At 40.3% G+C, this 144,179-nt stretch overlaps 2 protein-coding genes across 3 annotated transcripts; both read right to left on the reverse strand.

The window, feature by feature from the left end:
* Positions 1-44,826: 44,826 nt before the first annotated feature.
* ISCA1 (iron-sulfur cluster assembly 1) lies at positions 44,827-58,381 on the reverse strand. Of its 2 annotated transcripts, XM_052644723.1 has the most exons (5): positions 58,187-58,310; positions 54,679-54,783; positions 51,856-51,909; positions 47,752-47,857; positions 44,827-46,642 (listed from the first exon to the last, which is right to left on the reverse strand). In XM_052644723.1, exons 2-5 carry the CDS (start codon positions 54,697-54,699, stop codon positions 46,494-46,496), a joined length of 330 nt encoding a protein of 109 aa, XP_052500683.1. In that variant the 5' UTR covers positions 54,700-54,783; positions 58,187-58,310; the 3' UTR covers positions 44,827-46,493. The 2 variants fall into 2 exon arrangements, with proteins under 2 accessions (XP_052500683.1, XP_052500682.1); XM_052644722.1 differs by lacking the exon at positions 54,679-54,783 and having other exon boundaries at positions 58,187-58,381.
* A 6,174-nt stretch (positions 58,382-64,555) lies between these two features.
* On the reverse strand, positions 64,556-120,790 carry TUT7 (terminal uridylyl transferase 7). Its single transcript, XM_052644945.1, has 28 exons — positions 120,261-120,790; positions 115,880-116,061; positions 115,424-115,540; positions 114,755-114,932; positions 112,957-113,045; positions 110,832-110,883; positions 109,798-109,867; positions 108,893-109,019; positions 107,415-107,534; positions 100,391-100,543; positions 97,456-97,636; positions 94,948-96,044; positions 94,449-94,599; positions 93,280-93,366; positions 92,636-92,736; positions 90,783-90,840; positions 86,594-86,697; positions 85,886-85,975; positions 84,974-85,087; positions 84,722-84,799; positions 83,928-84,105; positions 81,338-81,385; positions 81,160-81,251; positions 79,835-79,950; positions 78,070-78,395; positions 75,311-75,387; positions 74,907-74,970; positions 64,556-64,967 (listed from the first exon to the last, which is right to left on the reverse strand). Exons 1-28 carry the CDS (start codon positions 120,778-120,780, stop codon positions 64,900-64,902), a joined length of 4,638 nt encoding a protein of 1,545 aa, XP_052500905.1. The 5' UTR covers positions 120,781-120,790; the 3' UTR covers positions 64,556-64,899.
* Between the last annotated feature and the right edge of the window lie 23,389 nt (positions 120,791-144,179).

Genomic DNA, 144,179 nt, shown 5'->3' on the forward strand with positions numbered 1-144,179 from the left:
GATGATGGGTATATACTTGAATATACATATATTTGAATATACACTCATTTTGGGATATTTATTATTTGAAGATATCTATATATATCTAAGATATAGATATACACTTTAATATATTATTGTCACTAATCCACTATATCAATATTTATAACTATATCTATACCTAAAGATATATATATATATATATATGTAAAACATACGAAACACCAGGGAATCCTATGGCAGTCCAGTGGTCGGATTCCTTACCTTCACTGCTCACGCCCCAGGCTCAATCCCTGGTCAGGAAACTGAGATCTTGCAAGCTGTACAGCATGGCCAGATAGAATGCCTCCCCACCCCCAAACAAAAAACAAGGCCAATGTAACATAACATGCCTACCCACTTTCCTACATTTGGGCAGAGGCTTCACATACTTGTCAAACCCCAACCTGCTGAAATAAGACTTGATTGTGCTTTCCTTTCGATAGGGAAAGCAAAGAAAACTATTTCTCAAACTTGCTTCGCCTGAAACCTCTGGAGTTTTGTGGTCAGCCATGACTTGCTTTTCAGGGCAGTCGTCCACCATGGGAGGGCTGCCTTCTCCCATTACCAATAGACAAAACATTCTCTCTCTCTTTTTTAAATTTTATTTTTAATTGGAAGATAGCTACTTCACAATATTATGATGGCTTCTGCCATATATCAACATAAATCAGCCATAGATATACATATGCCCCCTCCCTTTAAAACCTCCCTCCCATCTCGTCCTTCATCCCATCCCTCTGGGTTATCACAGAGTACCAGCTTTGGATTCCCTGCATCACACAGCAAATTCCCACTGGCTATCTATTTTATATATGGTAATGTATATGTTTTAATACTACTCTCTCAAGTCATTCCCACCTCAGCCTCCCCCACTGTGACTGTAAGTCTGTTCTTTACATCTGTGTCTCTTTTGCTGCTCTGCAAATAGGATCATCAGTACCATCATTCTAAACTTCATATATACATGTTGCTGCTGCTGCTGCTGCTGCTGCTGCTAAGTTGCTTCCGTCGTGTCCGACTCTGTGCGACCCCGTAGATGGCAGCCCACCAGGCTCTGCTGTCCCTGGGATTCTCCAGGCAAGAACACTGGAGTGGGTTGCCATTTCCTTCTTCAATACATGAAAGTGAAAAGTGAAAGTGAAGTTGCTCAATCATATCTGACTCTTAGCGACCCCATGGACTGCAGCCTACCAGGCTCCTCTGTCCATGGGATTTTCCAGGCAGGAGTGGGGTGCCATTGCCTTCTCCGATATACATGTTAATATTCGACATTGGTCTTTCTCTTTCTGACTTACTTCACTCTGTATGATAGGCTCTAGGTTCATCTGCCTCATTAGAACTGACTCACATGCATTCTTGTTTTTAATAGCTGAGTAATATTTCACTGTGTATATGTACCACAGCTTCTTTATCCATTCATCTGTAGATGGATATCTAGATTACTTCCATGTCCTTGTTGTTGTTCAGTCGTCAGTTGTGTCCAGCTCTTTGTGACCCCATGGACTGCAGCACACCAGGCTTTCCCGTCCTTCACTATCTCCTGGAATTTATTCAGACTCATGTCCATTGGGTCAGTGATGCCATCCAACCATCTCATCCTCTGTCGTCCCCTTCTCCTCCTGCCTTCAATCTTTCCCAGCATGGGGGTCTTTTCCAGTGAGTTGGCTTGTCACATCAGGTGGCCAAACTATTGGTGCTTCGGCTTCAGCATCAGTCCTTCCAATGAATATTCAAGGTTGATTTCTTTTAGGATTGACTGGTTTGACCTCCTTGCTGTCCCAGGGACTCTCAAGAGTCTTCTCCACACTACAGCTCAAAAGCATCAATTTTGTGGCACTCAACCTTTTTTATGGCCCAACTCTCACATCCATATGTAACTACTGGAAAAACCAAAGCTTTAACTATATGGACCTTTATCAACAAAGTAATGTCTCTGTTTTTTAATATGTTAAGTTCATCATAGTTTTTCTTCTTCTTTTTTCTTTTATTTCATGGCTGCAGTCACCATCCACAGTGATTTTGGTGTCCCACCAAAATAAAATCTGTCATTGTTTCCATTGTTTCCCCATCTATTTGCCATGAAGTGATGGGACCATGATCTTAGTTTTCTGAATGTTGAGTTTCAAGCCAGCTTTTTCACTCTCCTCTTTTACCTTCATCAAGAGGCTCTTTAGTTGTTCTTTGCTTTCTGCCATTAGGGTGATGTCACCTACATATCTGAGGCTATTGATATTTCCTCCGGCAATCTTGATTCCAGCCTGAAATTCATCCAGCCCAGCATTTAGCATGCTGTACTCTGCGTGTAAGTTAAATAAGCAGGGTGACAATATACAGCCTTGATGCATTCCTTTCATGATTTTGAGCCATTTTGTTGTTTCGTGTATGGTTCTAACTATTGCTTCTTGATCTGCATACAGATTTCTCAGGAGACAGGTAAGGTAGCCTGGTATTTCCATCTCTTTAAGGATTTTCCACAGTTTGTTGTGATCCACACAGTCAGAGGCTTTAGCGTAGTCAATGAAGAAGTAGATGTTTTTCTGGAACTCTCTTGCCTTTTCTATGATCCAACGGATGCTGGTAATTTGATCTCTGGCTTCTCTGCCTTTTCTAAATCTGGCTTGTACTTCTGGAAGTTCTTGGTTCACATACTGTTGAAGCCTAGCTTGGAGAATTTTGAGGATTACTTTGCTAGCATGTGAAATGATTGAAATTGTGCAGCAATTTGAACATTCTCTGAAAGAGATGGGAATACCAGACCATGTAACCTGCCTCTTGAGAAATCTGTATGCAGGTCAGGAAGCAACAGTTAGAACTGGTCATGGAACAACAGACTGGTTTCAAATAGGAAAAGGAGTACGTCAAGGCTGTATATTGTCACCCTGCTTATTTAACTTATATGCAGAGTACATCATGAGAAACGCTGGACTGGAAGAAACACAAGCTGGAATCAAGATTGCTGAGAGAAATATCAATAACCTCAGATATGCAGATGACACCACCCTTATGGCAGAAAGTGAAGAGGAGCTAAAAAGCCTCTTGATAAAAGTGAAAGAGGAAAGCGAAAAAGTTGGCTTAAAGCTCAACATTCAGAAAACGAAGATCATGGCATCTGGTCCCATCACTTCATGGCAAATAGATGGGGAAACAGTGGAAACAGTGTCAGACCTTATTTATTTGGGGGGGGCTCCAAAATCACTGCAGATGGTGACTGAAGACATGAAATTAAAAGATGCTTACTCCTTGGAAGAAAAGTTATGACAAACCTAGATAATATATTCAAAAGCAGAGACATTACTTTGCCGACTAAGGTCCGTCTAGTCAAGGCTATGGTTTTTCCTGTGGTCATGTATGGATGTGAGAGTTGGACTGTGAAGAAGGCTGAGCACTGAAGAATTGATGCTTTTGAACCGTGGTGTTGGAGAAGACTCTTGAGAGTTCCTTGGACTGCAAGGAGATCCAATCAGCCCATTCTGAAGGAGATCAGCCCTGGGATTTCTTTGAAAGGAATGAAGCTAAAGCTGAAACTCCAGTACTTTGGCCACCTCATGTGAAGAGTTGACTCATTGGAAAAGACTGTGATGCTGGGAGGGATTGGGGTCAGGAGGAGAAGGGGATGACCGAGGATGAGATGGCTGGATGGCATCACGGACTCGATGGACGTGAGTCTGAGTGAACTCCGGGAGTTGGTGATGGACAGGGAGGCCTGGCATGCTGCGATTCATGGGGTCACAAAGAGTCGGACACGACTGAGGGACTGAACTGAACTGAACTTGGCATTGCCCTTCTTTGGGATTGGAATGAAAACTGACCTTTTCCAGTCCTGTGGCCACTGCTGAGTTTTCCAAATTTGCTGTCATATTGAGTGCAGCACTTTCACAGCATCATCTTTCAGGATTTGAAATAGCTTGGCTAGAATTTCATTCATCACCTCCACTAGTTTTGTTCATAGTGATGCTTCCTAAGGCCCACTTGACTTCACACTCCAGGATGTCTGGCTCTAGGTGAGTGATCACAGAATAGCGGTTATCTGGGTCATTAAGATTTTTTTGTATAGTTCTTCTGTGTATTCTTGCCACCTCTTCTTAATATCTTCTGCTTCTGCTAGGTCTATACCATTTGTCCTTTACGAGCCCATCTTTGCATGAAATGTTCCCTTGGTATCTCTAATTTTCTTGAAAAGGTATCTAGTCTTTCCCATTCTGTTGTCTTCCTCTATTTCTTTGCACTGATCACTGAGGAAGGCTTTCTTATCTCTCCTTGCTTTTCTCTGGAAGTCTGCATTCAGATGGGTATGTCTTTCCTTTTCTCCTTTGCCTTTCACTTCTCATCTTTTCTCAGTTATTTGTAAGGCTTCCTCTGACAACCATTTTGCTATTTTGTATTTCTTTTTCTTGGATGATTTTGAACACCACCTCCTGTACAATGTTACAAACCTCCATCCATAGTTCTTCAGGCACTCTATAAGAACTAATCCCTTGAATCTATTTGTCACTTCCACTGTATAATCATTAGGGATTTGATTTAGGTCATACTTGAATGGCCTAGTGGTTTTCCCTATGTTCTTTGATTTAAGTCCAAATTTTGCAATAAGGAGTTCATGATCTGAGCTAGTCAGCTCTCGTTCTTATTTTTTTCAGACTATATAGATCTTCTCCAAGAGCAGAGACATTACTTTGTCAACAAAGGTCCATCTAGTCAAGGCTATGGTTTTTCCAGTAGTCATGTATGGATGTGAGAGTTGGACTGTGAAGGAAGCTGAGCACCGAAGAACTGATGCTTTTGAACTGTGGTGTTGGAGAAGACTCTTGAAAGTCCCTTGGACTGCAAGGAGATCCAACCAGTCCATTCTAAAGGAGATCAGTCCTGGGTGTTCTTTGGAAGGAATGATGCTAAAGCTGAAGCTCCAGTACTTTGGCCACCTCATATGAAAAGCTGACTCATTGGAAAAGACTCTGATGCTGGGAGGGATTGGGGTCAGGAGGAGAAGGGGACGACAGAGGATGAGATGGCTGGATGGCATCACAGACTCGATGGATGTGAGTTTGTGTGAACTCCGGAAGTTGGTGATGGACAGGGAGGCCTGATGTGCTGCAATTCATGGGGTTGCAAAGAGTCGAACACGGCTGAGCGACTGAACTGAACTGATCTTCTCCATCTTCAGCTACAAAGAATATAATCAGTCTGATTTTGGTATTGACCATCTGGTGATGTCCATGTGCAGAGTTGTCTCTTGTGTTGTTGGTAGAGGATGTTTGCTATGACCAATGCGATGTTCTAGCTATTGTAAATAGCTAGCCATGTCCTAGCTATTTTAAATAGTTCTGTGATGAACACTGGGGTACATGTGTCTTTTTCAATTATGGTTTCCTCAGGGCATATGCCCAGTAGTGGGATTTCTGGATCATATGGTAGTTTTATTCCCAGGTTTTCGAGAAATCTCCATAATGGTCTCTCCATAGTGGCTGTATCAATTTTCATTCCCATCAACAGTGCAAAAGAATTCCCTTTTAATAATACCCTCTCTAGCATGTATTGCTTGTAGACTTTTTGATGATGGCCATTCTGATGGATGTGAGATGATACTTCATTGTGATTTTTTAAAATTAATTTATTTTTTATTGAAGGATAATTGCTTTACAGAATTTTGCTGTTTTCTGTCAAACCTCAACATGAATCAGCCATAGGTATACATATATCCCCTCCCCTCACTGTGAGTTTGATTTGCATTTCTCTGATGATGAGCAATATTGAGCATCTGTGCCTGTGTTTATTAGCCATCTGTATGTCTTCTTTGGAGAAATGTCTGTTTAGGTCTTCTGCCCACTTTTTGATTGGGTTGCTTTTCTGGTATTGAGCTGCATGAACTGTTTGTGTATTTTGTAGATTAATCCTTTGTCTGTTGTTTCATTTGCTATTATTTTCTCCCATTCACCTTGCTTATAATTTCCTTCATTATGCAAAAGTTTTTAAGTTTAATTAGGTTTCATTTGTTTATTTTTATTTTTTTTTCTATTACTCTAGGAGGTGGGTCATAGAGGATCTTGCTGTGGTTTATGTCAAAGAGTGTACTGCCTATGTTTTCCTCTAAGAGTTTTATAGTTTCTGGTCTTACACTTAGGCCTTTAATCCATTTTGAGTTTTTTTTGTGTATGTTGTTAAGAAGTGTTCTAATATCATTCCTTTACACATAGTTGCCCAATTTTCCCAGCACCACTTACTGAAGATTGTCTTTTCTCCATTGTATATTTTTGCCTCCTTTGTCAAAGATAAGGTGCCCATAATAGGTCCATGCATTTATCTCCAGGCTTCTTGGATTGGAAGAATCAATACTGTGAAAATGACTATTCTACCCAAAGCAATCTATAGGTTCAGTACAATTCCTATTAAACTATGAGTGGTATTTTTCATGGAATTAGAACAAACAGTTTGACAGTTTGTACAAAAGACCCTAAATAGCTAAAGCAATTTTAAGAAGAATGGAGGAGGAACCAACCATCCTGACTTCAGGATATACCACAAAGCTACAGTCACCAAGACAGTATGATACTGGCACAAAAACAGAAACATAGACCAATGGAACAAGAAATTCTCTTACTGAATCTACTGCTGAGGATCTTGCCCTCTCAGTGTAGGCTCAGGACTCGGAACGCTAAAACAGAATATTAGCCAATGATGCTTTTATCTAGTTTAATGCTGACTTCACGAACATACTCAGATTATGAGCCAAGTCAGTGTGTACACTTGGGTTAGCCCTGTATTGCAACCCCCTTGGACAGAATTCCTAGAAAAGCCAGGAAAATATAACCAATGCCCTGTTACAGATTCATGCAACTGGAGGGAGCCCTTGTAAGGGTTCTCTAGCACTTCTGTTTGGAGAAGGCAATGGCACCCCACTCCAGTGCTTTTGCCTGGAAAATCCCACAGATGGAGCAGCCTGGTAGGGTGCAGTCCATGGGATCATGAAGAGTCGGGCACGACTGAAGTGACTTAGCAGCAGCAGCATTTCTATTTATCATCTGTTATTCCCAGAAATTCCTACAGTTGATTCTGATTTTACCAAGATCAAGGGCCTCTCACAGGAATTCCTCTCCATCTGCCATCATACCCAACTTCTCTCTGTTCATCTAATTGTAACTTTATCCATTCCACATTGGTATATATTATCCTCTTCATAACTCTTGAGCTCTTTCCCCTTCCTCCCTTCTCTTCAAAGGGGAAATACCTTCTCTTTCTCCTTCTTGTTCCTTTACTGTTCTATCTTCAATCTCATGATCCCCAATGGCTCCTGTCTTTTTTTTACAGACATGTAAAATCTCTTCCATTTGGGGAAAAATACAATTTCTCTTGACTCTGATCCTACCTCTAACCTTCAAATTTTCTCTCTCCTTTACCTCTCTGTAGTTGCTATTTATAAGATTCTCATTATTTAATCTTCAGAATTTAGCTTCCACTGACTAATGAAACCAAATTGAATTCTTGAAGGCAGTAGTGACTTCTTCATCATCTGTGTTAACGTTGTTTTTAAAGTCCTCATTTCATCCATCTCAACTCTTAACTACCTCTTTGGTTTGAAATTGATTTTTAAAACTCTCCTGGTGGTCCAGCGGCAAAGACTCTATGCTCCCAATGCAGGGAACCCGGGTTTAATCGCTGATCAGGGAAGTAGATCTCACATGCCACAACTAAATCCTGCATGTTGCAACTAAGAGCCGTCACAGCCAAATAAATAAATTAATTAAAATCTTCCTTACTCTTCCCAGACTCATTTTAATGATCTCAGTGTAAAATTTCTGATAAGAAATCTCATTGATTTCAGATTTGGACTATTGCAATCATATTCTGGTTTCCTTGCCCTTATTTTAAATTTTTACTTTTTTATAACCTATTCTAATCAATAACCTCAGATATGCAGATGACACAACCCTTATGGCAGAAAGTGAAGAGGAGCTAAAAAGCCTCTTGATGAAAGTGAAAGAGGAGAGTGAAAAAGTTGGCTTAAAGCTCAACATTCAGAAAACGAAGATCATGGCATCTGGTCCCATCACTTCATGGCAAATAGATGGGGAAACAGTGTCAGAGTTTATTTTGGGGGTCTCCAAGATCACTGCAGATGGTGACTGCAGCTGTGAAATTAAAAGACGCTTACTCCTTGGAAGAAAAGTTATGACCAACCTAGATAGCATATTCAAAAGCAGAGACATTACTTTGCCAACAAAGGTCTGTCTAGTCAAGGCTATGGTTTTTCCTGTGGTCATGTATGGATGTGAGAGTTGGACTGTGAAGAAAGCTGAGTGCAGAGGAATTGATGCTTTTGAACTGTGGTGTTGGAGAAGGCTCTTGAGAGTCCCTTGGATTGCAAAGAGATCCAACCAGTTCATTCTAAAGGAGATTAGCCCTGGGATTTCTTTGGAAGGAATGATGCTAAAGTTGAAACTCCAGTACTTTGGCCACCTCATGCGAAGAGTTGACTCATTGGAAAAGACTCTGATGCTGGGAGGGATTGGGGACAGGAGGAGAAGGGGACGACAGAGGATGAGATGGCTGGATGGCATCACGGACTCGATGGACGTGAGTCTGAGTTGGTGATGGACAGGAAGGCCTGGCGTGCTGCGATTCATGGGGTCGCAAAGAGTCGGACACGACAGAGACTGAACTGAACTGAACTGAACTGACATCCCCTCTGCCCCCATAAACTGTTTTTTAAAACGATTTGCATGCAATCTCTTTATAATGACCATGTTAATGTGTGTCTTTAACAACAGTGAAGTGAAGTGAGGTCGCTCAGTCGTGTCCAACTCTTTGCGACCCGTGGACTGTAGCCCACCAAGCTCCTCCGTCCATGGGATTCTCCAGGCAAGAATACTGGAGTGGGTTGCCATTTCCTTCTCCAGGGGATCTTCCCGACCCAGGGATCAAACCCAGGTCTCCCACATTGCAGGCAGACGCTTTAACCTCTGCACCGACTTCACCATATTCACACATTCTTTTTTGTCCAGGGATCCTGATTGTACTGCTGCGCCACCAGGTGGCCGGTATTGGAAGTTCGCCTCTAATACTCCTTACAACTTTTTATTTCAATCTCTCTCTCCTCCCTTCTTTCCTTCCTTCCCTCCTCTCTTAACTGATTTTTTTTTTGGCTTTAATTTATGGTATGCCTTAATTCAGCACTTTACAATGTGTCAGGTACTGCACTAGGTCTTAGGCAAGACAAATGAAGGATTGTGTGTGCAAATAATAAGGAAAGATTTCTAAGACATTTACAAATATTTATTAATCACTTGTTACGCCCCAGGCACTGTTTAAGTCCTTGATATACACTGGCAAACAAACAAACAAACAAACAAAAAGTTTCTGCTTTTGTGAGGTTTACATACAGGGGAGACACACAGAAAATTGTATATATGCTAAATGAATTAATAAATGGGAAACCCATAAATGCTATAAAGGAAACAAAATAGATCAGGGTCAAGGGAACTGGGAGTGCCATGGGCTGGGTGTAATTTTAACAGGGTTATCAAGGGAGATAACTGAGGTACCATTTGAGCAAAGACTTGTAGGGGGTGTGAACCCTTCAGGTAACTGTGGGGAGAACCTTCCAGACAGAGCAGCCAGCACAGAAGCCATATGCTTCTGCCTGGAGAAAAAGCAGGTTGCAAGACAAACAGGAGGGCGAGGAAGTGAGGGGAAGAAGACAGAGAGGAGGGGGAGGAAGACTGTGTCCTCATGGTCTTGGAAGCTGGCTTTCCTCAGAGGGAAGCCAGGAGCCATTGCAGGTTCTGGGGCAGCTTCTGACTTATATTTTTTAACGAACACCCTGGCAGTCATGTGGAGAGACAAACTGTTAAAATGTTTTATCCATATAACGCTAATCGTCCAATGTGATTCCACACATTTACAAAAGCTGTGCGTGTGTTTTATGTAGGAGAGGAAATATATTTGTATACTAAGTGAATATATCAATACACACATAGATGTCAGTTCATAGCACATCATCTGAAGGACAAGATTTCAACAGAAGGGAGTGAGTAGGAAGGGGATGAAAGGCGGGCTTTTGCTCTTATTATCATCTTGCATTTTGCTTGGATTTCTTTTTTTAATTGTAAGCATGCGTCTCTCTTGTAATGTCAAAACAATACCATTAGAGATGTGGCTGACTTCCTGTTTGAGGAGAAAGTGGTATATAATGGGAAAGATCACCCCATGACTGCCTTCTTGCATATAGTTACTTATGTACGCAGTCATGTGACAGGCCATTGAGAGGATACTGAAGCAATATCTGAAACAATTCCTACTCTAAGAATATTTTTTGAGGAACTTTCCTGGTGGTCCAGTGGGTAAGAATTGCCTTGCAGTACTGAGGACATAGGTTCAATCCTTGGTCGGGGAACCAAGATCCCATATGCCACAGGACAATTAAGTTTGCCTGTGGCAACTACGGAGCCTGCACAATGAAGATCTTGCCAACACAGCTAAGACCTCACACAACTAAGACCAGAGGCAAATAAGACCTTATGCAATTCAGATGCAACAGGGCCCAGCAGCTGTCAAGACTAGCTTCATGGCCTGTGTTTGCAGGAAAATAGACAGGGCTGTTGGCCTTGCCATCTATTCTCCTAAGTACACGTATTATGAGTAGTACTGGTGACTTTAGTTGCTTATGAAGTATTTTCTAACTCTGCACCTCTCCAATAGAGTAGCTGACAGCTCTGAGTGGCTATTGAGTGCTTAAAATGTAACTAGTCCAAACTGAGATATTCTCTTGTATGAACAAAAGACAAAAAAAATCTCACTCATGAGTTGTATGTTGGTCACATGCTGAAAGTACACTATTTTAGATGTATTGGGTTGAACAAAATATGCTAAAATTAATTTTGGTTGTATCTTAAAAAAAAAAAAAAATTCCCTGGCTACGCCACATAGCATGTGGGCTCTTAGTTCCCGACCAGGAATTGAACCCATGCACCATGCACTGGAAGCCTGAAGTGTTAACCACTGGATCACCAGGGATTTCCAATTTTGGCTGCTTCTTTTACTTTTTCTAGTGTGGCTACTAGAAAATTAAGCTCACAAAAGTGACTGTCATTCTTATTCTACTAGCACTGATCTAAAACATGATGCTAATTTGGCAATGAGCACAGGCAGGTGCTGTTAGGGAAATTAAAATGGAGGTAGTCTGGTTCAGGCTTCAGAAGTAGGAGAGCTGGCCTCTGACTGACTTCTGACCTTGCTGGAATCCTGCCTGGACTACATGCCTGACTGCAAGCACACCAATTGTTACCAGCAAGTCAAGTGGCACTGAAGATAAGAAAGGGAGTGGGTCTTGGAATTTTTTAGCCACTGGGTACCTGGCCAGTTCCCCAGGGTCTAAGGATTCTTATGATTCACAAGGTGAAACAAACAGCATTGTAAATTTAAAGAAAAAACCAGAGCGGCATTTTTGCACACAAATTGATGATATCAGTTTGCAGTCTGGGATTATAAATCAATCCAGTTCAGTCGCTCAGTCTGTCCAACTCTTTGTGACCCCATGAATCGCAGCATGCCAGGCCTCCCTGTCCATCACCAACTTCCGGAGTTCACTCAGACTCACGTCCATCGAGTCCGTAATGCCATCCAGCCATCTCATCCTCGGTCGTCCCCTTCTTCTCCTGCCCCCAATCCCTCCCAGCATCAAAGTCTTTTCCAGTGAGTCAACTCTTTGTGTGACGTGGCCAAAATACTGGAGTTTCAGCTTTAGCATCATTCCTTCCAAAGAAATCCCAGGGCTGATCTCCTTCAGAATGGACTGGTTGGATCTCCTTGCAGTCCAAGGGACTCTCAAGAGTCTTCTCCAACACCACAGTTCAAAAGCATCAATTCTTCTGCATTCAGCCTTCTTCACAGTCCAACTCTCACATCCATACATGACCACAGGAAAAACCATAGCCTTGACTAGACAGACCTTTGTTGGCAAAGTAATGTCTCTGCTTTTGAATATGCTATCTAGGTTGGTCATAACTTTCCTTCCAAGGAGTAAGTGTCTTTTAATTTCATGGCTGCAATCACCATCTGCAGTGATTTTGGAGCCCCCAAAAATAAAGCCTGCCACTGTTTCCACTGTTTCCACTGTTTCCCCATCTATTTCCCATAAAGTGATGGCACCAGATGCCATGATCTTCGTTTTCTGAATGTTGGGTTGTAAGCCAACTTTTTCACTCTCCACTTTCACTTTCATCAAGAGGCTCTTTAGTTCCTCTTCACTTTCTGCCATAAGGGTGGTGTCATCTGCATATCTGAGGTTATTGATATTTCTCTCGGCAATCTTGATTCCAGCTTGTGTTTCTTCCAGTTCAGCGTTTCTCATGATGTACTCTGCATAAAAGTTAAATAAGCAGGGTGACAATATACAGCCTTGACGTACTCCTTTTCCTATTTGGAACCAGTCTGTTCTTCCATGTCCAGTTCTAACTGTTGTTTCCTGACCTGCATACAGATTTCTCAAGAGGCAGGTCAGGTGGTCTGGTATTCCCATCTCTTTCAGAATTGTCCACAATTTATTGTGATCCACACAGTCAAAGGATTTGGCATAGTCAATAAAGCAGAAGTAGATGTTTTTCTGGAACTCTCTTGCTTTTTGCATGATCCAGCAGATGTTGGCAATTTGATCTCTGATTCCTCTGCCTTTTCTAAATCCAGCTTGAACATCTGGAAGTTCATGGTTCACGTATTGCTGAAGCCTGGCTTGGAGACTTTTGAGCATTACTTTACTAGCGTGTGAGATGAGTGCAATTGTGTGGTAGTTTGAGCATTCTTTGGCATTGCTTGTCTTTGGGATTGGAATGAAAACTGACCTTTTCCAGTCCTGTGGCCACTGCTGAGTTTTCCAAATTTGCTGGCATATTGAGTGCAGCACTTTCACAGCATCATCTTTCAGGATTTGAAATAGCTCTACTGGAATTCCATCACCTCCACTAGCTTTGTTGGTAGTGATGCTTCCTAAAGCCCACTTGACTTCACATTCCAGGATGTCTGGCTCTAGATGAGTGATCACACCATCATGATTATTTGGGTCGTGAAGATCTTTTTTGTACAGTTCTTCTGTGTATTCTTGCCATCTCTTCTTAATATCTTCTGCTTCTCTTAGGTCCATACCATTTCTGTCCTTTATCGAGCCCATCTTCGCATGAAATGTTCCCTTGGTATCTCTAATTTTCTTGAAGAGATCTCTAGTCTTTCCCATTCTGTTATTTTCCTCTATTTCTTTGCATTGGTCGCTGAAGAAGGCTTTCTTATCTCTTCTTGCTATTCTCTGGAACTCTGCATTCAGATGCTTATATCTTTTCTTTTCTCCTTTGCTTTTCACCTCTCTTCTTTTCACAGCTATTTGTAAGGCCTCCCCAGACAGCCATTTTGCTTTTTTGCATTTCTTTTCCATGGGGATGGTCTTGATCCCTGTCTCCTGTACAATGTCACGAACCTCATTCCATAGTTCATCAGGCACTCTATCTATCAGATCGAGGCCCTTAAATTTATTTCTCACTTTCACTGTATAATCATAAGGGATTTGATTTGGGTCATACCTGAATGGTCTAGCGGTTTTACCTACTTTCTTCCATTTCAGTCTGAATTTGGTAATAAGGAGTTCATGATCTGAGCCACAGTCAGCTCCTGGTCTTGTTTTTGTTGACTGTATAGAGCTTCTCCATCTTTGGCTGCAAAGAATATAATCAATCTGATTTTGGCGTTGGCCATCTGGTGATGTCCATGTGTAGAGTCTTCTCCTGTGTTGTTGGAAGAGGGTGTTTGCTATGACTAGTGCATTTTCTTGGCAAAACTCTATTAGTCTTTGCCCTGCTTCGTTCCACATTCCAAGGCCAAATTTGCCTGTTACTCCAGGTGTTTCTTGATCTCCTACTTTTGCATTCCAGTCCCCTATAATGAAAAGGACATCTTTTTTGGGTGTTAGTTCTAAAAGGTCTTGTAGATCTTCATAAAACCATTCAACTTCAGCTTCTTCAGCATTACTGCTTGGGACATAGACATGGATTACTGTGATATTGAATGGTTTGCCTTGGAAACGAACAGAGATCATTCTGTCATTTTTGAGATTGCATCCAAGTACTGCATTTTGGACTCTTTTTTTGCCCATGATGGCTACTCCATTTCTTCTGAGGGATTCCTTCCCGCAGTAGTAGATATAATGGTCATCTGAGTTAAATTCACCCATTCCAGTCCATTTTAGTTCGCTGATTCCTAGAATGTCGACATTCACTCTTGCCATCTCTTGTTTGACCACTTCCAATTTGCCTTGATTCATGGACCTGACATTCCAGGTTCCTATGCAATATTGCTCTTTACAGCATCGGATCTTGCTTCTATCACCAGTCACATCCACAGCTGGGTATTGTTTTTGCTTTGGCTCCATCCCTTCATTCTTTCTGGAGTTATTTCTCCACTGATCTCCAGTAGCATATTGGGCACCTAATGACCTGGGGAGTTCCTCTTTCAGTATCCTATCATTTTGCCTTTTCATATACTATTCATGGGGTTCTCAAGGCAAGAATACTGAAGTGGTTTGCCATTCCCTTCTCCAGTGGACCGCATTCTGTCAGACCTCTCCACAATGACCCGCCAGTCTTGGGTTGCCCCACGTGCATGGCTTAGTTTCATTGAGTTAGAAAACGTTGTGGTCCTAGGGTGATTAGATTGAGTAGTTTTCTGTGAGTTGGTTTCAATGTGTCTGCCCTCTGATGCCCTCTTGCAACACCTACCATCTTACTTGGGTTTCTCTTACCTTGGGTGTGGGGTATCTCTCCACGGCTGCTCCAGCAAAGCGCAGCCTCTGCTCCTTACCTTGGAGGAGGGGTATCTCCTCACCTCCGCCCTTCCTGACTTTCAACGTGGGATAGCTCCTCTAGGCCCTCCTGCGCCCGCGCAGCCACCGTTCCTTGGATGTGGGGTGGCTCCTCCCTGCCGCCGCCCCTGGCCTCGGGTGCGGGGTGGCTTCTCTCGGCCGTTCCTGTGCCGTTGCAGCCTGGCACTCTCAGCCGCTGCCCCTGACCTTGGACGTAGGGTAACTCCTCTTGGCTGCTGCCCTTCAGGCATGGGGTCCTCCCGGCTTCTGCCCCTGACCTCGGACATAGGGTAGCTCCTCTCGGCTGCGCTTAGTGCGCCGGTCGCAGCCGCCCGCGCTTAGTGCGCTATGGGAGCCCCCAAAACTGCAATCTGAAGTCTTACCCATGGGGTTGACACACTGCCTGGGACCCTTTCCCAATTGGGACTCCAGATTGCTGTCCTTCAGGACTTTCCAGCGCTGTGAAATGTGAACATCTGGGTGTCTATTTCAGTCAACAGCCCACTCCCTGAAATGGCTTTTTACTGAGTTTTCAGTGACAAAAGAACAAAGAATTGCTGTAGCCTTATTCTTGATGTATACATACAACATATATATCAACAGTTCACAGTTGCAACTGGAAATGCTTTGTCACATGGCATAGTATTAATATTTGTATAATAAGATCTTGGATAAAACTTTTGTCCATAGTTCATTTTGTTTCTCTCTGAGCATAACATGGGATTAACTTGTAAATTTATAGATTCTTAACAGAAATTTAAGAATGTACTCTGTGTTTACCAATGAAATTGATCAATTTTGTCCTGAAAGCATTTTTTTGTACTTGTTCTGGGAAAAACTCCATTAGTTGATTAGAATGTCATTGTGTTTGCTTGTTGAATGACTCACAAACTTCAGTGGTATCCTCCAAGTGGGAATTATAACTGCATGGAGGGCTTGTCAGTGAATTTTGATCTAATCAAATTCAGTTTTCATGTATTTATTGTGGCACCTCTTATTCAGTTTCAGTTTCAACCACTTTGGTAAAATCATCACATCTGCAGATTTGCTTGACTCAGTAAATCCCGACTGACACTCTACATTACCTGTGTGTTTGTAAGATTATTCTGATGTATAGGACAGATGCTACTGTTTCCATCACTATTTTATGCTTCAGTGAACACTTTTGAGGCACTGCTCCTTTTAAGATTTGGGAGAATGGCATTCTATCACGTATACTATCATGTAAGAATTGAATCGCCAGTCTATGTCTGACGCAGGATACAGCATGCTTGGGGCTGGTGCGTGGGGATGACCCACAGAGATGTTATGGGGAGGGAGGTGGGAGGGGGGTTCATGTTTGGGAACACATGTAAGAATTAAAGATTTTAAAGTTAAAAAAATAAAAAACTATAAAAAGAAAAAAAAAAAGAGTGAATTGGAGTAGAATATAACCCAATAGCAATAACAAAGGATGCAAATTTGCTAAAGATACACAAGCCAGTGGTGGACCCGGATGAATACTGTTAACTGAATGTTATGTGACAAGCTGGTTAATGGAGTCCTTGTGAGAAATGCTTCACATTGAAAGAAGCAATGATTACTGAGAACAAAATGGATTTCTGTGAAATCATGACAATCTTACTTCTCCAGTTCCTGAGGTGTGATGACGACTGTTTCACTGCTTTTTCCTCTGAAGCCCTCAAAGGTCCTGTGGTCTGCAGAGAGATCTCTGTGTTCCCTGCTGTGGGGACACTTCAAGCATGGGAGCCTCCCTGGAGGCAGGCAAGAGCCCACAGGGACCTGAGGATTCCATAGACATATCGGCTCCGACCTGATCTCTCACCAAAATGCCTAACAGACCTTCCTGTGTGCTTTCCTTGGAATCCTCAGCCCTGGAGTCTATCTGTCCCCACGAACGACTTTCCTGGCGTAGTGACTGGCCCAGGGTCAGTGCTCAAAAATTATAGGTCTTCTGCTCAGATTATCTGGAGACTTGATTGATGAGGTAATCAACACACTTGCTTGATGATGGAACACACTTTGCTACTGTGGGTTATGTAACACAATCAGAATAGGAAGTGTGGAGCAATCAGATTCAGCACCTCTGAGAAGGAAATGAGCCTGTGGCATCAGCCAAGGGCAGAGCATGGGGTGAGGACGGTGACCTCATGGAAGGCATCTTGCAGCCCTGGCTGGTGCTGATGCTCAGAGACAGCGCATCAGTCTTGAGAAGATATTAGATGCTTTCTGATGGGTAGATTTTATGACTGTAAAATGACCTTATTATTGAAATTCTTGGGCTTCCCTCATAGCTCAGTCAGTAAAGAATCTGTCTGCAATGCAGGAGATCTGGGTTCAATTCCTGGGTCAGGAAGACCCCCTGGAGAAATAAATGGCAATCCACTCCAGTATTCTTGCCTGAAGAATCCCACAGTCAGAGGAGCCTGGGAGGCTACAATCCATGGGGTCGCAAGAGTCGGACAGGACTTAGCAGCTAAACCATCACTACCACTGAAATTCTTGTAGGCAAAAGCAACATTATAGTAGAGAATGAAACTCAATTCCCCCATTGGATTAACAATTAATTAATTTTTAAAAATTAAATGAAAGATTATTTAAATTCTATAATGCTTTACAATTTTCAAAAGTTTCACATAAATGATTTCATGTATTTCCATAATAACCCTTTCATTTTCCTTCTTACCCCTACCTTGCTTGTCCCCTCTTGTTTCTCCCCATTGGTAACTACTAGTTCATTCTCTGAATCTATGAGTCTGTTTCTTGTTTTATTTACTGTTTTTTGTTTTTGTTTTTGTTTTTTTTTTAGCCACTCGGCATGCGAGGTCTTAGTTTCCAGACCAGGGATTGAACCTGTGCCTGCTGCAGTGAAAAAAGCACAGAATCTTAACCACTGGATCACCAGGGAATTCTCTGACTGGTTCGTTGTATTTTTTTTTTTTTAGTGAAATAATTGCTTTTTGAAAACTTGAATTTTTCTTAGGAATGCAATTATATTGCTAATTTAATACATAGCTTCCTTTTTTCTTTAAGATTTTTTATATGGGTCATTTTAAAGCCTCTATTGAATTTTTACAATATTAATTCTTTTTACTGTTTTGGTTTCTGGCTGTGAGACATGTGGGGTCTTAGCTTCCCAGAGACCAGGGATTGAACCCACACCCCCTGCATTGAAAAGTGAAATCTCAACCACTGGGCCGCCACAGAAGTCCCAAGGCTTCTTTATCTTTTTTAGAATCAATAAGCCTGGTGTTTTATGAGCAGTTTTAGTTTACAATTGATTGGCAAGTACAGAGTATTTACACATGCTTCTCTCCATCATACACAGTTTCTCCTATCATTGACACCTTGCGTTAGTGGGATGCATTCATTGAAACTGATGAACCAATAGTATTATTATTACTTAAGTTCATAATTTCCATCAGGGTTCATTCTGTGCTAACTGTATCCTACGGGTGTATGACAAATGTATGAAGACACGTACCCACTATTGTGTATCATACAGAACAGTTTCTCTGCCCTAAAAACCCCATGCTCCAACTTTTTAACCTTCTAAAAGCCTCGCTGGGTTAGCCTTCCTGAAAGAGAATTGTGATGCAGACTTGCTCTTGCTGAAATTAAAGCTGTCAGTGGCTTCCTTGTGACCTGCAAAGTACAAGCTTGGAGCACGTGGACGTCTCACCACCCAGCCTCACTTGTATCTGCCACTGGTCCTCTTTCAGGGGCTTTACTCCTGCCACTGCTCTTTGACAATCCCCACACGTGCTGCTCACCTCCCCACCCCCTGCCTGTTTATGTCGCTCTTCTCTCCATGCGAAGGCCGAGCCTTTCCCACAGAGCTGCCTTCTCTGAAAGTCCATCATAGGAGCCCTTCCGCGATATACTCTGTTCCCTTGTGGGAGTCATCTCCCACTTCTCAGAGCCTCCCTGATGCTGTCCCTCTGTCTCCTCAATGGCATTGACAGGTTGACCTCACATTATTGCAACTTGCCAGATAGCTGCATTTTTTACAAATTGAAGGTTTGTGGCAACCTTGGGTTGTCAGATGATGGTTAGTATTAATATTTTAGCAATAAGTTAGTTTTTAATTAAGTTATGTGCATTTGTTTATATATAATGCTATGGCACACTCTATTGACTACAGTATATTTTAAGCACAACTTTCATAGGCACTGCAAAACCAAAAAATTCATGTGTCTCTCTTTATTGCGATATTCGATTTCTTGCTGGAATCGGGAACCCAACCCGCCATATCTCTGAGGTCTGCCTGTATCATTTTCCATCTCATTTGGTTGTACTTGTCTTATTTTCCCCAGTGCAGCATGGTGGGTAAGAGAATGTGCTCTGGAACTGAGGCCTTTCTTGCTGGCCTCTGACCTCAGTATTGGGTATACACATACATAATGTGGGGACAGTTTGCATGGTGTGAACCATCTGGAGTTATGTGAGGATAAAATGAGTTAATCCATGTGGTGTTGACAAGACAGCTTTGCCCCCAGGAAGAGCTCTCAGATCATTAGGTGTTTGTTACTGCTCCGTCTTCTTCCCACCACCCTCCTCCTGGAGGGCAAGCTCCTGGGGAGTCCAGGGCCTGTCACATTCATCTCTGTCCTCCACATGTCAGGACTCAATAAAGCCTGACAGCAAAAGCTCAATAGATGCTTAACGGTTACACAGCTGGCGCCCTGCAGTCCCACACCAAAAGCAAGTGTAAAAAACAAACCGATAAGACAGATCTCTAATCCTTAGAGCAATCTCCAGATGAACCAGCCCTGCCCTGCCCGAGCCCATTAGAGAGAACATGGCCTTGAACATCTTTGCTGTGATGCTTGCAGTTGAGTTTGCTGTGGCCCTAGGTCTCAGGAGACGGGGCAGGAGGCAGCTTCAGTGCTTTGGAAAGGGTGATGGACGATGCCAGTGTTTTCAGAAACAGGAAAGAATCAGTACCTGGTGTAGGCTCCACGGGAAACCTCTGTGTGCTTCTGGTCCCCTTGGTGGAGGCGGCAGCACTTGACCAAAGGCTGGAATCCCAAAGGCAGGAGCTGGGCTCCTAAAGATGGAAACGCAAAGAGGAGAGACACCGTTCTACTGAGCAACCTAAAAGAGGAGGGACAGCTTCTTTGGTGTATCTTGTAATTCCACCCACCTCTGCACCTACAAATGTTTCTATTCTGCTTCCTCTGATACTAAAGAAGAGCCATGCAGCAATAGTGGGGCTTCCTGCCCCACCTCTTCTTCAGGGAACTGGCAAAGATACTAACTGGGCTTCAGGGCCAGTCTGGAAAAACTGCCCCGGGGTCAGCACCCTTAACCTGTGTGCTATTCACAATGGCACGGTGCACTTGCGGGTGTTCCGACACCTGAAACATTAAAGCAGCACATACGAAGGAAGGAAGGATGCTGGGTGGCGAGCAGTGGGCGTAGGAGAGAGTAGGGTGGATCAGAGGGAACAATTCCATCCAAGGAAATGGCTTGTGGAGAGCTGCCTGTGCTGACTGTTCCGAACTCTGCGGACGGTCCCCAGGGAACTGGGCCTGCTCAGGACCTTCACTGGTTGGATGAACAGTGGCCTTGAGGACTGACCGGCCTGTTGGGACAGGGGGAGGAGGTGACATCTGGCAGCTTTGGATGGGAGCCCGCATGACTGGTTCATTTATTCCCATCATTCAGTTTGGGCCCAAGAGAGAGCTTGTCCCTGTGAGCTGATACTGGAAAAGGGGAGAGAAAGTTCCCTGCCTTTTTCTTTTTTCTTTTTGATCTCTTCATTGTTCAGATTTTCATCCTACTGAGGCTGTAACGCTCAAGGCTGCATTTGGGGAGAGGGAGGAGAAGGGAGGCCAAGCATGGTGAGGGCAGAGCAGTACGAGGGCATGGGTGGGGAAGGCAGGCTGTGCAGAGATGAAGAGAGGGCTCCCAGGGAGGAGGGGGACTGTACGGGCTCACGCCTCGGCCCTGGGGCCAGCTTCCCACGACCTCCTGGAGGCCTGAAAGTCCTGACCCGACTCGCAGCCCTGGACGCAGCTGCCATCTGTCCCCAGTCCTGCTCTTTTCCATCCCTTTCTCCCCCTCCTGCTTCACCCACCCCTTCCTTGCCAAGCCCAGACGAGTTTCATTTTCCTTCCTCTGTGTTCTCACTTACCACTTGCTTTACAGTTCTCTCTTTAAGGTGCCAACTCTATCATGAATCTGTGTGCCTGGGGCCAGGGCAGGGCTTCATTCACCCTGTAACCCCATGCCCAGCCCTGCGCCTGGCACATGCCAGAGCTGAGGAAGTGCTGAGTAGATGAGTGTGGCTGCCCATTGTGACATGTGCACAGCCTCAAGGTCACAGAAACAGCTGTGTGACACTGTCAGGGGATTATCTTCTTGCTTGAGGGTAATGAGTGGAGGATGGAAAGTTTGTTTTTTTCTTTAGTTCAGTTCAGTTCAGTCCCTCAGTCCTGTCTGACTCTTTGCGACCCCATGAATTGCAGCACGCCAGGCCTCCCTGTCCATCACCAACTCCCGGAGTTCACTCAGACTCATGTCCATCGAGTCGGTGATGCCATCCAGCCATCTCATCCTCTGTCGTCCCCTTCTCCTCCTGCCCCCAATCCCTCCCAGCATCACAGTCTTTTCCAATGAGTCTTTTCCTCTTTGCATGAGGTGGCTAAAGTACTGAGTTTCAGCTTTAGCATCATTCCTTCCAAAGAAATCCCAGGGCTGATCTCCTTCAGAATGGACTGGTTGGATCTCCTTGCAGTCCAAGGGACTCTCAAGAGTCTTCTCCAACACCACAGTTCAAAAGCATCAATTCTTCGGCGCTCAGCTTTCTTCACAGTTCAATTCTCACATCCATACACGACCACTGGAAAAACGATAGCCTTGACTAGATGAACTTTTGTTGGCAAAGTAATGTCTCTGCTTTTCAACATGCTATCTAGGTTGGTCACAACTTTTCTTCCAAAGAGTAAGCATCTTTTAATTTCATGGCTGCAGTCACCATCTGCAGTGATTTTGGAGCCCCCCAAAATAAAGTCTGACACTGTTTCCAGTTTCCCCATTTATTTCCCACGAAGTGATGGGACCAGATGCCATGATCTTCGTTTTCTGAATATTGAGCACTAAGCCAACTTTTTCGCTCTCCTCTTTCATTTTCATCAAGAGGCTTTTTAGTTCCTCTTCACTTTCTGACATAAGGGTGGTGTCATCTGCGTATCTGAGGTTATTGATATTTTTCCCAACAATCTTGATTCCAGCTTATGCTTCTTCCAGCCCAGTATTTCCCATGAGGTACTCTGTATATAAGTTAAATAAGCAGGGGGACAATATACAGCCTTGACATACTCCTTTTCCTATTTGAAATCAGTCTGTTGTTCCATGTCCAGTTCTAACTGTTGCTTCCTGACCTGCATATAGGTTTCTCAAGAGGCAGGTCAGGTGGTCTGGTATTCCCATCTCTTGAAGAATTTTCCACAGTTTCTTGTGATCCACACAGTCAAAGGCTTTGGCATAGTCAGTAAAGCAGAAGTAGATGTTTTTCTGGAGCTCTCTTGCTTTTTCGATGATCCAGCAGATGTTCACAATTTGATCTCTGGTTGGACTTCCCTGGTGGCTCAGAGGTTAAAGCGTCTGCCTATAATGCGGGAGACCTGGGTTCGATCCCTGGGTCGGGAAGATCCCCTGGAGAAGGAAATGGCAACCCACTCCAGTATTCTTGCCTGGAGAATCCCATGGACGGAGGAGCCTGGAGGTCTACACTCCATGGGGTTGCCAAGAGTTGGACACGACTGAGTGACTTCACTTTCACTTTCCCCCGCCTTTTCTAAAACCAACTTGAACATCTGGAAGTTCACAGTTCACATATTGTTGAAGCCTGGCTTGGAGAATATTGAGCATTACTTTACTAGTGTGTGAGATGAGTGCAATTGTGCAGTAGTTTGAGCATTCTTTGGCATTGCCTTCCTTTGGGATTGGAATGAAAACTGACCTTTTCCAGTACTGTGACCACTGCTGAGTTTTCCAAATTTGCTGTCATATTGAGTGCAGCACTTTCACAGCATCATCTTTCAGGATTTGAAATAGCTCAACTGAATTCCATCACCTCCACTAGCTTGGTTTGTAGTGATGCTTTCTCTGGCCCACTTGACTTCATATTCCAGGATGTCTGGCCCTAGGTGAGTGATCACACCATCGTGATTATCTGGGTCATGAAGATCTGTTTTGTACAGTTCTTCTGTGTATTCTTGCCACTTCTTCTTAATCTCTTCTGCTTCTGTTTAGGTCCATACCATTTCTGTTCTTTATCAAGCCCATCTTTGCATGAAATGTTCCCTTGGTATCTCTAATTTTCTTGAAGAGATCTCTGATCTTTCCCATTCTGTTCTTTTCCTCTATTTGCTTTAATAACTGAAGAAGGCTTTCTTATCTCTCCTTGCTATTCTTTGGAACTCTGCATTCAGATGCTTATATCTTTTCTCTTCTCCTTTGCTTTTCACTTCTCTTCTTTTCACAGCTATTTGTAAGGCCTCCTCAGACAGCCATTTTGCTTTTTTGCAGAGTTTTGCCAAGAAAATGCCCTGGTCATAGCAAACACCTTCCTCCGACAACACAAGAGAAGACTCTACACATGAACATCACCAGATGGCCAACACCAAAATCAGATTGATTATATTCTTTGCAGCCAAAAATGGAGAAGTCCTATACAGTCAACAAAAACAAGACCAGGAGCTGACTGTGGCTCAGATCATGAACGCCTTATTACCAAATTCAGACTTAAATTGAAGAAAGTAGGGAAAACCACGAGACCATTCAGGTATGACCTAAATCAAATCCCTTATGATTATACAGTGGAAGTGAGAAATAGATTTAAGGGACTAAATCTGATAGCTAGAGTGCCTGATGAATCATGGATGGAGGTTCGTGACATTGTATAGGAGACAGGGATCAAGACCATACCCATGGAAAAGAAATGCAAAAAGCAAAATAGCTGTCTGAGGAGTCTTTTTTTTAATTGAGCTTTAAATAACTGAATTGTGAATATAATTTCTAGTCGGTCAAGTTTTTCCTTCTGTAGACATAGGCAAAGTGCAAAGGAGGTGTCAAAGCAGTCAAATAATAGGAGACAGACCCTTGCTCCCTGCATCTCCTTAGAAGGCTGGGTTGGTTGTACTAACTTAAGATGTGAGCCAAGATGCTGTGCTCTGAACTCTGCTCTCACCCTGACGTGGCTCCTTGCTCAGGAGATGGTTACCGTCATCACTGAAAACTCCCCAAAGACCATTTCCCCAGAAATGAACCTAATGGAGTATTATCAGTCTTTTCTAGACACACAGAATCAGTAGAATAAGGACATCCCTTGTGGTCCCTTAGTCAAGCATCTGCCTTGCAATGCAGGGGACTCAGGTTCGATTCCTGGTCCGGGAACTAATGTTCCACATGTCACAGGGTAACTAAGCCTACATGCCACAACTAAAGAAGACTGCACACTGCAACAAAATGCTCATGTGCTACAATGAAAGATCCTGTGTGCTGCAACTAAGAACTGATACAGCCAAAAAACAAAAAAAGAACCACACACATGCAGGGTTGGCTCTTATTATGCTTGGGCTTTGCATCCACAGATTCAACCAACAGTGGATCAAAAATATTGGAAAAAAATTCCAGAAAGTTTCAAAAAGTAAAACTTGAATATGATCTGTGCTGACATCTATTTACAGTTTCTACATTGTATTTACAACTATTCACATAACATTTATACTGTGTCAGATATTACAAGTAATCTCTGGATGATTTAAAATATATGGGAGGGTGCTAGTAGCTTTTCTATATGGAACTGGAACATCTGAGGATTTTTGTATATGTGAAGGGTCCTGGAATCAACTCCCCGCAGATACAGAGAGAGGTGTATATAAAAGATGATTTATTATGCAGAATTGGCTCACACGGTCATGGAGGCCAAGAATCTTTGATCTGCAAGCTGGAGATTCAGGAAACCCAATGGTGTGATTCAGTCTGAGGCCAAGGGCCTGAGAACTGGAGGAGCTGATGGTGTAAATCCCCGTTCCAGAACAGGAGATGAAGTGAGATATCACAGCTTAACAGTGAGGCAGGAAAAAAGGCGGACAAAATGTTCCTTCTGGTGTCTTTTATTTTATTCAGGCCCTCACTGGATTGGGTGATTTCCACCCACATTGCGGAGGCAGATCTCCTGATCCTGAAACACCCTCCCAGACACACCCAGAAAATATGTTTAATCTTGGCACCTCCTGGCCAGTCAATTTGACACAAAGAACTGTCCATCTATTGGGTAATTAAGTAGTCTGGCTAATTGGGAGTCATCAGCTTTTAAAAATTGTGGTGAAATAAATATAACATAAAATTTACTATTTTAACTAGTTTTTAAGTCTAGTGGCATTAAGTACATTCATATTGTGCAGCCATCATGACTATCCACCTCCAGAAATTTTTCATCTTCCCAAACTGAAACAGACCCCATTAAACAGTAATTCCCTGTTCTTCTCTCACCTAGCCTCTACTTTCTGCTTGTATGAGTTTGATTCACAGCCTTGACATACTCTTTTTCCTATTTGGAACCAGTCTGTTGTTCCATGTCCAGTTCTAACTGTTGTTTCCTGACCTGCATACAGGTTTCTCAAGAGGCAGGTCAGGTGGTCTGGTACTCTCATCTCTTTCAGAATTTTCCACAGTTTATTGTGATCCACACAGTCAAAGGCTTTGACATAGCCAATAGGAAGAAATAGATGTTTTTCTGGAACTCTCTTGCTTTTTCCATGATCCAGAGGATGTTGGCAATTGATGTCTGATTGCCCTGCCTTTCTAAAACCAGCTTGAACATCTGGAAGTTCACAGTTCACGTATTGCTGAAGCCTGGCTTGGAGAATATTGAGCATTACTTTACTAGCATGTGAGATGAGTGCAATTGTGTGGTAGTTTGAGCATTCTTTGGCATTGCCTTTCTTAGTGATTGGAATGAACGCTGACCTTTTCCAGTCCTGTGGCCACTGCTGAGTTTTCCAAATTTGCTGTCATATTGAGTGCAGAACGTTCACAGCATCATCTTTCAGGATTTGAAATAGATCAACTGGAATTCCATCACCTCCACTAGCTTTGTTGGTAGTGATGCTTCCTAAGGCCCACTTGACTTCACATTCCAGGATGTCTGGCTCTACGTGAGTGTGAGTGATCACACCATCATAATTATCTGGGTCGTGAAGATCTTTTTTGTACAGTTCTTCTGTGTATTCTTGCCACCTCTTCTTAATCTCTTCTGCTTCTGTTAGGACCATACCATTTCTGTCCTTTATCAAGCCCATCTTTGCATGAAATGTTCCCTTGATATCTTTAATTTTCTTGAAGAGATCTCTAGTCTTTCTCATTCTATTATTTTCCTCTATTTCTTTGCATTGATTGCTGAGGAAGGCTTTCTTATCTCTCCTTGCTATTCTTTGGAACTCTGCATTCAGGTGCTTATATCTTTCCTTTTCTCCTTTGCTTTTCGCTTCCCGTCTTTTCACAGCTATTTGTAAGGCCTCCTCAGACAACCATTTTGCCTTTTGCATTTCTTTTTCTTGGAGATGGTCTTAATCCCTGTCTCCTGTACAATGTCACGAACCTCCATCCATAGCTCATCAGGCACTCTATCAGATCTAGTCCTTTAAATCTATTTCTTACTTTCTCACTTGTATAATCATAAGGGATTTGATTCAGGTCATACCTGAATGATCTAGTGGTTTTCCCTACTTTCTTCACAAGTCTGAATTTGGCAATAAGGAGTTCATGATCTGAGCCACAGTCAGCTCCCAGTCTTGTTTTTACTGACTGTATAGAGCTTCTGCTTCTTTGGCTGCAAAGAATATAATCAATCTGATTTTGGTGTTGGCCATCTGGTGATGTCCATGTGTAGAGTCTTCTCTTGTGTTGTTGCAAGAGGGTGTTTGCTATGACCAGTGCGTTTTCTTGGCAGAACTCTATTATCCTTGCCCCGCTTCATTCTGTGCTCCAAGGCCAAATTTGCCTGTTACTCCAGGTGTTTCTTGACTCCCTACTTTTGCATTCCAGTCCCCTATAATGAAAAGGACATCTTTTGGGGAGTGTTAGTTCTAAATGGTTTTGTATTCCTTCATAGAACTGTTCAACTTCAGCTTCTTCAGCGTTACTGGTTAGGGCATAAGCTTGGATTACTGTGATATTGAATGGTTTGCTTTGGAAACGAACAGAGATCATTCTGTCATTTTTGAGACTGCATCCAAGTACTGCATTTCGGACTCTTGTTGACCATAATGGCTACTCCATTTCTTCTAAGGGATTCCTTCCCGCAGTAGTAGATATAATGGTCATCTGAGTTAAATTCACGCATTCCAGTCCATTTTAGTTCGCTGACTCCTAGAATGTCGATGTTCACTCTTGCCATCTCCTGTTTGACCACTTCCCATTTGCCTTGATTCATGGACTTAACATTCCAGGTTAAGTCCATGAATCAAGGCAATATTACTCTTTACAGCTTTGGACCTTGCTTTTATCACCAGTCACATCCACAACTGTTTTTGCTTTGGTTCTGTCCCTTCGTTTGTCCTTTTGTGACAGGTTTATTTTGCTTAGCATGGGGTCTTCAAGGTTCATCCTTGTTGTAGCATTGAGTCAGAATTTCCTTACTTTTTAAGGCTGAATAATATTCCATTGTTAATGATTTCGGGTTTGGCTGATTCCAAGTACCAGTCAGGGCAAATCAGGCTTCAGGCTCATTTTTTTTTAATTAAAAGATAAATTTTAATGGAGACAATGTGTACAAGATAAATGTCAACATATTATTACAAATTACCCAAGGGAAAACTAGGTAAATCTATAATCACTCAGTTCACATCATCAGAAATCAAATGCCAGAAAAAAAAAGCAGTTCAAAGTTGAAAAAAAAACTAAGTACAATTTTTTAAAGGAGATCACTTTTAATTTTTTTTTAAAAAAGGAGGCTAATTACTTTACAATATTGTATTGGTTTTGCCATACATCAACATGAATCCACCACGGTTGTACACGTGTTCCCCATCCTGAACCCTCCTCCCACCTCCCTCCCTATACCATCCCTCTGGGTCATCCCAGTGCACCAGCCCCAAGCACCCTGTATCATGCATCAAACCTAGACTGACGATTCATTTCTTATATGATATTATACATGTTTCAGTGATATTCTCCCAAATCATCCCACCTTCTCCCTCTCCCACAGAGTCCAAAAGACTGTTCTATACATCTGTGTCTCTTTTGTTGTCTCGCATCCAGGGTTATCGTTACCATCTTTCTAAATTCCATATATATGTGTTAGTATACTGCATTGGTGGTTTTTTTTCTGGCTTATTTCACTCTGTATAATAGGCTCCAGTTTCATCCACCTCAAAAGAACTGATTCAAACATATCCTTTTTAATGGTTGAGTAATACTCCATTGTGTATATGTACCACTGCTTTCTTATACATTCATCTGCTGATGGACATCTAGGTTGCTTCCATGTCCTGGCTATTATAAAGAGTGCTGCAGCAATTCCACTACTAGGCATACACACTGAGGAAACCAGAATTGAAAGAGACATGTGTACCCCGATGTTCAGGCTCATTTTTGTCTGTAGGTATGCAGGGGTAGCATTGGTGGTGGTGTTAATGGTGACCATGAATAACAGCAGACAAGGTACAGTGAGATAGGCATGGTCTCTACAGTGATTCCAGTGGATTTTATGTGCTACCAAGGGAACATTTCATGCAAAGATGGGTTCGATAAAAGACAGAAATGGTATGGACCTAACAGAAGCAGAAGATATTAAGAAGAGATGGCAAGAATACACAGAAGAACTGTACAAAAAAGATCTTCACGACCTGGATAATCACGATGGTGTGATCACTCATCTAGAGCCAGACATTCTGGAATGTGAAGTCAAGTGGGCCTTAGAAAGCATCACTACCAACAAAGCCAGTGAAGGTGATGGAATTCCAGTAGAGCTATTTCAAATCCTGAAAGATGATGCTGTGAAAGTGCTGCACTCAATATGACAACAAATTTGGAAAACTCAGCAGTGGCCACAGGACTGGAAAAGGTCAGTGTTCATTCCAATCACTAAGAAAGGCAATGCCAAAGAATGCTCAGACTACCGCACAACTGCACTCATCTCACACGCTAGTAAAGTAATGCTCAAAAGTCTCCAAGCCAGGCTTCAGCAATACGTGAACCATGAACTTCCTAATGTTCAAGCTGGTTTTTGAAAAGGCAGAGGAACCAGAGATCAAATTGCCAACATCCTCTTGATCATGGAAAAAGCAAGAGAGTTCCAGAAAAACATCTATTTCTGCTTTATTGACTATGCCAAAGCCTTTGACTGTGTGGATCACAATCAACTGTGGAAAATTCTGAAAGAGATGGGAATACCAGACCACCTGACCTGCCTCTTGAGAAATCTGTATGCAGGCCAGGAAGCAACAGTTAGAACTGGACATGGAACAACAGATTGGTTCCAAATAGGAAAAGGAGTACGTCAAGGCTGTATATTGTCACCCTGCTTATTTAACTTATATACAGAATACATCATGGGAAACGCTGGACTGGAAGAAACACAGGTAGAATCAAGATTGCTGGGAGAAATGTCAATAACCTCAGATATGCAGATGACACCACCCTTATGTCAGAAAGTGAAGAGGAACTAAAAAGCCTCTTGATGAAAGTGAAAGTGGAGAGTGAAAAAGTTGGCTTAAAGCTCAACATTCAGAAAACGAAGATCATGGCATCCGGTCCCATCACTTCATAGGAAATAGATGGGGAAACAGTGGAAACAGTGTCAGGCTTTACTTTTTTGGGCTCCAAAATCACTGCAGATGGTGACTGCAGCCATGAAATTAAAAGACACTTACTCCTTGGAAGAAATGTTATGACCAACCTAGATAGCATGTTCAAAAGCAGAGACACTACTTTGCTGACTAAGGTCCGTCTAGTCAAGGCTATGGTTTTTCCAGTAGTCATGTATGGATGTGAGAGTTGGGCTGTGAAGAAGGCTGAGCACCGAAGAATTGATGCTTTTGAACTGTGGTGTTGGAGAAGACTCTTGAGAGTCCCTTGGACTGCAAGGATATCCAGCCAGTCCATTCTGAAGGAGATCAGCCCTGGGATTTCTTTGGAAGGAATGATGCTAAAGCTGAAACTCCAGTACTTTGGCTACCTCATGTGAAGAGTTGACTCATTGGAAAAGACTGTGATGCTGGGAGGGATTGGGGGCAGGAGCAGAAGGGGACGCATGCTGGGAGCATGAGATGGCTGAATGGCATCACTGACTCAATGGACATGAGTTTGAGTAAACTCTGGGAGTTGGTGATGGACAGGGAGGCCTGGCATGCTGTGATTCATGGGGTCGCAAATGGTCGGACATGACTGAGCGACTGAACTGAAGCTTATTGAATTTTTCTAATACAGATTTGATGTTGTGGTGGCTGTCTTCCTCTAAGAGGAAAAATATTTGAATTTTTTGTAGTATTTTTAAGATATAGTGAAGTTTGCTATATTAAGAGTAAAGCAAAGCTCCCTAAAATAATCTAGGTTTTATCTCCTATAAATTGGCTTAATGCCAAGTTGTTGTTGTTGTTCCGTTGCCCAGTCGAGTCTGACTCTTTGTGACCCCATGGGCTGAAGCACACCAGGCTACCCTGTCCCTCACCATCTCCTGGAGTTTGCCCATGTTCATGTCCACTGAGTCAATGAGTTGTCTTCCTCTCTTCCCCAGTAGCATATTGGACACTTTCCGACCTGGGAGGCTCATTTTCGGTGTCATATCTTTTTGCCTTTTTATACATTTCATGGCGTTCTCACGGCTAGTATATTGGAGCGGCGTACCATTCCTTCCTCCAGTCGATCACGTTTTGTCAGAACCCTCCGCTGTGACCTGTCTGTCTTGGGTGGCCCCACATGGTATGGCTCATAGCTTCTTTGAGTTACACAAGCCCTTTCACCATGAAAAGGCACTGATACATAAAGGGGATTGTCAAGTTGCTTCAAATAAATGCCTGGATAAGGGGTATCTCCTCTCAGCCTCTCGCCACTCCACCGCTGCGCAACCGGCTGTCGCTGCTGGAGTGATCAACAGCAGCCCCTCGCTGCTCTCGTGGTAATCCAAGTCTATGCCCCAACCAGTGCTGAAGAAGCTGAAGTTGAGCAGTTATATGAAGACCTACAAGACCTTTTAGAACTAACACCCAAAAAAGATGTCCCTTTCATTATAGGGGACTGGAATGCAAAGGAGGAAGTCAAGAAACACCTGCAGTAACAGGCAAATTTGGCCTTGGAGTACAGAATGAAGCGGGGCAAGGATAATAGAGTTCTGCCAAGAAAATGCACTGGTCACAGCAAACACCCTCTTCCAACAACACAAGAAAGACTCTAAACATGGACAGCACCAGATGGCCAACACCAAAATCAGATTGATTATATTCTTTGCAGCCAAAGAAGGAGAAGCTCTATACAGTCAGTAAAAACAAGACCGGGAGCTGACTGTGGCTCAGATCATGAACTCCTTATTGCCAAATTCAGACTTAAATTGAAGAAAGTAGGGAAAACCACTAGACCATTCAGGTATGACCTGAATCAAATCCCTTATGATTATACAAGTGAGAAAGTAAGAAATAGATTTAAAGGACTAGATCTGATAGAGTGCCTGATGAGCTATGGATGGAGGTTCGTGACATTGTACAGGAGACAGGGATTAAGACCATCTCCAAGAAAAAGAAATGCAAAAGGCAAAATGGTTGTCTGAGGAGGCCTTACAAATAGCTGTGAAAAGATGGGAAGCGAAAAGCAAAGGAGAAAAGGAAAGATATAAGCACCTGAATGCAGAGTTCCAAAGAATAGCAAGGAGAGATAAGAAAGCCTTCCTCAGCAATCAATGCAAAGAAATAGAGGAAAATAATAGAATGAGAAAGACTAGAGATCTCTTCAAGAAAATTAGAGATACCAAGGGAACATTTCATGCAAAGATGGGCTTGATAAAGGACAGAAATGGTATGGTCCTAACAGAAGCAGAAGAGATAAAGAAAAGGTGGCAAGAATACACAGAAGAACTATACAAAAAAGTTTTTCATGACACAGAAAATCACGATGGTGTGATCACTCATCTAGAGCCAGACATTCTGGAATGTGAAGTCAAGTGGGCCTTAGAAAGCATCACTACCAACAAAGCCAGTGAAGGTGATGGAATTCCAGTTGATCTATTTCAAATCCTGAAAGATGATGCTGTGAAAGTGCTGCACTCAATATGACAACAAATTTGGAAAACTCAGCAGTGGCCACAGGACTGGAAAAGGTCAGTGTTCATTCCAATCACTAAGAAAGGCAATGCCAAAGAATGCTCAAACTACCACACAATTGCACTCATCTCACACACTAGCAAAATGATGCTCAAAATTCTCCAAGCTAGGATTCAGGAATACTTGAACCATGAACTTCCAGATGTTCAAGCTGCATTTAGAAAAGTCAGAGGAACCAGAAATCAAATTCCCAACATCTGTTGGATCATCAAAAAAGCAAGAGAGTTCCAGAAAAGCATCTATATTTGCTTTATTGACGATACCAAAGTCTTTGACTGTGTGGATCACAATAAAGTGTGGAAAATTCTGAAAGAGATGGGAATACCAGACCACCTGACCTGCCTCTTGAGAAATCTTTATACAGGTCAGGAAGCAACAGTTAGAACTGGACATGGAACAACAGACCTGTTCCAAATTGTGAAAGGAGTACGTCAAGGCTGTATATTGTCCCCCTGCTCATTTAACTTATATGCAGAGTACATCATGAGAAACGCTGGACTGGAAGAAGCTCAAGCTGGAATCAGGATTGCTGGGAGAAATATCAATAACCTCAGATATGCAGATGACACCACCCTTATGGCAGAAAGTGAAGAACTAAAGAGCTTCTTGATGAAAGTGAAAGAGGAGAGTGAAAAAGTTGGCTTACAGCTCAACATTCAGAAAACTAAGATCATCACATTTGGTCCCATCACTTTATGGGAAATAGATGGGGAAACAGTGGAAGCAGTGGCTGACTATTTTTTGGGCTCCAAAATCACTGCAGTTGGTGACTGCAGCCATGAAATTAAAAGACGTTTACTCTTTGGAAGGAAAGTTATGACCAACCTAGACAGCATATTCAAAAGCAGAGACATTACTTTGCCAACAAAGGTCCATCTAGTCAAGGCTATGGTTTTTCCAGTAGTCTTATATGGATGGGAGAGTTGGACTATAAAGAAAGCTGAGCACTGAAGAATTGATGCTTATGAACTGTGATGTTGAAGAGGACTCTTGAGAGTCCCTCAGACAGCAAGGAGATCCAACCAGTCCATCCTAAAGGAGATCAGTCCAGGGTATTCACTGGAAGGACTGATGTTGAAGCTAAAACTCCAATACTTTGGCCACCTGATGCAAAGAGCTGACTCATTGGAAAAGACCCTGATGCTGGGAAAGATTGAGGGCAGGAGGAGAAGGGGACGACAGAGGATGAGATGGTTGGATGGCATCACCGACTCAATGGACATGAGTTTGGGTAAACTCCAGGAGTTGGTGATGGACAGGGAGGCCTGACATGCTGCACTCCATGGGGTCGCAAAGAGTTGGACACACCTGAGCAACTGAACTCAACTGAAATAAATGCTATCTTTCTGCACCCTGAAAAGTTCGCCTTTTAACATGAAATTTTGAAATTACAGACTCTCAAGTTGGCAGGCAGGGAGAAACCTATCTCATCTTACTTTTTCATCCCGTATAAGGGCAAGTCACTCAGTTGTGTCTGACACTTTGCAACCCTATGGACTATACAGTCCATGGAATTCTCCAGGCCAGAATATTGGAGTGGGTAGCCTTTCCCTGTTTCAGGGGATCTTCCCAACCCAGGGATCAAATCCAGGTCTCCCACATTGCAGGCAGATTCTTTACCAGCTGAGCCACATGGGAAGCCCCATCATGTACAGACCTCTTCTGAAATGTTGGAGGAGACATACTTTCCACTTGAGTACCTGGGGCAGCCCCTCCTTCCACGGCAGCCTCCACAACTGTTACAACTTTTTCTGCCTGCTTTTAGAGGACACATACCATGTTTAACTCATTTTTCCACAACATGTTTTACTTGCTTTTAGCAAATTACATGTGTAGGATCTGGGGACCACATAGGTTTTGTCAACTCTGGAATTTCTAGGGCCTCAAAAAGTCCTAGCATCGTATAGGCCCAGAATAAGTTTTTGTTTATTGATGGAATGAATGAATAAAGAGATTGAATACTGGAGAATAAGGAACAAGAAAACATTTGTTGGAGCACCAAATTAGTCTACTGACAATTTCTGCATGAGTGAGGGAAGTCTCACATATTTAAATTGTTATATTTGATCAGGTTTCTGCTCATGAAGAATTTCACCTCGGTCAGTGGATTATATCATCTTTTGATGCTTCTCTTAAAGTGACCCTAATTATTCATAAATAACCATCAACAGGCATACCATCAAAGGACCATTTCATAGGTAGAGAACTAAGAATTGATCATCATGGCTTAAACAGCAATAGGAATAACTGGTCAATACGTTTAGGCCATCTAATCTTGACAAAGGAGATTAAAAAACATCACCAGACACAAGGACAAATGGATTCCATTTATATGAGGTGCTCGCATGGGTGCTAAGTTGCATTCATGAGTCCTATCCAACTGCTTTGCAGCCCCACAGTCTGCAGCTCACCAGGCTCCTCTGTCCATGGCATTCTCCAGCCAAGAATACTGGGGCGGGTTGCTGTGCCCTCTTCCAGGAGCTCTTCCCAGCCCAGAAATGGAACCTGCATCTGTTATGTCTACTTGTATGGGCAGATGGGTTCTTTACCACTAGTGCCATCTGTGAAGCCCTAATTTCACAGCACTTTACATTGAAAAATGGTTAAAATGGTAAATTTTATGTTATATATATTTTACCACAAAACCTACCTCCTGTACCATCTTATGTGGCCATTCAAAGGACCACACAAGACTTTCCCAGGTTCTAGGTCAAGTGCATCAGGATAAGAATAACTTGGGGACCCTCCATGTTGCCTGGTTCTGCTGGTTAGGCAGGGGTGGCCAAGTCAGGGACCCCAGCTACCAAGGAAGCTACTAAGAAGAAATGAGGCTGGGTCCCCAAGATAGTGTTAGTATCTCAGAATACCTTAACGAAATCATAGTCAGCAGTTACAGAGTTAAAACTGTCAGGTGACTGTCCTGGCCTTTGAGTTCTGTCACTTCATGGGTATTTCATGCTAATCAGAAACCTTGAGCACATTGGTGAGTGTTTAATAAAGACAAACATGGGCACAAATGATCATTTAAAACAGTCAGGTTCTTCCAGAGACACTGAAGTTTAAAACTTGGCACTCAAAGGTGGTCTGGGAGCAACAGCATGGCCTCGTCTTGGCAGGACTTCAGACCTTTGGAATTAGGGCTGTGTTCTGACAGATTCCCAGGTGACTTACAACCCTAAAGCTTGACAGGAATTGCTTCAAGACACAAACTCCATGGAGAACAACAAAACAGGTACTTCCAGTGAACAGTTTGGGGATTACTTGTTTATGGAAGTAAAACCATGAAGTAAACCTCTAAGCTATCAAAAACATAGCTTGAAGTTGGGGGAACGACTGCTGGACAGGTCCCTTGCCTTGGGGAAAGCTGAGTCCCACTCTATCAGCTAAGATTCTGTGGGAGTGAGGGAGGAAGTGGATATCACACATCCTGCAGTATCTTAATCCCCCACATGGGCTGTGTGTCTCCAAAGAGGCTGAGGGTAGGGTGGACCTCCAGCCCTACTCTCCCTCTGAATCCACTGTGGCCCACAAGGCCCAGGGGCTTCAGCTGCTCCTCGATTAAAGCAGATTTCTGTCTACCTAGGAAGTCTCTTTAGAGCTAAATCAGCTACTTCCCAACTCAGGGATCGAACCCTGGTCTCCTGCATTGCAGGCAGAGTCTTTACCATCTGTACCACCAGGCAAGTGCAATCAGCTAATAAGAGAATACAATTTTTCTGTATTATTATATTTTTTGCTCTTTCCAAACAAGTTACTATGGTCCTTTGAGAGAAACCCAGCAAATTTCCCCCAGATTTTAATGTGGGACCATAACCCCTTTCCTGATAGGAGAGACTGACTGGGGGGAAACTAGGTCTTGTTCTGATGGGTGGGGACGTGCTTAATAAATCTTTAATCCAATTTTCTGTTGAGGGGCTGGGCTGTGTTCCCTTCCTGTTGTTTGACTTGAGGCCAAACTATGATGGAGATAATGAAGATAATGGCAACTTCCTTCAAAAGTCCCATGCAGGCACTGCTGTACTCAGTGCCTCTGACCCTGTAGCAGGCCACTGCCGACCCACACCTCCACCAGAGACTCCTGGACACTCAGGAGCAAGTCTGAGTCAGTCTCTTGTGGGGTCACTGCTCCTTTCTCCTGGGTCCTGGTGTGCACAAAATTTTGTTTGTGCCCTCCAAGAGCCTGTTTCCCTAGTTCTGTGTAAGTTCTGGCAGCTCTATGGAAGGATTAATGGTGACCTCCTCCAAGAGGGTTTATGCCATACCCAGTTCTACTGCACCCAGAGCCCCGTCCCTGCAGCAGTCCACCGTTGACCCATTCTTCCACAGGAGACACTCAAACACAGTTCTGTCTCAGCCTCTGTGGAGCCTCTGGGTCCTGGTGTGCACAAGGTTCCTTTGAGCCTCTGAGCATCTCTGGTGGGTATGGGGGTTTGATTTTAAACATGATTTTGCCCCTCCTACAGTCATGCTGGGGCTTCTCCTTCACCCTTGGATGTGGGGTATCTCCTCAAAGTCGCTTTGGTCTCTTTTGTTTGTTAGGGTGCTTTCCTCCAAGGAGTTGAGGATGTTCTATAGTAACGCTAGCAACAAGGTCAACTAGGATTTAGGCGGGAGGATTATTTGTTATTGTTCAGTCGCTCAGTCATGTCCAACTCTTTGCAGTCCCATGGACTGCAGCACACCAGGCTTCTCCATCAGAGGGCAGGCAGAATGAAAACCACAATCACAGGAAACTAACCAATCTGATCACATGGACCACAGCCTTGTCTAACTCAATGAAACTATGAGCCATGCCATATAGGGCCACCCAAGACAGACAGGTCATGGTGGACAGTTCTGACAAAATGTGGTCCACTGGAGAAGGGAATGGCAAACCACCTCAGTGTTCTTGCCTTGAGAATCCCAAGCATGAAAAGGCAAAAAGATAGGGTACTGAAAGATGAACTCCCCAGGTCGTAGGTACGCAATATGCTACTGGAGATAAGTGGATAAATAACTTCAGAAAGAATGAAGAGACAGAGCCAAGCAAAAACAACACCCAGCTGTGGATGTGACTGGTGATGGAAGTTAAGTCCGATGTTGTAAAGAGCAATATTGCATACGAACCTGGAATGTTAGGTCCATGAATCAAGGCAAATTCGAAGTGGTCAAACAGGAGATGGCAAGAGTGAGTGTCGACATTCTAGGAATCAGCGAACTAAAATGGCCTGGAATGGGTGAATTTAACTCAGATGACCATTATATCTACTACTGTGGGCAAGAATCCCTTAGAAGAAATGGAGTAGCCATCATGGTCAACAAAAGAGTCCGAAATGCAGTATTTGGATGCAACCTCAGAAACGACAGAATGATCTCTGTTTATTTCCAAGGAAAGCCATTTAATATCACAGTAACCCAAGTCTATGCCCCGACTAGTAATGCTGAAGAAGCTGAATGGTTCTATGAAGACCTGCAAGACCTTCTAGAACTAATGCCTGAAAAAGATGTCCTTTTCATTATAGGGGACTGGAATGCAAAAGTAGGAGATCAAGAGATCACTGGATTAACAGGCAACTTTTACCTTGGAGTACAGAATGAAGCAGGGAAAAGGCTAATAGAGTTTTGCCAAGAGAACGCACTGGTCATAGCAACACACCCTCTTCCAACAACACAGGAGAAGACTCTACACATGGACATCACCAGATGGCCAACACCAAAATCAGATTGATTATATTCTTTGCAGCCAAAGATGGAGAAGCTCTATACAGTCAGCAAAAACAAGACTGGGAGCTGATTGTGGCTCAGATCATGAACTCCTTATTGCCAAATTCAGACTTAAATTGAAGAAAGTAAGGAAAACCACTATATCATTCAGGTATGACCTGAATCAAATCCCTTATGATTATACAGTGGAAGTGAGAAATAGATTAAGGGACTAGATCTGATAGACAGATGCCTGATGAACTATGGATGAAGGTTCATGACATTGTACAGTAGGCAGGGATCAAGACCATCCCCATGGAAAAGAAATGCAAAAAGCCAAAATGGTTGTCTGAGGAGGCCTTACAAATAGCTGTGAAAAGAAGAGAAGTGAAAAGCAAAGGAGAAAAGGAAAGATATACCCATCTGAATGCAGAGTTCCAAAGAACACCAAGAAGAGATAAGAAAGCCATCCTCAGTGATCAGTGCAAAGAAATAGCGGAAAACAATAGAAAGGGAAAGACTGGTTATCTTTTCAAGAAAATTAGAGATACCAAGGGAACACTTCATGCAAAGATGGGCTTGATAAAGGACAGAAATGGTATGGACCTAACAGAAGCAGAAGAGATTAAGAAGAGATGGCAAGAATACACAGAAGAACTATACAAAAAAGATCTTCATGACACAGAAAATCACGATGGTGTGATCACTCACCTAGAGCCAGACATCCTGGAATGTGAAGTCAAGTGGGCCTTAGGAATCATCACTACGAACAAAGCTAGTGTAGGTGATGGAATTTCAGTTGAGCTTTTTCAAATGGTGAAAGATGATGCTGTGAAAGTGCTGCACTCAACATACCAGCAAATTTTCACTCAGCAGTGGCCACAGGACTGGAAAAGGTCAGTTTTCATTCCAATCCCTAAGAAAGGCAATGCCAAAGAATGCTCAAACTACCGCACAATTGCACTCATCTCACACACTAGTAAACTAATGCTCAAAATTCCCCAAGCTAGGCTTCAACAATACATGAACTGTGAACTTCCAGATGTTCAAGCTGAATTTAGAAAAGGCAGAGGAACCAGAAGTCAAAGTGCCAACATCTGTTGGATCATCGAAAAAGCGAGAGAGTTCCAGAAAAACATCTACTTCTGCTTTATTGACTATGCTAAAGCCTTTGACTGTGTGGATCACAATAAACTGTAGAAAATTCTGAAAGAGATGGGAATACCAGACCATCTCACCTGCCTCCTGAGAAATCTGTATGCGGGTCAAGAAGCAACAGTTAGAACTGGACATGGAACAACAGACTGGTTCCAGATTGCAAAAGGAGTACGTCAAGGCTGTATGTTGTCACTCTGCTTATTTAACTTATATGCAGAGTACATCATGGGAAACGCTGGACTGGAAGAAACACAAGCTGGAATCAAGATTGCCGAGAGAAATATCAATAACCTCAGATATGCAGATGATATCACAGTTAAGACAGAAAGTGAAGAACTAAAGAGCCTTGATGAAAGTGAAAGAAGAGAGTGAAAAAGTTGGCTTAAAGCTCAACATTCAGAAAACTAAGATCAAGACATCTGGTCCCATCACTTCATGGCAAATATATGGGGTAACAGTGGAAACAGTGACAAAATTTGTTTGGGCTCCAAAATCACTGCAGATGGTGATTGCAGCCATGAAATTAAAAGATGATTACTCCTTAGAAGAAAAGCTATGACTAACCTAGACAGCATATTAAAAAGCAGAGATATTACTTTGCCAACAAATATCTGTCTAGTCAAGGCTATGGTTTTTCCAGTAGTCATGTATGGATGTGAGATTTGGACTATAAAAAAGCTGAGCGCCAAAGAAGTGATGAACTGTGGTGTTGGAAAAGATTCTTGAAAGTCTCTTGGACCGCAAGGAGATCAAACCATTCCATTCTAAAGGAGCTCAGTCCTGGGTGTTCATTGGAAGGACTAATGCTGAAGCTGAAACTCCAATACTTTGGCCACCTGATGCAAAAAACTGAGTCATTGGAAAAGACCCTGATGCTGGGAATGACTAAAGGCAGAGGAGAAGGGGATGAGAGAGGATGAGATGGTTGGATGGCATCACTGACTCAATGGACATGAGTTTGAGTAAGCTTCGGGTTTGGTGATGGACAGGGAGACTTGGCATGATGCAGTCCATAGGGTCACAGAGTTGGATAAGACTGAGTGATTGAAGTGAACTGATAACCACCTAATTGGGGGTTATATTTCCTTAAACTCTTTCTTTGAATGATAATCCATGGGCTTATCTTCTGGCTCCATTGCTAAAGAATCTGCCTGCACAAAGATATACAATGGAAAAAGACAATTTCTTAACAAGTGGTGCTGAGAAAACTGGTCAACCACTTGCAAAAGAATGAAACTAGAAAACTTTCTAACACCATACACAAAAATAAACTCAAAATGGATTAAACATCTAAATTAAGATCAGAAACTATAAACTCCTATAGGAAAACATAGGCAAAATATTATGACATAAATCACAGCAAGATCCTCTATGATCCACCTCCCAGAGTAAAGGAAATAAAAGCAAAAATAAACAAATGGGGCTTAATTAAACTTAAAAGTTTTTGCCCAATGAAGGAAACTATAAGCAAGGTGAAAAGACAGCTTTCAGAATGGGAGAAAATAATAGCAAATGAAGCAACTGACAAAGAATTAATCTAAAAAATATACAAGCAGCTCATACAGCTCAATACCAGAAAAATTAAGGACCCAATCAAAAAATGGGCCAAAGAACTAAACAGACATTTCTCCAAAGAAGACATACAGATGAAACACATGAAAAGATGCTCAACATCACTCGTTATCAGAGAAATGCTAATCAAAACCACAACCAGGTACCATCTTCTGCCAGTCAGAATGGCTGCTATCAAAAAGTCTGCAAGCAATAAATGCTGGAGAGGGTGTGGAGAAAAGGGCACCCTCTTACACTGTTGGTGGGAATGCAAACTAGTACAGCCACTATGGAGAACAGTATGGAGATTCCTTAAAAAACTGGAAATAGAGCTGCCATATGACCCAGCAATCTCACTGCTGGGGATACACACTGAGGAAACTAGAATTAAAAGAGACATGTGTACCCCAGTGTTCCTTGCAGCACTGTATACAATAGCCAGGACATGGAAGCAACCTAGATGTCCATCAGCAGACGAATGGATAAGAAAGCTGTGGTACATATACACAATGGAATATTACTCAGCCATTAAAAAGAATGCATTTGAATCAGTTCTAATGAGGTGGATGAAACTGGAGCCCATTATACAAAGTGAACTAAGTCAGAAAGAAAAATGCCAATACAGTATATTAATGCATATATATGGAATTTAGAAAGATGGTAATGAAGACTCTACATGTGATGGTAGAGACACAGATAAAAAGAACAGAATTTTGAACTCTGTGGGAGAAGGCAAGGATAGGATGATTTGAGAGAATAGCATTGAAACATGTATATTACCATATGTGAAATAGATGGCTCGATGCATGTTCAGTGTATCCATTGAACAGTCCAAGTTTGATGCATGAAACAGGGCACTCAAAGCTGGTACACTGGGACAATCCAGAGGGATGGGATGGGAAAGGAAGCGGGAGGGGTGTTTGGGATGGGGGACGCATGTACACCCATGGCTGATTCATGTCAATGTATGGCAAAAACCACCACAATATTGTAATTAGCCTCCAATTAAAATAAATAAATAAATGAAAAAAGAAAGAATCCACCTGTAACGCAGAAGACCTGGGTCTGATCCCTGGGTTGGGAAGATCTCTTGGAGAAGGGAAAGGCTACCCACTCCAGTATTCTGGCCTGGAGAATTCCATGAACTGTGTAGAACATAGGGTCACAAAGAGTTGGACATGACTGAACCAATTTCACTTTTTCACTTTTCCATGGGTGAGAGGGGCTAGGACTGTAATGCACTGAGCATGCAATCTAAGCTGATGCTGCTGGCCTGCAGTTAGCTCAGCTGCTGCTGCGTCACTTCAGTCATGTCCAACTCTGTGCAACCCCATAGAAGGCAGCCCACCAGGCTCCGCTGTCCCTGGGATTCTCCAGGCAAGAACACTGGAGTGGGTTGTCATTTCCTTCTCCAGTGCATGAAAGTGAAAGGTGAAAGTGAAGTTGCTCAGTCGTGTCTGACTCCTCGCAACCCCATGGACTGTAGCCTACCAGGCTCCTCCGTCCATGGGATTTTCCAGGCAAGAGTACTGGAGTGGGCTGCCACTGCCTCCTCCGTTAGCTCAGCAACTCACCCCAATTCTGAGCTTGTTCTAGAGAAGGGAAACAGGATGAGAGAAGTTACTTAACCTGTGCTAGATCTCAAGACTACAAAATGACAAAACTCATGATTCAATCCAGGTGTATCTCACTCCTGACATATGTGCACACCAGCCTCCCACAAATAGCACCAAACTAAGCATCAGTATCGCGTTTGTGTTTATTCCACCCTGAAGCTGTCTCTCTGGCCCGAGGCGTGTCTGTCTGAGGCACAAATCTGATGCTGGTAGTTCAAGACGGTAGTTAAAGAGCTTTGCAGGCAGTGAGTGTCCTTACAGCTGTTAGATGGCAGGGAAATTATCAGGCGCTTAACATCACAGGCTTCTGCATTTCTTGATCTCAGCCTCCAAAACAAGAAAGGCTTTTTCAAAATATGTCTTGCTAGTGAAATCTAGGAAGTTCTGGAAACCTAAGGGACATCTGATCTTGCAGGGATTTTTCCAACCCTATTTTACCCTTTCCTCTTTCGGGGGCGGGGGGGACCATTCTTGTGGGTCCAGAGACAGAAGGAATTCCTCAAGGGGTATTTTAGACACAGTGGCCTGAGCCCTACAGTTAACGTCCTGTTATGGAAGACTGACTGGGCTTCTAAACTTGATCTTCTATCCATGATCAACCATCAGCTCTGCCTCCCAGTGAAGCTCCCCCCATAGCAGCTGACGGCCTATGTGTCACACAGGGTCCTACCAAGTGACCACACAGGACACCCAGGGGCTGAAGCAGCGCTGGGATGAATAGGATGCAGGAGAGACAGGACATGATATGGCTGTAGGAGTTATTCTGCCAAATAACCATGTGCTTGGTGCTAAGTGAATATCGAAGAAAATGGCAGTGCTCCTGTCTTCCAGAACCTTTCATTACAGTGCAAGCAACAAACCAAAACCCAGACACCAGCACAAACACTGCTAATGTGATTGGCCAAGTCACCAAATGATAGCCTGCTGGGCTTGGTGTGTTAGTGGAGTCCCTCCCACTGCACCTAAAGCCTTCCTCACGCTGGCCCCACCCTCAGGTCTCGTTTGGGGTTTTGCAGTAGCTTCCTCCTGCCAGCCTTCCTCATGTAGCCTTCTCCAGCTCCACAGTGCAGCCACGGCAACACGTCACAATGTAGTTGTTTCCATGAACCCCTTGGGAAAGCCTTAGCAGCTCCCAACACCCAGAGAACCTAGAGTCAGTCCCAGGTTCTGGGCCCCCCTGCCCATCTCCTGCACCTTGTGCCTCACAGTCTACCAAGTGCTGTTTCCTAGCGTGCTTTTAACCTTTTACTTTTGTTCATTCTCTTCCCTCTTCCTCCTCTAAGACTCAGCTCAGGTGTCATAACCTCTTAGATACCTTTTTACAAGTGTACCCGCAATCTCGGTTCTTATCACGTGTGAAAAAGTGGAAGTGTTAGCTACTCAGTCATGTCTTTGCGACCCCATGGACTACAGCCCACCAGGCTCCTCTGTCCACAGAATTCTACAGGCAAGAATACTGGAGTGAAAAAAAAAGATACTGGAGTGGGTAGCTATTCCCTTCTCTAGGGATCTTTCTGACCTCGAACCCAGGTCACCTACATGGCAGACAGATTCTTTACTGTCTGAAGTAAAGTGAAGTGAAGTCACTCAGTCGTGTCCGACTCTGCGACCCCGTGAACTGCAGCCTACCAGGCTTCTCCGTCCATGGTATTCTCCAGGCAAGAATACTGGAGTGGGTTACCATTTCCTTCTGCAGGGGATCTTCCCGACCCAGGGATCGAACCCGGGTCTCCCACATTGGAGGCAGATGCTTTAACCTCTGAGCCCCTTAAATACCTTTCTAGAAGTGCATTTGCAATCTCAGTTATCATGTGTAGCATGACCTAACTGTGGGGGTCATGGGATTGGAGTCAGACTGCTGTGGCTTGTCCTGACTCAACTACTTACCATGTGACCTTAGGTCAACTATCAATATTTTATCCATGCTATACTTCAGTTTCTCATTTATAAAAAGACAATCAGAGTTACTTTACTGGGCTGTTGTGAAGAATATGCTAATCAGAACAGTTTCTGGCACGAAGCAAGTATGGAATAAATACTATCAGCCTTTATCTACTATTTTACTTACCCTGTTCATTGGTGTCTGTCTAATTTGTCAATGTTGAGATCTTAGAGATCAGAGCCTGTCTCTGGTTATCTGTGAAGTTTCAGGGATGGGAGAGACCAGGGGCTTACAAATATGCCTGAAGGTAACTCCTAAGCAGCTTTGTGTAGATGAACATAAAGCTCAAATGACAGAGTTGGAAAAAGCATTCCATATCAGGAGTCATACCCCATGAGAAAGTAAAGAACAAATCTGTGTGGGAGGGTGTAGGCAGCAGTTTGGATGAAGCGAATGACCCTTATAATGAAAAGGGGAGAAAGACAATGCAGAAGAGAAAGGATGAGGATGAGGACGAGGACTCTGGAGCCCAGAGCAGTCTGAAATGGTCTGTCAACAGCCTTGCACAAGAAACCCAGCTACTGAAACAGTGGATGGAACACAACTGGGCAGGGAAAATCCTGGAGGCAGGGAGATGGTCAGAAAAATCCAGCATTACTTACTAGTAGCAACAATGGCTCTCCTTCCCAATCCTGCTGTCTTAAAAGAAAAGGCAACTTTATGATCACAAAGAGGCTACTTTTCTTTTTTTTTTTATTGGCAATTCAATCTCTACATATATACAGTATTGCATAAATTATAAGTGGGTTGACAATTATAGTAACAATATAAATTCATAAGCATTTACATAAAGCTGCTGCTCTAGGTTTTGGTGCATTTTGTGCCAGGTACCTTAGTAAATATGACAAACATAAAGGAACTCAGCTACTTCAATTCATAAGAACAGGCTTTCAAAAGCGGCAAATATGTCATCTCATGGAACACTTAATAAGTCAAATCCAGGAAAATCGATAACTAAAGGACAAAAGGAACACTGTTTAAGAAAGGGTGGTGATAAAAATGTTAGGTTAAAATATTAGGCTTAAACTTTTAGCAACTGGACTTAGGGTCCAGAAAGTGTACACATACTGGGAATTACAAGAAAAGATCCCCGTGTTCTGCTTCAAAATCACTACCACATTCCAAAAGAACAATTCTGGGTTGCTACGGTGGTCTCTTCCCTGCTAGTGTGAACTGCTGTTCCAAGTCCTAGCGAAATAAGATGGTAATTCACACAAATGGGTTTTAAAATAAGACTCTTCTCACCCCAAATAAAATAAAGCTAAATATGCTCTCCAAATTACAAGGAAATCTAATCAAAATGCTGACCAGATAAAGAAGCTAGATCACCCATTTACCTCCACTGACTGCCTCAGAGCACAGAGCTGGTGTGGCACCTCCAAGAGAGATGTGGGTGGTCCCCGCTCTGCCCCAGTCCGGCCTGCAGTGTCGGGGGACAAAGCCCATCAGCATCCCTGGGGTTTTATTCCCCAGGTAAACAATTGAGTGAGTGGGTTAGATGGCTTTTCAGAGAACTTCCTGCTATTTTTTTTTGGCCTTGCCACGCAGCATTTTGGGATCTTGTTTCCCTGATCAGGGATGGAACCCGTGACCCTTGCAGTGAAGTGGGGAATCTTAACCACTGGACCACCAGGGAAGTCCCTTAAAGAGACTTCAAGAGAAAGGACCTAAGTCAGCTTGAGGTCTCACCTCTGGGCAGACACTTAAGAGTGGCAAAAGAAATGGACTTAAAAACAGGTGGGTGAAGTATTCACCTTCTGATCTTATCACTGGGAACTGTTCGGCACTATAGTTCAAGAAAAGTTTTGTCCAGTAATTTTAATCTAATGGCTGGGGATGCTACAGGGTGATAAGCAAATGAGGCATCTGACACTGAAATTGTGGATAAAAAATGTAGGGACACGATACCAAGTCTGGGTAGGAAAACAGTGCACCATCACAGGACGCCAGCAGGTTAGACTTCTTGCCTCTGAATTTCCAGTCATCAGTCTTGGTGGGAAGTGAAAGATCTACCAAAGCACAGCTGTTATGAATACGTTTTTTTGAAATCCTCCCAGGAAGGCCACTTCCATGGGACCAGTTCTAACAGAAAGGATGCAGGAAGGAGAATTTAACTTTTTCTTTACAGATCAGAAAGATGACCCAAAGAGAGCAATGGATTCTCATTTTCTGTCCCGTATAAAGAACAAAAGTATCAATTCTTCTGGAATCTAACACACTGGCTTTATTTTCAAATGCATCACTTTATTTTCCTTGGAAGGCAGCCATGCATTACACACCTTAAGCACGTGACAGTCACATGGTTTCTTCAATAAGCCCCAGAGCTTCCACAGCTCTCCTGGGGCCCGAGCAGTCCTGAGGAGTCAAATGTTAAAGCTTTCTCCACAGCCACATGTTCCTTTGATGTTTGGGTTATTGAACACAAACTCACTGGATAATTTGTCTTCAACAAAGTCCATTTCTGTTCCTAACAGTGTTAGCTGCGCTTTCTTCTCGATGAACACTCTAACTCCTGAGGGAGAAGAAAACGTTGAGTCATAGAACATGAGTCATGCCCACCCTGGAACCTGCTGATTCAAAGCACAACTGAACTTTAAACAGTAACCATGAACAGAAGTCAAACAAGACGCTTTTGAATCTGTCTCATTTCCTTAAAGGAATGCAGTGCTCAGTTTCCTGTCTGTCCCCTTTCCTACACAGTAATTTATGTCAAAAACAATTGTATTAGGCTGGACAACTGTACACAAGCAAATTCCAGGACAATTCTATGTAAAAGTGGAATTTGCCACATGATGAAAATCTGTATATTCTCAGTAAGAGTGCTGTAAAGATGCAGTCAATAAAATTAGTGAAAATCCTGAAATGACATCTGTGCACACAAAAAACTGCCAAGCCTGGAGAAACACAAAGGACTATGATACAATGGGCTGATTTAATAAGACGAAATCAGAGTGATCAGGGCAAGTAGTTCTGTTTTTCTCCTTATGGATTGGAAAACTGATAATAACATAACTTCCTAGTTACTATGTAGGTGGAGGTGGGTATCCTCGTAAATACAAATGGATTAAGAAAGCTGTCTTCCTTACAAGAAACTGAGTCAGATAAAAGATTACAGGATTAAGATACTTTTATGCATTGATTTTAAAAATAATATTTACTTATTTGACATAGATACTTCACACCAAAGTAGTTGGTTCATTCAAGTGGTTGAAGTTCTATCATCTTAAAATCTTTAGGCACACAATGATAACCTTTCATAACTGAAACATGTAAGTTTATCTAATAATCAATCAACTGATTACTAAGAGCACAGCTCTGGGGTAAACTTGATTGGGTTCAAATGTTCACAAGGACATTTCCTAGCTGTGTGACCTTACGCAAACATATTTAACCTCTCAGTGCCTCAGTTTCTTCATCTGCCAAATGGGGGCAATTTAGAACTATTCTCATTTAGTTGCTGTGTATAAAACAGTTAACATATGAAAACTTGTCAAACCACGTCTCCCTCACAGTGAGCATCAGACACCATTGTTACTATTATCATCATTACTCTTCAGGCTTCAGAAGGCTAAACATTTTAGGTAGAACAAAGTGCCCAGAAAAAGTTTGTATAAAGCTCACCATCTTGAATAACTTCTTCATCAGAGTCTCCTTTTGTCTTTGTATATTCTAAAGTGTAGGAAAGGCCATTACACCCCCTGGTTCGGACACCGACTTTCACACCAACCTGAAAAGGCATTGTAAAAATAAACTTGGTTTTAAAGTAGCACAGATTAAACAATTATATTAATGAAAGCCCTATCTGACATTCATTTCTTCAAAAGTGAAAGATAAATATTAGATTTCTGTTATAAAATGTCCCGTTAGGAAGCAGAATGAGAAGCTAACATATAAAAATCTCAATTATCTACACATATCACTACAATGCTGGCAGGGATTTGAAAAAGAATAAAAACCAATTATATACAAAGAAAAAATACAAAGGGAAAACTGCCCCCTCAAATTACAGTCATCACTACCATAAAAATGAGCTATGTGTTTCTTCCCGTTTTCTTTCAGCCTACTACTACTAAGTCACTTCAGTCGTGTCCGACTCTGTGCGACCCCAGAGACGGCAGCCCACCAGGCTCCCCCATCCCTGGAATTCTCCAGGCAAGAACACTGGAGTGGGTTGCCATTTCCTTCTCCAATGTATGAAAGTGAAGTCGCTCAGTCGAGTCCAACCCTCAGCGACCCCATGGACTCCTCCGTCCATTGGATTTTCCAGGCAAGAGTACTGGAGTGGGGTGCCATGGCCTTCTCCTCCTTTCAGCCTATGTCATATAAAATCTAAGCTGTTTTTTTTTTTTTTTTTTGCTACACCATACAGCTTGTAGGATCTTACTTCCTTGATCAGGGACCGAACCTGCACCCTCGGCAGTGAAAGCCCAAGGTCCCAATCAGTGGAGTTCAGGGAATTCCCTAAGCATAGCTTTTATTAGAAGTAAAAACAAAAAAGTTTTTTCTCTGTTTTTTTTTCCATTTAAAACATTTCCCCATGTAATTAACTTGTATAATTACCATTTGCAATTAATGCCTTTATAATATTCCACTATACCTAAACCCAAGTTTACTACTTAACGATTACTATTAGCCATTTAGTCTGAGAATGACCATTTTTAAGGGAAGAATTTTAATTCCAAAAAGGAATAATCACCTTTGCTTTTTTAAGGAAAAAAATATCCAATGGCAGAGATGACTAAGAAAATTGGACTTTCTCAAAAATGTTTTTGCTCCACCTCATCATGTGAGCTGCTCCCAGAAGTTTCCCTGTGGTTAGGTTCACCAGTGTTCAGAGGCCATCACCTGGCAATCTCACTTTGCCTCTACGTGACATGGGGCCGTCATTCTGTAAACATTCTCGACTACCAGAAAGCAAAAGATTGCAGTCAACACAGACAAAAGAAATTTAAAAAGTGATCAAAGAGCACTTTTAAAATACTAATGTCTGCTTCTATGTAATTTTCTAACATTTCCCCAATTTCTAAGGGCACTTTCAAAATACTAATGTCTGCTTCTATGTAACTTTCTAACATTTCCCCAATTTCTATTTTGGGGTGTCATCTTCTTTTTCATGTGTGTATATAGCATTATTATAAGAAGTATCATTTCAGTAAGCTGATCTTGTTTCCCTGAAAAGCAGTAACATGTGCTTGCTCCAGGAAAGTAACTATAACGTGGGAAGACATCTGGTGAAGAGTGTGAGTTAGATGCTAAGCCATCTGGGGGTTCTGATGAATCAAAGCATTCAGAGCACTTTCTTCTGTCTTCAAACAAGGAGACAGTAGTCTTATCCATACCTTCAGAGTGACAGCTTTGAGAATCTGTGAGGAAATTTCACATACTCAACATGATAAATAATAAACTGCCTGACTGAAATTCTGGAGCACATGTCATAAATATTTAACTTAGCTTTTATCTTTACAACAGGAAGACTCAACGTAGCAGGGAGTTCAACCATCAGGAATAGACTCAGGCACTTTAGGTAACTGGAGTTTGGAAAAGGAACTGCTTATGCCACAAATAAAAGGGCTGAGCAGACACTTTTCACGTCTGCTCACCCTTTCACGTCATGAACAAACATTCCTCAACACTAAACAAAATTGTGTCAACTGGCCAATTTATGCTCTGGTCTTTAGTCTACCCAAACTGAGCTGGAACACTGATACACTTTAGATTTAATAATTCTTAGGAGGAACGAACATGCTAGAATTCCCATTACACTGTAACACAGATTGTGCAAAAGAACCCAGAAATTACTCTGTGGTCTGATCACCAAATTTTAATTGTCTTGGAAGTCATTTACATATCCCTTAGATAATTAATGATGCACTAAGATGATGTGCACACCTCTTGCTGAACAATTCTACATCTAAGACTATAGTCTACATCGATGAACTAAGCTACACCTACAGGTCTAGAGCAATGGGCATGCTACGGACAGTAAATATATGCTGAATAATATCTGTGGCAGCACTGAAAGAGAACAACCCCAAAGACCTTTTATATGAGAGCCTGGCTAAATACACTTGTTCAGTGGAAAATTCCGGTCTATGCAGCCATGGAAAAGAATGAGGACCTTTACGTAAGGACAGGGAAGGATCTTCAAGCTGTACCATCAGGGGCAAAGCAAAGTGTCACCACAGCCTGCCTGGCATGTTTTCACCTAGGCTGGAAAAGAGACTCATGCAAACGCACCAAGCAAAGCCCAGGCTGGTGGCTCCCCTCAGGGAATTACTCTGGCAGAGGCCGCTAAACATCCTGCAATCCACTCTCAACAAAGAAACTGCCCAGTCCAAAGCGTCACCGGTGCTGAGGCTGAGAAACCCTGGTCGAGGTATAAATAAACTACAGATGTCTCTGAAAGGACACAAGGAGGCTGCCTCTTAGAAGGGAGAGTGAACAAAGAATGTGGGGTGAGACAGTGACTTCCTTTTCAAAACGACCTGTTATTTGGATTTAACAATCATGAGCATATTTCACTTTTTAAATAAAAACCCCTAATTAATGAAAGTATACTGTTCATCACTTTCATCAAGAGGCTTTTTAGTTCCTCTTCACTTTGTGCCATAAGAGTGGTGTCATCTGTATATCTGAGGTTATTGATATTTCTCCCGGCAATCCTGATTCCAGCTTCTGCTTCTTCAGCCCAGCGTTTCTCATGATGTATTCTGCATATAAATTAAATAAGCAGGGTGCCAATATACAGCCTTGACATACTCCTTTTCCTATTTGGAACCAGTCTGTTGTTCCATGTCCAGTTCTAACTGTTGCTTCCTGACCTGCATACACGTTTCTCAAGAGGCAGGTCAGGTGGTCTGGTATTCCCATCTCTTTCAGAATTTTCCACAGTTTATTGTGATCCACACAGTCAAAGGCTTTGGCATAGTCAATAAAGCAGAAACAGACTTAAAGCTCAACATTCAGAAAACAAAGATCATGGCATCTGGTCCCATCACTTCATGGGAAATAGATGGGGAAACGGTGAAAGACTTTATTTTTGGGGGCTCCAAAATCGCTGCAGATGGTGACTGCAGCCATGAAATTAAAAGACGCTTACTCCTTGGAAGAAAAGTTATGACCAACCTAGATAGTATATTCAAAAGCAGAGACATTACTTTGCCAACAAAGGTCCATCTAGTCAAGGCTAGGGTTTTTCCTGTGGTCATGTATGGATGTGAGAGTTGGACTGTGAAGAAGGCTGAGTGCCAAAGAATTGATGCTTTTGAACTGTGGTGTTGGAGAAGACTCTTGAGAGTCCCTTGGACTGCAAGGAGATCCAACCAGTCCATTCTGAAGGAGATCAGCCCTGGGATTTCTTTGGAAGGAATGATGTTAAAGCTGAAACTCCAGTACTTTGGCTATCTCATGTGAAGAGTTGACTCATTGGAAAAAGACTCTGATGCTGGGAGGGACTGGGGGCAGGAGGAAAAGGGGACGACAGAAGATGAGAGTGCTGGATGGCATCACTGACTCGATGGACCTGAGTATGAGTGAACTCTGGGAGTTGGTGATGGACAGGGAGGCCTGGCATGCTGGTGTCCTGGATTCATGGGGTTGCAAAGAGTGGGACACGACTGAGCGACTGGACTGAACTGAACTGATACTGTATATCTCAAGATAAACTTATTGTGGAAACACAGCTTCAATTTGTTAGTAAATATTAGTCTGATTGGTTTTACTTACATGTTCAGGCTTATCTTTAAGAAGTTGTTTTATCTTGTTTACTGCTGAAGGTGTCTGAAAAAAAAAAAAAGGTTATTAAGTTGTTAGTTACAAATTTTATGTTCTTCAAAGCATTGTATTTCCTAGGCTTTAAGAATTCAGGACTAATCTTTAACAAATTCATGTGATGAATTTATGTTCCATTCTTGCCAAAGTACCTTTTGCATTTTATAGAGGCATATGAACTCTACTCAATTAAAAGCACTTTAAAATTTAAAAAAAATATCTACTAGCAACATCCTCTTCATCCCTCCTTCCTCTACTCTGGTCAAGGAGGGCTCCTTGTCATAATCTCTATGGTATTATCTACTTAGATCACAAACTTAATTTTTCTGGTCAGCATATACTTTGTATTCCTACATTATGCTTGGCAAAAGGCACTCTGCCTAACACACAGAAGGCACTCAACACTCAATGAACGACATCAAGCACTGCACTGGGAGAGACAACTTTCAGGCATTTTCCCTGTTGATCATTATTAACTCTGTTGTTCATTCTGCTTACCCTAAAGCTATTCAGAGCCAACAAATGCACACTTAAGAGAAAAAGTAACACAGAATAATAACACATCAAATAACATAGAGTGTGCCTCTCATGCCAGTCCCACCAAATGTTCAGAGATTCCTAAATCAGCATCTCGGTTATCTAAACGACCAGAATCATGCTAGTCAAAGATACAAAGAAGGACACACACGTTTTCAGGAGAAATGCTGTTTAACTGAGCCTAGTTTTCTCAAAATAAGAAAATGTCTCGATGTACTTACTACATGGGTATAGATAAACTTCCTTGAGGAAAAAGCTTTTCCCGGGAGAAAGCCTGTCCCAGGGCATTCTTGGTCTATTTCTTAGCTGTGTCTTAGCTCAGTACTTAGCTTAAAAAGGGATAAAAGTCCCTCTTCCTCAGGATTCTTGTGAAGAGTAAATGAGCAAATTAATGAAGAGCATCTAGAACAGTGCCAGGAACAAAGAGCTCAACATAAGCCAGCTGTTACCACAATGATGAGACTATGTCGTCACGAAGAGACATCTTTCCTGCTTTTTCTTCTACTAGCTCCTCCAGCTGGCCATGCTGTGCTGGTTCTCTCATTTTCTATACATGCATTTCCCTGGTTTATGAAACTGAGTGGACATTATGACCATCACCGTGGCCATAACTCAGGCCTGTGCTGGGGGAGCGGACTCGATGGATGGCCCAGGTGCGCTCTTTCACTCCGTCTTGTGGGGGCTTGACCAAAAATGAAGATGCTGAAGCAGAGTCTGGACCCAAGAAAACTCATGAAACCAATTTAGAAGGTTGAGACTAGCATTAAAAAAGCAACCCTCTCTCTCCCCCTCAAAATAGAAGATAAACCAATGCACTGCACTTGATTCAGTTTGTGAAACTTTGACTTCAGTTATTAATATATGCTGTGTACATATTTCTTACTGTGTGTCATTGAAAAAAAAAAGTTAATCACAGAGGGTTAAGGTTTAAAAAGGCCATTTCCCACGGTTCTGTCAGAACAGGAGCCAGCAGAGCAACAACCTGGAGTGGGATGGGGGTGGGGGAAAGAAGGAAATGCAGAAGAATTATGGATTTTTTTTTTTTGAGATTACAGTATGTCAGCTTCAAATAGTTACAGAAATATTAGTGAAAAAAATTTTAAGTGCTTATTTACCCTTCTAAATGACTGCCAGTAAAAACTAGCTTTCCAAAATTTTCCGGTCAAATTTCCCATGTGAGAGAAATTAACCTAATTACTATCAAATTACAATCAACAGATTTTCGGTAAATTAAAAAAAAAAATGGCACAGCCACAGGAAAATATCTGCTGCAAGTCCAACCTGCTGTGGAACCTTGGTTTATAGCTGGCTTGGAGGTGTGCGCTGTGTGATTTAAGATCAGGGCATGCACACTACGCTGCCCCTACACCCCCTGGTGTTTCTCTTCATCCCAACCAGAGACCGGACCTGGGCCAATCTTTGGCAGTAAAAGGACCAAACCCTGACCGCTGGACAACCAGGCAACTCCTGAGCCCTATACCTAACTTTCTCACGTGTCTAATTTGGCTTTACAAAAGTAATAGGTTTCCTTTTTTTCTCAACTCCTGGTAGAAAACACTTAAGCAGCAAACAAAAACAATTCAGAGAGAGTGGTTCACTTATCACAAAGTGGCTGATGTTCAACATCTCATACTGAAAAGAGCTTGAGGGAAAAATAACCTGTGTGTCAGGGAACTGTTGTTACAGGAATCAAAACGTGTCTTAACTGTCTAGCGTCAGGCAGAAACCAAACGTATCCCATTGGGAGGAGTGTTACTAATGAGGATGGATAACCTTGCTGAGTACTCAATTCAGGGGAAAGAATCTTCCAAGTGATAGATTTTCAGAACAAGTCGGAATGTCTAAACAGGAAACATTTGGGACCTAAGATCCTTCCAGGAAATAATATAAAAATTTCAAAACAACATGCTGCATGCCTAATGACTCTCCAATTTCAACATACTCCCCCAAACAATTAAGAAATCCACATCTGTCCAAGAAATTTATGTATAATTAATGAGTCTAATTCACCTGAGATTTGGTCAATGAATTAAAATTTAAGCAGCCCCTGAAACTCAGTGAAATATAATGATGTCTTTCATATGTGTATCACAGAACAAAACATTCTTTCAAGTGAGAGTATCTTTGAGTGAGATATTTTGGCCTTAAAAAAATAAGAGTTCCAGTCTGTTTTTGTTGCCGAAATTAAGGGAAAAAGCACTGTAGGTGAAAAAACTTTTTAACTACTTCATAGCAACATACTTTTACTTTATCCAATGCCATAGGGTTTCTATTCCTTGTAGCAGAAACTTTCCATCCTCAATACTGTATTTCCTTAGTCATTCCCCAGGCAATTTTCATTTTTTGCTGTTTAAGGAAACAAGATTAAAACCCAAAGTTAACTCCATGATTACGTATACTAAATATGAGCCAACAGCTACAACCTATTTTAGTTTCATAATAAATCTGACATTTTACAGTTTGAAAGATGGCAGATAAGGAGTAGCCAATGCATATATTACAGTATCCTCTGTTTAATTCATTCTTTAACAGCTATGGCATTATGGTGCTGTTTCCCTTTTGCTTTTTACCATTCCTGTGTCTGCAGGTAATCACTGTATCTATTCACAATTTGTAGCCTACTTTTGAAAGTTTAACATGCTTCTTATTTGACACATAGTATAATAACATACATATATTCACTGTTTGCTGAGTACTTTCCAGATGCTTAATGGTTTATATGCATCATCGTTTTATTCTTCCAATTCTGTGATTTACGTATTAAAGTTTAAATATTCAAAAAGTTGCACAGGACTACCAAGTCAAGAATGAAGAATTATGACTCCCAAACCTTAAAAAAAAAAATCATGATTTACAAATCTCACCAACAGGATTTACTCTAATGTAACTGACCTTTCATTGTTAGATATTCAGGCTACTTCCAATTGTTTCCTGTGTAATGCCCCTTAAACTATCTCCATATACAAGTCCCATAGCTTGGTCACTGTTCCAAAGGACTTCTGGGCTAGTCCTTCAGTGAACAGTTCCTTGAGCCCCCAGTGTATTTAACTTATATTGTTTCCATACCCTTCTCAACCAGGTGCAGCTAAAAATTAAGCCTTAAGACACTCACTGTATATAATAAATTAACCTCTCTCCGGAGCATCAAGAATGATGCTGGCTATGTGCCATTAATCTTTACAGCTTTAGCTGAGCTTTAGGCCAGCTGTGGGTATATCTCTAACAGTAAATTAGGGCTGCAATGATTCTAATTTGTATAATGGAAATAAAGGGTTCTGCCAGGTGGCACTAGTGGTGAAGAACCTGCCTGCCAATGGAGGAGATGTAACAGACGTGTTTTCAATCCCTGGGTTGGGAAGATCCCCTGGAGGAGGGCCTGGCAACCCGTGCTAGTATTCTTGCCTGGAGAATCCCATGGGCAGAGGAGCCTGAGGGCTACAGTTTATAGGGTCGCAAAGAGTCAGTCACGGCTGAAGTAACTGAGCATGTACGCATGCCAACAGTGGAATGTTAAAATCTTCAAGTTCTTTGGTTAGCCAGAGTAAAATTACTCTGGCTCCTGTATGTTCAATACCTTTCAATTCTTGGTCTGGCGGGAAGTAGGGGAAGGGGACATCATCCGCTCTGGATGTTCTCTGCAGGTGTCAAGGGTACTGCCTTTGATGTGGTGGGTTGAAATCTTACGGTATTCTATCAAAGACCTACCCTGGGCTGCATAAAAGTGCCTGGGACTAGTCTTTTAAGTCTTTCTCCAGGACACGGCCAACTTCTCCTGGATTAACATCAGTTACTGCTGATAATTTGGTGCTGAAAACATGGAATTATACTTCTTGCTGACAGGTATAGCACTTCTCCAAGGTTGCAATACATCTAATTCTTGTCATAATACGTCTATGTCAAAACTTTTATATTTAGCTAACATTTCTGTCTTATCAGTTTTATTATCTCATTAAATTTGCTCTTATCTCTCTTCACTTATTAGTCCTTTGATGATTTCATCCCTTTTGCACTTAAATGAACATGGTGTTAAATGTTTGCAAAAACACTTGAAAATTAGGCAGACATCAATACATGTGTTAAGGCCAGTGTTAAGACTAGGCAACACATGCCAGGATTAAAATGACTGCAAGCCTGCTACCACAGACCTCTGGTGGAAAGCAACAGGGGTGTGCTTAGGCACCAGATAAGATCACAGGGAAAGGGACCGAAGTGTACTAGAGAGTTAAGTCGGATAAATCCACACAACGGACTCCTGCATGCTAACTGGAAATGTTGATATAAGGCAACGCAGAGTCCTTGTGAACCGAACACTGATATGATAAAGCAGTGCTGGTGACAGAACTGGCCTGGTAAGCTAGAACAAGTAATAGGGTATAAAGGAGCAAGCATGGATTGTGAGCTAGGTTATCATTCCCAGTCATTTCTAGAGGTGCCAAAGGCCTGGCCCACGACTGTGTCCCCGGAGGGTGGGAAATGTAGGTCTTAGACTTAAAGGTGTATCCTTCAGAAATGAAAATGGGCTGGTGGCACAGAAAAAAGGAATGTAGAATACAGGATCACCTCTTTATGGACCTAAAACAGTGACCCATTATGAAAACAAATTCTCCCACCTGATTGTGACTTCATTGTTTTGCTAAATCCTAATTTTCCGGCAGCAAGCCTTCTTATGGCATCAGATTGAACGAAATCCATGATTCATTCTCATCTTTTTTCCCAGTCTTCAGGAAATGCTTGCGCAAAGGTTTCTTAACCAAGAGTAGTGTGTGTGTGAGAAGAATGCTGATTATAAGTTTTCTTATGAAATTAATCTTTTAAAACTGCAAATAGTGACTGCTTAATGGGAAAGGAGTTTTCCTTTGGGGCCGGGTGTGTGTAGGAACTACGGTTGCATAATACTGTAAATGTATTAAACGTCACCGAATCGAACGCTTAAGAATGGTTAATTTTCTGTGAATTTTCCCTCAGTTAAAAACAAAACAAAACTGGGCAGTACGTCAAGGAACCAGCATGCAGTTAATTCTGTTAAGGAGCTACAGCACGTACTCTGGTCCCCTTTGAGTGTGTTTGACCTTCCACCCTGAGTACGTTGGAAACTCACTCAGGGTAGAAACGTAACCTTCTTTGTTCTTTCTGAGAGTCACCACGACCTAGGACTGCTGGAGGCATAGAGTACCTCAAAGCCTCTTCCACCCCAGACATCAGGAAGCAACCCTTTGTGCACTGCAGCCTTGATCTCCGCAAGGGGGGTGGGCTTTGTTGTCTGCGCTCTCACCGGCGCTCACGCACACCACTGAGATCCTCCGGCTGGGCTCGACTCGGCTCCTCCATAAGGGCCTCAAGCTGGTTCATTCACCCGTTACGCCTGGAACCTGGCACATCAACCTCTAAACCACCCGCGATCCCCAGCAATGCAGCCCCTGCAAGAACCTGCGCGGCCCCAGGGTCCCGGAAAGCCGCGCTGGACTGCTGGGGGCCACGCTCACACCGCCCCTCCCCCCTCCGCACGCGGCAGCGCGCGGCCTGCTGGGAAACGTAGTTCCCGGGCCTAGGTTCCCGGAGCCGCGCCCGCCCGCGCTTGTTTATCTCAGGAGCAGGGGCGAGTAGGCGGTGAGGGCGATGCGGCGGCTGCGGGCCGGGTCTAGGGCGCAGTCGTCGGGCCGTGCAGTGCCCCGCCACCCTGACCTCCCACCTTGCGGAGGGCAGAGGTGAACCAATGTCACCGGCCCGGCCACGGGCCCCAGCCACTCACCAGGGTGAGGGCGGCCCGGGTGGGCTGCAGCTTCCTCTTGCTCACAGCCCGGACAGTGGCCCGGACTAACGAAGCCGACATCCTCGCCGTCCTGCCGCCCCGGTGTTTAGGGCTGGAGGTTGGCCATCTCAACCTCTCTCCATGGACACCGCGGGCGCTCTGACGCCACAAGCTCCGGCGCACGGAGCCCTAGGCTCCGCCCCTCGAGGGCCCGCCCTCACGACCGCTATTGGGCGGTCCGTGTGAATGACGGGCGGGGGGCGGGGCGCGATGCTAGGGCCTCGGTCTGGTGACGCGGGGCGCAGGGGTCAAAAGAAATGTCGTCACTTTGCCGGGTCTCTTGGCTCGCAGTCTCTAGCAGCACTGGGGCACGTGAAATGAGCTCCGCCTTGTGGACTCAGGGCGCGCGGTACCTCGCCCTGCCCTCTGGACAAGGTGCGGCGCCGCGGATTAAAAGCTCAGAGAAGTCCACAGGCCGGGGAGCTGCAGCTTTCAAGGACAGAATGGATCCGAGACCCGGGCAGCTCCACACATTCCCGTCTTCCTTTTCGATTCAGCGAGGCAGTTTTTAGGAGCGTAGGATTACTGCAGATCAATAAACAACAACCCTTCCGCCTTCCTCAAACTGCTCGGGAGGTTGAAAGATGGTACTAATGCAAAGTTCGCTTTAGGTTGGAATCCAGTCTTACTGTAAGATGTGACTGGGCAGCTCGGGGGATACTCTTTTATAGCGAGTATCAGTCGATAACTTTATTGAATACCTGTTGCTTGTCAGATTTTGTGGCTCCCTTTTAATCCACAAATATTTCCCGAGCCCCAGGGACTATGCTGCTGCTGCTAAGTCGCTTCAGTCGTGTCCGACTCTATGCGACCCCATAAATGGCAGCCCACCAGGCTCCCCCGTCCATGGGATTTTCCAGGCAAGAGTACTGGAGTGGCTTGCCATTGCCTTCTCCACCCCAGGCACTATACCCGGGCATTATTAACAGGAAGCCGGGTAACCGGGAGAAGGAGAGAGATCGTGGTAGGAAGTGCAGCAGCGGTTACAGATGGGAGGATACCACCAGGAAAGGAGGCATTTCTCGTGGAAGTGCTAGAGGTAAAGGGGGAAAGGAGGGTATGTGGAGTAGTGCTGGGGAGGATGGATTCTTGAGCAGTGTTTTGTTTTTTTAACTTAAAAATACCGCGCCAGGGCTGGAGTGACGAGTTTGGGCTAGGAGAGGGCTCCCGCTCGTCCCTCGCTGTGCGCACCACCGCGAGTGGAGTGTGAAGTGTTTATTAGAGCCCAGTTATATTTCATCCCTTAGATCCTACAGAATTGGCTAGTTAAGAATTCATTAAGTGATTGTCTCTCTGCTATTGAGATGCAATCGCACTGACAGTAAGAGGATGGTTATTTTTCCAGGCCCCGCTATACACAGAAGAAACTGGGATTAGGCGATGGTAGCGTGGAATTTTGGCTCATCTTTGACTAGGTGGGTGATCTAGGTCAAGGCATGTTCCTTCTCATCCCCTTTCTCCTACAGATATGGTGAAAATTAAACGAAAAGCTCTTGGAAGAGTACAGGGCATACAGCAGCACTCCATCAACTCTGCTAATGGGTAACGCATACTGGAAGATGCCATAAATTGTGAAAATACTTTATATAGTACAATACTATTATACATTTGTCTAAACCCACAGAATGTGCTATGCCAAGAATGAATCTTAAACAATGGACTCTGGGTGATAATGATGTGCCCGTGTGGGTTCGTGGATTGTTAACAAACGTCCCACTCTGGTACAGCATGTAGACAGTGGTGGAGGTTGGGGCACTGCACCACATTTAAGGGAACTCTGCTTTCTGCTCAGTTTTACTGTGAACCTAAACCTGCTCTAAAAAGTAAAGTTGGTTAATAAAAAAGTTAAAAAAAAAAAGCCTTGCCATGCTCTCCTCCAGGGGATCTTCCTAACCCAGGAATCAAAGTCCCATCTCTTATGTCTTCTCCTGTATTTGCAAGTGGTTCTTTAACACTAGTGCCAACTGGGAAGCTTTTTTAGGTTGGTGCAAAAGTGTTTGCCGTTTTATATTATTGAAATCTGCCATTTGATATTGGGATACATTCTTAAATAAATGTGGTTATGTTACATGCCATTTTAATGTGCATTTCTCAGTTTATGTTTTTTGCTAATGACTTACTTCTTGCTGATTTTAGACTATGGAAATAATGTTAGGCAAAAAGCAAATTTGAGCGACTTTCTTGAGTTCAAAATGGGTCATAAAGCAGCAGAGACAACTCGCAGTATCAATACCACCTTTGGCTCAGGAACTGCTAATGAACATGTAGGGCAGTGGTGGGTCAAGTTTTGCAAAGGAGACCAGAGCCTTGAAGATGAGGAATGCAGTGGCCAGCAATCAGAAGCTGACAACGACCAATTGAGAGCATTATCGAAGCTGATCCTCTTACAATTACATGAGAAGTTGCCCAAGAACTCAACATCAATCATTCTATGGTCATTTTCCATTGAAACAAATTGGAAAGGTGAAAAGGCTCAGTAAGTGGGTGCCACAGGAGCTGACTGCAAATAAAAAAAATCGTCTTTTTGAAGTGTCGTCTTCTCTTATTCTATGCAACTGTACCGAACCATTTCTGGATCAGACTGTGACGTGCGATGAAAAGTGGATTTTATACAAACAGCGGTGACTAGCTCAGTGGTTGGACCTAGAAGCTCCAAAGCAAGCTTGCACCAAAAAAAGGGTCATGATCTGTTTGGTGGTCTGCTGTCAGTCTAATCCACTACAGCTTTCTGAATCCTGGTGAAACCATTACATCTGAGAAATATACTCAGCAAATTGATGAGAGGCACTGAAAACTGCAACATCTGCAGCCACTTGCAGCCAGCATTGGTCAACAGAAAGCACTCAGTTCTTCCCCATGATAATTCATGTCTCACAACCAATACTTCAAAAGTTGAACAAACTGGGCTATGACGTTTTGCCTCACTGACCATATTCACCTGACCTCTCAGCAACCAACTACGTCTTCAAGTATCATGACAACTTTTTGCAGGGAAAACACTTACACAACCCTCAGGATGCAGGAAATGCTTTGCAAGAGTTCATCGAATCCCAAAGGATGGATTTTTATGCTACAGGAGTAAACAAACTTATTTGTTGGCAAAACTGTGTTGATTGTAATGGTTCCTATTCTGATTAAGATGTTTGAGCCTAGTTATAATAATTTAAAATTCAAGGTCCAAAATCACAATTACTTTTTCACCAACCTAATATTTAATACACTACTCAGTTTTTATATACTATCACCAACTCAATGGACATGAATTTGTGCAATCTCTGAGAGGTAGTGAAGGACAGGGGACCCTGGTGTGCTACAGTTCATGGGGTCACAAAGTGAGATAGAACTTAGCAACTGGACTGAACAGCTCAGTTTTTAACTTGTTGGCTGTTTTGCATGTACATACTCAATCACATAATCTATTTGTCAGTGGATGAGGTATACCTCATGTTATTTGAAACTGGTGCAGATCCCTGAAAGAAACTGACACGTTAGAAGAGTGTCTTCATGACTATGTAAAAACTGTGTGCTTATCTCAGAGCAGCAGCTGTCCTGTGGGGTCAAAATAAGGCATGTGTTTGGAAGTAGCTGCAAGGTATAACCACGTCTAGATTTCCACTAATAGGTTAAAAACTTACAATGGGGAAATGTTCAACACTGCACTTCAGGATTTAATTTCAGGGTTCTATACATTAAAGTGTCCTCTGGGTAAGACTGCACTGGATCTTCACTACTGTGGAAGGGCAGGTATGATTTCCATTTTGCAGGCAAGGAAAATGAACTGCTTAGAGGTCAGGGGGACTTTCTACACTCTTCAGCTACAAAAATGGCAGAGCCAGAACCTAATTAAGCCGAGAATTCCAGTCAGTGCAAAGTCGCTAAATTCTTGACTGCTGCTATCCAAATAAGCTGGCTTTAGAAGGAAAAATAAGTACTGAGCACATCTTTGCAGTTTTAGAGGTTTGTTAAATTCTGTTAGCTTTTTCAACAAATTCTGCCTGTAACATGAACCCTATTGACTTACCTACACAGAATTTTTTCCACTAGCGTAATATATTTATTTTAAATAAATTGAAGTATCTCAGAACACCTTAATAGTACCTCTGACTGTGCATTCTGCTGCTATTGTGAACACTCAGCAAGAGATTAAAAAGTGCAGACTGGGGGTATTAAAATGGATTTCAATATTTTTGTTTGAGAGAAAGAGGAAGGGAGAACCCTGGTAGTGGGGCATTTTTGGAGCTTGTAAGAGACAGGCCAGCTGCATTTGCAAGATAGCCACGCCCTGGAAACTGGACTCAGCATGGAACAGATGTACCTGTCCCCTAGCTGGGGTGCTGAGAAGGGGCTGGGACAAGCACCCAAGTAAAAGGGAGTGAAGAACCAAGGGCAACACATTATCCAGGTCTGCTGGCAAGCACTCATCACTGTCCCAATGATTCAGTGTGAGGACTTGAAAAAGCTATCAAATTCGTTGGACAGAATCTACTCTAGGAATCAGAATAAAATGTAGGGAACTTTTAAATATTCTTAAAAGGATATATGAAAATATGGCATCCTGAAAAGGAAGATAAGAAAAAACTAAAAGACAGGAACAGGAAGGTGATGGGTGGTAGGTTAGGTAAGTTCAAGAAAATTAAAAGTACAGTAACAAAAAATTGATGTGAGAAATGGCAGAACGACACTAAAAATTAAGCCAGTCACATGGAGATCAAGCTTGACAAGTTTTCCCAACAGAAAGGAAAGAGATGATTGGGAGAGGCATTTGAGAAAAAAAAAAAAATTTCTGAGAAATAAAATTATGAAAAAGATATATTCTAAAAGAAACAAAACTTAGGTGGGGAGAGACACTGGATTCACTTTTGTTTCAGACAAAAGTTAATGTCAAACCTTTGTTTGATACAAAAGGTGTAAGGAGAAATAAACACAGAAGCATCCAAATAGAAAAATAAAACCTATAAGGGAACAAAAATAAGATTGGCTGTAGTCTTCTGTGACTATGCCAGAAGACAACAGGCTGTAGTCTTCTGTGACTATGCCAGAAGACAACAGAATGGTATCAAATCTTTTCAAAGAAAGTGACGAGAATTTTATGTCCAGTTGACTTTGCAGAGCCACGCAGCCAAAAAATAAATGTGTGCACTCATGCAGGCTAAATGGCTTCAATTGTGTCAGACTCTGTGACCCTATAGATTGTAGCCCACCAGGCTCCTCTGTCCATGGGATTCTCCAGGCAAGGTTACTGGAGTGGGTTGCCATGCCCTCCTCCAGGGGATCTTCCTGACCCAGGGATTGAACCTGTGTCTCCTGCACTGCCGGCCGATTCTTTACCCACTGAGTCCTCTGGGACGCGCCCCCCACCTCCACCCCAAATAAATAAAGTTAATTTTGATATGATTCTTTAGCTGGAAAATGTCTTCAAGGAATTTGTTTAAAAGAAAAGCATACAGGTATGCTCCTTTCAAGCCCTCTTCTATCTGGGAACGCTTGCCCAGCAAGCACCCCCAGCAGCCCTCCCTATGCATTCATGCCCTTAAGTCTGTGTGACTCATCTGCACACTCCCGGGACTTGGCAGGCACTGGCTGGCAGTGAACACCAGACAGCACGAGCACATGGAGATGGAGCGTGGAATAAAGGGGAGCAGAGCTGTACCACCCTTAATCCTTCACCTAGTTTCCTCATGAAATTTAGGACTCTCATTGGAAAGTAAGGTGGATAAAATTACAGGTTGAAATCTTGATTTTATTTCAAAATGATAATCCGAGGCATGGTTCTGACCATTTCTGAAGGGCTCATGAATTAGAGAAACAGTTCCATGAAGGCTCCAGTCAGATCAAAATGATACCAATCAAACTTGTGATTGGCAGAGACAGCCTCTTTAATCATCAGGGATTTTAAAAGTCATCCACCCTGATTTTGGAGTATCATAAAAAGTAAAAATTACTTTTGTCATTTTTCCTTTGCAAATGTTTTTAGCAGCAAACAGGACTCTTGTTTTCCTTACTTCATTTTTATGACCATAGTAGTTATATGTCAACTTAAAGTTAGAGAGGGAAAAAAACCAAAAGCCCTTCAGTGGCACTGCTCATCTGTAGGAGGCTCACATAATAGGTACTCATGTTCACGTTATCAATTCTACAAATATCAATAAAATAATGTTTGTAAATCGTAAATACAGCAGTAGCAGTTCACACGTTTGACACGCTTTCACACAAGGATTCAGTTGACAACAATAAATATAATTTCCCCTCTTTAAAACAAACAAAAAGGATTTATGAAGGAAAAAAAGGATTAATTTACTTGGAGTTTATCAGCCCACTCTTTTTAGTGTGCTTCGAAATAATTAAAAAGCTTGAAATTGTATTCAATGAATACTGGCCCATAGTTACATTTTTTTTTTTAAAAACCTGTCTTAAATACATACATCATGGCTTTCTATTAAAATCCTTAAATCTATAGGGATCTGTAGTAGGTAAGACTATATTAAACATTTTTTTCCTCATTAACAATTTCATTAAGTTAAAAAAATCTGACATTTCCCTTAAATGTTAAGTTGAAGCCTGATCTATGCTGCTGTGTCCTGTGAAATGAACCTAATTTTCAAAGTGAATAGGAACGCCTGAGTGGCCATTTAGAATGCGGCATTTTCCTTCCCTCATGATTCCTGCTGGGTCCTCTTCGCTGAGGCTTTTCCCTGAGTCATATATTTACTGGAAAGGCTACCTAGAGGAGGGGAAAAAACAAAACCCAACATAAATGAAACAGGCCTCACTTTATCGTAAATGCTATACAATTACTTCTTATGGTTAATTATTTACAGAAACCTCATACTTGTCACTTGTTTTGAATCAAGTCATCTGGCTAGATATAAAAAGGTATTAACAAAAGCCTCGTCATAATCTTTCTAAATGCAGATGAGCTGCTAGAGTGACGTCATGTTATGACATGCATGCTCACTATATACTGGTACAGAGGCCAGGAGAACTTTTTAAAGCTCTGCTTGGCATCTGCAACCAAACAGAATAAACTCCATAGAATTCTTTGGTCAGAAATAAATATCTCGAGTCATTCCTCTGCAGACATGAAGCTGTGAATGGTGACATGGTAGCCATAACTTATTGATTTAAAAGAAAAAAGGAAATTTATTGTATTTACAGCTGTAGGACAGAAATGAGGACTGCTAATTACATGCACACCACAGAACAGTTAATAAATTTTGTTCTGGAGTCAAAACAAATAGTTCAATGAAACAAGAAAATTGACAAATTCTTAAATGATTACTTACAAGAAAGTAGTATCTAACAAAGGATATACACACATTGATTATACACATTTTAAACCAATGGTGCAAAGTATGAATTGTTCAATAACTAGTATTGTGTCAAACAAGTAATTTTGGAAGGAAAGGGGTAGATAAGTTCCCTTCCTCACATCATACTTTTCCTCCTCACCTAATTTCAAATGAATTAAGAATTAAATATGAGAGAGTCAAAGTATAAGAGGTAGTGAATATTCTGGAGTGGGGAAAGAGTTTCCTAAGGATACCACATTATGCTTTACTTATTAAAAGGGCTTTCTATTCTTAGCACTAAAGAAATTACAAATCCACAGAAAAAAGACAAACACTAATAGACAGCTGGTGAAAGAAAAAGCAACATATGAAAGAGAAAAAAAAGCATGTAAATAGATAAAAATTAGTTTCAGTGGGTATTCAAAGAAATGCAAAGTGAAACAAGGTGTTAATTCTTAACCACTAAGGGCTGAAAGAAGAGCAGAAGGACAGGCAGGTGTGCACAAATTTTGCTAAAGGAATATTCATATAAACCATAGAAACCTTGTAAAGTATGCAAATAACTCACATGTCCAAAACTTGTGATATGCCTAATTATATTATAAACACAATAACATATTAGGTATGCAGAGAAGGATACTTAATAACATGAAAAATGAAGGTTATAAATCCTCATGAATAGTATTTTCATTAAAACTAAAAATTAACAAAAAAACACATTTGAAAAACACCACTAATCAGATATGTATTGCCTCATTTTGCTTATCTGTAAAATGAAGACAATAATACCCATCCTCTTGGAGTTATTGTGAAGATTAAATAAATTAATATAGGTAAAATAACTGCACAGTACCTGGCACATAGAAAGTGCTCAGTTAATGCTAACTATTATCATTACATTGACGTAAAAAGATGGGAAGATTTTATCTTCAAAACTCAAATAGTTAATGCTCTAAAATGGAACAAGTATAAATGGCTTTTACTTTCAATTTGCCTAAACTATACTTTCTAAAATGTCCAAAGTCAACTTATTAAGTATGCAAATAAACTTATGTCCCCTCAAAAGCAAACTTTCCAAAGCAAGATATCCCGAGAGTCAACTCACAGTGAAAAATCAGTGATATGACAGGAAGAATCGAAGCACTCTATGAGTATAAATACCATATTCATACTGCATAGAGTCTACTTATCAAAAATATCTGTCTTTGACATTCTAAACTGCATGAAGTACTGAGGAAAAGCTTTTCACTTAAGGGACAAAAATTTATATCAGTACCTCATACTCAACATACAACCAGATAGAATAAAGATTTAAATAAGAAAAATAAAGTTTTAGAGCTATTAGAAAAAAAATATAGATGGATATCTTTACAACTTCAGGTGAGGGAACAATTTCTGAAAGACAACCCTAAAATCATGAATCACATGTTCGTGAAAACCGATCATCTAATTATCTCAAAATTAAAAACTGAAGTGGTGTAAGACAAGATATACTGGAGGAAAATATTTAGAATGTATGTAATAATAAATGCATGGTCTTCACAGCCAGTAAGCATATATAAAGGTGCTTAGGATCACCAGGGTAAAAAAAAATATCCATTAGAACACCACAGTGTTTTTTTCACTCATATTGTATGAATAAACACTGCTGATGTAAGTGGCAACTGTTTCAGCCAATGAGGGGGTATCTGACAGTATCTAACTAAGTTGAAAAGGCACATATGCACATATGAAAATGCTCTGCGACACAACAAATTGATTTCTAGGAACTCAAATCCTATAGAATCTCTCAAATATGCTCAAGAAGACTCACACAAGAGTGCTCACTACGACACTGCTTCTAACAGCGAAACACCAGACCTAGTCTAAATGCTCATGTACTAGGTGATTTTACATAAAGTATTCTGTATTCATATGATGCAATACTGTAAAGAGAGACTAAATCCATACACAATATATATAAATTTCAAAATCATTTTGTTGGATATAAAAATCAAGTTGTAAAAGATTCATATTATACAGTGTGAGTCATTTACATTTAAAAATTCACCAAGGATATGTATATTAAAGGATATATATGTTAAAGGATACATATGTAAGAGTTTAAAAAAGAATGGGTACCTGAATTCTTATTAATAATAAATGATTGAAAAGAAAATATGAAAAAATAAAGCCAATTCTCTAGTAGATGAGTTGTTGTTATATTATTTAGATCTTAAAACATTTTTTTGCCCAAATGTTAAGAAACTGTTCTAAGAATAATACTTATAGTTTTATTATTTATCACATAAACATGTAATCCCCTGTGTGTGTGTGTGTGTGTATATATATATATATATATATGGGTGTGTGTGTATATATGTATTTAAAAATCTCAACATACCTGAAGAAGCTTCATGTAAAAAAATTCACACATACAAAGATAAAACTATGGGACATCCCTGGTTCAGTGGTTGGGACTCTGTGCTTCCACTGCAGGGTTTGATCCCCTGGTTGGGAACTAAGAACTTGGATGCCACATGGTTCAGTTAAGAAAAAAAGATAAAACTACTATAAATAAAATATGAATTTTTATGTAATCTGGAGGAAGAACATGAAATTCTTAAAAATGTGTAAGCATGACTTGAAACTACCATAAAGTTGGCTGGATTAAACTACTAAAACAAATGTATGCATGGCAAAATAAATCATAAACGAGGTTGAAAAAATAATAAACTGGTGACGAAGGATACTATAACATATTTGACAAAGCATGAATAAATTTCTAAGTAGAAAGAACTGAAGACAAAAGTGAACACTCAAAAATACCAAGATGTAACATGAAGAAACACAAATGAAAATGTAGCATTCAATGGTAATAACAGAACTTCAAGCAGACTGGCAAAAAAAGACTATCTTCAATGAAGCAAGGATATGGAAAAATTGTGACTGACTCTCTGAAACTGTCCACAATCACAATGTGGCATTAGTGGTATCACTGTCAAAATATGGTTGCTTTTAAACCTATTATTCTTCTAAGTGGAAATTTATCCTGAGGAAATAACTAGACAAATATGCTAACTGACATTGCAGTGTTTTATACAGACAGTGGTCTTCAACCTTGGGTACATGGTATTAAGCTATTCCTAAATAGCTTAAGAGGACAAGTGGGTAGAGTTTTAAGAGAGCTGACCACAGTGCTTTAATTTTTATCTGAGTTCTTTCTGAGAATGTCTTTGTGGACCAGGCTTTGGGGTGGTTCTCAGGAATCATACCACTTTCTCTTTACTCTTTCACAAGACAGAGAGAGAGAGACACGTGTGTTCTAACCATTCACCTCTTAATGTGGCACATTACCCGAGGGTGAAAAAAAAAAGCCTTGGGAAGCAGAGAAGCACACAAAATGCTGGGATCTGTAGCAAAATGGGAATACATCTAATAAAAGCCCAAATTTTTAGCTTTCATAAAATTACACTGATAGCTGATGACCATCAGAATAACTTCTGATGATATGATTTATGCGATTTTTTGGTGATTTGATTAAAAAGGAATGGAAATAACTGAGTGGCACTGTTGTGTCTCTTTCCCTCCCAGACTCCAAAACCTATTTCTATCCCTTTTAATTTGCCATTATAAAGACTAATGAGGCTTCACAATGTTTATGAAGTATAAACAAAAAGATTAGGAATAGAATTGATTCACTGTTTCATTCATGCAGTAAGTAGTACTACTCCGAAGATAAAGGAATGCATGGGATAAAAATCTCACCTAATTAAATGACAGTCATTTTCAGTAAGTAAACATAGGAAGCAATTTTTAATCAAAATTTGTAACATTGGTTTTGGTCAATTATATTCTTCTAACAACTAAAAAAACAATTTAGAAGACATTTTTACACTTTGAGATTTAACAAAAAGCTGAAAAATTCAATTTATATGAACACTTTTGTGGCCAGTCAATAAAATGCTTGAAATATATATGATAAAAATATATCATCTTAAGATAAAATTCCATGGAAGTGAAACAAAAGAATTCAAGGAGAAAAAAAAAAAGATGTAAAATTTCTGCAATAATATTTATATTATATTTGATACATTTAAAAAGACTGATTTAAAAGTTTTGCTTTAAAAATTCCAATATTTTAAAAAAAAACCTCCAGAAATTATATGTTTTGCAACTATGATGAAAAACTGAAATGTCAACTTAAATACATACAAGGAGATATATGGGTGGTTCAACATTTTGGGAGCGAGTATGCAAGCAAAAAATTTTTGAAGACACTGATATAACAAACATTTGAAGAGAACTAGTTCCATTAATAAAGAATAGTTAAATACATAATGTATGTTCATATACTGGAATATCAAGAAGGGTATGGAAAACAATGATCCATATATTCACTGATAATAAGATCTTCCCCATATGGTTTTTAAAATGTGCTTCTATTATTTTAAATTTGCTATCATAAAGACTACTGTGCTTTTGTTTTAATAAGTAAGCTTTAACATTCTGGTCAAGGAAAAAAGTATACATTATCATAAAGGAGAAAAGATATTAACCAATCTCTTATAGCATCTCCAATATTTAAGATTTCAAACCCTTGGATTAAAATGGAATAAACAAAGACACAGAGGTAGTTTCTTTTGAAAAATAATTTTCTTTCCAATAAACAGTAGCAGATTAAGCAATAGAAAAATGTTAGTTTCTTGAGATTCTCATATCGAACGGTTTGACTATGGTTCTTCAATCTCCACATACTCTTCTTTTGTTAAAAATTTCCATTATATATTTGTCCTAGAAGTTAGACAGAGCATAGTTGGAGACTTTCTGTTATCTACAGCAATAAGAGTAATAATAATTTATTGAGTGATGTGTGCCAGATACGGTGTTAAGGGCTTTACATATATGAAACTAATCCTTACAGTTGCTATTAGCCCCAATTTATGGACAAGGAAACTGAGGCAGAGAGGTCCACTAACTTGACAGAGGTAATGGAGCTAGTAAATGATTGGACTGGATGTCAAACTAGAATAAGTCTGACTTTAAAGCTCTTGTTCTTGATCACTCTCTCACTCTTCTTTACTCTGTCAAAATGAGTCCATCTCTAATCAATAAAACTTACTGAACATCTAAGGCACTGTTAGCTGTGTGTATGTGAGGGAGGGAGCAAACAAGAGCAAGGAAACTTGTGGGATTTTCTATCTACTGCTGTCTCATTTGAGAGTCAGGAACTATATGTAACTTAGTGGAATGGAGGAAGTATCAGGAGAGGAAAGAGAACTTGGTTGATTATCTGATGTGGGTGGCTGCTTTTAGCACAGCAGCATGAGACAGATGATGCTTTTGCCAATTTTATAAACAGGACACCTGGAGCTCAGAGGAGCTCACCTCTTTCTTCTAAGGTCAATTCAGCTATTGCGGAAGAACAGGGGCTGTACACACTAGCAGCTTCTCCTTAGGAAACCACCCATGCATCACAAATAAAGTCTGTGAAAAGAAAGAGCTTTCTGGAAACTTAATCCTACTTAATGTTGAGACATTTCACATAACAACATACATAACTTGTATACATTTTTCATGGATAAATTTGACAGTATTAACAATTATCATTAACTTTAAGAGTTTATTAGAAAAGATAAGTTTTAACCACCTATAATTTTTTTTTTTTTCCTGGTAGAAAGCAAACCTTATTTATTGCAATAACTTTTTTTTTCTGTAGTAAGCTTAAATTTTATGGTTACTCAAAAGATTTATAAATATGTAAACCTTTCACTCAGAAGATAATTTACTGAAATCCTAACCTACTGTCAATTGGTATTGCCATTTCTAGGTATATGTCTAACATCTGTACCTTTCCCCCACTTAAGAAGTTATATTAACATTTTACTTTCAAGATGCATAAAATCTTTAGCAGAAGCAATGCTGACAGATGTCCTGCAGAACACCAAACACCATTGGCGCCCACCAACCTCTGCTCTCACATCATGCAGGTACTGTTCTAAGTGCTTTTACATAGATTTTGCAACAGTCCTACAAGATAAGTATTATTATTATCCCCTTTAACAGATGAGGAAACTGAAGCAATGGAGGATAAGATCACAAAGCTAGAAATCACACTGTGCAATCTGACAGCAAAGCTGATATTCATAAACATCTTATCTTTGACAAAACAAATCTCAACTAAGGACCAGTATTTTCTTAAGCAAAGTATTCTGGAAATGCCTATTCAAGGCTGAAGCTGGTAAAAGCAAGTCTTTTGGCTTTACATCTGGTAACTATGTGACCTTCAAACTCTCAGAGGATCTATGGGAAACAACCCCACAAACTGCAGTGGAGTTTGTCTCCAAAACACTTTCATTTGCTGAAGCAGCTTCCAGAGCAGCTTGTCAATCTCCTCATCCATGTTTCATGGCTACTCCCACTGTCAATCAAATCCTCTCAGAACAGACCTCATTCTCATTTCACTCTATTTCATTTTGAGGGTTTTCCCAGTAGAACTTTTCTTATTTTTAAGTCCATGCATTCCAATGAGAACAATTACAAAACCTTCCCAGGAAAGAGCTGCTCTTGCCTGTTCTTACAGAATCTCCTATGTCTTCACCTTTCATGGATACCATGTTCCCCTCTTGGGTAAGGGTGACAATTCTTTGAAGATTTCTGTTTCTCTTTGGGATATTCAACCTCAGTCTGACTGTAGAGAAACTTGATGCCATTTCGAATGTTTTTCCCAATATTAAAAAAACAAAACTGTAAAATATTCACATATTATAAAAATAAATGCCTATTTCTAAGTAGATCATTTTATATACTTGAGATAATTCATCTTGGTACTAACAGAAACAGAAGTACCTAAATAATAATTCAATTTATTTTCCTTGTTAACATTCAAAGTAGAGACAACCAAATGCCCTTCGCCTGGAGCTTCCTTAGCTTTCCCAGGGTGAGACCACTGTGCCCTGGCTTATTGCAGCCTGGGCTGGTGACAGCAGGGAAGAGCTCTATCTGCCGTGGGGCTGGGGAGGCTGCCGAGGCTCTGGAGGCACTCTCTCTCAGAAACTGACACCTGATGGAACGGCTTAGCCTCTTCATTCTTTATAACTAACACAGGCAGCTCTCCAATCTACAAGCAAACACTGTTTGCACCTTAGCAATAACATACAACACGTAAAAACTGACCACAAAATAGGCAGCTTGTTTTACATTATATATAAAACTGTCAGGTTTTATCAATGAAGCTTTAAAATTTCAAAAACTTTTCTCATCACCTATACAATCAGCTTAAAGAGTACACATGCTCTATTTTTTTAAAAACAATTTCCCTTCTTTAATCCTACTTTATTGAAAATTAGAGAGGAAGAGAAAGAGATACTAAACAAAACTAGTTAAGTATATAAAGGCCAGCTGTTTGCATCATGATTTATAGTTTCATCCCCTTAAGAAAAAAAAAGCTGAAAAAGTGATTCATTATATGTTAAAGTTACTTTGATTTTTCTTTTACTCCTCAAATTTCTCCCTTCTATTTCAGGATTAAAACTACTCTTGAGACACCAAGAAAGGCCTTCATAGCATCCTATTTTCCCCTCCCTTTTAGCATCTTTCCTCGGGCCTGGGGGGACTGGGTAGGGATGGGGGCCCTGGCACTATACAGCCATAGCTGAGGTCAGGTACCCTACAATTCTTCCAGCACTTCTCAGCACAACTCCCTACAATCAGGTTTTTCTACCCCTATTTCAAAGAAACGGCTCTTTTCAAAGTCACAGTGAGGGACTTCTGTGTTGCCAAATAAAATGCAGCATTCTCAGTCCTCGTTGAACAGGCCTATCAGAAGCAATTTGCACAAAGCCAACTGCCCCCTCTTTGAGGCACTTTCTCCATTAAAACTCCATTAAAAGATCAAACTCGCTGCTTCTCCATCCCCACTGTTAAACATTCTTTTCTGGGGGTGTGTTTCTGTCTCTTTGGTGTATTTTGCCTAAGCCTCTACATGCTTTTCTATCTGCCTGTATTTCCTACGTGATTGCAGTCAGATCCAGGGCTTAATTACCATCAATTACATACTGATCATCCTCAAATTTATATTTGCAGATGGGACTTTTGCTCTAAACGCCAGGCTCTTTCCTATTATCTACTTGGCTATTCAATACCTCTACCACAATATCTAGCGGGTCTCTTAAAACTTACACATTTAAAGCTGAACTCTATGTCTCCCCATAATCTGTTCTTCCTGATGGTTCCTCAGCACAGGAAATTCAAACTTCACTCTTCTAGCTGCTCAGAACGAAAAATCACAGTGTCACCTCTGAGTCTCAAAATCTCATGATTTTCTGTCATGTCTTATCATCCAACTCATCAATGATCATGTCGGCGCTACCTTCAAAGTCTCCAGGAACACGAGCAGACCTCACTTCCATCCCTTCCACCCCTGTCCAAGCTGTCCTCATCTCTACCCTGAACTACAGAAGGAGCCTCCTTGTTGGTTTTTCACCCTTGCCTCCTCAGCAGTCATAGTGAACCTTTTAAGACAATTCTACCACTCCTTTGCCTCCAACAGCTGCCCATCTCATATAGAGAAAAAAACCCATCTCTACCACTGCTGAAGGAGCTGTGTGACCCACAGTCGTGTACCCTGACCTCACCTCCAGTTACCCTCCTCTCCCTCATCCGGCTTAGTGTCACCACTTGGGACAAAACTGTTTTCAGCTCTGTTGTAAGAGTCTAAATCCAAGTTCTTCCTTTTACTTTCTTTGCTGAAATGTTACTTTATCAGAGGCTGCCTCCTTCCCAACATTCTCTTTTCCTTTTCCTTCTTTATATTTCTTAACATCTGTGGCCACATGAAATATGTCTGTCTCTTTTCTGACAAGAAGGCAGAGTAAATGAGAGAAGGGGCTTTTATCTTCGGTATTTAGGCCCACACTCCACACTTGGAAGGGGCGGATGGGTGGGAGGTGTGGCTTACTATTTGTTGAAGGAACCAGTAAATGACATAGTTGAGACGGAGTGTTCAGGCCCACAATTACTTTCTTTGGTGGCAAATAATCTCCATGAGGAGAATATACTGCTGACAAGACAGTGGCAATTTCAAAGCAGAAACAAAAAGTGTAGAAGAGAAACAAATAATTGGAGACTATGGTTCCTATTCAAGAATGGTGTAAGAATCACCTAGAAAATTAAAAAACAAAACAAAACAGGCTTAAGCCTAACCCTCGAAGAATCTGATTTAGGAAATGAAAAGTGGGGGCAGGGCAAGTGTTTTTTAAAAGCTCCCCAAGTTATTCTAATGTCCAATCGCTGTTAAAACCACTTATTCAAAGGAAGTACCTCAAAAGGCATGTGGTACACTATGCAGTAAATAAAACAACACACATTTGTTTTTTCAAAAACCCACATACCTGACTGGGGACTCAAAAATATAGATGTTTTTTGTTTCTTTTGGTCTTCATGTAAAAGCACTGCCTAAAAAACGAAATAGACTGGTTTACAAAGTCGAAAGGAACAGCATCCGCAACAGTCTGAAAACTGTAACCAAATCCAAGGAGAGCTGAAATTAGGCATGTGGGTGGCAGAACTTTGCAAGTTAATCGATAAGCAAGACACATCTGCAGGACCCCGAAAGACACTCCCGGCAGCCGGTGCACAGCAAGCTCACTGCACACGGCACCGTGGGCAGAGCAGAGGAGCCACCTGAACTGCCCAGCCCCTCCCGAGCAAATGGCCCAGAGCTGCCTGTGCTCAGAGTGTTTGCGGGAGAGGCAGAGATGGGAGGGTTTCCTGCTCAGGTCTGAGCTAGGTTTACCTGAACAAATGTGCCAGCTGGTCTCAAAGGGTTAGATGAAGAAGGGGATCCAAATACACAATCTGATTTAGACAGACCTGAGAAAGAAATGAGCACTTTTTGTTCCTACTTTAAATTGAAAGCAGTGGCCCTGTTTCAAACTTTCACAGAAAGATTTTCTGTTGAGACGACAGAAGCTCTACTCAAAGTATTATGTGGACTAAATTCTAATGTATTAGAAGAAATGAGATGGAAGAACATTATCTTTAGACAAAAGCTGATTATTTTTAATTGCTATTGGAGGAAATTCACCATACTTTAGCCCCACTCCTCTTTTAATTCTTTTTACTGTGTGTGTGTTAGTCGCTCAGTTGTGTCTGATCCTGTGTCCCTATGGACTGTAGCCTGCCAGGCTGTTCTGGAATTCTCCTGGCAAGAATACTGGAGGGGGTAGCCATTCCCTTCTCCAGGGGATCTTCTTGACCCAGGAATTGAACCAGGTCTCCTGCATTGCAGGCAGATTCTTTACTGTCTGAGATACCAGGGAAGCCCCTCCTCTTTTTGTTTTACATTATGACTACTTGATTTAATATGAAAACATGGCAGTCTGAAGGAACCAAGATTCTAGTGTTTTCTGTATGTTTGATAATACCTCATCCCTGTCCCAGGACATCCCCTGCCCCTCTTGATCGGCTGCTACCCTCTAGATGGCCAGGATCATTGCTCTGTTTTAAAAATTTTGGTAGGATCTTAGTTCCCTGACCAGGGATTGAACCCAGGCCCACAGCAGTAAAAGTGCCAAGTTCAAACCACTTGACCACCAGGGAATTCCCTACTTTTACTATTTTGAGAGCTTTACTTATTTTATTTACTCCTCTTACTACTGGCAACTTACAACTTGCTACTAGCTAGAAAGAAGAGATCCATCCAAGCTGGGGGAGTGCAGGGGCATCCCTGCACCACTTTGTTGTAACAAACAGGAAGGCAATGCCCATGTACTTCCCGCTCTGAGTAAAAGCAGACAGTGAGCTGTTCTGAAGGGTAACCTACAAAAGGAATTTTGATGAGACTGTATTATATCTTATCTACATATACTGTTTACAGTTACCTCATCTGTAACTGAGGATATCAAAATAATACCACAGTTAATGGGGCTCTGGTGAAAATTAGATGAATTTACCCATGTAAAGCACTTAAATAGTGCCTGACCCACTGAAAGTGCTCGATGAAAGTTAGCTATTGCTTTTAATTTCTTTTAAACATTTTACCCTTATAATTGTAACATCATTTTATTCTGCTATATGTCCCTTGTGAGGGCAATAAAAGTTTGAATTCCTTATAAGTAGGACAAGCTGAAGCTGTAAAAACAGTTCATAAACATTTACATTCTATTTTAAAGTTGATAATAAAACAATTTAAGAACTTACTTTTCATATAAAGCTCATTAAAAAAAATAAGGATGGCTGATCTAAAACTTTCCTATCTTAAAAAAAGAGATACTATATTGCTGATATGGTATCATAAAGTGGAAGAGAGGTATCAGCGTTCCAGGAACGACAAGGACTAGAGTGAGTATTTTAAGGAAACTTTCAGTGCTGAGGTTTTTTATGCTGTCCATAAACACTTAACAGTTGAGGACACGAACAGGGTCACTACTTTAATAAGAAACATTATTTCTCAGGGTTTCATTTTTATGCTAAATAAATTTCATCCACTTTCATAGGTTTGCTCTGAGAAAAAAAGTGAGAGTGTATAAACTGCCTTGTAAACTGTAACTTACCCTCCCCTCTTCAAGGTACCCTTACTTTTAATAGTCTGTTAAAAATATGCCCCAAATGGATGCTTCACCCATTTCACAGAAAAAGCAAATTAAGATCCAACAACTCACAGGGGCAAGATCTATGGATGATGTTCAACTACAGACAGAAAATACATTTTTCCTTACTGTAAGAGTAACCATGCTCACTGAAGAAAATGATGAAATGCAAAGGTAATTCTCTGCAGGTAGAGGCACCGTTAACTGTATCACCCTTCTTCTACTCCCCTTTTTAGGCCTGTGAGCACATGTGTTTAAACAACAATGTAAGTGGCTCCTGCACACAAAGTATGGTGTCCTGAGATCACTTCAGCTATGCCTACCCATGGCTCTTCCATTTCAGAAGTGTACATACTGAGTTGGGAAAGCTCAAGTAAGTGGTAGCTTGTTTTCTGGTCCATTAGGTCAGCAGTCCCTAACCTTTCTGGTACCAGGGATCAGTTTCATGGAAGACAATTTTCCCGTGGACTGGGTGCTGGGGGTGGTGGACGGGGGGCAGGAGGGTGGTAGTCCAGGAGGTAATGAAAGCCATGGGGAGTGATGGAGAGCAGCACATGAAGCTTCACTTGCTCACCCACTGCTCACTTTCCACTGTGCAGCCTGGTTCCTAACAGGTCACAGATCAGTACTGGTCCATGGCCTGGGGGGTGTTGGGGATCCCTGTCTTAAGTTACATTTTTTAAGTACTGGGGATTACTAGGTCTTCAATTCATTGATAATCTTATCTGAAAAGTCAACCAAACTTATCAGAGTCAACCAGATTGACAAGCCTCTTAAAAAACCAGTGTTTAAAAACACATAGAGAATTAGAAGTAAAGATGGGGGAGGTGGGTTTACCTTCTGAAAAACAAAATCTTATCCAGTAAATAGATCTGTACATATAACTAAAATAGTTAAGAACCCTAAAAAAGAGATTTCCCTTGAGATGTGAGTGCAAACATCAAGGCATGATGGGCATCCATACCTGAAGAGCCTTTAAACTGAGGGCACTCCTTTTTAATGTGCCCTTCTCTTCCACAAATAAAACAACGTTTTTCTCTTAAATCTTTGTCCTCCTGTCTCTTCCACTTTTCCACTGGCGGCCTGAGGATTTTCTCTCTCCCTGGCTCAGCAGCTGCCCTCACTGGCTTGGCTTTCTGAGGTGTGCACTGCATGGGTTTATCTTCTTTTGTGGATACCTCTCTCTCTGTGTACTTGTTTTGAATTTCTTTATCTTCTTTGCTTCTTTTGTCTTTGTTCTCAGGGTATCTTTGGTTCAGGGTATCTTCCTGATCTCGCCGTCGCCTCACTCTGTAGAAGATACAATACTAGTAGGAAAAATCTGAACAGAAACCTAACAAAGTATTAAGACCCCTCTAGGTTTAGGAGACAACTAGATACAGAAGGCATCAGAGGGAAAAATAAGAACTTTAGCCCATCTTCTCTATTAACATATTTTTGACTGGGGGATTTCTGCAGAAACTATCACCTGTGGCATTAATATGTCCCTGGTCAATAATGTATTAAGAAGTACCCTCAGAGCTTAAGGGTGTAGTTGTTCATTTTCACAATTACTCTAATGCTATGAAACCAGTTTTTGCAATTAGCAGAACTTCTTAATTTAATACCTACTCTGGTACTGATGTAATGAAACTCAAATTATCTTTGGAACGATTTCTTAAAACTTTCTGGCCCACTAGGGGTCACTAAGAGTCGGAGACGACTGAGCGACTTCACTTTCACTTTTCACTTTCTTGCACTGGAGAAGGAAATGGCAACCCACTCCAGTGTTCTTGCCTGGAGAATCCCAGGGACAGGGAGCCTGGTGGGCTGCTGTCTATGGGGCTGCACAGAGTTGGACATGACTGAAGTGACTTAGCAGCAGCAGCAGCATTCTTTACTAGCACTGGAAACTTGAGACATAAAACTTTAGGTTCACAACAAGAACAATGGTTACAAGGAGTTTTGCGCTCTTAAACTCTCAAAATTATTTTTTCCTTGCCCTACAGAATCAGTGGCTATTATCTGAATAAAAAATAAAGTAATAAATAAGAGCCTCAAATTCCAGATGGTGACTTAAGTACCATGTTTTTAAATGAGAATATTATCGTCCACTTAAAAATACCACCACCACAAAACAAGAATATGTCCCAAGGAAGCAACCAAAAACATCTCCCTCTGCCCTCCTGAAAACATTATCAGAAGAAAGCATGATGACCAAATCGAGTAGGTCACCACAACAATTATTAAGAATTAAAATGCATACAAGTGAAGGGTCCTATAGTGCAGTACAGTATTACTGAGTCTAAATTCCCACACAGTACACTCGTTATTGTATATCAGAAATATAACTGAGATCCTAAAAAAAAAACCATTTTACTTTTCAATGACTGAAATGATTCTGGACTTCTCACTGCTGTAAAATGGAAGAATTTCAGTTTCCTCTGCTGCTCTTCCATCCTTGTTGGAGAGTGTAATAAACAAATGATCAAGCGGTGATTAGGGATGTGCCCAAAATTAGGAAAAGGGACGAGGCCTGGAAGACTGTCTCCTGTACACTCAAATTAATCCTAGCCATCTGACTTAAAGTCAGGTTTTAAATCACTTCATTTTCCTTGTAAAAAATCTCAAAGTTATCTGAGAACTTCTGGGTTTAACATAAGTTTATTTCCTGGTACAAGACAACCTCATTTGAAAACTGGTACAGTAAGAAAATAAAAACAAAACCACCCTTTTGAATGTTCACTTACTTTCTCCTCATAGGACAGTCCTTCATGAAGTGTCCAATTTTCCCACAAATGCGGCAACATCTATCATTTGGGGCCAGCTCTCCTTCAGTTAGTACATCTGGATCAAAAAAGTACTCCTAGCAGAATATAAATACATAAAAACCTAAACTACTAATATCAGATCCAAACACAAAAACTAACCAGTATCAATCAGGGATCTTATATCTCAACATTGACAAATCATTATTTTTAATAATTATTATCATACTGTTTAAATCAAAAAATCTAAAATCACTAAGAGGTGTAATTCAGGATAGGTTTACCTGAATTCATTTTCCTTCATTCCTTTTCACCGTGCAGAACACTTTAACCCTACCTTTTTCCCCAGCACAACTCTAAACAAGAGCATTACATATGCCTGTGAGTCAGCTTCCTAGGACTTGGGGAAAACTGAGGCCAGGTAAAAAAAACTTCATTTTCTCATAAAAGGAAAAGGCTAAAACCTAAAAAGAAAGAAGCTATGTGTTGTTGCTTTGCTGTGGCTTCTGAAGGAAAGTATCAGAGGAAAGGAGAGACAATGGCCTGGATTCTAGCCTCCTTACCACGGTAATGAAGCTGGGTACCAGCAGAGGTGGCATCACCTGGGGGTTTGCACGACATGCAGTCTTGGGGCCCACCCAAGACCTCCTGAATTAGAATCTGCATTTTAACAAAATCCCCAGGTGATGTATTAGAACAAGTTTCAGAAGCAGGGTGTAGAAGACTGCCACAGCAATATCTAGCAAAAACTAGATGCAGAGATGTAATCAAATGCTGAACATGCTCACACATCTGATAACTTAAGGTTCATTTAAAAAGTCTTAATTAGGAAAATTAATGCATGAGAAAACCCCCTTTATTTTTAACATGAAACACTCTAGTTCCTAGCCCCTTCCCCTTTTTTCTCACTGAAATGAATTTTTATAATTTATAGTAATTTTGTTTTGCTTTTATTGAGTGTGGTTCCATAAAAACCTGAGTATCAGGTTATATGAGGACAGATTTTTAGCACAGGGAGCACTGTGTCTCTCCTAGCTTCATTAAGGTATTTATTACTCTTAGCAAGCAGACTGGAAAATTTAGATTTTCCTAAATCTAGGAAAATCCACCCAAACTTCACTTCTGGCTATCTCTCCCTGTGCTGCTGACAAATGGCTTCAAAACAGCTATGTTTATGAAAAGGCTTTAATTGTGGCTAGACTCACCAAACCTTCAAGTGTTTAGGTTATTACTGAAGTAATATATACAAATTAGGTGCTTAAAAGGCTTTTGGAACTGGTTTTTTTGTATTTCCAACAGACACTTACCATTTTTGAGGGGTAGTCCTTTGGAAATCCTTTGACTGGAATCCCAAATACTCTTCTCCCATTAATAAATGCTTTCATTATAAAATTTGTCACTTAGAAAAAAAAGAGTAAAGTCTCAATTAAATGGATTAACAGGAAAAGAGAAAGCATTATTATTTATAAACAAAGCAAAACTTACTTTTCCTTGATAATCCGGCTCCAAGATTATGATTCAAATCAAATGGATCTAAGTAAAGAAAATTAATGAAAACAAAAAAAAGATAAATAGGAAATACCACTATTTATACATTAAGTCTATGTAACAAAAAGAAAGTGTTACATACTTTAAAGTATTAAAATGAGTGCCTTTTTAATGAGCTTCAAGTCTATAATACAGCTAAGTGCTATATATTTCTAAATATATGGAAAGTTTTTCCCTAAAAGTATCAATCAAAAATGAGGATGTTGCTTTATATCTGAATTCTTAAAGAGTCCTTCATATTATGAGAAGGTGCTTCATTTTGGACAACAAAACACTATTTGGAAAAGACATATTAGTCTGATATCACCAAATCATACTAGTTTTAGAGGCATATAGAGGACACAAATACATTTAAAACATTTTACCACTGAATGTTCCTGCTAATTAACAGCCTTACAAAAAATCATTTTGGAAAATACACTTATTGGGACTTCCCTGTTTGTCCAGTGGTTAAGAATCTGCCTTCCAATGCAGGGGACTAAGATTAGATCCCTGGTTGGGGAAGTAAGATTCCACATGTTGCAGGGCAACTAAGCCTGTGTATCACAACTACTGAGCCCACACACTACGGCTACTGAAGCCCTAGAGCCCATGCTCCACAACAAGAGAAGCCACCACAATGAGAAGCCCTTGCACTCTCTGCAGCTGGGAAGTACCCCGCAGTCTCCGGAACTAGACAAAGCCTGTGCATGGCAACAAGACCCATGCAGCCAAAAATAAATAAATAAATCTTAAAAACAAAACCAACCAACCAAACAAAACAAAACCAAAGACAAGCAAAGGGAAAACAAAACAAAACCTTTTTTGAGGATCATCTCATTACTTAAGAAAACAGAGGATGTATACAGTACATATAAGAGGAGAAAAGAAGTAAAAAGAGGCATCCTTCTGGTTGTCTTGTTATGCTTCTAATGTACAGTAACTGGGGTATACCATTTGGGATTTAGACCCACTATGAGTTTACTGGAGAGAAGCACCCTTCACTCAGTTTAACCCTATTATTATTGGTATAAGGTTACCTTTCTAGTAGGTTTGGTCATGCTTTCCTCTGGTGACTTTTACGTGTGTGCTATGTGGAAGTATTTTTGGTGTTTGCTTGGTGCAGCAGAGATGCTACAATATTAGTTACTGTACAAACACTACAAACTACCACCACTGAAATTTCTCGATTCTAGAAAAACTAGTCAGAAGTCGTCCTTCTAAGACAGCCTATTACTAATGGCTCATTTATAAAATAAAGTTAAAAGCAAAAGGTAATGAGGCTTCAAAAAATTTTTTAAAAAAATTAATAATTGGCAGACCATAAGAATCCACTGTGATAATGGAAATGTTTAAGACAAAGTTCTGTTTTTAGCTACGGGATACTAAAAAGTTATAACCATATCCATAATCCATGGTCATCTGAATTTAATTTTGTAAGCAGTCATCGTATTTTAATAATGTCAATAAGCAGAAGTAATGACAATAGAGCATCTAAAGTAACACATTATTTAGGTGATTACAGTTAAAAAAATTATAGAAGACTAAAATCAACAAAATATTTCTTAAGCATTTTCAATTCCATTTTTAAGCATTTAAACTCCATTTTGTCTTTAAAATTAAAATCCCACAAACTGATCACTTACAGGTGGAATCTAAAAAATAAAACAAAGAAATGAATGTAACAAAACAGAAACAGACTCACAGATATAGAGAACAAACTAGTGGTTGCCAGTAGGGAAAGTGAAGTGTGGAGAGGCGAGATGAGCTATGAGATTAAGAGACACAAACTACTATGTATAAAATAAATAAGCAACAAGAATATACTGTACAGCACAAGGGATACAGCCAATATTTTATAATAACTTTAAAGGTAGTATACTCTATAAAAACACTGAAACACTATTTTGTACACAGGAAACTAGTATAACATTGTAAATCAATTATACAAATCAATACTGAACAACCACTGAAAATAATTTGGTGTATAGACAGAATAGAGGATCAAAGTAAAACCATTCAGTGTAAAGCAAGTCTCAGAATAATGACCACAAACATCTAAAAGAAAAAAGTTTATGTATATATAAATTTATCTGGGTACATACAAATTTATATAAAGTTAATGAAAAAATCTACAAAGATAAAAACAAAAATCCCCCAAATTGGAAATAAACAATCAAATACAAACACATATGGCCCATGAATCCTAGCATTCAGCATGGGCAAACTAAATGACAAATTTTTGAAGCTGGCTTATCTCTATAGCAGAGAGATAATTATTCTCCAGAACTTGTTAAACAAAGAAAAAGGACTTATGGTGAACAAAGATTTTTGGATTTGTAAGAAATCCCACATGAAGGCATCAGTCATTAAAAAAAAAAAAGGAAACAGATAAGTCTTCCTGACATGGACAGTAACAGGGCAATTGCTAGGCACGTCCTGATCAGTGGCTCATGGTGGCTTGGGAAGAGCTCTGCAAGGACCAAGAATACCCTCAACAGTTCAATCTCTATATTCTATTCAGTTTTAAGTTAGATTTTATTAGTACCTTCAATAACAATGTATTTTGATGTCCACTGTTTCTTAAAAGTTGTAAGCAGACTTTTTCTCCTGATGCTAATTACATGTTCTTTAAAATCAAATTCCTCTGTGTAGAAACGAAGAAGTCCCAACCATAGCTGCCCAACAGATTCTGTATTTTTTCCATATTCTGGCCAATAGTTGGGCTAGAAATAGAAGGAACAAGAGATTTCATGCTCTATAGCAAAGTGTTAATATCAATAATCATTTGTATCTTAGGGAATAAATCTGGATTTATTTTAATTAACTAGAGTTTAAATATATAAAAACAATTATAAAACTTTTCTATTTTAAAGTATCATTTACATGAGTTTATTAATCTCTAACCTATGACCCAGAGACAGAAAGTGCTCTGGGTTTTAAATGTCAAACCTCAGAATGCATGTTTGTGGAAGAATCTAGAAATAAATTTTAGAGCCTTGGTGACACCTAGTTATTATACCTCTGTAACTCAAGAGTTTTTCTAAATTCTGTAGGAAATCACAGAGCAAATTATCTGTTCATCTGGAGTAAAGCTAGTTAACCATTTTGAATTATTAGTAAAGAAATCCTGGATACAGTCCCTAGAAACTCACCTGGCTTAAAAAATATTTTCAACTTCAAAGGAATCATCTGTATATGCTAGTTTTTTTTTTTACTATCACAATATAAATAAATGTAATGTAACAAGTGATAATATAATTGTTGACCATCTACACTACAGCACAGTATAGCTAACTTTCAGTCAAGGATGTAAAAAATCTTTACTATTAAAATACGTACCAGTTCATCTATTTGATCAAAAAAATAAATATTCCAGCCATCAACAAATATTTCAGGTTTCTTTTCACCTTTGTATATCTGAAATTAATTTTTAAACTATTAGTATGGATTACAAACTTAGCGCATTGATACAAAAACTTGTAGGAAAATAGTAAAAATTTTAACTACAGAACCACAGAATTTTAGAGAAGGAAAAGGGCTCAAAAATCATCCAGCTCTACAGATGACAAATACAATTTCCTTTACTAATACCTCTTGAAGGACAGGAATAACTGGTGGAGTCCTCTGCTGGAGAAAATAAAGCACCATGAGCGTATATGCGTATGACGATAAGCTGCCTCTAGAAGCATCGCCAATATCGCACATCTAGGGGTAAGGAAAAGGAGGAACAAACGGAAGATCACCGATGTCTTCTGCTACACTTATAGCTATTCTATTGTCACTAAAAGTAAGGTGCTTCTAGAGGGCACTGATAAAAAATCGTACTTTTCAAATGCTAATATATGCCAACAAAACCAAATAAGACCGACCCCGCCCCCCCAAAAAAATCAAAAAGTAAAACAAACCCCAACAAAGCTGTGGAACTATCAGCCACAAGCAATATTAGGTTATCATGTAAAATTAAGGTAGCATTTTAGTTTGTTCAGTAGGGCTTCTCAAATAGCTGGCTATGGTTCTTTAAAAATATAGGCCTATGTTTTCTTTTTTTTTTAATTGAAGTATAGTTGGTTTACAATATTATATTAGATTCAGGTGTGTAACACAGTAATGCAATATTTTTACAGATTATACTCCATTTAAAGTTATTACAAAACAGGGAACTGTCTGGTGGTCCAGTGTTTAGGACTTTGTGTTCTCACTGTGGAGGGCCTAGGTTCTATTCTTGATCAGTAAGCTAAAATCCGAGAAGCTCTGCGGTGTGGCCAAAAAAAAAAAGTTATTACAAAACAGTGGCTACATTCCCTGTTTTGTACAACATATCCTTGTTGCTAATTTACTTTACATATAGTAGTTTGTGTCTCTTAATCCCATAATATCCCTGTCTCCCCTACTGGTAACCACTAGTTTGTTTTCTACATGACTGAGTTTGTTTCTTACGTTTTCAACAAGGTTTAAAGATGTAAAGAAATTTCCTGAGGAAATCTCAGGAGTAAGCATACTTACCTTTGTAAATACTTTCATAGTATAGCACAAATATTTCACTCTGGGATCAATGGCTGCATAAGCAGATAAGAGTCTTGTGTTATGAAGGGCCTGTTAAAAGGGAAATTATACTACCTTAAAAAAAAGTTTAAAGGTGAAATATTCTGAATAGGTTTACAGTGTAGTTCATTTTTAAGATGAAGACATTTAGACTGAAACTAATATTTTTCCCCTACAGAGTAGCTTTACTAACTTACTAGATAATAATTACAAGTGACATCTCATCTCAGGCCACCTTAGTCTAAACATTCCTAGAAAATATGGGCTATAAAAATAATCAGTTCCCTTTAACTCAACATAAGATCTGTATCCCTGCCTAGTATTCATATTAAATGTCCTTAGGGGCCAGAGAGGTTCCAGAGAGCCTCGAAAACAAACCAGGTCTGAGACCAAAGACACACACACCCCCCCCCCCACAAAGTTCAAGCAAACAAACAAACAAACACACACTTGCCACTCTGACCTCATTTTAATGAATACTAATATTAACTCAATTCTGTGTTATATCCCCAGTCTCAGAACACTGCCAGACACTTAGTAAGCACTAACAACTACTAAAAGAATGAATATGATGAAATGAATGGCTTAATTTTACTTAAAGATTGAGTAAATTAAGAGATACTTCTTCCCCTTAATCTCCATAAAGAAAAAGTCTAGGGAAAATCTTACCAATGTGTTATACAAACTGATATCCACTTCCAGCCCGCTTCTCAAATGGAAGAACTTTACAATTGGCACCTTTGCTGTTGTAATAGGCAAGATGTTTCTCAGTCCTAGGTTGGGAAACAAGATAGTGTTATTAAATCCAGCAGCAGAGGGTCTAAGTTGCTCTTATGTTCCAACACAGAATGAAGTAAACCTGGCTTTGGCTTGTCTCAGTGAGTCACTAAGACTAGTCAAAGAATTCTGTTATTAACAAAAAAGATTCTTTTGGCAAAATTTACATTTGTTAAACACATGAATATCTGAAGTACAAGAATCAACAAGGCAGCCACTGCCCTTCAGGAACACACTGATCTTGTGTATGTGTATAGAGCTGTCAGTCTGATAAACTTCAAAACAGAGGAAACTACTATAGAAGCTGGACTACGTGCACCCTACCTATTCTCTGTATGACTACATACATTATATGAAGAAAAGCCCTACATCATATGAGTAATCATCTGAATGCTCAAAACAAAAGTTACTCATCATGGAGCTAGAAGCTATGTCAGTATAAGAAAAGAATCAGTGTCAACAGAAGAGAAGGATATTGCCTCAGCTAGGTTTTGAAAAACTACAGGCAAAAAAAGAGAAGGCTGAGGGAATTTACCAGGCAAGGAAAACTGCACAGGGAAAAGGTAGCTGCCTGAAACAGAATGACAAGCTCAGGAAACCTCCATGGAATTGTGCAAGCTACAGAGTAGACTTGAGGGAAAGAAATAATGAGTAACAGGAGAAGTGGTAAAACTGAGAAGAGCCCAAATATGGAACAAATATATCCTTGGAGGCAAAGAGATGCCAATGAACTGGCAAAATCTGGGAAGAATCACTGACCATTGGAGGCACCTGGAAGAGAGACAGGATGACCCTTATAAAAACTGACCTGGGACTGAACTACAATGGTGGCATGGGAATGCAGAGAAGCAGCAAGACATGTTTGAGAGCATCTCTAACTGGATGGGTTGGGGAAGAACATGTAGGGAAAAGGAAGGCTATAACAGAAAGAAGACTCCCTGAACACCCAGATTCCTTTACAAACATCACCATCTAAGACCATTCACCCTTACCCAAAAGATGACACAGACCCAGAGAAATGAACATGCTTAGGAATATGCAGTTGGTGAATTGTGGAGTGGGAATTCAAATCTAGGTATGTCTGACTCTATTGAACCTAGTCTAGGACAGGCTAATTATCACTTCATTCATTTCAGTGATTCCAAGGATGTCAACGTCAACAACCAAGAAAGAGGATGTAGAAGGAAGAACAGCTAGTGGCGCTTGTAGCAGAAGGGAAGTGGAAGAGAGAAAGATGTGTTTATTCTGGGTGCTGAGGTCCGAGCTCCTTTTTGAGAGAGTTAAATGGTGACATCTAGAAGGACAGATGCCTAGTGATCTGGAATTCAGAAAAAAAAAAAGTATGCAGATGAAAGGAATTTCAGCAGAAAAGGTCTGCATGGGAGACAGAAGAAGTCTAACTTATACTGATGGGGAGAAGGGGCAAGGAAGCTCCTATTTACTGAACATGCAGCAAGCCAGGCCTTGTACTGTATTATTTTTCTTAATCTTCAATCCTATTATTGTTGTTCCTGCTTTGCAGATGAGAAACTGAGTGCTTACAACGAAGGTGAGTGACTTTTTGGAATCATACAACCAGCAAGCAGGGACCCAAGATTTAAAACTAAGGAGTCTGATTTCAGAAGCCACCATTAATTACTTTGCTATGGTGGCTTTAAATTAAGTATCCTTTTTTCCCCATCTCCTTCCTAGATGGAGAAATTCTAGAATCTGACACTGTTAATTCACCATTATGACATTTATAAACCTGTCCTCTAGGATTTACTCACAGTACATCATCCTGGTTCCTATTTTACCATTCCAACAGCTACTTTTTCAGTGTCCTTCCTTAATTTCTACACTTATAAATTAAAGCTTGGTCCTCAACCTCTCTCATAATCCCATGGAATTGTTTTATTCTTGGCCTCTTCCTTCAAGGTTTTCAATACAAAACTGTTTCACTTTATTCTTAACTGGCAACTCTGCGTTTCTAACTCTACTTTTCTAACTGCTTGCTGGACTGTTAACTTAGAAATTATAGCTTCATGGCAACTATCACTCCACACTGGTGTTCTCTGCAAACATTCCCATTCCCATTTCTTAGTTCAGATATCAGCCTGAACCCATATTTCCTCCTTGCAGGTTTTGAATCTAGGAAATTTCCCTTTGGAATCTCTCATATTCTTTTCCTTTTAGGATCACTGGCATCTGGTTAAGATCCTTCTGCCCTGTCCCTTAGACTGTTATCTTCCCTAAGAGCATACCAGCGGCCTAAAAAGTTCTGCTTTGTGTTTCTTCTCTTGAACACAGTTCACATTTTCCTACTAGTTCCCACCTGAAACTCCTCTCAAAATGTATCAATCTTCTCATTGTCCTACAAAATCGATTATAGTGATTCTCATAGTCACATCCATGCATCTTTGGAATGACTTCTCATTTATCCTTTTCAAATCATGTTCATCAATATCATGAGATCAGAACAAGGTCATCTCTTCCATGAACCTCCCTTACCCAACTCTTTCCCCAAATCTCTCTCTCCTCAGAAGTTATTTAATACTTACTGTAGGCTCTACAAGTTATTTTAATAAATGAATACCACCATACATTGTTCCATACCCTATGAGAGCATCTTACCTTTGAGATCTGAAAGTTGTCAAAGGAAAGACCTGTAGACTTATTTTTCTATCCTACCTACATGCCCAACACAGTGCTGAGCACATAACAAGCAACCAATAAAATATGTGGGAAAACTGCTTTCTTAATCATTGCTTTCTAGCTATTATTCAATTTTTGCTCCATGCAATCTGTATTACATTATAATCTATATATAAAAGTCATTTTTAAAAAGTCATTTTTAGTCTAAAAATGACCTATTTTTAACATGGTTCATTCTTAGAAAGTATAGGTTTTTTAGGAGAAAGGCAAGTGATGTCTGCAGCTTAATCGCAAATGGTTCAGAAAAAAATTACAAGGAAGCAAGAGATAGGATGATAAATCAAATGTGATAAAATGTTAACAACTGGTGGATCTGAACGAAGGGCAGACAGAATTCTTTGTACAATTTTTGCTGATTTCCTTTACATATGAAATTATTTCAAAATCAAAAATAAAACCTACCTCACTATGAAATACCTAATAGTCATGGCAACGTAGCAATCTAGTTTCTTTGCATAATCTTCAAAAACAAAAATAAAAAAGCATATAGTTTTGAGAGGTAAAGTTCCCATAATGCTTATTTCAATGATCATAAAAATGATATCAAAGCACATTAAAAAAAAATACTGATGTTCTACGTCACTTTTCATTAGGAATAAAACAAAATTAAGATTTTTGCCCCTGTTATTTAAAATCACATGGTATCCTCTTTAAACTCCTGGAAATAAAAAATGCAAATAAAAGAGGTACTCCAGGTGGACACTTATGTGCGCATGCCCATGCTGTGGATTTAAATCTACTCTTGACCAAGATATAAGAAAGTGTTTTATGGATGGTCCATAGATTCTAAGTTTCACAAAGGCAAGGACCACATCTTGCTCATTTTCATTTTTAACTCTTAGCATAGACGTTTGATGTACCACATTTTAAAAGACTCTCACTGTTAACAGCATCCACAGGTACCTCTGACAAAGAGAGGCAGAAGAATATGTTAATGGCATTTCAGCTCTGTGCACAATTACAAAACCTGTACATTTTTTGCAGCTGTAAATACTTGTTCAGGGTCATGCACAACTTGCTGAACAGCTGCAAATACAATCCATCACCCCAGTCCATAGCGCTTTCCGCTATACTTCACGTCATGGCCAGCAACCTCTACCTACACTTTGACTTACACTATGTTGATAAGGCAAAATGATTCCCAAAGTTTCTTGTGTGTATAGTATACATTTTGTCATGAAATAAAACCAAGGCAACAATATGCATACAAATTATAACCAATTCCTCAGTTTTTCATACTTAACCACACAGATTTTTCTCAAAGACACCAATGCTATAAATGTTATATGAGCCACTACACTGTTTCAGTCATTTGTAAATTTTAAGTATGCAAAACACTAATAAAAAAAAGATGAGAGTATTTTTTAGATAAAGCTTATAGAGGTACCTGAATGCTTTTTGAGGACTCTTGCCAATTCTTCAATAGTTCTTACACAGTCCAACCCCTGCAACAAAAATGACACAGACTGAATCAAAAACAGAAGACAGGTTCCTAAGTCTGTTTTCTTTTCATTTCCACCAGAAATAACAAAATTAAATTCAATTTGCTTTACATTCATTTTTCTTTTTTAGGTGAGCATTAATCCCTACTCATAGGAATATCTTAAGGATATGGAAACCCTCATGCACCCTACTTACTAACTGCTCTTAGAAGAGCAGGAAAGGCTGAAATCAGTGTCCCCAGAAAAGTCTCTGAACCACCAAGAACCTCCAATTTTTTTCCTCTATGTGACAGAATTAATAAGAGAGAGCTTCTGTGGCCTGTCTTATTCATTCTGGGTAGATCTTCATTATAGCTTAATTAAGAGCTGATGAACTGCTTTGGGGTATGATTAAGCTCGATCATTTCTCCATAGGGCTAGTCAAGCATATAACACACAAAAAGAAAGTTATATAGCAAATATGAGTAACATTTCACATATTTAAAAACATTTGGGCTGACCTTTTTAACATTAAGTACTTTTGTTGGTTAGTTGGTTATATACTTCCCAGAATTTGGAATTTAATTTAGAAATGCCCCCACAACTAGTTTATTAATCATGTAAAAATTCAATGTTAATGATGTATAATCAGGTCATTCACATATTGGACCCAATCGTCCTTATCCACCTTATTCACCAAAGTCACGCCAGATAACCTGTGGCTATTTTCTTAAATCAGATGCATCCTCAAGGGACAAAACCCTGAAACTCAGAAAAGGCATAAGAAGATCCAGAGCAACAGCAGCACCAATGATTTGGATGTGCAGCATTTGGACTACTGTTGTAAATAAAAAGGGGATGGATTTAGTACTTGTTAAACTTTACACCTTTTCACAGTATTTTATATTTGACAAATGCCATCAAGGAGGCAAATCTTTTCTGCCTTGTGGGCCATATGGCCTGTTGCAAGGACTCAACCCTGGAGTTAGAGTGAAGGCAGATGTAGACCATACATAAATGAAAGGGTATAGCTGAATGCCAATAAAACTGACATTAAAAAACAAAACAAAACAGGCAGTAGGCTGTAGTTCACTGACTCCTGACATACATGATCCAAGTTGAGGTGCACAACAATTTTCTGAGGCAAAGGAAATCTCATTTCTGCATTAGAAATAAGCAACCAAAGATGGACAAGCCTGTCTTGAATCCAGTTTAGTACTCTTTTATTCCTGTACCATGGGCTTCCCTGGTGGCTCAGCTGGTAAAGAATCCGCCTGCAATGCGGGAGACCTGGGTTTGATCCCAGGGTTGGGAACATCCCCTGGAGAAGGGAAAGGCTACCCACTCCAGTATTCTGGCCTGGAGAATTCCCTGGAGTGTGTAGTCCATGGGGTCGCAAAGAGTCAGACACAACTGAGTGACTTTCACTTTCATCACTGTATCACACTGGCTGCCTTCTAAAACTTCACAGAAAACCTGATGTGGGTGTATTTATGCACCTGAGTCAGCCTGGTGGCTATGCCAAAGGGACACTGGAAAGGCTAGTTTGGCGTTCTAGAATTCCCAGATATCGCTTTCATATCCACTTTGTATTACAGGTTGGAAGCACAAGCCTTTCTACTCCTCACATTCACCTCTATAAACTTTTATTTTTTTCTCTATAAACTTCTAATGTATTTATCTGCCCAGACAGATTATGCCAAATGGCATACTCCATATGATATACCCTGATAAATTTGGAAAATACCATGCTGAATTGTGAATCAAGATTGTCGAAACACACGCCACAGCAAATACAAGTTTTATGTGGTTACTGTACCTCAGCAGTTTCAAGTCCATTAATTGTCATGCAGACATCAAGGTCACTCTGTTTGAACCCAAATCCATTTTTGGAGGAGCCAAACAAGCTCAATTTAGTTCCTGTTAGGGATATATGAAAAGTAACAACTAACCTGAGTACATTTAATTTTCTGACCACAGCAACTCTCTTATGTATCAAAAATACTCAGTTACTAAGTGTTCTATAATAATCTCATAATAATTATTTTATTAACTAGTCTTTTATTATAAATTACTTCCTTGCAAAATTTACTATAAATAAATACAAGCTATAGAAGACACGAAAGATTATCAAATGTCACTTTATTCTTAGATGCAAGGACATTTCAAGGAAAATGTGGATCACCTCAGCACATTTAATAACGTAAGCTTACTACTTTCTAAATAAATTCACTTTTTAGAGGTCTGAACCTTGACTCTCAACTAATAAATGAAGTTCACGTGTATCTGCTAAGTGGAACACTACACTGCAACTGTCTTCTCTGTTGGCAAACTAGGACTGGACAGACCTAAAACCATTCTAGGAGTATCACAAAACAAAGAAGCCCTGGTCCCCACCATCACTGCAGACTGCTTTCTTATGCTCAAAGTTAATGTTCTTATTAAAGCTAAACAATTATTTACCTGGAAACTCCTGCCTTATGAAATTTTCTAGGTTTTGCCGAATATGTTCACGAGCCTGATCTTCTAGAATAGTTGGAGAAAAATCCTCTGTTTAAAATAAACAGATACATTCAGAAACAAAGATTGTTCACATTCTCTGAAAAGTATTTTTCAATAAACCTAGTTAGCTAAAGAAAAAAAACCAACCAAACCCTAAATTTTGTGTCTTCTCAGTAGACAGTATTAAGCAACGTACAATAAAGATGCCTTTTTCAAAGAGTCTATCACCAAGAACTGTTCCTGAGATGGAAACCAGTCTGCACAAGGGTTCTGTCCCTGGGTTTCATAGAGGCCCAGAGCCTGATAAAGGCAGAGCGTGAACATAACAGTTTGTGAGTATGTATTTATACATATATATAAAACACATTTTATAGGTGTGTGTGTATATATATATATTTATTCACATTTTTCCCCCCTAAGGAGAACTAATAGTTTTCTTTCATCACTTACTCTCTCCAAAGAGATTTGAAGAACAAATCTCTGATTAAGAACAAGTGACTTATGGCACAGACAGACATCTTAACATGCAGCAATGTGATGTGTCATAATTTTCCACTCTTAGCAGCTGCATGCCTCTCCATCAAATGGTTTTCCTTGTAGAACTTAAAGCTCTGCACACCAACACTCCCCCAAACTGATGTTCCTTAAAGGTTATTAGCTAACATTAATGAAAAAGTATTCTAAGCTCAAATTTTAGAAATGTTAAAGGAGTTATTAAATAAGCTTATTACCTAAACATTTCCAGCCTTTATTATGCTAATATGCCCTGAAAATCTCTTAAGGGAGGGGGCAGGATATACAGTTATTCCCCCTTGACCTTTGGAATACTTCTTGTTACCAAATACTATTAATGGCAGGTACCTAGAAAAGCATTTCAAGGAACACCAGTTAGGAAATGATAGTACTCCAATCATAAGCCTTAAAAGATTCTCCTTCCCTGTCTTTCTTTAACAAGTACTTATTGCATGTCCCAAATGGAACATGATACACAGAGTACTATGGATACTCTGACAGACAAAGCAAAAGACTTAGCCTGGATAATGAAGCTAATGGGTTAGTGAATCAGATTAACTCTTGAGAAAATATTAATTTAATATTTTGACAAATAAAAAGAAATGTTAATAACTTACTGTAACACTGAATGCAAACTTGATCTAAGATATTTGAAAATTTGGGTGTTAATGGTGGCAAAGGTTCCAGCTGGATTCTTTTGAAGTCTTCAGGACAGTCCTTCTTTAGATGACCCTCTCGTTTGCATAAACTGCAAACTACTGTAGGAGACTGCAGGAAGATGGCAAAGCAAAACAAGATTTAAATAAAGGAGCCTTGAATCTTTATTCCGAAGTACACATCCTCCACCTCACATTCCAAAGGAATGAAAATATAGTGGCATGGCCACTCCAAACACACTCAGGAGAAAAAGGTAGTTATTTTGACTACCAACAGCATTTCTTTTCTCCTCTGCAAATTCCCAAGAGATTAATGAGGGCAGTGGACCTTGTGGCTGCACTGGAGTGAACCACTACTCAGACAGGTGAGAGCCCTGGTTTAGTACATGAAAATCCAAAGTACATGCATTAAAATTCTTTTAAATCTCCTGGTTCCATGTATAGAAGTGGCACTGATTACCTTGCCTTTGGTGAAGATGAGTTTACTAAATTCATAGAAGAAATCAGACTGGTCCACAGTTGAATTTTCCTCACATACACTTTCTTTTTTAAGGCTGATTTTATTAAGTTCCACTAGTAGATTTCCATCTACATGGTGTTTTCCACATTCTTTCAAGTCTTCATACTTAGCAGATCCATCTAATTCCACATCCTCTTCAGACAGGGCATCCTCATCCCCTGATCCAGTGAAGGTGTTGTCTAATTCATCTCCATTAGCAATGTCATCCTCATCTTCCCTTCGGGAAATGGAGAGCCGGGGTTCTTCTTCCTCCTCCTCGTCCTCCTCTTCCTCATCAGAGTGAAGGATTCCTGATATCTGGCTCTGTCTTGAAGGGGTAAAGTGGCTTACAGCATCTCCAAGTTCACTGGTACCTTCTATGCTTTCTTCATCAACATCAGCCTTGGCATAGGAAGTAGGAAATTCATCATACTCTTTAGCTACAGGATTTCTGAAGCCTTCTAGATCCAAAGTGGTATCTGTCTCCTTATTTCCTGGGCTGCCACAGGTGACAAGCGCTCCACACTTGCTACTACTTAAAGCTTGATCATCAGCAGTCAAAGGATGCTTGCTTTCCTTTCCACTTTTTTCTTTCTTATTTTTACTTCCTGTTTCTTGATGATGTACTTCAACGTCCTTAGAGTCACCAGAACTGACTTTTGCCTTAATACAGTCAGAGTTTTCCAGGTGGACACTGATGTGTGAGTTTCCCATTTTCTCTGCTGATGGGCTTTCAAAGTTTTTAGTGGTCTCTTTAAGAGTAAGTGGCTGTGCCTTGCAGGTGTTTGCAGTTGAACTGGCAGCACCAGAACCTTGAGCCAAAACTGAGTTTTTGAGTTTATCACCTTTCGCTTGTACCTCTGGATCGTGTTTTGCTATTTCTTTAGAACATTCAGAAGTACAGCTGACAGTACTCAGAGGCTTTGGAAGACTGGATTTCGTAACTTTGTGTGGAAGAGCAAAATATTTATATGTTGTTCTTAAACAATGAAGTATATATTCAAACACAGGTTGATTATTTAGGGTCCTTGCCACATTTCTTTTTACAGAGTAGGGATCTGTAATGAAAAAAAAAATCCACTACTTCACACATTTCTATTTTACGTTTTAAAAACCAACCTGCTACATAAAGACAACAAATAAGTAACAGTAGAACTTATCATTTATCTCATGTGCTTTTTTTAAAAACTGGGGATGGGAAGTAAGAAGATACAGTTTTAAAAACAAAAAGAAATGCTTTCTTAAACATCTGCTCTATGAAGAGAACCCATTCTATTCAAAACCATTTCCCCTTCCCTACTCTGTCCTGTGACTGTGGAGGTAAAAAAAAAAAAAAAAAGTCATCAGTGTGGCTCTCATGCCCTCGGGAAGCGGGGTCTTCCCTCCGGGCTCTGCTGAGTGCTCTGCCTCCCCACTCAGCCAGGCCCTGCGGTTTGTAGAGCTTACCTCCACTCTTCTGCCCTGGGAAGCCCCATCACTGAACTGGCTGGACTGAATTCAGGGGCGAGAGGGAGGCACCAGGAGGAGACACCACTTCTCTCAATCTTTTCTCCTCCCCTAGAACTCCAGCAGGTTAGGCAATTGGCCAGAAGAGCTGAGCCAGAGAAACTGCAGGGGAGGGTTTAAAAATGTGAGATCCCCATGACTGCACACAGAATTTATGCAAAATGCAAAAAACCCTCTTATGCAATATAAGGCTTGAAAAAAATCAAGCAAAAATAAGAGAATTCCATTTAGGAGGTTCTTTAAATTATTTTAAGGAGGAGAATTAAGATTTCTAGAGGGGTTCCCATCTCCTGACTTTGTAAAGCTGACAGGAGCTCGTCCATTTAGGGGAGTCTACAGGGCACACCAGTATGTCTTTCATATAATGGTTTCAGCTAAATAAGACTTAACTCATTTAAGAGCTAAGTGTTTTTAAAGAGAAAGGTGTTTTTATGAATAAGTTCTAAATATTACTGCAGGTATTCCAAAAATAAACTCTCTCCATGGAGAGAAATTTAATGAAGAATGCTGTTTTTTATGAGAAAAGGTATTTTCCTCAGCCTCTGAAAACTAAACAACATCAGTAACAATTCATGAAAGGACTGAATCTAAAGATTCAGAAATGAGAACAGCAAAGAGGAAAGGGGGATTTACATGTCACTTGGAAAAGACTTTTTAAGCATTTAAAGTTATTAAGCAATTTACAAAGAAAATAAGGACACAGACAGCTATTCCTTTTAGTTGCATAAATAATTAAGATTTTTTATCACAGCACTTAAAAAACTCAGATGAACAATTTGGTCCCTTGGAAAGATCTACTGTAATGCATGCAAGATTCTCGCTATCTACTTCACCTTTGGGGTCAGGCCTACCTTACATGTAGAAGCTGAAAAAAGACTGAAATAAAAAGCATGCTGTTAGACTGATACCTTAAAAAAAAAGGCGGGGTGGGGATGGGGATTAAAGATAAATATTTTGAGATACCTTCAATGGCAATGCGTTTTTTGGGCCAATCCTTTGATTCACGAGATATCGATTCTTTGACACGGATACTTATCACTAAATCAGCCAAATTAAATTCTAAAGCATAGAATCGAAGCAATTCTACCCAGAGTTGCCCAACTGGTACTGAAGGCTGCTGTTTTGAATCAAATATTAATGATACCTATTAACAGCAAAGAGAAAATATACAGGTTATTTCAGATGTCAGTACAATCTGAAAAATCAGCGATCTTCAAGCATCAAATTAAATATATCCGGAAAACCTTAGCAAAGATATCAATCAGCAATCTATCTTGATAAGTCACATTCTAGGTTCTATTTTGATTGTGAGAAAACAGCATTCCTTCACTGAATTCTGGGATTAAAGTTATGTTAACACCTAGTCAGTACCATAGGAATAGACAGGCAGCACATAACCAGGCAGCACTTCTAATTTTGAAGTCTTAAGGGCAGGTGGCGAGAACTGGGCTTCACTGCTACTCCTCTCAGCACTGAGTTCTCCCTGTTCCTGCCGCTGGAGGGCGCCTTTATGCCGTTAAGACACAGAAATGGACTGCAGTTGTTCGCAGAGAGTGGAAGGAAAAATGCTCCTCTCACTTGCTTTCAGAAGTTACGTTAAGTTCATTGGTTCTTCCAGCAGCAACTGATTTTAAAGTCGAATAAATAACCCTTGATTTCAATACAAGTTTTCCACTCACAGACTCATGATAAGATGTGACATACTGTGATACAATAGAGTGGAAAGTTCAAAGGACTTAGAAAAGAAAAAGAGGATCCAAATACTGACTTTGTCACTTCACAGGTTTTGACCGCTTCATGACTTAGCTTCTTCATTCTTGGACTGGCAGTATAACTCAGAAGCGAAGAGAACTGGCTTTTGAATGGGACATGCTAAGCTTTCAAAATCCAGCTCTTCCATTTACTAGCTGTGTCTGATCCTGGTGATGGTATATAAGCTGTCTAAGCCTCGGTTTCCTCATCTGAACAATGAGGATCATAGTACCCACCTCATAGGGCTGTTGGGAGGACTGAGTGAGAGAGAGTCTGTTAAGAGCTTAGCACAGTGCCTGGCACACATGTTCAAAAAATGGTCGCTATCATTATCTGCAGAGTAGGGATGATACCACCTATAACACAGGATAGTTATGAGGATTAAATCAGAAACAAGGGAAAGCATCTGATAGACTGGTTGCTGTCTGTATTTTTTCATTTAGGTATAGTCTTTTTAAATACAAGAAATCTATTTATCATTGAAACCATGTCACAACTGTTAAGATGCTCTTAAGACGTAATTAATTCAACTCCCATATACTACAAGAGAAGGAACTGAAACCCAAAGAGTTTATGTGGCTTGCGTGGCAAAAGAACAATGTCTCCTGATCCCAGGCCAGTGCTCTTTCACCACACTATGCAATGTCAACACTGTCCAGACCTCACTTAATTTTAGAAGTGGCAGCATGATTCATCTCTGCAATTAGCATTCAAATGCAAAGATAAAAGTATTTAAGCGGTCTTTCAGCAGTAGCCTTTCCTTCTAGGGTATACAAATTTGCCTCCAATTGCACTTTAGTATATCAAGCTTCAAAGTAAGTGGTGTCGTCATAGATTTATTCAGTAAATCTCAACACAAAGGTTCTGTGAAATAAGATAAAGTCATCAGGTGGATTTACAAACTAAACCTGATTAAAAATGTAGTTGTTTTGGTCCCACAAACAACAGTTGAGGACATGGAGAAAACCCCAGAAATGGAAAGTTCCATTAGATCTCACCTCTTTATTCATATATTCAACATCTCACTGAAATGACTTCACAATATCATAACATGGAACTTAAGAGACCTCTGATATACCTAGACTAGTGGTACTTACATTGTTGTTTTTTTAAAAAAACATGGGAGAACACTGTGTTTTTCACATAAAGTAAGACTAGTAGCTAGCATTTACTGAGTGCTTACCATATGCTCGGCACTGAGTTAAGCATTCTATAAATCGATGACCCTATGAGAAGGTACCAATATCATCTCCATTTACAGGTGAGGAAACTGGGGCACAGAACGATTAAGCCACCTGCCCAAAGACACATAGCTAGAAGTGGGTGAGCTGGGATACAAATTCAAATATTCTGGCTCCACAGTCTGTGCTCTTAGCCAACACTGGAACCCCAAACAGACAAATGACACAAGTGGTGTGTTCTGGTGGCAGCTCAGGTAGGGTGCCACCACCATTCTCTTCCCTTCAACAAAACCAAGAATATGTGATTCACCAATATCTCCCCATTTTAGGCCAGAGTAAACAAGGACTACAGGAGTGACATGACCTGTTTGTGAAGAGCTGGGATTAGAATCCCAGTCTCAGAGGTATTTTGTGGATATTACTGTCATTTTATCCCAAAGGGATATGGGAAAGCTCATGGAGTCAAGGACTGTTTACCAATTTGGGTCAGAATCCTACTATTAGGTTGCTTAGATCTGTTGTTTGAAATTCTAATGACAGCTTGTTCCTTGTTCATAAATTCTCCTTCTCACTACTAACCTATGAGTAAGGACAAGTATACTACCATAGGCTTATTCACTGTTATTTTAGCAATTTGAGGTTAGTTAACTTTTCTTCTATTTAAACCTCATAATATAACCTAAGACCTAAGCTCTTGGAGGATAGATAGGAACTTATTTTTGAATTCTCAGCCTCTTTCACAGCACCTTACACAGAGAAGAAACCACGTAACTGTGGATTCAATGATTTGCAATTTTACCTTTTATTCCTTGTCTATTCCAAGAACTGAAGAGACTAGAAATTAAACAGTTATGAAATAGTTAAAGATAACTGAGGAAAGAAGAGAGGAAGACTAACTCATAAACTCCACAATTAACTGCTGATTTAAAAACAAACGGTAAGACCAGACATGAGAGAGAACAGACCTGTCCCCTTTTAACGGCCATCTCCTTTGGCGCCTCCTCTTTTGCTGAGTCCACATCCCCTGCAACATTATCAGTGTATTCCCAGACCACAGAGTCTTTCTCAATTTCTTTAAGGTTGAAATTTCCTAATTTGTTTAGTGAGAATCCTTCAATCTAGGAAAAATTAAACACACATTATAAGGCAGAAATGGTTTTAAAACAATCAGAGCATATTAATCCTGGAAGAAATGAAAAGTGACACAGTTCACTCAAAATATGAAAGGCATCTTTTATCGAAAGATTACCTTTGAGACATCTGTAAATTTAAAGAGAGAAAAAATCAAGGTTTTGATTTGCAAAAGAAATGGTGATTTTTGGAAATAGTGAAGTGAAAGTTGCTCAGTCATGTCCAGCTCTTTGAGACCCCATGGAAAATACAGTCCATGGAATTCTCCAGGCCAGAACACCCGAGTGGGTAGCATTTCCCTTCTCCAGGGGATCTTCCCAACCCAGGTCTCAGGCATTGCAGGATTCTTTACCAGCTGAGCCACAATGGAAGCCCTTTCGGAAATATTTTTTCGTAAATAGTCTAACAGACCACGTCCTAGGCCTAAAGCCACAGTTCTGGTATAAAACCACCTAGGCCCAAACCTCACTCTCTCAGGCACTAGCTGTGAGACCTTCAGTAAGGTCCTTGTTTTCTTTTATGTCTCAGGTTCTTGTAAAAAGGGGTAACACTAGCATCTCCTTAATGGGATAGTTAATGGAAAAAAATAATGGACATAAAGCATTCAGACAGGGCATGGCATATAGTAATTGCTATATAAACATAAAGTTTTTCTTTGGACATGGTTAAGATGCTGAAGAAAAGCATAGGCTCAAAAGGTCTAAGAAATGTGGAACAAATGTGAACAGATTTCTTTACTGTAGGTATAGTGGGATTTTTCACAGCCTTTAAACATGCTAACGTACGTAACAAATTATGGATTAGGGTATGACTGTGGTAGCCTGATTCTCCAATGTATTTTCACATTAAATGGACAACTTCTGTGGTTTACCTGACAGAATAATCCTAAACCATAAGCTCCCCTGCTCATAAAAATTTCCTTCTAACTCAGGATGAAATGTGGTCGTTTCTAGGGCCTAGGTGGTGCTTTCCAGGTGGCTCAGTAGTTAAAAAAGAGTTCATTTGAAATGCAGATGTGGGTTCAATCCCTGGGCTAGGAAGGTCCCTGGGGGGAGGAAATGGCAACCCACTCCAGCATTCTTGCCTAGGAAATCCCAGACAGTGGAGCCTATAACCCTTAGTAATTGTTCTGCAACTCTTCGATATTCTGTTCTATTTCTTATTCATTCTTTTCTTCGTCCTTGCTTTTCAGTTTAAGAAGTTTCTACTGAGTAAAGCTTACTGATTTTTTTTTCCTCTAGAGCCCTAAGCATATTAAGTCATATTGTTAAAACTCCTGGTGAAATAATTCCAGTGCTTGCTCTGTTTCTTCAAACTATGACTTTGCCTTTTAGTATGCCTTATAATTTTTTTGTTGAAAGCTGGGTAAAACCCTGTGGTGTGAGGTTTTTTCCCTTTATCTGACTGGAGTCAGGCAATTTACTGTTGTAGCTGTAGATGTCAAGGGGCTATAACTTCTGTTGGTATCCTTGTTTTTGTCTCCTCTACTGTTTTTGGGTTTCCCAAGAGACTTCTTAAATGAAATCTTTCTACTATAATCTCATTATTACACAGGAGGCCGAATAATGCTGCAGTAAGCTGTGAAGAGAGGCGAGATATCCTATAGTTCTATGAGGTCTCAGTCTTTTAGTGAGACTGGATCCTGGGTTGCAACCGTCACTTCGTGTTTCTCAGTCCTGCCAATCAGAGGTGAGACAGGGAACAACAGAATGCTGGAGTCGGCTATTTTTCCTTGCCCCAGGTCAGTCAGGCCTTGATAAATCTCAAGGTGGCTCAGTTCAGTTTAGTTGCTTAGTCATGTCCGACTCTTTGTGACCCCATGGACTGCAACACACCAGGCTTCCCTATCCATCACCAACTCCCAGAGCTTGCTCAAACTCATGTCCATTGAGTCGGTAATGCCATCCAACCATCTCAGTCTGTCATCCCCTTCTCCTCCGGCCTTCAATCTTTCCAGCATCAAGGTGTTTTCTAATGAGTCAGTTTTTCACAACAGGTGGCCAAAGTATTGGAGTTTCAGCTTCAGCATCGTCCTTCCAACGAATATTCAGGACTGATTTCCTTTAGGATCTCCTAGCAGTCAAGGAACTCTCAAGAGTCTTCTCCAACACCACAGTTCAAAAGCATTAATTCGGCGGTGCTCAGCTTTCTTTATAGTCCAACTCTCACATCCATACATGACCACTGGAAAAACCATAGCTTTGACTAGATGGACCTTTGTCGGCAGAGTAATGTCTCTGCTTTTTAATATGTTATCTAGGTTGGTCACAGCTTTTCTTCCAAGGACCAAGCGTCTTTTAATTTCATGGCTGCAGTCACCATCTGCAGTGATTTTCGAGCCCCCCAAAATAAAGTCTCTTACTGCTTCCACTGTTTCCCCATCTATTTGCCATGAAGTGATGGGACCAGATGCCATGATCTTCGTTTTCTGAATGTTGAGCTTTAAGCCAACTTTTTCACTCTCCTCTTTCACTTTCTCATCAGGAGGCTCTTTAGTTCTTTGCTTTTGCCGTAAGGGTGGTGTCATCTGCATATCTGAGGTTATTGATATTTCTCCCAGCAATCTTGATTCCAGTTTGTGCTTCATCCAGCCTGGCATTTCACATGATATACTCTGCATATAAGTTAAATAAGCAGGGTGACAATACACATCCTTGATGTACTCCTTTCCCAATTCAGAACCAGTCCATTGGTCCATATCTGGTTCTAACTATTGTTTCTTGACCTGCAACAGATTTCTCAGGAGGCAGGTAAGGTCGTCTGGTTTTCCCAATCTCTTTAAGAATTTTCCAGTTTCTTGTGATCCACACAAAGGCTCTGGCATAGTCAATAAAGCAGTAGATGTTTTTCTGGAACTCTCTTGCTGTTTTGATGATCCAATAGACGCTGGCTATCTGATCTCTGGTTTCTCTGCCTTTTCTAAATCCAGCTTGAACATCTGGAAGTTCACAGTTCACATACTGTTGAAGCCTGGCTTGGAGAATTTTGAGCATTACTTTGTTAGTGTGTGAGATGAGTGCAATTGTGGGGTTGTTTGAACATTCTCTGGCATTGCCTTTCTTTGGGACTGGTATGAAAACTGACCTTTTCCAGTCCTGTGGCCACTGCCGAGTTTTCCAAATTGGTTGGCATATTGAGTTCAGCACTTTAACAAGGAGGTTCAGTTCAGTTCAGTCGCTCAGTCGTGTCCAACTCTCTGTGACCCCATGAACGGCAGCACGCCAGGTCTCTCTGTCCATCACCAACTCCCCAAGTTAACTCAAAATCATGTCTACTGAGTCGGTGATGCCATCCAACCATCTCATCCTCTGTCATCCCCTTCTCCTCCTGCCCTCAATCTTTCCCAGCATCAGGGTCTTTTCAAATGAGTCAGCTCTTCGCATCAGGTGGCCAGAGTATTGGAGTTTCAGCTTCAACATCAGTCCTTCCAATGAACACTCATGACTTATCTCCTTTAGGATGGACTGGCTGGATCTCCTTGCAGTCCAAGGGGCTCTCAAGAGTCTTCTCCAACACCACAGTTCAAAAGCATCAATTCTTCTGCACTCAGCTTTCTTTATAGTCCAACTTGGTTCTGGTAAAATTGTTGCCTTTGAGGGCAGGCTTTTACCTAAGACAGCAGAATGTTCTAGGCAATGTCAAATTGACAACCTTTTTCCTGGATAGAGGATTTTTCTTGGATCTTTACCCTGAGAACCTGGTGGGCATTTCTGGAGATAAAACTCATGAAATGAGCACCCTATGAATGGGCCCTCTGCTGTTTTTCCACTTTCACGCTTAGCCAAACTGAACTTCCAGAATCAGTTTTCTTAGCCTGGTAATGGTTCCAGAGGCAGTATTCTGTTCCTGGGTTTCTGCTCTGACAAGTTATATACCTGCCTGTCTCTCCAACTTGGGGAACAGTGGTTTTTCCCATGACCCCACTTCTCTGAAGGATCTAGTAAGAGTTGTTGATTTTCAGCATGCTCAGCTTTTTTCTTTTTGTGAGGATGGAGCGATGACTTCCAAGATCCTTATATGGCGCCCTGGATTGATCAACAATCAGTCAGAGATGTGCTGAGTGGCCAGAAAGAATTAAGGGTTCCACTTCTCTGTATTTTCCCTCTTTGTTCTTTTTCCCCTTATTATTTGGTGGCCCTAGGTCCTCTGCCCAGAAAGAGGAGTGGCTTTTCTACTAGTGAAGCCTTTATGGTAAAGCCACTGAAAAATAGGAACTCACTCTGGGTTGGTCATTTGCTTAATTTTGGGCTTCTCTCTAAAGTCTGTCTGAGTTTTTCAGTCTCCAGAGCCTTCAGGTTGTTATTTTCTGTGTTTTGTTGAGAATTTACAGCTGTTATTTCCAGAAGGATCACTTGTTTAGGAGTTCAAACCTCCACCCAATAAGAGGAACTTGACTTTCTACTGAAGGGGAAAAGGACTACATCTGTTCTCCTATCTTGTTCTAGGAGTTCCACATTCATGATCTCATTTCAAAATTTCTCAGGTGAGTCTTTCCCCAAGGCTCAGAGATTAAACAACTTGCTCAAGGTTATAAGGATTTTAGTGGCAAATCCTGGGTGACTTTCAGGGCTGGCAAGCTTTTAACACTTGACACTACTCTTCTTTCTACTGTATTATCTGGCATTCTTAAAGTGAAAATAATTGTTTCCTAAGAGTTAAGTTTATATAATCTAAAATAAGAATGATTCAAAAAAATATTTACTTGGAGACTAGTAAAATATTGTTGTAGGGGATAAAAGAGGCTAAGAAGACAGGGTTAAGCTAGTCATCATTCACAACTCACATATCAGAATCAAATGATAATAAAATGGAAATTTTAATTGGGAGTAAAAGGTCAGAGAGATAGTCTCCAACATGAAAGAGATCTGAGTAGGTTGGGAGAGAATGGCCAAAAGATTTTTGAAAACACAGATCAGAGCACAGAAATATGATACTCTAAACTTCTTGACAAAGAATCTAATCTTATTCACCCATGTATTACCTTCAGGGCTTAGTACAATGACTAACATACAGAGTGATTTAAAGATTTTGAAGAAGTTAACAGTTTGGATACTTTCATACACATAATATTGAGGTTTTCAATAGATTTTCTACATGAACAGTGATATATATCTGGCATGAACAAGGCACTGAATTTCTTTTCTGTATTTTTGCTGTGTATTTTTGATTAATACTCTAGCAGAAACCAGCACACTGATACCTAACTAGTTTAAAAAGGTGAAGACTAAGATCACTTTGGGTCAGGCAGTAGTCTGACTTATTTGATATATACAGTTTTTGACCAATCCAGTGTTTGACCACTATATACTTTTGTCATTAAATTTGCAAAAACAAATGGCATAATCAAAACCAAATTCTGTCATCTTAGAGAACTTCTAGTATCACTGCCAAGGAAATAATACACTTGGCTATAGACAAAGGTATTCATGTTTCTCTTAAGCAAATCCTGAGGAGATTCCCATCACCAGAAGAGAAGTGCTTTTTTCCCCCTGCATCTTCACATCAGTGACAGATGCCCACTTCAGGGAAGATGAAGACACAAGAAAAGGCAGATTTCACTAAGACAGCAGTGATATGGTAACACAGCCAACCTCTTTCTCAGGCATTTTTTTGGCCCAGGAGTCCAACTGGTTTGGTTGTATCTTAAACTCCTATCTCTCTTGGATCAAAGTGAAAAGAAAACTTCAAAGACTTTTTCAAAGACTTTCGTATCAGACTTAGGTCTGATGAAAAGGGTTATTTGTCAACTAAGGGTTGACTTTGTTCTCTCACCCTTTTTCCCACCAGAACAGACTAGCAAGGATGCCCTGAATTTTTTCATTTCAGTACCGCAAGCACAAGGAGAACTCTCTTTAGGCAACTGGATTGCAGCACAGCAGACTGCAATTCCTAGAGCCAGGACAGTGTTTCTGCTTCAGCCTTTGTTCTCAGGGCCTGCCTGATAAAGGTCCTTGCTTAATTCTCAACACATTTAGTATAAAGAAAAAAATTCCCTAAAATCTTATTTTATATACATATAAGAACTACGGCTCTGGAACATCTCCTCGTTAAATGATGAGAATCCTGCATATGGTAAGAAGACAAGTAGTTAAAATGCTGGATATATCTTTTACGAAGTGAAGCTTTTTATAAAATAAGGATATACGTAAGACTTTTATCAAGGAATTTCACCTAGGGATTAAAAGTGAGGCATTTCAAGAGAATGAAAATAACCTCGTTTTGACTTTGAGATGGCTCCTTCTTAAATCTTACTATTTGAATAAATCAGCTCAACTTTAATTTATCCAGAAAGAAAGAGTGGTCACCTTACTGAAGTCTTATTCATCTTGAAAATTACAGCAAAATATTATTTAAGAGGTGACTTCTAAGTTCTGCATCTGTGGTATGAGTAGCAATCTCAGCACTTACATTTTCTTTTGTTTCACAGGGAACAGGGTAGAAAGAGAACAAAAAGACCAGTAAAAGAAAGTGATAGTGAACTGAATGCTTTCTACAGTCTGTCTGGAGGTGATATATAAATTCAAGGATCAAATTATAAAACTGTACCCAAAGAATTGTGTAGCAAATGATAATGTAGGTTCACATTCTCTTGTCTGTAAACCTCAAGATCATGTGCTCCATAAATTATAAGTTTCTTCAGTTTAGAAAAGTAACAGTCTCCCTAGCAGAGTATATGGCAGCATCTTGTAGCCAAATACATTAATATTTCAGCAGTGAGAGGCATGAATTTTCACAATAATAGGATAAATAAATTCATGTCAGTTCTGGTTAGGTTTTTAGACTTTGAAATTATGCTCAAGGGATTGTGGCTCCATAATAAAATCAATATTGGATACATAAGCAAAAAATGTTTTATACCCATGATCCTAGATAAACAGGCAGAAGGGGTTCTTTCCTCTGTTGAAGAAAGAAAATGGCCATCAGAGCAAACACATAAGGTGGTAAACCTCCTTCTTCAGGACGATCTATACTGCAAAGCTACAAATGAGAGAAAAGAGGATAAGCATTCTTTTGTACCAACTTGTCATTTATGCAATTTGGTCTAAAATCTGTTAATTCATTTCCATTTATCATGTGATTTACTCTTCAAAATGAAATTCCACAATGACAAAATACCCAACTTCCTTATACTTGTGTTGTAAACACATACTGTGGTTTTCAGTGAGTTTCCACTTCAAATTTTTCATTTGTTAACTAAACTCACTTGTGAAAGGCTCTAAAAATCTATTTTTTGATATCCATGGTAAATCCATTCACTTGGTTCAAAAACTTGTTAATGAAGTCAAAATAATGATTCAATCCCAAACATAAACCAATTGGCTTTGCTCAGTTTAATGGCCCCCCTCATGCTTAGCTGCTACCTCGAAAATGCATGCTTTGGTCAGAAACGTAATTAGAGGAAAGAAAGCAGGCAAACCAATTAGCACTAGGAGAAAATAACAACTTAGTGATAAAGTAGGAGGCTGCTTTCAAAGCACACCATATTGTGATTACCAATTTACTCAATTAAGAGTGGGGCATCCTCTGTCTCTGTTGCATCTTCGACTCAAGCAACAGGAATTATGTGTTGTCACTGCCATGTCCTAATCCATAAAGCTTTTGGCTTTTTTCTATACAGAATCTCAAGTTTATAATCGTGATGGGACCTTACATCTTGGAGAAATGTGATGCTCTCGTGTTCATCTGAGCATTTTATTAGGATACCATGTTTAAAATACTGTAGAAATGTAAAGCAAGATCAGATAGCGGCTTTCATTTTTTGGGAATCTTTGGGTATATTCTTGGGGCTTCCCAGGTGGCTCAGTGGTAAAGAATCCACCTGCCAATACAGGAGATGCAGGTTCGATCCCTGGGTTGGGAAGATACTTTGGAGCGGAAAACAGCAACCCACTCCAGTATTCTTGTCAAAATTCCATGGACTGAGGAGCCTGGAGGATTGCAGTCCATGGGGTTGCAAAGAGTCAACATGACTGAGCAAGGGTTTATCATTGGATGGTATAAGAGGCTTTATCTTAACTCTCCTGTATCTGAGACTCACTTCAGGAAACTAGATAAAATGTAAACGTGTAGGCTATACCTCAGATTTGACCTACAAATCTAATTTTTAATAAGTATCATAAATCATTGATCTTTTGAACAATATGCTATAGTCAAACAGAAACAGTATGTTTTTCTTTCTATATACATTAAAATTTCTAATACTCAAGATGCCAACTCTCTTGATGTCTATAAATATGCATCCAAACATTTAAGATTAAATGAACCATGTAAAAATCAAAGTGTACTGCTTAAGCATACGTAGAATGTATTCATTCATTTAAAGAACTCAAACCTACCTTTGCCCAGTACCTAAATGCAATTACCAGAGGAACCAGCTTTGATTCTAGTTTTCCAAGGGCAGTTAAATGATTTGTTGTCAGACAAGCATTTTCATTTCCTGCGCTCACTTTACAAAGAAGACCACTGGTGGGGGGTAGAGGGTGACAATGAGAAGGAAAAAGAGAAAGATAAAGTGTTATACAGGTATCAGGTTTCTTTTACACTACCATCAACTAATTTACACTGATAATAAATACCTTAAAAATGAAAATAAAAAACTCATTAAACCTTTATGGGTCATTTAAATAACTGGCTTAAAAAAGATAGGGCAGCTATTTTCTGGGTAAACTTTATTTTTTAAGAACCAAAACTGTCACATTTTCTTATATTAAAACAGTTTTTAGGGGGAAATGCAAAGAAGTATAAAATGTTTCAAATGGGAGTATAAATTCATCTTAGTAGGAGCAAAAGTGTTTTCTCTAGCTGGAGGAATCTGCTTGATGGTGACTCATTACAGCCTACAAACCACCCATCTACAGTGGGAATGGGAGTGTTTCCAGATGGAGAGAGAGAGCTGGGTGAAGTCATACCAACTGTTTTCAGTACTGTTTAAAATGCTGCTAAAAAGAATGGCAAATAAAGGTGATCAGAGCAAGTAACTATTTGATAGTTTTTTTTACTGAAATGGATCAAAATGCTTCCTTTCTATATTTTTTCCTTTTAAGTACTTTTCTTCTTTTTAAAATAAAATACCTTTTCCTCTTGGGTTAAACACCAACAGTAGAGAGAGAAAGCTAATAGCAAGCTTATGAAATTAACCACATAGGAGCTTGTAATTCTAGAAACTGGACACTAAGATGCAGTAAAGTACAAGTGCTTTTGGCAAGCTGATACTTAATAAACAGCTAAAAAAAACAGAGACCTTTGCTTTTCTCTGCACACCACCACTGGCACCCGAGCATGGAAATCTGCATCAACATCAATAAAAGAGTCTGAAAAAGAAAAGAATATTACACAGATTAGTTAATTAAGCCTTTGTTTAAAAGCACAATTAGATAAAGTACAAGTACCAGCTGCATATCATCTGTTGGGTCTTTTGAAAGACCATTATGCAATAAAGCTCTTAAGAGATGATTATGAAATAAAAATGACTTGAAAAGGAAAAAGTATTATATTCAACAATCAAGTAATCACATTAATTTAAAACTCTTATTTTACAAAATTAATGTCTGATTAGAAATGGCTACATTATTGAACTAGAACATTTAAATGTTAGGTCACTAACATAATTATAAATACGGACAGGACAATAAAAAACAAAACTGCTGCAAAAGCTACTAAAACATGTGGGATCAAAATACATACTGACTGAAGTAAGAAGGAAAGTTTAAACATTTCATTCAGTCAAAACAAAAAGGATGGGAAAGACTAATCCAGGGATGAGACAATTTAACCAGGCCTATGGAAAGCACACAAGCTGTCAAGTCCCAGTTGGACATTACTTTGGACATATGATAACATACCCGGGAATAATTATTTGTTGATTCATTAATCTGAGTTGAGTCACACTATTTATTATTCATAAAGTATTAATTTGAGCCATGGAATACAGATGAACATCCTTTGGTTTTAACTTCAAGAGTAAATTTTACATATTTTGACTCTTATCAGTCTTAGGCTAGGGCCTGTATAATCTTTACAAGTTGTGACATTATCACCAAGCAAAAAGCTTTACTTCCAAGACAGTTATTCTGCATAGCAGAACAACTAACAAGACTCCAATTAACCTGCTAATAATTCATGGGCATTTGCTTTAGTTTTTTGCTTGGCTATTACTCATATAAGTAAATCAAAAAACATGACTTCCTATTTTCAAAGCTTGAAAAATAAGATATATTTAAAATTATAGACAAAAGAAAAATTTAACAACCAAATGTGGAAAGAATTTGGCCTTACCATTGTTCTTTAAACATTCTTGGACAAGTAAGAGAACATCTGGCTGAGACATCTAGGAAATAAATCAATGAATACATCAAATAATTCGTAAGTACTTTGGCTTCACTGAGATAACACACAGTCATCTGAAGTTACCCAAATGCCTCTCCAAACTAGAAAGCACCTTACTACCTGAGTAAAGGAACTAATCATTGTGCTATGTGCACACAGTCAGACACGGAGAGATGAGCACTGAAAGATGATGACTGTGGGCAAAAAGAGACTGACTACTCAGTTAACTCCTGATTCACTAATTCATGAGTTAATTAGCCTCTCAGCAAATCTCCAAGTTGTGGGTGCTGCTGCTGCTGCGTCGCTTCAGTCGTGTCCCACTCTGTGAGACCCTAGAGACGGCAGCCCACCAGGCTTCCCTGTCCCTGGGATTCTCCAGGCAAGAGTACTGGAGTGGGTTGCCATTTTCTTCTCCAATACATGAAAGTGAAAAGTGAAAGTGAAGTTGCTCAGTCGTGTCTGACTCTTACTCTTCGCAACCCCATGGACTGCAGCCTACCAGGCTCCTCCATCCATGGGATTCTCCAGGCAAGGGTACTGGAGTGGGCTGCCAATGCCTTCTCCGAAGCTGTGGCTAGAAGCTGTCAAACTGTTAATATTATACTATTATTCTGTGAGACTACTTCAACAGATTGCTTACTGGTGTTCACTTCTGTCTTGCCTTTCTCTAATCCTTGCTACACTGGGAACCAAAACCACTTAAAACCACTTAGATCCAGTCCTGACCATTCTTAAAACTCTGTCTGGCTACTTAATGCCCTTAGGTCAAAATGAAATTCCAGCTTCCTGTATTTTGGGATCCAGGCTACATCTCTATCCTAATCTTATGCTCCTCTTTCTCTAGGTCCCTTCACAGCCCTAACAATTTTCCCTTTAGCTCCTTGAACAGGCCATGCTCAATGCCTGCATATGATGTGCTCTAAAGCCAAAACACTCCTTCACTCTCTCCATTTCTTTTCATCTTTTAGAGTTCAGCTTAAATGTTATCCATTCAAAGGGGCATCAGGACTGCTTGTTTTCTGTCACAGAACCTTGTTTGTCTGAATTGCTCTTATTATAATTAATTATCTATTCATAATTACTTATCTCCTTCACTAGGTATGAATTTCATGAAGAAGCAATCATATTTTTTTTGGCCTCTAGAACCTAGTATAGTCTTGGCATATCACACAGACCTGAGGAATGAACCAATGACATGAAATCAAAATAACTGCCATGCTGCTAAAATATTAATTAGAATTTAAGGTTAAAAGAAAAGTAAAATCTTGGTCAACTGACCAGGTAGCTATAGCAATTGGGGATGGCAAGGAATGAGACAGTGTGAAATACAAAATTTGGGGGAGGAGGTCAGAAATCTTTATTTCTATTTTTAAGCAGTAACCCAAGTAAATGGGCATAAACCATTTGCAAACTGGCCTGCAGGAACCACCAGTAAGTAAATGAATAACCTATTAAAGTGCCTTCCAGTTTTAAAGTTCTGACTCATCAACATCTTTCTGAACCATGTTTAAACCAGAAATCTAGGCTAGGTGCAGTTCTTCAAAAGTGTAATTATTTTTACAAGGTGGGTGGATGTAAGAGGAAACTCAGGAACAAATCAAGCTTGCAGGTCTTAAATGTTTATATGTATGTATGGAGGTGTGTGTGTATATATGTGTGTGTGTGTGTGTGTGTCTGTGTGTGTGTATATATACCACACCCGTTTGAAATCTGAAATCCTTCTCTGCCACTGCAAAGTTTAATTGTCAAGATAATGTAATCTTTTCAAGTTAATAGAGCTAAGTAACACCATTAGATTCACATGGTTAAAAAAAACCAGTGTTTGAAGAAAGCATGAAAGATATGTAGAAAAGAAGAAATACTTTTTAAAAGTGAAGGTATGCAGAAGAACATTAAAAAAGATTTTTCAGGAGAAAATTATACTTTTAAAAACAAAGTAGTTTTAGAAAAAAAAAATTACACTTAAACTGTCCTCAAACATCTAAAATATATCCACATATACCTCACATTTAGAGGAAAATAATAGAACTTCCATACCACTCTGTGAAAATTCTAACATTTATTTTGTACTTACAATGGCTGGAAATTGAATGTCAATGTTTATATCCGAATTTTTGAAACCCAATCTGCTACAGGATGACCCATATAATCTCAGAGAACAATCTAAAAAAAAATTTTTTTTAAATAAATAGAAGTCATTTATAAAGTAAAATTTCTCAAAAGTTAATGCAAGACACTGCTATTTCAGAAATGGAACCATCAATTAAAACTACACACAAAAGATAAACAGTATTCAAGTCTGGCACAATGAAAGGACACGAATGCGTGACTCTTTGCTCTTGCTTTCACTTTTATTTTACTTAAAAGGGAAGACTGCATTGAATGCAGTTTACTTTAATAGCCACTCTTTTCATACCAGTTGTAAAATACATTAATACTTCCTTTATTCACATTTTGCAGAGAAAATACTAACTAAAATGATTTTTAAAATATGGAAGTCGAAAAGAGATGTCTAACTTTGTTATATGTTTATAAACCTCGGAGTACACTGAAGAGTTAATGCAGATACTTCATTCACCTTTTTGAAAGCAAACACAGGTGTAATTTAGTGTAAAGATCATGGTTCAGTAAAACAATAATCATAAAAATCAGCATTATATTATTTTCAATATAAATACTCCTTATATTATGAACAAAAAGTTTAACATAATACAATCTTTTCAGGAAAACTTTAGAAAGTGATTTATCACTGATATAACTTAAAATGTTAGGCAGCAAGTGAGTCACTCTTTAGAGGAAAATGTGTGTATGGGTACCATGTATATTTATTTTATGGCATTTTCCCCCCAATGTGTTACTACTGTTGGGCCAAAAAAATGGAACTTTGTATCTCTTTTCTTTCCCAGGTTAAGTCAAGTAATTTATTTGGGTTTTAACAATTTTTCCAAGACAAAGTACACTCAATTTTACAATGGAAATCTATGACAAAAATCAAAATTACAAATGACATCTCAGGAGCTTGTCTACAACATCAAAGATGAGATACCTTCTATAAGGAAATGAATAGATTCTTGTTCTTTATTTTTTCTGAACACAAATATATGAATATGAATCATACTATGTGAATATTTCAGTAAAATGAATAGTTTGATGGGTAGTACAATGATAAATTCAAATAGTGATTTCAACCCTGGCTGTGGATTAGAATCACTTGTGGAGCTTTCTATAAAAAAATAGTCTTTCATGGCTCCACAGACATAACTTGGAAACATCAATTCAACAGTGCACAAAATTTACTATACATTAGTTTCAAAGCTCATTTTAGATGGTGCAATTCTTTTAAGCATGGTTAAACAGAACCTTTTCCGGAAAGAGATAACTTGAAAATGACTCCAGGACACTTTAACTCAAAATATTCTGTCAATGTACATAGGTAGAAAGATGTGGTGATCATTTTGTAATGTATAAAAAATATTGTTATCACTATGCTGTATACCTGAAACTGATATACTGTAAGTCAATTATACTTCAACTAAAAAAGGAACTGAACTGAGAGATGGAAAATAGAAAGGTAAACAAAACACAAACACAAGAGTCCCACGGTGCTCTAATAATATGGGACATGTAAACGAACACAATGAAATTCACAATGAAGACAGGTTACTAACAACATATGTAAAAGTCTTTGCTACCCTAGGGTAAGCCAGGAAAAACAAAAACATAAAGATCTGCAGTACAAAAACATAAAAAACAGAAAACTGAGAGCTTTAGAACATGGTAAGTTGATTTCTATTAGGCAAAAATTACTAATGGTAAGAAAAATGAATGGGGTATTTTAGGTAGCTAAAAAGAAAAACAAATCTAGAAAATACCTGGTAACTTGTGTTGGAACACATTTTCCATGATACGTTTAATTTCTAGTCTCTGTTCCAAGTTCTCACTGTGTAAGCCAAACTCCTGTACCACTTTGTCAATGGCAATACCAATTGCATTTATCTGGGAGGGTGTAGGCGGGGGTAACGTGGTGAGCAACTCTTCCTCTTGCTTCTCCTTTTAAGATCAATGTTGAGATTAAAAATGACTCACACCATTTTTACCTTCTACCAGTCACTGAGACAACACTCTGCACAGTACCCTCGAATATTTTTCTCAGCCCTCCTTTTCCCTTTAGCTGTGTTAGTCTTCATCTTATCAAACACACACACACTTCTTTATGCACATAAAATAGAGGGAAGGGAGGAATAAGGAAAAAGTGTAAGGAAAGAACATTAGAAACAGTAATGGCGTATTATTTACTTTGTTATTACTGGCATAAGGACACATATCTAGGTCCTAGCATTGGCTTCATTCGTCCTGATACTGTCCTAAGGAAATTCACAAGACTACCCAGCAAAACATATCTGACCAGTATAAAGTATTCTGGTTAACATAAATTCAGTAATATAAATAACCAAATTATTAGTATCACAGTCTTAAGGAAAGTCATAAAGATGACAAGTAATAACTGACAAACATATATGTTTAGGTTACTTTACACTTACCTTAATGTTCTTCTTGTGCCTCTTCTCTTTGATATGCTTATGAGCAAATGCAATGGATTCAATTAAAACATCACAAAGTTTGCAGGTGTACTTTGCTGTAGGGTAGTTTCTTGGTCGCTACAATTTGAAGAGATTTACAGACATGTATATATTTGTATATAAATACATATTTAGAGAGACATGTAGAGAGAAAGATGTACAGAGACAAAATACAGGTAAACAAAAGCTGGCCAGAAGATGATTTCTTGGACACTTATTAAATTGTTAATAAATTACTGTCACTATCATTATGCTAATAATTGTTTTTTAAAAGAAATTCTAAAAAAAGAAAAAGAAACTTTATTAAATCAAACTGAATATCACTTTTGATCTATATAATTCATGAAAGCACATGTTCCGATTAGTAACATAGTTTAAGCCAAAACAAGGATTTTAACTAACAAATAAAGCTGTTACCCTTTTCAGTCTGTCGATGCAGTCTCTTTTCAGCCGCTCCTCAGCCTGCTGTAAGCCCAGCAGCTCCTTCGTTGAAAGCACAGACTCATCGATCACAGGGCCTTCCAAGTCTCCATCCTGTTCATTTTCGTCATTTCTAGTTCTCCGTGGCTTCCGAGGTCTGGACCTCGGTTTCTTGTTTTCTTAAGTTAGGGGGAAAATATTGGCGATACTGAATAACCCCAAGCCAAAAGCAGAACTTACATATTTATTCATGAAATCACGTGATAGCTGAATGACACCTGAACACAGAGCAAAAGGGAAGGTACACCTCTCCCATGGATAAAAAGCTTAAATGCTCATTAAGCACCTCAACATGTGGATACACTAATCCACAGAAGCCATCTTTTTGGAAAACAAAAGACTTCTACTTCAACCATAAAATCTGATTCTATCATTTCTTCCTAGTATACTGCTGAGTTTACTCAAGCAATAGTAAAAATTATTACTTGAAAACAAGTACATCAGTAATCCTAATGTAATGAATATATCATACTATAATGTATAATGTACATATATTTAATAATTTCTAATATACCTGTAAGGATACTTGGTATTCAAAAGAAAACTGTCCACATTTGCTTTCATTTTTTGTAAGTAAACAAACCCACTGGAGTAAAGATGGACTGTATTATCTCCAAAGAACTGAGAATACAACTTCATTCTTATCTGGAGTGAAAATCCATCACTGAACTGTAAATCGGGCAATCATAGAATTGGGCCCTCCCCCATGTTAACCTCAAGAAATTGAAGCCAAAATTTTATTTACTGAAGATAACTATTAACCATTTTATCTTTACTTTCATTTTAACTTCTTTGATGAGCCTGCACAGAGCACATTTCAAATGAAAAAACAAAAACAAATTAGCAATTAAAATAAAAGCTTTCTGCAAGTACAGACTAACTCATCTGCTTACAAACTCTGCTGTTAGTTCTACAGTCCTTATAAGTAATAAACAAATCTGTTCCTTTTTTAAGACTTAGGACTTTTCAACCTCAGTAAAACTGAAGACGTTTGTGCAATTCATCTACAAAAAAAAATGTTCTAAATAGCTTCGGTAATTTCCATCAAGTTCTGAAAATGAAGTTGCTAGTACCATATAAAAGTAAAATGAAATTCATTTCCTCAATTAAAATTATGATTAAGTGGACTGAATAGTTTTTAAATGGCTTACCAAAAACTATTCTCTGAATATATAAACCAACCGAAATGCTCTGCATGAAGCAGCTGCCATGACAGGTTTTCAGTGGAACTCATTACTTGTAGAGCAGGTACAATGAATCAGTTGACTGAAAAGAAATTATGTCAGGAAAGGGAGGTATAGGACTCTTAATTTTTAAAAAAGCTATCACCAACAGATCTGAAGGAAAAGCAGCATGCAATGTACTCAAACTACCCTGAGAGGAATATAATGAAATTCTGCAAACAGCTTTGATATTATGATAAAGCAGCAATTAAAAAAATAAAGAAGTATTAGGACAAAGTTTTTATTTTAATAGGAATCAAAATGGACCAAACAAAATAGTAAAAGACAAATAGTTAAAATCAGTCTATTGCTTTTTAACACTCCCCCTATTCACAACTAAATAAGCACAATCTTTTAAGGGTAGTACTCCTGGTCTGCATAAAGCTTTGAGATAAGCAATTCTTTTAACTCAGAGGTGTGTCTATTCTAATTTATCATTACAAACTCTGAATAACTGCATCTAACTTTAGTATTCCGGGCAGGAGTTTCTTAGGCAAAACTCTCTTTAAAAGATTTACACTGAAACATGTAACACAATCAGAAAAATTCACTGTTGGTTCACCAAAACAAAAATTGATATGGAACCAAATTACTTTTTCACTTCTCTCGATTACAAAGGCTTCTCGCTATATTTGCTATGTAATTTTTCTAGAAAGAGTAACTTTCCCTCCAAAAGTACAGTTAACTTATTTTACAAAGAGAAGTGGAGGGCTGCAGAAATTTTGCCTGATGATGACAACTGCAGCTACCAATATTGAGTATTTTTTCATGCAACAGATGCAACGTAAGCACTTTAGGTGGCTTCAGATTAATCTCTAAAGTGATCCTATCATGGATGCTAATATTATCCCCAGGATACAGATGCATAAAATGCTGGTCCAAGAAAGTATCTTGTCCAGGCATACATGACTAAAGCAAATAAAGGGATTTGAAACAGAGATTGGAGCATGGATGGAATTCTGAAATTCATCTATCTAACAATACAAGAAAAATCCTTTCTTGTAGGAAAGCTATTCACATCTAAAATATAGAACTCCCTTTTACTTTGTAAAAAAAAATTAAAAATAAAAATAAATTAACCAGAACTGACAAGGTTATACAAAATCCTAAACTGAATTTCATAGTCCTGCATGGTAAAAACAGTCAAATGAAATCTCATTGGAGAGGAAGGCAAAGCTGGGTATTGCTAAAACAAATTTCCATAATTACTTAGAGGAAGACTACCTGGCTCCTCCCAGGCTCTAGGTAGTAATATGTATTCTCTACATACAGTATTCCAAGTTTCTCATATTTTATTTGAATATGGTCCATTATTCCATTTACAAAAGACACATGAATTTGAATGGATGTTTCCAGCTAAGATCATTAATGGCACTGTCCTAACTATATTAAGTTGGCAATCTAGGATATTTGAGGAATGAAGTAGGTAGGAGCAGTAAAGTGAACCGGAAAAGAGAAACTTAGTATCAAAAAACAAAGCAATGCTACGATAATTTTCATTACATCTTTTCATATCATTTAATAAGAACCTTCGTTATTAAGGTATTCAGTTCAGTTCAGTTCAGTCGCTCAGTTGTGTCCGACTCTTTGATTTAAGAAAATTTCAGTTCCTTTAATGGGAGCCTTTTAAGGATACTCTGAGTATCCTTAGGCTATACTTTAAAGTTTATAAAAGTTTATACTTTAAACTGAACTTGTTGCTACAGCAAGTAATATTATGCCAAAGCTTAATATTTTCTTTGCGAAGATTTTTAAAGGAATAAAAACTGAACAGTCCTTAATTTCCAAACTGAAAGCAAACACCTGTAATTTCATATAGAGAAAACATTGGCATTTTGGATTGACTTCAACAAAAAGATAGTAAAAATGCAGGTCCCATTCAATATCACTTAAGGTTTCCTTTTAAGACTAGACAGGAATACAGAAAAACTGATTTTCAGTCTCTTGTAATATCTATCTGGTGGCAAACTTTTGACCTGTAAACCTTTCTTTTTATAATGCTGCTCAAAAGCAACCTTTTCTTAAAGACCAACAATTGGTAACTAAATTAAAATGTCCATATCCCACTTGGACACAGTAATAAAGAACTACTTAAATATACACAAACTTCAAAAGCCCAGAAATTTTGAATACATGTTCATTTCTCTCTGTCAGATTCCAGGTCAGTGAGGCTGAGTTCATGGCCAGAGCAGCACAGTACATGATTTCAGTTCCACTTCCTCATCTACCACTTTGCGTAAACAAGTGGGGACAAATTTAACCTCACCGGAGACACAGCTACCTGCTCTGTAAAACTGTGATTCTACCTTTGATACATCATGACAGCACTGCAATTCCTTCAAGTTCTTTTCAGCTTAAAGATTTACAAGGCTGTTTGATTCTTCTGTTTCTCTGCTACGTGGACAAAATCTATTTGTTTTTTGGAAGAAGGGATAAATAACAACTTTGGGGCAATTATCAAGCACATAGGATCCTTAGAATTGGGTTTTGGTTTTACTGAAACTAAAAGGCAAAGCTTTTAACTGAATTTCCAATTTTTTAACCAATGTTTTTCAACCTGTTTGCCATGTTCACTTTTGAGGAAAAAAGAATCTTGCACTCTCCTCCTCGAGACATTGATACTTCACACAAAAAAATGTGTATCTCTCTGTACCAGGAGATACATGCAGCCTATGCTGTGTTTTTGTATCAAGTAAGTTTTTAAGCTTTACATTCCGTCATTTATATTATGGATACATACATAATTCAAGTACAAAATTACAACACATAATTTAGAAAATACATACATACCACTCAGAAATTATGATATATCCCTAGGGGGATATGATCACCCTCTTCTGTAAAAAGCACCAATGGGAAACATACTTTTACTAAGGTAGAACGAGCCTTGTGGCAAAGTTAACTTTTAAAGGGATCAATATATGCAGTGTGTTGAAGCTTCCCAAATAACATGATTATCCTTAAAATAATCACATTAAATAAGACAAAACTATGAAAAATTGGAACTGCATTGCTGAAAATAATAAAGCTCCTCTGAATGAAAAATAAGACATTGCTGACTTCAGGGTTGTAACTTGACAAGTTGGAAACATTACCAGGGCTTCCCGCTTCCATTTCTGACATGGTGTCCAGGTTTGTCAGCTCTTTATGAAATAGTCGTCTTACAGTTCTGCAGCCTCTTCCATCTTGCCACCTATATCCATCTTCACTTTCCTGAAAAGAGTCTCTTCTTGGTCGGTTTATAACAGGGATTCTAGGTCCAGGTTTGTATTCTCTCCAACTGTCTGAATTACTGGCAAGTTCATCAGATAGCCATCTCTTACTCTGATCTTTGTGGTTGTCATTGATCCAAGTGGGTTGACTGTAAATTGGGTTCTTAAATGCATATGGATTGTTAGAAACAGCATACGGTCCTTTTCTGGGAGTATTCCCATAGTTCCCTGGTGTTACTTTTTTTTTGGGAAGGCCTTTTTCCATTTTACTGCTATGGCCTTTAGCATAATCATCCATTATTAAATAATCTTGTTGGGGGTGACCCCTTCTGAAATCCTCATCATCTGTAATTCCTCGCTCTTTAGGACGCCTCACAAAATAAGGTTTTGTGGCATCTCCCATGGTCTTTGACTTCAGTTTTCTTCCTCTTCACCTGAAAGAAGGTGTTTTGGAGAAACATCAAACTATCAATATAACAAGGCATCATATCAAATTCACAAAATATCACACACTCATTGTACAGATGTATAAAAGCCTGCAAGAAACCCTTTTCCTAATTTCCATCACATTCCAATAATCAGTGCATTACATTAGAAGTGGGAGGCTTAGTTTTATAATATCTTAATAGAAACTAGTACTATTTAATATGAAGATTTAAATGTCTTAAAAACTGTAATATTAAAAAGTCACTCATACCAAGCTGGTTGGCGTTTACCTATATAAGGAAAGCTCTTTTCTTCAGAACCTTTCCCCCCGCCAAAAAAACCAAATACCTCATCCCGAGCCTATACTTCAGAGAACTCCCCAGTCTTTTGAAAAAACAAGCTGGCAATTACTTTTAAGTGTTAATAGAGAGTAACCGAAACTTTGTGGAGGCAGTACATCTCTCGACTTCACTTTTCAGTCCCTTCTCGGTACCCTGGGGCCTCGGCTCCGCTCGTCACTATTCAGACCGACAGGCTCCGATCGCTTGGGCTACGGAGAGCCTGGGCTTCCGACCAAGGCTCCGCTCCGGTCAGAGGGGCTGGCTTTACGACTAAGGGTCAACTCCCGCTAACCACCCCAGTCCTCATTTCCCCACCCCAAACAACTTTGGTTTTGTCATGAAACAGCAATTCTCCTTCCTCGATCCCCCAGTGACCGCCCCACCCCGGATCTGCCTCAGTTTCCATCCTTTGAGTCGGAGACGGAAAAACAGGAGGCGTCTCAGCACTCCTGGCCACGAAGCCACCGCGGGGACCAGGAAGCAGGAAGTGACCTGCCTCCTCGATGGGGTTCCGGGGTCCCCCCAAGCCGGACAGGGGGTTGGGGGCGAGTGCCTCCACCCCGATCCCTTTTCCTCCAGTCCCCGCAGGGTTTGACACAAAGTGAAGGTGCGGACTCAAGCCTGAGAGCTCAATTCTCGCCGGCCTGGGGGATCCCTGGTCCTCGCAACTGAGGCGAGGAGGCCGGCAGAGGATGGAGTCAACGTACCTCTCGGGCCAGGCCCGCCCTCAACTCTGGAGACCGGAGAACCCACCGGAGAGCCACCCCGGACGCGAGTCTGAAAGGGACACAGGGGAAGAGGCGCCCAGGAACACTCACCACCTCCGCCGCGGCCCCCCGCCTCTTCCTGTCCCGGCCGGGCTCCCTCTCCGTGTTTTCCTTCAGCCCCACTTCCGGCGCTCAGCGCTGTCTCATTGTGCGCGATTGGGAGGCGGCGGTGCCCCCGCCCGAGCGCTCTGTCGCGCACGCCGGAAACGCCCGCCTCACCCGGAGGGCCGCCCACCGCCCCGCCCCTCCCGCTTCCGCCGTCGCAGACGCTGCTGCGCCCCCGGGTTTAGTGGGTGTCGGGGTTTCGGTCGGGTTCGGGGCTTCGGCTATCAGCTCTTGTTCGCTTGGAGGTGTCCTTACCTCGCTTCCTCTTTCTCCTGGATCTCTAAAGCACCGGGAAAGCGTTCGGAGGAAGCCTCTGGTTCTCCACGGGGAGACGCGGGGCTCGTGGTCTGGGCGCAGCAATACGCCCGGGTCGGCTCGGAGGCTCGGCTTTACCCCTGGATGCTTGGGGTTGTCTGTGAGCAAGTTCAGCCTGGGTCTGAGGCCTCGTAGCGCTTGCTGTTTTTCTGATAATTCGAATGATTGACCGTCTTTGTGAGGTCTTAATTACCGACTCTCTAGAAACGCTAACGTTTAAGCGTCCGCTGTTCACCCAGGTCTCCGTGTGGCTCAGGGAAATGCTGTCCCTCCCTCCCTCCGTTAGATTGTGCGGGTTAGTTTCTCTTAAAAACAAAATCTTGTTTTGAAAAAAATGTATAATCGCATAGAATGACCAAGGGGGGCATTCATACGTGAATTTTTGAACGGAGAATTTTCTAATGGAATTAGCAACTAACCTGTATTCCTTTCCCCCCCACCCTGTCTCTTTTCTGTTGAGTTTACCTTCCTTGCTGTCTATCTGCCGTGTTATAAATACTTTGAAAGCCTCGAGCAACTAATTAGGGAGTGTCTAGAAAATGCGACAGTTTTAATTTATCTGCTTTTTAAGAGCATTTAAATTTAAATCCATGAGATTCTGTGGGGATTATGGTCTTAATCCCCACACGTTCGTACTGGCTGTTGCCAGGCAACGTTGTGAGTGCTTTACAAATAATTACTCATTTAATCCTCACGACAGCTCAAAATATCATTATCCCCATTTTAAAGGTGGGGAAATAGTGTTCATGGTGAAGTGAATAGAGCCACTGGAGTCCAAACACTAATAAGACAGTCTGTTCTTAACCACTGTCTATACTAAATGTGATTTAAAACAGGTGGGTACAACTTTTGTATAATGCTTTTTCTAGATGCTTTGGTTCTGAAAATACCTGGTAAGCCAAGGATCTGACAGGCAGACATTGACCTTTTATAAAGAGTCCAAAGGGAGTGTGATAATACATGACTGCGTTTATTACATGGGCCACCACACCTAGTCGACTAATTCTGTATGGAAGAACTGGTTTAGGAAAAGTTGGTCTTGACTGTTTAGAGTTCTGGAGGAGTAGTAGAGGATACATCTTTTTAAGGGTCTAAAGTATTTTTTATTTGCATTTTTAAGTTTGATTTGATTACTTTGGGGATGTTATATGGAGGGAATACTGAGTTTCTTTGAATCTTTGAGGGCTTCCCTTGTGGCTCAGCTGGTAAAGAATCCGCCTGCAATGCGGGAGACCTGGGTTCAATCCCTGGGTTGGGAAGATCCTCTGGAGAAGGTAAAGGCTACCCACTCTAGTATTCTGGCCTGGAGAATTCCATGGACGATATAGTCCATGGGGTCGTAAAGAGTCCGACATGATTGAGCAACTTTCACTTTGAATCTTTGAGGTGATTGCTTCATGGTCCAGACGTGTTTCCAACAATTTGAATTAGCATTGTGGGGGTTATCTGGTTTAGAGGTCATTAACAAATTGCAAAGGTCTTAACAAAATCTCCTGCTTCTGCCTGCTCTAAAATCTCTTAGGTAATTATTCCAGGATCTTATATTTATGATATAAGAAGTTGTGTAAAGTGAAAGAATTTTATTTCCAGTATGTGTTTTTAAACCTTGGTGAGTTGGTATATGCAAATAATTAAAACCTAGACTGTGCTGTTCCAAAATCAGCCATTTATTTAGGGTCATTCATCCTTTTCATTTTTTCAACAAATGTTGAACGCTTGATAAGTGCCTGATATATGGAAATAGTCTCGGTTCTCAAAGTGTTGAAAAATACAGTAAAGGTACAGAATGCCCTGAAATTGAAAATTTAGGTATTTGCTTAGATGAATGTACTCCTCACACCCGACCCCGCAAGAACCCCCACAACTGAGCTAATCTTACCCTGGGCTCTACTTCCCTCTGGGAACTATGGGGAAAAAAATTTTAACTTGTCAGTTAACACATCTCAAGTCTTTGCTAATTGAAGTCACATCTTTGATGATTTGGTTTCTTGGATATATGCCCCATAGTTCACATTTCTTTCTCTACTCCCTTTGCATGCCATGTGGGGTTGTGATGATCTAGAGTCATAATGATTGAAAAGAAGTGTCCCTGGATGCATATCCACAAGCTCTTTCAGGGGTTTTCTTGCTTCTCTGGTCTTTCCAGTTTCTGTTCTTTGCCCTGTTGCTGAGTATCTGATACTGAAGTGTGATACTCAGGGACTCGTGGTTAGTTCACCCAGCTTAGTCCATCTCCAGTGGTTTGCCAACTTTGACCCATTTTCACTTGATGTCATCATGCATCTCTCCTGAGATCTAGCTGCAGATTCCAGGAGATCTTCAATGTGCGTGGTCAACTACTTCTTCCTAATTGGCAGTCTCCTGGCTGCTTTGGAACCAGTCTGTTGTTCCACGTCCAGTTCTAACTGTTGCTTCCTGACCTACATACAGGTTTCTCAAGAGGCAGGTCAGGTGGTCTGGTATTCCCGTCTCTTTCAGAATTTTCCACAGTTTATTGTTCCACACAGTCAAAGGCTTAGGTGTAGTCAATAAAGCAGAAATAGATGTTTTTCTGAAACTCTCTTGCTTTTTCCATGACCCAGTGGATATTGGCAATTTGATCTCTGGTTCCTCTGCCTTTTCTAAAACCAGCTTGGATATCTGGAAGTTCATAGTTCACGTATTGCTGAAGCCTGGCTTGGAGAATTTTGAGCATTACTTTGCTAGCGTGTGAGATGAGTGCAATTGTGCAGTAGTTTGAGCATTCTTTGGCATTGCTTTTCTTTGGGATTGGAATGAAAACTGACCTTTTCCAGTCCTGTGGCCACTGCTGAGTTTTCCAAATTTGCTGGCATATTGAGTGCAGCACTTTCACAGCATCATCTTTTAGGATTTGAAATAGCTCAACTGGAATTCCATCACCTCCACTAGCATTCACTGAGTCAGGAACGTGACAATATCCTTGGCCTCATATACTTGCCCCTAGAGCCTGCAGCTCTCCCATTGCAACTGAAAATTGGGGATTATCTGAGGCTGCAGAATTTGTTTCTAGGCCATCTTCGTCTTTACAGACTCAACTCGCAAAAGACACCAGGAAGCTGCTGCATCTCCTTGCCAACTAGCCCAGCACAGATGAGATCCTTTCTTCCAGCACTGGACACAAGGCAGTGATGGAGGGAAATTAGCTATGTTTTCAAAAGGACATAGAGCTGGTTGGTGTGTAGGTCTGTGGCAATGTTGGTGATACAAAAATGGGAGAGGAAGAAAGGAAACTGCTACTGACTGTGTAACCACTGGGCTGAGCAATCAGTACTGTGTGTCTGATTTCTCACAATTCCACTGTTCCTGAATTATGCCAGGAAACAGGTTCAAAGGGTAAAGTCATAGGCGTATAGTAACGTGGCTTAACTGGCCTATTTGCAACGTGACCACAACCTTTTTGGACTTTAGCACTTAATTTTTTGTTTTTCTTTTTTTTTTACTCTACCATGCACCAAGTTTCTCCCCGCTGACTGAACCCTGATACTGAGTCATTTCCTAGGCAGGTTGATAAGAAGTCTAGGGGTCCCCAAGGAGAGAGGGGTCTGGAATTCTCAAGGAGGAAGAAAGGATAAACTTTTTTTCCTCTACATTCCTTAGGATTATATAACAGTAATGTATCTCAGCCTGAGTACAGTCTCTGGATTAAACCTGGCTAATCCTGTTATCTTAAAATGTAAATTATGGGAGTAGGTCTGGTCTTTCAGTTCAGTTCAGTTCAGTCGCTCAGTCATGTCCGACTCTTTTCGACCCCATGAATCGCAGCATGCCAGGCCTCCCTGTCCATCACCAACTCCCAGAGTTCACTCACGTTTGGAGCCCCCCAAAATAAAATCTGACACTGTTTCCACTGTTTCCCCATCTATTTCCCATGAAGTGATGGAACTGGTTGCCGTGATCTTCGTTTTCTGAATGTTGAGCTTTAAGCCAGCTTTTTCACTCTCCTCTTTCAGTTTCATCAAGAGGCTTTTTAGTTCCAGGATTATACAATAATAATGTATCCTGCCTGAGGACAGTCTCTGGATTAAACCTTCTGGCTAATTCTGTTATCTTAAAATGTAAATTATGGGAGTAGTTTACAACCTCCAGACATTCTTTGGATTAATTGGAGAGTATATAACTCCATTGCTAACACTAGCAAGTGGATACCCCTTCTGATGTCTATGTCAGAAGCTTTTTCTATCTCCTTTATACTTAAATAAAACTTTATTACACAAAAGCTCTGAGCAATCAAGCCTTGTCTCTGGCCCCAGATTGAATTCTTCTCCAGAGGCAAAGAATCCCAGCGTCTTTGCATGATTCAGCAACAACCTTTCAATACCCCCAGGAGCCAGTGTTTCTGAATTCTCCATCCTTGAGACCACTCTCTGAAACTGCAGTCCAGTCGTCTTGGGCCATGGCTCCAGCTCTGCCTCTACTTTGATTTTCGGCAAATTATCTTCCCTCATGGTCTTCAGGTTCCTTGACTGTAAGCATGAGAAGAAACGTGATGCCAACCATCCAGTCAGTATTCTTGACTGATTGTGAACAGCTCCGTTCTCTTTAGTAACTAATTTTGGGGTGTGTATTTTAGTATATATATATATATCTTAATAATGTCTTTATTAATTATTTTAAATCTGACAAGATTGCATTTATGTATTTTGAGGTTTATTTTTGGATTATTTTCTATTTATGATACTAAAATTTTCTCTATAGCTGTGATAAAAAATCTTTTTTTCAAATATATGAGTTTAAAAAATCTTATCCATTTAAAGAAAACATAATAATTATTGAGGGATGTCAAAAATCATGAAGATGATATACATATGATTGAACTTTGGGAAGCACTGGACCCAGTGATGGAGAGAAAATGCCCAGAATTAAACACTGAGGCTGTCCAACATTTAGACATTAAGAAAAATAAGAAGCTGATAAGACCAAAGAAGGAAGAGAATCGGTGATAAGAGGGCTTTTAAGAGAGTGTAATGAGCTGTTCTGGCCTGATGGATGCCAAATGTACCAAAACTGCTACGTCCCCTTAGGAGGGGAAGATCCCTAACCAGCCTCGGTCAAGACATTTAATAACATTGGGTGCTGTGCTGTGTTGTGCTTAGTTGCTCAGTCATGTCCGACTCACTGCGACCCCATGGATTTTCCAGGCTCCTCTGTCTATGAGGATTCTCCAGGCAATAATACTGGAGTGGGTTGCCATGCTCTCTTCCAGGGAATCTTCTCAACCCTGGGATTGAACCCAGTTCTCCTGCATTGCAAGCGGATTCGTTACCATCTGAGTCACTAGGGAAGCCCAATATTGGGTGGGGTTAACAAAAATTTCCTGAAGCAGTCCTGCCAAGTAACATCTATTGTTTTGCAACTATTCTGTCCTGGGCTAAACAGGTGGAAACTGAAAAGCGAGAAAAATGAAGGGGATGGGAAAAGTATTTAGAAGTCAAAGTTGGTGGAAGTGTGGGAAAGTTTTGCAATGCAGTGAGAAAAATGAAGCCTAAATTAGGATTATACCAACAATATGTAAGGATAAAGTATAGCTTGAAGAGTAGTCTTCATTGAAGAAAATGGAGTAGAGTTTGATAAAAATAGTAAAAAATATTAATGGCTCTAATCTTGAACTGTCCTGCTGCTGCTGCTGTTGCTAAGTCGCTTCAGTCGTGTTCGACTCTGTACGACCCCATCGAGCTCCCCCGTCCCTGGTATTCTCCAGGCAAGAAAATGGAGTGGGTTGCCATTTCCTTCTTCAAAACATGAAAGTGAAAAGTGAAAGTGAAGTTGCTCAGTTGTGTCCGACTCTTCAGGACCCCATGGACTGCAGCCCACCAGGCTCCTCTGCCCATGGGATTTTCCAGGCAAGAGTACTGGAGTAGGGTGCCATTGTCTTCTCCCTGAACTGTCCTAGTATTCTTTAACTGTTGTACTTTATCCCCTAGGCATGGAACGGTCTAAAGTGCTTCTCAGGGTGGGGCTGCCAGATAAAATACTTAGAAGTGAAGTCACTCAGTCACGTCCGACTCTTATCGACCCCGTGGACTGTAGCCTACTGGGCTCCTCCATCCATGGGATTTTCCAGGCAAGAGTACTGGAGTGGGTTGCCATTTCCTTCTCCAGGGATTGAACCCGGGTCTCCTGCATTGTAGGCAGACGCTTTACCGTCTAAGCCACATGTGCTGGATTTTAAAAAGCTTTGTTTATGTAGTAAATATAAGATGGGTTCCCAAGAAGCAGGGATAAACCGGTTTTTGTGAATTAGAAACTAACAACTCTACGGATTTCATACCGAGTGTCACATACTTGAACTAGGGCACGTATTGTTTTAAAATTTATTGTTTCAGTTCATTACCAAAAAAACTTAACTCTAGCTATATGATAAGGTGCTTTTAAAATCCAAACAACTTTGTTATTGTATATATTTTATATGAATACTTGGGACATACCTATATTAAAACAATTTCTTGTTTAGCTGAAATTCAGACTTTACTGGGTGTCCTGTATTAATTTGTTAATTTTTTTGTTGCTAAATTTGGCTGTCTCCAATATTTTTGGGAGGCTTTCTGCTAGAGCTTAAACTCTAGGCAAAGATCCATCAAACTGGAGTTACTTGTTGATGTCACATTTTCTTCCTTTTTTGCTGTTCCTCTTTTCTTCCCTTTGTACATGTGTATATTCTTTTGCTGACCCATTTGAGAGTTAGTTGCAGATATCTGGATGCCTTGGCCCCCAGACTTAGCATGTGTCTTTTAAAAGTGAGGATATTTTCCTATGTAACCACAATGCAGTTACCACTCTCAGTATTATTGATGTAATACTACTTTTTAAATATGCAGTCCATATTTCAATTTCTTCAATTGTTCCAGTAATGTTCTTTAGCATTGTTTTATTATTTTTTTTGTATTAAAGATTTGAGAAAGGATCATACATTGTATTGGATTTATTTTCATGTCTTTTTAGTATTCTCTATTGTAGTACAGGTTGACAGTATTTTTTTCTTCCTTTTTTAGTATTTCATTCATAATATTGTATTTTTGAAGAGTCCAGGCCCATTATTTTGCAGATGTCTTAAGTGTTTCCCTGCGGTTAGACTTAACGTTAAACATTTTTGGCAGGAGTGCTGCATAGATGATGTATCACTATCACACCTCTTGAGTGTCACAACATCTGAGTGATGTATCACACATCTGAGCGGGTCACAACAGAGGACATAAGACATGAATATGTCCTTTTAATGATGATAAGTTGATTATTTGATTAAGGTGTTGTCTACTGTTTTTCTCCATTATAAAGACTCCTTTTCCCTTTGTCATTAATAAGTGACTTGTGATGGAATACTTCGGGCTATGTGAAGATCCTGTTTCATTATATTTCACCCAATGGTTTTAGTATCTATCATGTATTACTGTGGTGGTTATGAAATAGTGCTTTTCTATTTCTCATCTCTTTTATCTTTATTGGCATTCTTCTCTAAAGGAGGGCTTTCTCTTCTAATCACTTCAAAAAAAAAAAAAAAAACTAACTGTGGACTCATGGATTCTATTTTATTTAGTTTGTTATAATCCATTCCTGTCATTATTTACCTTGATGCTCATATTGTCCCAAATTTGGCAAGTGGCAGCCCCTTAAATGTGTGCTTATATCTCTGACATATCTTCCTCAGTTTGGGGTACTTCCTTAATTTCTGGCACAAGAAAATGCTCCATGCTCACCTTGAAATTAGGAATTTTCCAAAGGGCTTGGAGAATGGTGTTTAGAAAACACGCCCTTGTGTGCTCATTGCTCTGGAGTGAAATTGCTTTTAGGTCCTCTCAATGGACAGTACTAGAAATACTTAAAAATCATGAGTTCATAATGATGCTGTAATTGATACCCAATCTGATGGGAGTCTACCTCCATTTCATGTTTCTTCTCCCACAGTGAACCCCCTGCTTCCTTAGAACATCACTGTTTACTCATTTGCTCATTTCTACAGTATACACAAAACAGTTTCAGAACTGCTTCATCAACATTATCCAAAACAAGCTTACCAAGTAAAGGTCAAGATTTTTTGTCCTTAGAATATATCCCACTGAAAGTGTATAGTTAGAATAATTTGTTATTATGTTCAGATGTTTTTTGGATTCTTTTTTTCTTTGTAATTGTCTTATTAACTTGGTTATAATCAAGCTTATTCATTTGTTTCACTTTCAGGTCCTCCTACCCACCCATTCTTGTTTAATTTATTGTTTTAATATATAAAATGTTAACATGGTTCAAAATTTGAAACTACATAAAAATTATATTCAGACAGGTCCTGTCCCCTTTCCATCTCTTCCATTTCATTTCCCAATCCCCATAGATAATCAAACTTGTTTCCTGTTAATCTTTTCTGTGTTTATTTTTTGTAAAAAGTAGTGATACATGTACCCTAACATTCATTGTAGCACTAATTACAATAGCCAAACATGGAAGCAACCTGAATGTCCAATGACAGATGAATGGATGAAGAATATGTAGCATACACACACACACACACACACACACACACACACACACACGAATATTACTCAGCCATAAAAAGGAGATAATGACATTTATAGTAACATGGATGAGCCTAGAGATTACCATACAAATTAATCAGAAATAGACTTGCAGACATAGAAAACAAAGTTATGGCTACCAAAGAGGAGAGGGGGAAGTGACAAGTCAGGGTTTTGGAATTAACATATACAATTGTTTGTTTTGTTCTAGTTACTAAATCATGTCTACCCCGCCAGGCTCCTCTGTCCAAGGGATTTTCCAGGTAAGAATACCAGAATGTGTTGCCATTTCCTTAGGATATCTTCCCAACCCAGGGATGGAACCTGCATCCTGCATTGGCAGATGAGTTCTGTAATTACCACTGAGCCACCTTGGAAGGCCAACTACATAAAAATTAACCAACAGGGTCCTACTACATATTTGAACAGAACTTTGAACAGAACTATGCTACAATCAAATGAGACAAAATTTTCAGTCTCTCTGTAGTTTTATGTGAAGAAGGCAATGGCACCCCACTCCAGTACTCTTGCCTGGAAAGTTCCATGGATGGAAGAGCCTGGTGGGCTGCAGTCCATGAAGTCACTACGAGTTGGACATGACTAAGTGACTTCACTTTCACTTTTCACTTTCATGCATTGGAGAAGGAAATGGCAACCCATTCCAATGTTCTTGCCTGGAGAATCCTAGGGACGGTGGAACCTGGTGGGCTGCCGTCTATGGGGTAGCACAGAGTCGGACAGGACTGAAGAGACTTAGCAGCAGCAGTAATTTTATGGACAAAAGAGTAAGTTTTATAAGGAGCTTGAGGGCAATGACCTTCAAGATGAAGCTTCATTTTGTAACAGTATTGCAAAACGGTTCGATAGGTTAAAAATAAAACATTTTCTGATTTGAGTAAGTTGTGTATTTGCTTTGCAGTTTGATGAAAGGTTAATAATAATCTACTTGGTGTTACAAAAGGCTCTCACTTTAATTCTGTGAGGTACATTGGGCAAGAGTTATTGCCCTATTATATAGATGAGGAAATCGAAACTGAGTGAGTTTTGGGAACTAATCCAAAGCCATGTGACTAATAAGTGTCAGGGTCAGAACTAAAATCTCAGGTTGTTTGATTTCTAATTCAGTATTCTTTCAGCAACTGATGACTAAATACTGAATTATGAATTACACACGGAGTTTATGTTTTGATGGCGACTCAAAATTGGGAGTTTTTGCTTGTATGTTGATGGAAAGTTCATTTAAAAATACCAATAATTTAAATGCAATTATTGGGTTAACAATTAAATGTTTACTTTTCTGATTTGGGGTGTGCTGTTACACATTGATTGGTAGTCAGTAGGAATGATGAGATAACTGGAAATAAAGTATAAATGTGTTTCATTTGCCATTTTCAAATTTTTATGGGGATTTCTGTCGATTTCCCTTTGACTGCCCTTAAAGTAAAGACATACCATCACATAATCCACAGGCCCCAAGGAACCTGTCTGGTCCTTCCCTGCCTTCCAATGCCATGTTGCCCATTTTGCTGGGCTGTCTGCCCTAGCCACACTTTGCCTTCTTTCAGTCTTCAAACCTGCCACCCAGGGCCTGTATACGTACTTGTCTTCCCAGGGCGCTTTTCTCTCCTTTCTTCACCCAGTTAATGTCTCATCACTCAGTGCTCACAATCAGTAAGATCACTTGTTCAGGGAAACTTCTCTGACTTCTCTGGCTGGGCCAGTCTCTGTTATCTTCTCTGATAGTGCCATGTCCTCCTCCTTTATAGGTCCCCTCATAGTCACAATGTTACCAAAGTTTGTGCAATTACTTAATCAATGTCCATCTCTGCCACTTGTGCACAGACACCAGGAGAACAAGAACTCTGGTTTTGTCTCCATGGTGCTCCACAGCCTGGTGCGGTGCCCAGCACATAATAGAGAGTTCAACCAGTACTGATGTATCAGTGATGGTGTGCACGGTTGCATGCATGCGTGAACCTGGGCACTTCCCTTGGTTTATGCACCACTTTCATACCTTCCCATCTTCCCTGGTGGCTCAGATGGTAAAGCGTCTGCTCGCCATGCAGGAGACCAGAGGTCAATCCCTGGATTGGGAAGATCCCCTGAAGAAGGAAATGGCAACCCACTCCAGTACTCTTGCCTGGAAAATCCCATGGACAGAGGAGCCTGGTAGGCTACGTTCCATGGGGTTGCAAAGAGTCGGAGGACTGAGCGACTTCACTTTCACTTTTCACTTACATTTTCTCTAGGTCTTTTTGACTTTTGCATATCTGCTCATGACATGGTCTTTAGTAGATACATGTTTGTGTAATCATGTTGCCTCTCTAGCTCCTGATTCTGCAGATATATTCTCTTTTGTAACTTCTCAGCTCAGACATAAACCCTACACATACCATAACCCACTCATAAGCTTTCACAGATTAAGCGGTCTTGGTGAGAATTTGAGGAGTTATCTCTTCCATTGCTACCTACCCTCGCATCATTTCACTGACTCTTCTTTATTCTCTCTCTATCCCAGTTTCCTCTTCCCTCCTGACTCTTCTTCTTCCACTCCAGCAGTGTAACAGGTATCTCACCCCATCTCAGAGTCATTTAGCAGAAGCCATGATACCAACCAACATCTGTGACCCCCCAGACCCTTTCCCAACAAAGGTGCAAGATGAAGTCTAGTACCAGCTATTAAAAGTAAGTAATAACAAAGAAATACAATGTTGCTATGCTATATTAGAATATCACTTCTGGTCAAAGTTCGAAGACTGTCCAGTGCTGTAGCCCGTGGCATCTGGGGAGAGACTGGTGGAAGTGAGGATGAGAGGAAGTGAGGGTAGTGAATAACTCACACTTCCTAAAACGTGTTCTTTCTTGTTCAGTCACTAAGTCATGTCTGACTCTTTACAACCCCATGTACTGGAACACGCCAGGCTCCTCTGTATTCCTCTAACTCCCAGAGTTGCTGAAATTCATGTCCACTGAGCCAGTGATGGTATCTAACAGTCTTACACTCTGCCATTTCCTTCTCCTTTTGCCTTCAATCTTTCCCAGCATCAGGGTCTTTTTCCAGTGAGTTGGCTCCTCGCATTAGGTGGCCGAAGTATTGAGCTTCAGCAAAAGTCCTTCCAATGAATATTCAGGTTGGTTTATTTTAGGATTGACTGCTTTGATCTCCTTGCAGTCCAAGGGACTCTCAAGAGTCTTCTCCAGCATTACAATTCGAAGCATTGGTTCTTTGGAACTCAGCCTTCTTTATGGTCCAATTCACATCTGTATATGACTACTGGAAAAACCATAGCTTTGACTCTATGGACCTTTGTTGGCAAAGTGATGTCTCTGCTTCTTAATGTGATGTCTAGGTTTGTCATAGCTTCCCTTCCAGAGAGCAAGCATCTTTTAATTTCATGGCTGCAGTCATTGTCTTCAGTGGTTTTGGAGTCCAAGAAAGTAAAATCTACCACTGTTTCCACTTTTTATGCTTCTCTTTGCCATGAAGTGATAGTTTTTTTTTTAATGTTAAGTTTGAAGCCGGCTTTTCCACTCTTATCTGTCACTCTCATCAAGAGGCTCTTTAGTTCCTCTTCACTTTCTGTCATTAGAGCGGTATCATCTACATATCAGAGGTTATTGATATTTCTCCCAGCAATCTTGATTCAGCTTGTGACTTATCCAGCCGGGCATTTCTCATGATGTACTCTACATATAAGTTAAATAAGCAGGGTGACAATATACAGCCTTGTCATACTCCTTTCTCAGTTTCGAACCAATCCATTGTTCCATGTCTAGTTCTAATTGTTCCTTCTTGACCAGCATACAGGTTTCTCAGAAGACAGGTAACATGGTCTGGTATTCCCATCTGCTTAAGAATTTTCCACAGTTTGTTGTGATCCGCACAGTCAAAGGCTTTAGGGTAGTCAATGAAGCAGAAGTAGTTGTTTTTCTGGAATTCCCTTGCGTTTGGTATGATCTATGATCCAATGAATCTTAGCAATATGATCTCTGGTTCTTCTGCCTCTTCAAAACCCAGCTTGTACATCTGGAAATTCTTGGTTCAGGTACTGCTGAGGGAGTAATGTTCCATCTTCCTTTTGCAATCATTTGAGCCTGCTGGAATTTTCAAAGTAGGTGTTTCTGCCATCCTCAGTTCTTTCAAGTTTTGTCGCATGTCTTCATCCAAAGCGACCTTAAGAAGCATGCCTTGCGTTACTGTCACTTTAGGGTCTGAGGTTTTGGTGCCTACCCTGGAGAGCTTTAGTTTTATCCTGTTCCAGGTGCTCGTAAGAGTGAGCCTTTATCTAGACAAATCAACAACAAACTGCCATCTCACTCCGCTTTAAACCATCATGGAGCCCTTTTTGTGTGCCAAGAGCTGAACTGTGGTGGTTACCTGCGTTATCTCCCTATATCCTTACAACTGCCCTTCAAGATAGACCCGACCATCATCCCCATCATATAGGGGCAGAAACTGGGACTCAGAGGGGATAGTAATCATGTTCTAAGACACACAACTATGAATAGCACAGCCAGGTTATGAACCTCCAACTCACCCCAAAGGCTGTGAGCCTAAATGTGAAGGTATTTACCATGGTTGGGGGAGGAGGGGATGAGGAATGAAAACAAGTATTTTGTTAGGTCAACAGATATGTTTACACTCTCCATATAAACAGTGAAATTTCCCCATAGGAGTCACATCAGAAGAGGCAGTAAGTCCTAAAAGCACACTGGTGAACTTGACTGTCTTAACTGCTATTAGCTTTTTTTGTGCATCAGTGTCTTTTCTTTTGCCATCATCTTTTTTTGTTTGTCAATCAAAGTGTCTCAACCAAGCTCTCATCTGGAAAAACTGTCTGTAGTTTTCTAGAGAAAAATCTGCTTCCCTTTTCACTTTTTTCTAAGGTCTCTTCCCACAAAAGGCAATATCCTTGAATTTGTATCATTCCTGGCATTAGTGAACCAGGGTCAGAAACCTGTGTAGGTTTTTTTTTTGTTTTGCTTTTTCCTTTTTTTTTTAATTTAAATTTTTATTTTTACTTTATTTTACTTTACAATACTGTATTGGTTTTGCCATACATTGACATGAATCCACCACGGGTGTACATGCATTCCCAAACATGAACCCCCCTCCCACCTCCCTCCCCATAACATCTCTCTGGGTCATCCCCGTGCACCAGCCCCAAGCATCCTGTATCCTGCATCAGATGTAGACTGGTGATTCATTTCTTACATGATAGTATACATGTTTCAATGCCATTCTCCCAAATCATCCCACCCTCTCCCTCTCCCTTAGAGTCCAAAAGTCCGCTCTACATATCTGTGTCTCTTTTGCTCTCTCACATACAGGGTCATCATTGCCATCTTTCTAAATTCCATATATATGTGTTAGTGTACTGTATTGGTGTTTTTCTTTCTGGCTTACTTCACTCTGTATAATCGGCTCCAGTTTCATCCATCTCATTAGAACGGATTCAAATGTATTCTTTTTAATGGCTGAGTAATACTCCATTGTGTGTATGTACCACAGCTTTCTTATCCATTCATCTACTGATGGACATCTAGGTTGTTTCCATGTCCTGGCTATTATAAACAGTGCTGCAATGAACATTGGGGTACATGTGTCTCTTTCAATTCTGGTTTCCTCGGTGTGTATGCCCAGCAGTGGGATTGCTGGGTCATAAGGCAGTTCTATTTGCAATTTTTTAAGGAATCTCCACACTGTTCTCCATAGTGGCTGTACTAGTTTGCATTCCCGCCAACAGTGTAGGAGGGTTCCCTTTTCTCCACACCCTCTCCAGCATTTATTGCTTGCAGACTTTTGGATCGCAGACATTCTGACTGGTGTGAAGTGGTACCTCCTTGTGGTCTTGATTTGCATTTCTCTAATACTGACTGATGTTGAGCATTTTTTCATGTGTTTGTTAGCCATCTGTATGTCTTCTTTGGAGAAATGTCTATTTAGTTCTTTGACCCATTTTTTGATTGGGTCGTTTATTTTTCTGGAATGGAGCTGCATAAGTTGCTTGTATATTTTTGAGATTAGTTGTTTATCACTTGCTTCATTTGCTATTATTTTCTCCCATTCAGAAGGCTGTCTTTTCACCTTATATTTTCCTTTGTTGTGCAGAAGCTTTTAATTTTAATTAGATCCCATTTGTTTATTTTTGCTTTTATTTCCAGAATTCTGGGGGGTGGATCATAGAAGGATCCTGCTGTGATTTATGTCAGAGAGTGTTTTGCCTATGTTCTCCTCTAGGAGTTTTATAGTTTCTGGTCTTGCATTTAGATCTTTAATCCATTTTGAGTTTATTTTTGTGTGTGGTGTTAGAAAGTGATCTAGTTTCATTCTTTTACAAGAGAAACCTGTGTAGGTTTTTAAGGTAAATGACTTCTTTCTCCCCGCCTCCCCCCCATACATGTGTGTTTGTGTGTGTGTGTGCGCCCACACTGCCTTTGCATAGTTATTATTAAAAATATAGACTTAAAAACTCTTGGGTTCAGTTAGTCTATTAAAATGACTTCAAAATACGTTGAGTTTGTGTAAGAGCGGAGTGGGGGTCAGTTGCAGTGTCAAGATCGATCACACTGTGAACCAGCTCTGGAGCCCACTTACAGACCACAAAGATTTATGCAACGGGATGGCTAATGACAGGCTCCCTTCTTGAAAAATGGAATGACTCAGAATACAGATGTTTCGCCTACCCTTGCATTTGAAGTTAGGAGCAGGCTGTGGCAATTCCCAGGGAGTCTTTGAATCATCTGTTCTTATATTTTCTTATGCCATTGCTCTTTTTAGAACAATCTAGTACATGTCAGCTGAAAGAAAAGTTACTTGCAGAGAGTACTTTGCACATACTTTTTATGTGGGGATGGGGACACAGAGTTCTCTTTCTTTCTCTCCATGTGGGAACATGGTGATGAGAATGAGTTAATAATTCTCAGAGAAATAAATGAGTTCTTATGAACCCAGATACCTAGAGAACTTCATGAAATGAAGTCATTTCATTTTAACTTTAGTCCTGGGGTGTATAAAGTGATGAAGACATGGTTATTTCACTTTAATAGATAAATACTGACACAAAGGAGATGAACCAGAGAAACCCGAATTTGCGCATAGCCTTGTGACGCAAAAATAAACCGGGTACCTATTGTGAAATCATTTTTGGTGCAGTATGCCCCAGGGCTGTGTCACTCCTGGTATTTTTTTCCATCTACGTAAGAGTGTCCCAGTCCAAGCAGATCCTGGATTTAGATAAACAGACGGTTTCTTTTTAGATAAATCAGATGAGCTCCTGGATTGTGCTAGCACAGGAGAAAAGCTTGTTCTTCTGTTTGTCAAGTATTTGTCTTTACTAAAGCATTCTGTAAGGCACTAAATCCTGGTTTCCACCATCTTTTATGACCCCCTCATTTCCTGGGATTCTGGGAGGAGTGGTGGAAAAGGTGGTTGTGGTTTAGTCGCTAAGTTGTGTCTGACTCTTGTGACCCCTTGGACTGTAGCCTGCCAGGCTTCTCTGTTCATAGGACTCTCCAGGCAAGAATACTGGAGTGGGTTGCCACTTCCTTCTCCAGGGGATCTTCCCAACCCAGGAATTGAACCTGGGTCTCCTGTGTTGCAGGCAGATTCTTTACCATCTGAGCTACAAGGGAAGCCCCAGTGGAAGAAGAGGCAACAATATTAGTATCACAGAATTTTAGGTCGAAGTGTGCTTCAGAGGAAATACTCCTCAAATATCCCTCAAATGTATGTTCATGAACTGATGATAATTAGATTTTCAGCATTTGAACAAAATGAAAAGCAAATAAAGTATATTTTGTGTAACGCAACATGTATTCAATTTAAAAGGAGATTAAAGAAAAGAATATCTGTCCTACTTTTCTAGTTTGGGAGGAATGAAACCTTCATCTTCTACCTTTTCTTTGCTGCCCCCTTTTCTGTGAATGAAACCAGAATATGTCACCCCAAAATATGTCTCTTTGACAGGAAAAATTATTTTAAGCTGAAAGCAATTAAGCACAAATGTAGGAAAGCCTCCGCCTTTCGTGCCTAAAGTCAGGGTATAAATTCTCCTTTTACTGGAGATGGGCTCTTAGCAGCCCAGAGACACCAGAGAAATGTAGGAACAAACCTTACTCCACTAGGGCCCTCCCGTACAGTTACCTCCCCTCAGCTTGCCACTTTTGAAGCCTAAAACTACTTTCTTTTGTCCCATTTCTCTAAAGACTGTTCTTTGTTGAAGTTGCTATATAATCTGGAGTTCTAAGCCATTGCTTTGAGTTACTCTGCTTTTCGGTTTCTCCTGACTGATGTGAGCTGCATGCTTTGTTTTTCTCTCGTTAATTTGCTGTTGTTGTTAAGAGCCCCAGCTGAAAACCTAAGATGGGTAGAGGTAAAGTTTTACTTCTCTTGCACCTGTCAGAGGAGAAGAGGCTCAAGAAACTGAGACCCAAGTGGGTCAGACCCAAAGTATCACTTTGGCCCTGGGCTGGGCAAGGGCTCAGTAACACTGTAAATCCAGTCCAGAGGGCAGTCTCCTTCTCCTTCCTTTGCAACCAGATTCAACCAGATCCTCTCCACAAGGCTAATCTGACTCATACCCAGTCACAATCAGAGGAGGTGGAGCAGAGACAGAATTATGGCTTGATAGAGTGGGCCAGGCTTCCCAGGGGGCTCAGTGGTAAAGAATCTGCCTGCAGTGTGGGAGATGTGGGTTCAATCCCTGGGTTGGGAAGATCCTCTGGAGAAGGAAATGGCAACCCACTCCAGTGTTCTTGCCTGGAAAATCCCATGGACAAATGAACCTGATGGGCTACAGTCCATGGGGTCACAAAAGAGTTGGAAATGACTTAGCAGCTAAACAACAACATAATGGGCTGGGCTTAGCCTGCTTAACCACTGAAAGAGACATAGGTGCAGTGAACTCTTACCCAGACCTCACCCACCAGTGAGCCATGCCCATTAAATGTCAGCTCATCTGTTGGTGCTTTTCCTTTTGGATGGCATGAGTGTGGAGTGGAAACTCTCTTTCCAGCATTGGCCTAGATGTGGAAATGTTGGAGGAAGATCCTCCATGAGCCAAAATGGAGAGTTCAAGAGGGCGGGGCTGGCTATAGAATTTACTGAAAGAGCCTCAATGCTTTGACAGTTTCATTGTGTCTGGCATTACTGCATAGCTGAGAGTTGGAGAGAATCATAGAAGAGAATCATAGAATGGAGTTTGTAGTTCCACAATCAGATTAAGAGATTTTTCATAGTTAAAAATTTAAAAATTGTAAAATATATATGAAATTTACAGACTTAACCATTTTTAAGTGCACAGTTCAGTGATATTAGGTATATTCACATTGCTGGGTAACCATAACCATCATCTATCTCTAGAACTTTTTCACTTCTCAAATTGAAACTCTGTACCAATGAAACTATTGACTATGCCAAAGCCTTTGACTGTGTGGATCACAATAAACTGTGGAAAATTCTTCAAGAGATGGGAATACCAGAACACCTGACCTGCCTCTTGAGAAACCTGTATGCAGGTCAGGAAGCAACAGTTAGAACTGGACATGGAACAACAGACTGGTTCCAAATAGGAAAAGGAGTACGTCAAGGCTGTATATTGGCACCCTGCTTATTTAACTTATATGCAGAATACATCATAAGAAAAGCTGGGCTGGAAGAAGCAGAAGCTGGAATCAAAATTTCCAGGAGAAATATCAATGACCTCAGATATGCAGATGACACCACCCTTATGGCAGAAAGTGAAGAGGAACTAAAAAGCCTCTTGATGAAAGTGAAAGTGGAGAGTGAAAAAGTTGGCTTAAAGCTCAACATTCAGAAAATGAAGATCATGGCATCCGGTCCCATCACTCCATGGGAAATAGATGGGGAAACAGTGTCAGACTTTATTTTTGGGGGCTCCAAAATCACTGCAGATGGTGACTGAAGCCATGAAATTAAAAGACACTTACTCCTTGGAAGGAAAGTTATGACCAACCTAGATAGCATATTCAAAAGCAGAGACATTACTTTGCCAACAAAGGTCCATCTAGTCAAGGCTATGGTTTCTCCAGTAGTCATGTATGGATGTGAGAGTTGGACTATAAAGAAAGCTGAGCACTGACGAATTGATGCTTTTGAACTGTGGTGTTGGAAAAGACTCTTGAGAGTCCCTTGGACTGGAAGGAGATCCAACCTGTCCATTCTAAAGGAGATCAGTCCTGGGTGTTCTTTGGAAGGAATGATGCTAAAGCTGAAACTCCAATACTTCATGTGAAGAGTTGCCTCGTTGGAAAAGACCCTGATGCTGGGAGGGATTGAGGGAAGGAGGAGAAGGGGATGACAGAGGATGAGATGGCCGGTGGGCATCACCGACTCGATGGATATGAGTTTGAGTGAACTCCGGGAGTTGGTGATGGACAGGGAGGCCTGGTGTGCTGCAGCTCATGGGGTCGCAAAGAGTTGGACACGACTGAGCGACTGAACTGAACTGAACCAATGAAACAATAACTCCCTCCTCCCTCCAGTTCCTGACAACCACTGTTCTACTTTGCTGTCTCTATTAAGTTGCTTATTCTAAGTACCACATTTAGAATAGTGGCTACTCTGGCGGGATATATGGAATGGGAAGGGGCAGAAAGGTTTCTAGATTGGTGAAAATGTTCTATGTCTTGATCTGAATTGTGGTTACACGGATATATTCATGTATAAAAGCATAAATGACAATACTTGTCAGGCTCAATACGGAAGCACCCATGGGATCTGCGGCTCCTACCCTCTAGTCCTTGTCATCCAGGTGCAGATCTCAGTCTTGTGATCTGGCTCCTGTTTGGATGGATGGTGTTGCGTGGACCTGTGGCTCAGAGAGCAGTGGAAGATGACCCTGCATACTGACATGGTCTCTGAATCACAGCACCCACATTTCCACTGTCCATCATCAACACCTGCTGTCTTGAAACACTCTTCAGGGCCAGGGACACCACCTGTGACAGTTCATACCCAACACACTAGTATATTATGATATCACTCATATATCACACATTGTATATCACGATGCTTAGGTCATGGGCAAAGGTGCCTCATGTGACCTAAAAAACCTAATGTAACATACATTCTTTACCTCAACTGAGAAGCACAGAGTGATCAAGGAGATACAGAGGTGCCACCATTTCTATCTATGGTTCCTCTCTCAGGATCTATCCCTTGGGAAGCTAGCATGTGGATGGTACCTCTAACTTCTGACTTAAAAGTGCCGTTTGTGCCGCTGGGATCCAGGACCTTCTGTCTGTAACACTCATGAAAGGGACAGTTCTGCTGTCAGGATTCAGTTCTTGAGAAGAAGATTCCTACCACAGAACAATTCAACCTCTCTGGATATGTAATCATTAACGTGCTGCCGCTACTGCTGCAAAGTCGCTTCAGTCGTTTCCGACTCTGTGCGACCCCATAGACAGCAGCCCACCAGGCTCCCCCGTCCCTGGGATTCTCCAGGCAAGAACACTGGAGTGGGTTGCCATTTCCTTCTCCAGTGCATGAAAGTGAAAAGTGTAAGTGAAGTCACTCAGTCGTGTCCGACTCTTAGCAACTCCATAGACTGCGGCCCACCAGGCTCCTCTGTCCATGGGATTTTCCAGGCAAGAGTGTTGGAGTGGGGTGCCATTGCTTTCTCTGAATCATTAATGTAGGCTTATGTTAATATTTGGGTGTTTTTGTGTCACAGGCTTTGTGTTATTTGGAGTATTTTAGACTTTTGTCTGATGTTCATTGCAGGACATCTGGTGAGTGATGTTGAGCATTAAATGGAATATCATGTGGAATGGAAAACAGAAAAGGCAATGAATTTTGGCTTACAGTGTGTGTGGTGTTGAAGTTATCTTAACATTCTGTTCTGACCTGTTTTGGAGTCGTCTGGGGCAGTAGCTGAGCTGCCCTCTTTACAGCCCCTAGGGCAGGTGTGGAGAGCAAGGCCCAGCTTGTCTGGGCAAAGGAGGCACTTATCTGATAGGCTGCGCTGCTTCTGATTTGGCATCAGGTGTGGTTGCTAAGCCCAGCTCCTCCAGAGATGCCAGCCAGTATCCCCTTATTCAGCCTTGTGAGGCTCCCTGTTACTATGTGAGGCATTGGCACTTAACCAACCCCCTAATAAAATTACTTTTGGGTCCTCATTTGGATCTCTGTCAGTTCTTCACTGGTTGTACTGAGGGTGAGAGAAAGGGTGACAGATGATTGTAGTTGTCGACATCTTTAATCTATTTTGAACATAAAGGGTTGGCAAGCCCATATGAATCCTTAAAGTTAAAAAAAATTTTTTTTCTAACTGACCAATGGACTCATTGTCTGGAATCCACTATCTTAAAAACCACACAGAACTACATGATTGCTTTACAAATGAGAAATAAGCCTAATGAGTTTACTTAACTTGCACATGGTCACAGACAGTTGCCAAACTATGCTGGCAGTTTCATCCAAACTGTTTACAAGCCCCATTTGAGTTATAGAACCCCACTATATTCACCCACTAGGACTGGTAACACCATGATAGTTGCTGCAGGACCCACAGTGGTCTGGTGGAAGGTGGGAGAGACCCCTGGCCCTGGGCTGCCAAGACTATCATGTCCATGACATGGGAGGCCAAGATGGAAAGGGAGAAATAGGGTAAATCCAGTTTCCCCTCCTTTAAAGCCGCAAAACAGTGCAGCTGAAAATTATGATGTGCGATCTGAAAGTAGCGTTAGCATCTGGCTGGCAAGACTTTCTTGTGTGAGCACTTGTCGAGTCAGGATCATTTTACAAGCATGCCTCAAGGGCCACATTTCCAGATCAGCCTTTGTATATCTATCTAGTGAATATCCACCCATGAGATACTTGAAAACATTCTTTCATTGATTTCTGACTTGTGAATTCAGCTGCTCCTAATGTTTCCAGTTGGACTTCCTTGTGGCTCAGTGGTAAAGAATTCACCTGTTATGCAGAAGAGGTGGGTTTGATCCCTGGGTCAGGAAGATCCCCTGGAGGGGGAAATGGCAACCCACCCCAGTATTCTTGCCTGGGAAATCTCATGGGCAAGAGGAGCCTGGTGGGCTACAGTTCATGGGGTTGCAAGAGAGTCAGACACAACTTAGTGACTAAAAATGTTCCAAAGATAATTTCTAGGAAGTGCTTATCTCCTCAGAAGGGAAATGTGGACTGCTATAGTGATATACTGTGTGCCTTACGAAAAATGGTTAGTTTATTTCTAACAGTTCTGGAGTTGAACGCCCAAGATCAAAGCGCCAGCGTGGTGGGGCAGACTTTCGCTGTGTCCTCACGTGGTGGAATGGCCGAGGGAGCTCTGTGGGGTCTCTCAT

This window comes from Budorcas taxicolor, chromosome 8 (assembly GCF_023091745.1).
Source record: "Budorcas taxicolor isolate Tak-1 chromosome 8, Takin1.1, whole genome shotgun sequence".
Taxonomy (NCBI): domain Eukaryota; kingdom Metazoa; phylum Chordata; class Mammalia; order Artiodactyla; family Bovidae; genus Budorcas; species Budorcas taxicolor.

What these genes read in the sequence shown, in the direction of transcription:
- TUT7 (XM_052644945.1), bottom strand. Translation starts at nt 120,780, where the DNA reads ATGGGAGATGCCACAAAACCTTATTTTGTGAGGCGTCCTAAAGAGCGA. An exon ending in AGTTTGCATTCAGTGTTACA is followed by an intron (nt 93,367 to 94,448) that starts GTAAGTTATTAA and finishes TATTTTAAACAG; the next exon opens with AGGATTTTTCTCCAACTATT. An exon ending in CAGCTGGCACATTTGTTCAG is followed by an intron (nt 74,971 to 75,310) that starts GTAAACCTAGCT and finishes TTCGTTTTTTAG; the next exon opens with GCAGTGCTTTTACATGAAGA.
- ISCA1 (XM_052644722.1), bottom strand. Translation starts at nt 58,267, where the DNA reads ATGTCGGCTTCGTTAGTCCGGGCCACTGTCCGGGCTGTGAGCAAGAGG. An exon ending in CCCGGGCCGCCCTCACCCTG is followed by an intron (nt 51,910 to 58,186) that starts GTGAGTGGCTGG and finishes TTTTTTTTTCAG; the next exon opens with ACACCTTCAGCAGTAAACAA. An exon ending in TTAAAGATAAGCCTGAACAT is followed by an intron (nt 47,858 to 51,855) that starts GTAAGTAAAACC and finishes ATGCCTTTTCAG; the next exon opens with GTTGGTGTGAAAGTCGGTGT.